This window comes from Chelon labrosus (assembly GCF_963514085.1).
Source record: "Chelon labrosus genome assembly, chromosome: 8".
Lineage (NCBI taxonomy): Eukaryota > Metazoa > Chordata > Actinopteri > Mugiliformes > Mugilidae > Chelon > Chelon labrosus.
In genome coordinates, this window is record NC_140358.1 from 30,563,500 (window position 1) to 30,703,902 (window position 140,403).

At 45.7% G+C, this 140,403-nt stretch overlaps 12 protein-coding genes across 20 annotated transcripts in view; 7 read left to right on the forward strand and 5 right to left on the reverse strand.

Moving 5' to 3' along the window:
• The window catches only part of tgfbi (transforming growth factor, beta-induced), an 11,860-nt gene extending 9,822 nt beyond the window's left edge, over positions 1-2,038 (reverse strand). The window contains exons 1-2 of the mRNA XM_084550539.1: positions 1,850-2,038; positions 1,340-1,438 (exon numbers count right to left, since the gene is read on the reverse strand). Of these exons, the coding sequence (XP_084406665.1) occupies positions 1,340-1,438; positions 1,850-1,962 (212 nt within the window). The 5' untranslated portion in view covers positions 1,963-2,038. The remainder of the gene's footprint in view (positions 1-1,339; positions 1,439-1,849) is intronic.
• A 3,421-nt stretch (positions 2,039-5,459) lies between these two features.
• stard15 (StAR-related lipid transfer (START) domain containing 15) lies at positions 5,460-12,419 on the forward strand (the record flags this gene model as incomplete). The annotated part of the gene is made up of 6 exons (XM_084549587.1): positions 5,460-5,606; positions 11,122-11,269; positions 11,386-11,489; positions 11,764-11,881; positions 11,967-12,019; positions 12,113-12,419. 6 exons carry the CDS (start codon positions 5,460-5,462, stop codon positions 12,323-12,325), a joined length of 783 nt encoding a protein of 260 aa, XP_084405713.1. The 3' UTR covers positions 12,326-12,419.
• A 2,069-nt stretch (positions 12,420-14,488) lies between these two features.
• arap3 (ArfGAP with RhoGAP domain, ankyrin repeat and PH domain 3) lies at positions 14,489-44,198 on the forward strand. The gene is made up of 35 exons (XM_084549999.1): positions 14,489-14,572; positions 20,972-21,128; positions 22,257-23,123; positions 23,210-23,250; positions 23,515-23,597; positions 23,674-23,735; positions 25,410-25,649; positions 28,483-28,552; positions 28,755-28,875; positions 29,368-29,552; positions 29,684-29,790; positions 30,454-30,653; positions 30,792-30,877; positions 31,420-31,602; positions 31,976-32,129; positions 32,270-32,374; positions 32,752-32,905; positions 32,988-33,090; positions 33,165-33,363; positions 33,440-33,503; positions 33,591-33,754; positions 34,963-35,175; positions 35,456-35,561; positions 35,631-35,778; positions 35,853-35,921; positions 36,931-37,005; positions 37,557-37,674; positions 37,754-37,882; positions 37,966-38,102; positions 38,178-38,260; positions 38,944-38,979; positions 39,122-39,185; positions 39,261-39,398; positions 39,490-39,528; positions 39,638-44,198. The coding sequence occupies exons 2-35, from the start codon at positions 21,055-21,057 to the stop codon at positions 40,109-40,111; spliced, it is 5,091 nt and encodes a 1,696-aa protein (XP_084406125.1). The 5' UTR covers positions 14,489-14,572; positions 20,972-21,054; the 3' UTR covers positions 40,112-44,198.
• LOC311491932 (proteinase-activated receptor 4) lies at positions 44,194-54,240 on the reverse strand. The gene is made up of 2 exons (XM_084550000.1): positions 54,060-54,240; positions 44,194-47,206 (listed from the first exon to the last, which is right to left on the reverse strand). Exons 1-2 carry the CDS (start codon positions 54,163-54,165, stop codon positions 46,095-46,097), a joined length of 1,218 nt encoding a protein of 405 aa, XP_084406126.1. The 5' UTR covers positions 54,166-54,240; the 3' UTR covers positions 44,194-46,094.
• Positions 54,241-57,034: 2,794 nt separating this feature from the next.
• Positions 57,035-72,738, forward strand: rnf130 (ring finger protein 130). 2 transcript variants are annotated; one of them, XM_084549724.1, is made up of 9 exons: positions 57,035-58,211; positions 61,042-61,333; positions 65,324-65,515; positions 66,039-66,289; positions 66,912-66,983; positions 67,215-67,297; positions 69,482-69,578; positions 69,685-69,871; positions 70,693-72,738. In XM_084549724.1, the coding sequence occupies exons 2-9, from the start codon at positions 61,075-61,077 to the stop codon at positions 70,803-70,805; spliced, it is 1,254 nt and encodes a 417-aa protein (XP_084405850.1). In that variant the 5' UTR covers positions 57,035-58,211; positions 61,042-61,074; the 3' UTR covers positions 70,806-72,738. The 2 variants fall into 2 exon arrangements, with proteins under 2 accessions (XP_084405850.1, XP_084405849.1); XM_084549723.1 differs by having other exon boundaries at positions 61,047-61,333; positions 70,693-72,734.
• A 288-nt stretch (positions 72,739-73,026) lies between these two features.
• On the forward strand, positions 73,027-88,934 carry tbc1d9b (TBC1 domain family member 9b). Of its 2 annotated transcripts, XM_084549721.1 has the most exons (23): positions 73,027-73,315; positions 77,020-77,130; positions 77,203-77,321; positions 77,403-77,634; positions 77,740-77,998; positions 78,135-78,342; positions 79,360-79,557; positions 79,851-79,997; positions 80,068-80,218; positions 80,294-80,508; positions 80,624-80,741; positions 80,820-81,022; positions 81,122-81,204; positions 81,271-81,400; positions 82,771-82,869; positions 82,949-83,017; positions 83,100-83,340; positions 83,409-83,474; positions 84,104-84,172; positions 84,398-84,451; positions 84,848-84,892; positions 87,888-87,979; positions 88,076-88,934. In XM_084549721.1, the coding sequence occupies exons 1-23, from the start codon at positions 73,198-73,200 to the stop codon at positions 88,697-88,699; spliced, it is 3,651 nt and encodes a 1,216-aa protein (XP_084405847.1). In that variant the 5' UTR covers positions 73,027-73,197; the 3' UTR covers positions 88,700-88,934. The 2 variants fall into 2 exon arrangements, with proteins under 2 accessions (XP_084405847.1, XP_084405848.1); XM_084549722.1 differs by lacking the exons at positions 73,027-73,315; positions 77,020-77,130; positions 77,203-77,321 and having other exon boundaries at positions 77,411-77,525; positions 88,076-88,933.
• A 2,684-nt stretch (positions 88,935-91,618) lies between these two features.
• Positions 91,619-112,086, forward strand: mrnip (MRN complex interacting protein). 6 transcript variants are annotated; one of them, XM_084550006.1, is made up of 9 exons: positions 91,619-91,743; positions 108,779-108,838; positions 108,946-109,052; positions 109,137-109,182; positions 109,268-109,419; positions 111,129-111,177; positions 111,267-111,510; positions 111,903-111,966; positions 112,027-112,086. In XM_084550006.1, the coding sequence occupies exons 1-7, from the start codon at positions 91,684-91,686 to the stop codon at positions 111,492-111,494; spliced, it is 702 nt and encodes a 233-aa protein (XP_084406132.1). In that variant the 5' UTR covers positions 91,619-91,683; the 3' UTR covers positions 111,495-111,510; positions 111,903-111,966; positions 112,027-112,086. The 6 variants fall into 6 exon arrangements, with proteins under 6 accessions (XP_084406132.1, XP_084406133.1, XP_084406130.1 ...); XM_084550007.1 differs by having other exon boundaries at positions 111,267-111,495; positions 111,892-111,966; positions 112,027-112,082; XM_084550004.1 differs by lacking the exon at positions 111,903-111,966 and having other exon boundaries at positions 111,267-111,566; positions 112,027-112,085.
• Positions 112,023-115,007, reverse strand: sqstm1 (sequestosome 1). Its single transcript, XM_084550003.1, has 8 exons — positions 114,594-115,007; positions 114,385-114,480; positions 113,542-113,819; positions 113,168-113,312; positions 113,024-113,092; positions 112,809-112,945; positions 112,478-112,724; positions 112,023-112,357 (listed from the first exon to the last, which is right to left on the reverse strand). Exons 1-8 carry the CDS (start codon positions 114,760-114,762, stop codon positions 112,194-112,196), a joined length of 1,305 nt encoding a protein of 434 aa, XP_084406129.1. The 5' UTR covers positions 114,763-115,007; the 3' UTR covers positions 112,023-112,193.
• An 894-nt stretch (positions 115,008-115,901) lies between these two features.
• On the reverse strand, positions 115,902-118,894 carry rnf4 (ring finger protein 4). The gene is made up of 7 exons (XM_084550010.1): positions 118,760-118,894; positions 118,050-118,209; positions 117,816-117,895; positions 116,820-116,832; positions 116,622-116,736; positions 116,471-116,522; positions 115,902-116,233 (listed from the first exon to the last, which is right to left on the reverse strand). Exons 1-7 carry the CDS (start codon positions 118,769-118,771, stop codon positions 116,084-116,086), a joined length of 582 nt encoding a protein of 193 aa, XP_084406136.1. The 5' UTR covers positions 118,772-118,894; the 3' UTR covers positions 115,902-116,083.
• Positions 118,895-120,121: 1,227 nt separating this feature from the next.
• Positions 120,122-124,669, reverse strand: selenot2 (selenoprotein T, 2). The gene is made up of 6 exons (XM_084549474.1): positions 124,442-124,669; positions 121,974-122,084; positions 121,482-121,608; positions 121,325-121,412; positions 120,776-120,911; positions 120,122-120,628 (listed from the first exon to the last, which is right to left on the reverse strand). The coding sequence occupies exons 1-5, from the start codon at positions 124,654-124,656 to the stop codon at positions 120,790-120,792; spliced, it is 663 nt and encodes a 220-aa protein (XP_084405600.1). The 5' UTR covers positions 124,657-124,669; the 3' UTR covers positions 120,122-120,628; positions 120,776-120,789.
• Positions 124,670-124,940: 271 nt separating this feature from the next.
• cox18 (cytochrome c oxidase assembly factor COX18) lies at positions 124,941-133,446 on the forward strand. 2 transcript variants are annotated; one of them, XM_084550273.1, is made up of 7 exons: positions 124,941-125,589; positions 125,644-125,879; positions 129,223-129,323; positions 129,559-129,713; positions 130,172-130,287; positions 130,358-130,465; positions 133,278-133,446. In XM_084550273.1, the coding sequence occupies exons 1-7, from the start codon at positions 125,238-125,240 to the stop codon at positions 133,434-133,436; spliced, it is 1,227 nt and encodes a 408-aa protein (XP_084406399.1). In that variant the 5' UTR covers positions 124,941-125,237; the 3' UTR covers positions 133,437-133,446. The 2 variants fall into 2 exon arrangements, with proteins under 2 accessions (XP_084406399.1, XP_084406398.1); XM_084550272.1 differs by having other exon boundaries at positions 124,941-125,879.
• Positions 133,447-133,822: 376 nt separating this feature from the next.
• Positions 133,823-138,467, forward strand: igfbp7 (insulin-like growth factor binding protein 7). The gene is made up of 5 exons (XM_084550274.1): positions 133,823-134,397; positions 134,632-134,741; positions 136,108-136,215; positions 137,188-137,314; positions 137,942-138,467. Exons 1-5 carry the CDS (start codon positions 133,959-133,961, stop codon positions 137,962-137,964), a joined length of 807 nt encoding a protein of 268 aa, XP_084406400.1. The 5' UTR covers positions 133,823-133,958; the 3' UTR covers positions 137,965-138,467.
• The last annotated feature ends 1,936 nt before the right edge of the window (positions 138,468-140,403 follow it).

Genomic DNA, 140,403 nt, shown 5'->3' on the forward strand with positions numbered 1-140,403 from the left:
GTTTCACCACATTCCTTCAGATTAGAACAAAGTCAGATGTGGAGGACGGAACAGGAGACTCCCCGAGCTTGGCACTAAGTTTCAACAGATGGAGATCAGCTACCGACACACTGGACTGATTAGCAAACCAGATGGAAACTCCACATAAACAAAGATGGCCGCTGCTCTGATACACGTCTCTCATTCAAAGACAACAACCAGAGAGGCCACTAGGCTCAGTTGTTCAATCCCCAGCCATGAAGAGGATCTGAATCAGAGCCCTGAGGGACGCCCTCCAATAATGAACACTGTGACTCCCAGGTAAAACCAAAGAGAATGAGCCTGACAGCGGTTGCCATGACGACACCTCAGTCTGACGGGGAAGGTCAGAGGGGTGAGGGAGTGTGTGTGTGTGTGTGTGTGTGGGGGGGGGGGGGGGGGTTAGTCTTCCTCCTGTTGCCCTCTGACCTCCTGATCCTCCTCCACAGAAACCACATATACAGAAACAAAGAAAACTCTGTCCCAGGACAAGATCAAGCTTCGAGGCTGCGTTCAACATTCTGAACACGAGACACGTTCAACGTTCACAACAAGAGACATGTTCAATGTCCAGAACACATTTAACGTCCGCAACAAGGGACACGTTCAATGTCCAGAACATGAACTGAAAATAACAGACAACAGAGAGGAAGAGAAAGAAGATGAAGAGGAAATGAACAGATGAATCATTCTGACTTCAAAACGCTGAATCAGCCGTTTCTATGGAAACTAAACAGAACACTGATTGGCTAACGGGATCAGCTGAGACTGAAGTCACGAGAACAACAACAGGTAAATAGTCTCCATGAGGACAATGAGATGTTCTGTTCAGAAGGACCAGAGACATGCCAGAAACACGCTAAAAGATACACTAAGAACATGTCAAGAACATGTTAGAGACACGTCAAGAACATGTAGAGGACAGGGTTTCAATTTGCAGCTAAGGTTAGCTAGCTTCAGATAAAAGATGGACAGATGAAGTCTTTATTTATCACTGGGAAGACAGGACGCCAAACTAGCTCCTCCCCCGCATCCATATATGGTCACTATGGACTCCAACCAAACAAGATGGTGGCAGCCGCATGCCAGGCTGACGAACGCTGGACGGCCCGGCGACTGAGAGAAAGAGTTAGTGTGTCCTCTGCATGAACCGTCTGGTAAACTGACACTGATGGTTCTGCCAGGCCTTTCTTCTTCTGGGGTTACATAAGAGGTGAGGACACCTCTGGAGACAGACATTCCTCCGTCTCCCTGTCCAGCAGGACTCCAGTCAAACTCAAGAGGAAAACCAGAAACTACAACAATTAAAGAAAGAACTTACGTGGGCTGGCTGCAGATCTTACGATGGTACCACTGTTTGCAGTTGGTGAAATACTTCTTGTCGGTTCCTTTTATCTGCTGCATGGCGCAGACGTTGGGTCTGAAAGACAAGAGGACGGAGGACGGGACACTGTTAGAGGACAACAAACCTTCAGGCTGGAACACACACATCGTCCCTGATAATTAATGGTCCTCAGAGATCTCTAAAGATGTTCCACCTCAGCAGCAGGAGGAAGAGACGTTCATCATCATCCCTTCATCAGTGTGAACACATGAATAATTCACTCACTTCGGACACAAATGTTTCATTAAAGATACACAAACTCACTTGGACACATTTAAACTCATTCAACGTTTTAAACTTAAAAAGAAATAATAATAATAAAAACTTTAACTTCCTCCTCAGATTAAAGTATTTCTACTCTATTACTAATTGTAATCAGATTACTTTCCCCTCATCTGGTCGGTATCGGTCCGTTTCGGATCAGACCTGACCCCGACCAGAACTCACCCCTGCTGCCGGCCTCGGATGCGGCTGTGCTGCAGAACCGCTTGGTACGGAGACCGGGCCACACACACGGTCAGAACCAGGGACAGAACCAGAACCAGCGAGGACGCGTTCATCTCTGACGGACGTTCGATCCACTTCAGTCCGATCACTTCTACTTCTTCTGCTTCTGCTTCTCTCTCTGCAGCCCGAGGTCCCTGCACGGTGGCGGAGAGTCCGCTTTAAAGACTGGATGGGGAGGAGAGGGAGGAGGAGGAGGAGGAGGAGGAGGAGGAGGAGGAGCCAGACACAAGACTCAGCTCTTTGCAGCAAGAACTGAAAAACTTTAGTGGAGGTAAGAAACTCTGATCAGATCAATAACTGATGATTATTGGTCTAACTTTATTAGAGGACATCACCTACATTTAGGTAGTTAATATGATGCTGCCTCACAGATCAGCCACAACATTATGACCACTGACAGGCGACGTGAATAACATTGACCATCTTCTGGACCTGGCATTCATTGGTGTGGACGTTCCTTAGACATGTAGCACCCACCTAGACCAGACCAGGCACCCCCACCCCATAGCAATGACACTCCTTGATGGCAGCAGCCATCCCCAGCAGGATGCAGCCTGACACAGACACACACACAAAAAAAAACCATGAAGAACAGCACAAGGTGTTGACCTGGCCTCCAAATTCACTAGATCCCAAACTGATCAAGTATCGGTGGGATGATCCACAGAGGCCCCTCCCCTCAAAGCCCCCCCCACCCCCTCAAAGCCCCCCCCCACACACACACTAACAGCAGGACACCCTCAGAAGGCCCATGTCCATTCTCTGATGAGTCACCACAAGGTAGATTTACACAATATTGGTCATAATGTTATGGCTGATCGCTGTGTGTGTTTAAGTTAACTGACGCTATAGAAACAGGAAGTGACATCATGATGAGTGACAATTGCCATGACAACGTTTAAGCTCTGAGTAAATCCTGAATGAGATCTGTGAACTAACCCTGACTCCACCCCCTCAGCTTCAACCCTAACCCTCCTGACTCCACCCCCTCAGCTTCAACCCTAACCCTCCTGACTCCACCCCCTCAGCTTCAACCCTAACCCTCCTGACTCCACCCCTACCCCTCCTGACTCCACCCCCTCAGCTTCAACCCTAACCCTCCTGACTCCACCCCAACCCTCTTGACTCCACCCCTTCAGCTTCAACCCTAACCCTCCTGACTCCACCCCTAGCCCTCCTGACTCCACCCCCTCAGCTTCAACCCTAACCCTCCTGACTCCAACCCTAACCCTCCTGACTACACCCCCTCAGCTTAAACCCTAACCGTCCTGACTCCACCCCTAATCCTCCTGACTCCACCCCTAACCATCCTGACTCCACCCCTAATCCTCCTGACTCCACCCCCAACCCTCCTGACTCCACCCCTAATCCTCCTGACTACACCCCCTCATTGCCATGACAACGTTTAAGCTCTGAGTAAATCCTGAATGAGATCTGTGAACTAACCCTGACTCCACCCCCTCAGCTTCAACCCTAATCCTCCTGACTCCACCCCCTCAGCTTCAACCCTAACCCTACTGACTCCACCCCTAACCCTCCTGACTCCACCCCCTCAGCTTCAACCCTAACCCTCCTGACTCCACCCCAACCCTCCTGACTAAACCCCTTCAGCTTCAACCCAACCCTCCAGACTCCACCCCTAACCCTCCTGACTCCACCCCCTCAGCTTCACCCCTAACCCTCCTGACTCCACCCCTAACCCTCCTGACTCCAAACCTAACCCTCCTGACTACACCCCCTCAGCTTCACCCCTAACCCTCCTGACTCCACCCCTAATCCTCCTGACTACACCCCCTCACCCGTCAGTCAACACAAAAAAATAAACTGAACTAAACTTATTGTAAGTACCAGGATGTAAACATGATTTAACATGAAGCTCTATGGGACTGACTGTAGGAGCCTCTAGTGGACGACAGAGGAAGTGCATGTTAAGACACATCACATGACCTCCACTCTGGCACAGAGTTGCTTTGTTCACAGGTCAGAGGTCAGAGGTCAGGTCTCACCCTGATGTCAGGACATCACCACAGACACACACACTCCTGTTTCTATCTCTGTGAGGACCTAACACTGACATGATGCATTCACCTGCTTCATCACTGTGACCCATGATAATGTCCTCTCATAAACAAAATGTCCTCTCAGAGACAACACAGAGACAACAGAGACAACATGTCCTCTCAGAGACAACACAGAGACAACACAGAGACAACTCAGAGACACACAGAGACACCAAGTTAAGCTCTCCCCAGGACCCAGCTCCCAGTCTGGGCTCTACTGTATAGCATGTTAATAGCTGTGTGAGTGCCCTCCTCCCCCCCCTCCTCCCCTCCTCCCCTCCTCAGGTTCTGGTTCAAGTTTTGGTCCGTGTTCAAATTCAGGTTCAGCTTCAGGTTCTGGTTCTGGTTCTGTAAAGACTGTCGATTATTGATGTTATGCTAGAAATAACTGAAAGTCAACAAGAACAAACACAGACGTGTTGACAGCTCCCCCTGCTGGAGACACATGGAGGACACCTAAAACCTAATTTTCCTCCTCCTCCTCTTCCTCTTCCTCCTTCTCTTCCTCCTCCTCAGTGACCTGATGGAAATTAACACCTGATCTGTTTGTCTCAGTACTCTTAGCTCCGCCCACTGCTCTACCTGAACAACAGGTATCAGTTCCTAGCGCTTTCAGGGTCTGTTGGAAATCACACAGTCAGACAGATTCAGGGTTTCAGAGAGTTAATGTGTACCACAGCACCTGAAAGCCTCACCCTGCAGAGACAAGGTGTGATCAGAGATGTTCTATTGTGAAGAAGAGTCACTGTTAATCCTACAGACTGTATATAAATATGGACAAGTGTCTTCAAACTGACTCTGTTTTTCCCGGGGATGCGGGCGGCACCATCTTGTGAGTTTGGAGCCAGAGTCTGATCAGTACGGTCTGAGGGTGGAGCCACGTGGAGCCACGTTATCGATGCCTCACCCACACTTCCTCCAGACTCCGCTACGCTCTGTTCAACCTCCACCGCTTACAAGAAATGTGGGATTATACACTGGTCGTATTTATTTGATTCTTTTTTCTAACTCTTACAGGATGTTCTTCACAGAGCTGTTGCTATGACAACTGGTAGTCATCATGATGTCACATCCTGTAAAACAAAACTTATCAGAAAAATGGACACTTGAGTATGAATCAGAATTATATTAACAACCTGATGACAAAACAAATGACTTGACGTGTACTTGTGTTGTCGTCCTAGTGTTTTAGGTTGGAGCTGTTCTGTCCTCCACCTTTGTATCGATGGATAGATCATAGAAGAATGGAACCAGTCAAACATGAATTAGAGTTAAAGGAGCCTAAGATTTAGACGGACTACAACTCCCAGGATGCACTCCACTGACAGTCAGCCAATCACAGCCCTCATCGGTCTGCAGGTGTGTTTATCTGGTCAGAGAGAGAGCTCTTCTCATTGTGTCCTATCTGTGCAGTGATGGAGGTGGATAAAAGCAGCGACACCTGTGGCCCCGGCTCAGAGCCAGCGGTCCCGGGGAGGAACGGTAGAGACATGCCGGTGCAGATCCCGGACGACTCGGACTTCAGTTCGTTCAGAGACCAGTGTCTGAGTCCGGACGGATGGACGAGCCGCTACAACAAGGGCGGGGTGACGGTGTGGTGCCGCGAGGGCGAGAGCCAGACGGTCCAGAAGCTCAAGGTTAGAATGAGGAGGATTTTATTACCACACAACTTTAAATGTGACAACCGCAGTAATCTGATTGCTCTAGTAACTTCACTGTAAGTACTTTAGAAACTTTACTCTGAGAACTGCAGTAACTTTGAATACTTTACCAACGCTACTCTGAGTACTATAATAAGTCTGTAACTATACTTTGAGTATTTTAGTTACTTTATTCTGAATGCTGTAATAACTCTGTAACTTTACTCTGAGTACTTTAGTTTCTCTGTAACTGTACTCTTAGTACTGTAATAACTCTGTAACTGTACTCTGAGTACTTTAGTTTCTCTGTAACTGTACTCTTAGTACTGTAATAACTCTGTAACTGTACTCTGATTTATTTAGTAGCTGAAACACTACTCTGAATACTGTAGTAACTGTACTCCGATCACTGTAGCAATCCTATAAGTGTACTCTTATTACCATGCACGTCTTCCTCCTTCTGTTTGAAAGTGAAGCCAATGTGTCAGAACTGGGGGCAGCCATCTTGTTCTGGTGGTGGACCCGTTGCAGTCGCTGTAAAGACGGATCTCCACGTCCTCCCGTTGGTCATAGTGAAGCTAGAACTCTGAGTTGCTGCCACCTTGAGAGCTTACGCTGCGTTATCAATGCCCTGCACCTTCCTCCAATAACTCAGTAGCTTTCACACAGAGAAACATTTATATAGATGTTGTCACGGCAACTGTCAACCATCATGACATCACTTTCTGTTTCTCTTGTGTCAAATAACTTGAATATAGATCAGCATTGTATTAACTATCTAAAATGTATGTAACATGTACTTTAGTCCCGCCCACTTAAATTGAGGGAGCGGGGCTTATGACCTATACCACGACCATCTACTGGGGGAGCTCCACATGGTTTGGCTTCACTGTAGAGGATCTGTCATGGCATCCACTGGTGCTACAGACTATGGTACAGTACACAGACTCACAACAACAACAATAGCCTCACAACAACAATAGACTCACAACAACAACAGACTCACAACAACAACAATAGCCTCACAACAACAATAGACTCACAACAACAACAATAGCCTCACAACAACAATAGACTCACAACAACAACAGACTCACAACAACGACAATAGCCTCACAACAACAATAGACTCACAACAACAATAGCCTCACAACAACAATAGACTCACAACAACAATAGACTCACAACAACAACAGACTCACAACAACAACAATAGCCTCACAACAACAATAGCCTCACAACAACAGACTCACAACAACAACAATAGCCTCACAACAACAATAGACTCACAACAACAATAGCCTCACAACAACAATAGACTCACAACAACAATAGACTCACAACAACAACAGACTCACAACAACAACAATAGCCTCACAACAACAATAGCCTCACAACAACAGACTCACAACAACAACAATAGCCTCACAACAACAATAGACTCACAACAACAATAGTCTCACAACAACAATAGACTCACAACAACAATAGACTCACAACAACAACAATAGACTCACAACAACAATAGCCTCACAACAACAATAGACTCACAACAGCAACAATAGCCTCACAACAACAACAATAGACTCACAACAACAATAGCCTCACAACAACAATAGCCGCACAACAGCAACAATAGCCTCACAACAACAACAACAGACTCACAACAACAATAGACTCACAACAGCAACAATAGCCTCACAACAACAACAATAGCCTCACAACAGCAACAATAGCCTCACAACAACAATAGACCCACAACAGCAACAATAGCCTCACAACAGCAACAATAGCCTCACAACAGAAACAATAGCCTCACAGCAACAATAGCCTTACAACAACAATAGCCTCACAACAGCAACAATAGACTCACAACAACAATAGCCTCACAACAGCAACAATAGCCTCACAACAACAATAGACCCACAACAGCAACAATAGCCTCACAACAGCAACAATAGCCTCACAACAGAAACAATAGCCTCACAGCAACAATAGCCTTACAACAACAATAGCCTCACAACAACAACAATAGCCTCACAACAACAATAGACTCACAACAACAATAGCCTCACAACAACAATAGCCTCACAACAGCAACAATAGACTCACAACAACAATAGCCTCACAACAACAACAATAGCCTCACAACAACAACAGACTCACAACAACAGACTCACAGATTGGTGAGACGTGTTTCCACATCCTGAATGTGTCCAGGAAGCATGGCTGTCAAGTGTTTAGCTAACAGCCTAACTGTATCAGTCAGGTCACATGGCAGGAAGTCTGTGTGGACAGATGGGAGGAGGTGATGGACAGGAGTGAGGTACTGGTGAAGAGGACGGCTTTAATAATTCAGAAAGTCTTTCTGGAGCAGTGAGGCGCTTCTTCTGACTCATGAATGATTGAGGTCAGACTGAGGCCGGAGACGACATAATTCTCAGGGTTAGCTTCTGATCAGATAGCTTCGCACAAAGACAGGAAACAAGGGGAACTGTTAGCCTAGCTTAGCATATAGATTTGAAACCATGTGAACTTTTATCTTAGGTTGGCATAAAGACTGGAACCAAGGGAAACTGTTAGTCTAGCTTCACACAAAGACCAAAAACAAAGGGAATTGTTAGCATAGGATAGCACATATCCTGGACACAAGGGGAACTGTTAGCATAGCTTAGCACAGAGACTGGAAACAAGGGGAACTGTTAGCATAGCTTAGCACAGAGACTTGAAACAAGGGGAACTGTTAGCATAGCTTTATTTCTTACAATTGCTTAAATATATTGAATATTGGTCAACTGTTGCCATGGCATCATGGAACGGTCCAACGGTCAAATCTTTCTCTCAGAACCAAACTGAACCAACTACATTTAGTAAAATGTTTAGTATGAAGTTTATACAGTGACGTTAAACGAGACAGAGACAGACTGAGACTAAGACAGACTGAGACAGAGACAGATGGAGACAGATTGAGACAGAGACAGGTTGAGACAGAGACAGATGGAGGCTAAGACAGACTGAGACAGGGACAGACTGAACCTGAGACAGACAAAGACAGACAGTGAGATTGAGACAGACTGAGACTGACACTGACACTCAGAGACAGACTGAGACAAAAGAAGAGAAGGACATGAATGATTAACGTTGCGGCCGAGTCGTGCTGATTGAGTTACATGGAGCGTCAGGTGACAGCAGTGGAAAAACATGACATCCTACAGTAAGGACGTCTCGCATGACGTCCACCTCTGATAGGGACAGGAGGAATGACTATATGGAGTCCCTGTCACTTCATTAGGTACACCAGTGACAACATGTGAAGGTTATTCACCATTAGTTTCTCATAAAACATGTCAGTACTATTGAACTGACATGTGTTGCTAATATTGTGTAGTCAGTGGGCTAGGCTAAATAACAGAAACACTTTAGTGTTTAATTCAGTCCAGTTTAACAGAACCACAAACTCCTACATCAGCTCAACATTATTTAGATTAGAATCACTTCACCTAATGAACTGAGACATCTGATGGACGAGACAAAATGACACATCTGTGGTGGACAGGGAGCAGAGGTTGCGCTAGACTTTTTTGTTGTCTGTCATTTTGACTGACAGGATCATAAATATCCGTCATAATCCATTTTTACTCGTCACTTTAATTTTTTAAGAGGATAATAATGACATATTCAGTAGCATTTAATTTTCATCCATTTTTAATTAATATTCATAATATTCAATATTCATTAAAAAAAAACTGTTTGGGTTGCCGACACGTCTTGTCCGTACTCGGACCAGGACGGCTAGCGCTAACAGCTCTGGTGGTTTCTGTGCTCACTACAACATGCTTTGCATTTAGATGGCACCGTAAGGTTGAAGTGCTTCGGTGGTATGCTAACTCTTTTTTTTTTTGCAAAATTTGCACAAAACTCCGCTTTATCAAGGCTCCCATCAGGTAGGTTTTAAATAAAATCCATCAGTCCTAGCAACATGCTTTCATCCGATTCCTCCATCTGATTCCTCCGTTAGCCGAGCTCTGACGTGTGCATCACTGTAATCGGTGTACCACGATGTTTGGAATGCAAACTGCAATTAGAGACGAGAGCCAATTAATAACGTCACTCGCCCCCTCGGTCAGGGGTGTGAATTGCAATCTGTCAAAATGACGGACGACCTTCAGATTTAAAGTTTTAAAAAAACCGTCAGTGACAGAAAATATTCGGTTAACGCGACCCCTGACATGGAGACATCCAATGTGGACGGGGAGACATCCGGTAGACCAGTGGTTCCCAAAGTGGGGGGCCATTGCAGGGGGGGCGCAGGGCACAGATGGAATTAGAGGGTGACAATTTTTCGGGACTCCCTAGGGTCATGGTATTCCCGCGGGAGTCCCACGGTATGGGAGTCAATTTCCCTGTTGGTAACGTGATAGGGACGGGTTAGAGTAAATAATCAACGGGAGCGGGACGGAGCTGGAGATTAAATTAAAAAATGACGCTGCAATGCGGTGAGTGCGCTCAACTTTAGACAACAACATAGGGAGTGGGATGGGATTTGGGAGTCTTTCTCTCGGGATTTTGAGGGACAGGATTTCTTTGGGGGCGGGCTCCCACGCAAATGCAAACCTGTTACACTGAACATAATTACACAGTAAAGTTTACTTTTATTTGTTCAAAAAAGTTGAGGTTTGTATTAATTACAATGTGTGAAATAAACTACAATGGAGTCTGAAAACAAAATATTTGTATGTGCGTCCTGCGGTAGACAGGGACACATCTCTGTTGGAGTGACTCACTGTGAACAGGGAGATCTGGTGGACAGAGAGACATCTGTTAGACAAGTGGGCATCTCAGGTGGACAGGGAGACATATCTGGTGGATTGACCCAAGAAACATTTAATGATTTACTAAAGAAGGAAGAGAAAGAGTTGTAGAGGTCAGGAGGTGAAATAAATATAAAACAATGAGGACAAGATATATATGAAGAGGTAGATCCAGGGAAGAACAGATGAACAGATGAATGACCAAATGAATGGACAAATACCTGACGACAGACGACTTGACAAAAGACTGGGTCAAAGACAGGACTTTAATACCAAACACAAAAAACAGGGAATAAAACTGTTCATGGAAAGAAAGGAAGAGATTCATAGAGTTCAGGAGGTCGGCCCGGAGGCAGAGCCGATGAAAAGGCAGAGCAGAAAACGAACAGTCAGGTTATGACCTGACCCTAAAGCGAAGAGGCTCGGGAGGTTTGGTTGGAGGCTGGCGGCAGGGATCTCCTAAGGATGTAGATAGGGAGGACCCTGAAGCTGTTGGAGGTGGAAAGACATCAGAGACGTGGGCAGATTCGTCCTCGGGATCTGAAACTGGAGCAAAAACTATGACACCTGGAGCAGGAGCTGTCGCAGAGGCGACTGCAGAATCTGTTTGTCTCAGTTCGTCTCCATGTGTCTCAGCTTGTCTGACATTGTCTCTGTCTCTGTTTGCCTCCGTCTCAGTTTGTCTTCTCTGTGTGTCTCAGATGAGGATAGTGTGTAAAGACGTGACTGCAGAGACACTGTATGACGTCCTTCATGACACCAGCTACCGCAGGAAGTGGGACACCAACATGATTGACACGTACGACATCGGCCGTCTGACGGTCAATGCAGACGTTGGCTACTACTCCTGTGAGTTTGACTCAGAGAACGTCACAGATCACTTCCTGATGTCCTTACGTCCCTGAACCAGGACACAGTCCGTCCTAACTAAAGAGATGGATCATGTTCTTGTTGTCTGTCTAAAGGGAAATGTCCCAGTCCCCTGAAGAACAGAGACTTTGTGACCATGAGATCGTGGCTTCCGCTCGGCAATGACTACCTGATCATCAACTACTCGGTCAAACACCCGGTCAGCGTCTCTGTCTCTGTCCTTGTCTCTGTCTCTTATTTAATCAACTTGTAGTATACCAGCTCATTTCATTGAACATCCATCTGTCTCTTTAGAGACATGAAAGACTTCCTGTCTCTGTCACATCGTTCCCTTTAGAGATGGAAGGACTTCCTGTCTCTGTCCCTGTCTCTGTTACATCTGTCCCTTTAGAGACATTGAATACTTCCTGTCTCTGTCCCTATCTCTGTCACACCTGTCCCTTTAGAGACTTCCTGTCTCTGTGTCTTTGCAGCAACACCCTCCAAAGAAGGACTACGTCCGAGCCGTGTCTCTGCTGACCGGGTACCTGATCCAGTCCAATGGAGACACCAGCTCCACCCTGTACTACCTGACCCAGGTGGATCCCAGAGGTGAGACTATATGTCCTCAATATAAACAAAATTTATTGTCCTCTCAGAGATAGGTGAGACAGTCTGTCCTTTGTCGTCCCTGCAGGTTCTCTCCCAAAATGGGTTGTGAACCGAGCATCTCAGTTTGTGGCTCCAAAGGTAAACCAGTTTCCCTGGTCAGTCTTCAGGTAGCGTCTTTTTGTCCCATTAAATGTGTCCTCTTTGTCTCCGTCTCTGCATTTGTCCTCTCAGGCCATGAGGAAGATCTACAAGGCATCTCTGAAGTACCCAGAGTGGAAGAGGAAACACAACCCGAGCCTGAAGCCGTGGATGTTCCCAGAACAGAACACGTTGCCGAGCATCAGCGCCTCGGAGCTGACGCTGCAACGGGCCGACTCCCTGGAGAACATCGACGAGAGCGCCGCCAATGAGGACAAGAACCAGAGCGAGGACGACGAGACATAGGGGGATGCCACCAGCGAGGACAAGAGCCAGAGCGAGGACGATGAGACATAGGGGGATGCTGCCAATGAGGAGAAGAACCAGAGCGAGGACAATAAGACAAAGCAGGACAATGAGACGTGGGGGAGACACCGCCAGTGAAGACAGGAACCAGAGTAAAGATGACGAGACATAGGGGGACAACGAGACATAGGGGGATGACAAGACATGGGGGAGGGGGGGAGACTTTGAGGGCCACGGCGAGACATAGGTGGATGCCACCAGTGAGGACAGGAACCAGAGCGAGGACGACTAGAAATAGGGGGATGATGAAGAGACATAAAAAAGACCAGACGACGGGGGAGGAAGATGAGACATGGGGGGGGGGCATAAATAGGGTGAGACCTAAGGGGATGAAGACGAGACATAGAGGATGATGAGACATAGAGGGACGACAAAACATAGAGGACGACGAGACATAAAAAGATGAAGAGACAAAGCGGGGCGGACAGCTGCAGCTCTGTCACAATACGTCTTCTGGAAACGGGCAGAGATGTTTTTCCTATACCTGTCTCCACATGTCTCCACCTGTCTCCAGATGTCTCCAGATATCACCAGATGTCTCCACCTCTCTGCACCTGTCTCCAGATATCACCAGATGTCTCCACCTGTCTCCAGATGTCTTTGATCAGATCTCAGTGGAGCTCCATGTTAGAATCAGGATTTTCTCAAAAAGACAAAGAACAACTGATGTTGATTAATTAGTTGATTAATTAGTTTCTTCTGTTTTCTTTTCATTCTCTCTGTTGGTCTGATGAATAAAAAATAACTGTATTGATTCGTTGGCTAATAATTAATTAACTGATTCATTGGTTAATTGATTCATCAACTCCTTGATTTCAAGCTGTGGTTTGTGTTTCTATTGTTATTGATGATGTTGAAATAAAACTGAATTGAATGAACTGATAATTGACACTGATCTATGTCTTCTTCTTCTTCTTCTGTGGTTTAACAGCACTGACTGGAGGATTAGCTCCACCTGCTGTTCATGTGTTGCTTTCAGCTGTGAACCACATCATCAATGAATCAACAATGTGAACCACGCTGTTGATTCATTGATCACCATCGTCCTGTGGAGATGAAGTGTCCCCAGCCTCATGGTGGTGCTGTAGTTGTGTCCTCAGAGACATCCAGAGTTTGTCCTGTGAGACAAATGTTGTTCCTGTGGAGGGAAACTTCATGAGCAACTGCATCCTCCTGGAAGGCTGAAGAATGTGGAGCTCTATTGTCTCAGACTCTTCCTGTTTCCTGTCTGCTGCAGAGACAGGACGCAGTGTCCACCAGGACTTCCTGTTACTGACCCCCTCCCTGGCCATTAAGTTCACTACTGAATAAATAAAGCCTAGTTCATTCGGTATAGTGGAGTGGTTCTAATCTAAATAATATTGAGTTGATGATGATAGCGCTGTTTGTGGTGCTGTCAGTAGTTCTACAAAATGAAAACCCAGTTCATTCATTCATTCATTCATCTTCTATAGCCGCTTATTCCTGTGAAGGGTCGCGGGGTCTGCTGGAGCCTATCCCAGCTGTCACTGGTCTAGAGGCGGGGTCCACCCTGGACAGGTCTCCAGTCCATCAGTTGATTCAACAACATTATTTTTTTTTTTTGTTAATTTAACTATTTTTTATTTATGTCACTTAGATCAGATGTAGAAACAAATGAACATTTACTTGACGTCAGATTTATTATATAACATATGTCGAGAAAAGATTTAATTGTTTGCCAGAGGAAATGTAGTTATAATAATAATTATAATACATTTTATTTATAGGCGCCTTTCAAAGCACCCAAGGTCACCGTACAAGTTAAACAGTTGTTCCTACGTTTTATAAATTTCATAAATGTAATATAGTTCTCGTGATAACTTTATTATATTAATAATACATTTAAATAGTAGATTTTCTGTGTTTTGACAGATTTGATTCTTGATTGTCAGACCTTTATTTTGGTGGGCGTGGTCAGACCGGAAGCAGTACTTGCTCCTGTTACTGAGCTTTATTGTGAAACCAACCGGAAGTGCGGCAGTAGTTCTTCAGTGTAACTTGTTGCTCTCAGAGTTCCTCCCATATCTCCCGGTGAGACGAGCAGCCGCTGCGGACGTTACCGTCTGATTTACTCGCACGGACACCGCCGTACCCTCCGAGACCCGAACGGAGCCGAACAGACCCGAACGTATCCGAGCTCAGAGCAAGAACCGGACCGGACCAGAGGTGAGACACTTTAAATCTGCTTCCCTCAATGTTAGAGCCGAGCCCTGGAGTCCATGCTGCAGACACTCCGGTCCTGTCCCCAGTCTCTGTCTCTGTCTCTGGGCCCAGGGGACAAGTCTCTGACAGCACTGGAGCAAGGATGCAGTAAAATAAAAGAACAGAATTAAAAGTTTATTTGTCCATCAGGAAGTTCAGTAAAAGATGAGAACAACAGACAGAGACAGAACTCAGAGACACAGGACTCAGAGAGACAGAACTCAGAGACACAGGACTCAGAGACAGGAGTCAGAGAGAGAGGACTCAGAGAGACAGGAGTCAGAGACAGGAGTCAGAGAGACAGAACTCAGAGAGAGGACTCAGAGAGAGGACTCAGAGAGACAGGAGTCAGAGAGACAGGAGTCAGAGAGACAGAACTCAGAGACAGGACTCAGAGAGACAGACCTCAGAGAGACAGGAGTCAGAGACAGGAGTCAGAGAGACAGGACTCAGAGAGACAGAACTCAGAGAGAGGACTCAGAGAGAGGACTCAGAGAGACAGAACTCAGAGAGAGGACTCAGAGAGAGGACTCAGAGAGACAGGACTCAGAGAGACAGGACTCAGAGACAGGACTCAGAGAGACAGACCTCAGAGAGACAGGAGTCAGAGACAGGAGTCAGAGAGACAGGACTCAGAGAGACAGAACTCAGAGACACAGGACTCAGAGACAGGACTCAGAGAGACAGAACTCAGAGAGAGGACTCAGAGAGACAGGAGTCAGAGAGACAGAACTCAGAGACACATGACTCAGAGACAGGACTCAGAGAGACAGACCTCAGAGAGACAGGACTCAGAGAGACAGGACTCAGAGAGACAGAACTCAGAGACACAGGACTCAGAGACAGGACTCAGAGAGACAGAACTCAGAGAGAGGACTCAGAGAGACAGGAGTCAGAGAGACAGGAGTCAGAGAGACAGAACTCAGAGAGAGGACTCAGAGAGAGAGGACTCAGACAGGCAGGAGTCAGAGACAGGAGTCAGAGAGACAGAACTCAGAGAGAGGACTCAGAGAGAGGACTCAGAGAGACAGGAGTCAGAGAGACAGGAGTCAGAGAGACAGAACTCAGAGACAGGACTCAGAGAGACAGACCTCAGAGAGACAGGAGTCAGAGACAGGAGTCAGAGAGACAGGACTCAGAGAGACAGAACTCAGAGAGAGGACTCAGAGAGAGGACTCAGAGAGACAGAACTCAGAGAGAGGACTCAGAGAGAGGACTCAGAGAGACAGGACTCAGAGAGACAGGACTCAGAGACAGGACTCAGAGAGACAGACCTCAGAGAGACAGGAGTCAGAGACAGGAGTCAGAGAGACAGGACTCAGAGAGACAGAACTCAGAGACACAGGACTCAGAGACAGGACTCAGAGAGACAGAACTCAGAGAGAGGACTCAGAGAGACAGGAGTCAGAGAGACAGAACTCAGAGACACATGACTCAGAGACAGGACTCAGAGAGACAGACCTCAGAGAGACAGGACTCAGAGAGACAGGACTCAGAGAGACAGAACTCAGAGACACAGGACTCAGAGACAGGACTCAGAGAGACAGAACTCAGAGAGAGGACTCAGAGAGACAGGAGTCAGAGAGACAGGAGTCAGAGAGACAGAACTCAGAGAGAGGACTCAGAGAGACAGGAGTCAGAGAGACAGGAGTCAGAGAGACAGAACTCAGAGACAGGACTCAGAGAGACAGACCTCAGAGAGACAGGAGTCAGAGAGACAGAACTCAGAGAGAGGACTCAGAGAGACAGGAGTCAGAGAGACAGAACTCAGAGAGAGGACTCAGAGAGACAGGAATCAGAGAGAGAGGACTCAGAGAGACAGAACTCAGAGAGAGGACTCAGAGAGAGGACTCAGAGACAGGAGTCAGAGAGAGAGGACTCAGAGAGACAGAACTCAGAGAGAGGACTCAGAGAGACAGAATTCAGAGAGAGGACTCAGAGAGAGGACTCAGAGAGACAGAACTCAGAGAGAGGAGTCAGAGACAGGAATCAGACAGACAGGACTCAGAGACACAGGACTCAGAGAGACAGAACTCAGAGACACAGGACTCAGAGACAGGACTCAGAGAGACAGACCTCAGAGAGACAGGACTCAGAGACAGGACTCAGAGACAGGAGTCAGAGAGACAGAACTCAGAGAGACAGGACTCAGAGACAGGAGTCAGAGAGACAGAACTCAGAGAGAGGACTCAGAGAGAGGAGTCAGAGAGACAGGAGTCAGAGAGACAGAACTCAGAGAGAGGACTCAGAGAGAGGACTCAGAGAGAGGAGTCAGAGAGAGAGGACTCAGAGAGACAGGACTCAGAGAGAGGACTCAGAGACAGGAGTCAGAGAGACAGGAGTCAGAGAGACAGAACTCAGAGAGAGGACTCAGAGAGACAGGAGTCAGAGAGACAGGAGTCAGAGAGTGATGTCAGAGTGATGTCAGTGATGTCAGAGTGATGTCAGACATGTCAGAGTGATGTCAGAGTGATGTCAGAGTGATGTCAGAGTGATGTTAGTGATGTTAGAGATGTCAGTGATGTCAGACATGTCAGAGTGATGTCAGAGTGATGTCAGAGTGATGTTAGTGATGTCAGTGATGTCAGACATGTCAGAGTGATGTCAGAGTGATGTCAGAGTTCCCAGTGAGCCTCAGTGAGTGGTTCCAGTTCCAGCTCAGGAACAAAGACCTTCTGTTGGATACAATAGAGGCTCAGTGTCGCCCACCGTTTGAGTTGAGCCTCAATGTTCATGTTGACTTTAGATTCTTGTGAGGACCTGCAGCCATTAGAGAACTACTTCCTGTTATCTGCTGGTTCTGTAGGAAGAGATGGAAGGAATGTGACGAGGAGGAAAGGGTGTGTTTGGTGTTCAGGGAGAGTCTGAATGAAGACTCTGTCTAAGCCTCTGAACACATCGCCTTCAGCCCTACGACTGTGTCTCAGTCTAACCTGGTCATAGTTAACCTGGCTTCATGTGGCTTTAACGCCTGTTCGACGTCACCATGGGAACCCTGAAGAGAGACGCTGTTTCCTCTGCTGCAGCTTGAAGGACAGCTGTATCCTGTGTTTGTTCTGCTGCACATCCACTGACTACAGCAGGACAAGAGGGGGAGGGAGAGGGAGGGAGAAGGGGGAGTCACACTTTGGGATGTTTTTGTTTCACCAGAGAAAACACAAGAAACTGAAAGGAGTGTCATTGCTATGGGGTGGGGGTGCCTGGTCTGGTCTAGGTGGGGGTGCCTGGTCTGGTCCTAGGTGGGTGCTACATGTCTAGCTAACATCCACACCAATGAATGCCAGGTCCAGAAGTTTCCCAGCAGAACATTGAACTGTCACAAGATGGTTTAAATGTTATTGACTTCTCTAGGTCTCTCCATATATAGATATATGCCTATCTATAGACACAGTAGCGTCTATATAAAGTATAGGTGTCCTTAAATTGCCCCCCGGGGACAAATAAAGTTTTCTGAATCTGAATATAAGTACCTTTAACATTGAGTGTCAGCATATCTGGGTCCTGATCTGATTTAGTCTAATTATAAATATATTTTTTGTGAATGACTGATAATGACTTTTGTCATTGTGATGTTTTTTCTACAATAAGTTCAATAAATCTCAGCTCTTATCACAGAACCCCTTCAAACAAAGCTAACAAACTTAAATATCTTTATACTCAGACTAAATCACATTTCTACATCTCTACTTCGAGACATGTTTAGTGACGTTCATAAGTAATACTAAATAAATACTAAATCTGGTCCTGACACTGACCAGGACATCCCCAAACAAAATTAGACTTGTTCCTGTTCCAGTTCAAATGTTGTTCCCTGTCAGGATCTGTTAACTGTCACGTTACTGAGCAGGTCAGAGGTCAGAGATACAGACTGACTGAAGGTAGTTGATCATGGAGCATCCTGTCTTTTTTGGTTTTCAGGCGTTCTGACTCTTCTTTAGTGTATAGACCCAACATGAGAATAATGATCAGCTGATTTGGAGTTTGATAGAAAATGAATTGATGAGTGTTTGTACGTTCCCCAAGTGTTTAGACACATCTGGGACGTCATGAGATGCTTTGAACCACGTTGATGTCCAGTTTGTGAAAATGCGTTGGTGATGGATTGTGTTGTTTGTAAATTGTAGGAAGTAAGGTGAGTGTAGATGCTGTAGATGCTGGACAACAAGATGTTCACTGAGATCTGTGGAAAAAAACACAGCTTGAGTCACGTCTGAAGGAATGTGATCAGAACATAGAGGAGATCAAAGCACATGGACAAGGAGAAGCTACATCCAGGCCCTCAAGCGCTCAGGCCCTCAGGCACTCAGTTCTAGCCTCAGATCTAGCTCCAGACCCAGCCTTAGGCCCTCAGGCCATCAAGCCCAGCCTAAGGTTCAGCTTCAGGCCCTCAGGCACTCAGTTCCAGCCTCAGATCTAGCTCCAGACCCAGCCTTAGGCCCTCAGGCCATCAAGCCCAGCCTCAGGTTCAGCTTCAGGCCCTCAGCTCCAGCCTCAGCTCCAGCCTCAGCTCCAGCTTCAGATCTAGCTTCAGGCCCTCAGGCCCTCAGGCCATCAGGCCATCAAGCCCAGCCTCAGGTTCAGCTTCAGGCCCTCAGCTCCAGCCTCAGCTCCAGCCTCAGCTCCAGCTTCAGATCTAGCTTCAGGCCCTCAGGCCCTCAGGCCATCAAGCCCAGCCTCAGGTTCAGCTTCAGGCCCTCAGCTCCTGCCTCAGGCTCTCAGCTCCAGCCCACAGGCCCTCAGGCCCTCGAGCCCAGTCTGAGGTTCAACTTCTGGCCCTCAGCTCCAGCCTCAGCTCCAGCCTCAGGTCTAGCTCCAGGCCTAGCCTCAGGCCAAACCTCAGGCCCTCAGGCCCTCGAGCCCAGTCTGAGGTTCAACTCCTGGCCCTCAGCTCCAGCCTCAGCTCCAGCCTCAGCTCCAGCCTCAGCTCCAGCCTCAGCTCCAGCCTCAGGCCCAGCCCCATCTGGGCCAGATCAGAGCTCAGGCCTCTAAACTCATCTCCCAGCTGCTTTGGCCTGTAGTGTTTAAAAGTGGAAGTCGGATGGGAGGGTCCATATCCTCCTGCAGCCTTTCCTTTCCACCACCTTCCTGCCACTGGTTTCTGGCATGTGGCTCTGTTTCTCAGATTAGACTTTCTTGCTTCTGCCAGTCCACTTTTTCTGAGGCTAATCACTCGAGGACACTTCCTCCAGCAGCTGCTCTTTAAAAATCCAGGGTTTTTGTTTGTTATGTTTTCATTTGAAGGGATTTGTTGAGTCACCACCTTACGAACGGTGACTTCCTCCTTTAAACTGAAGTCTCTTCACTGTTCTGATTCAGATGATCTGATCAGCTGATCCAGGATTTGACTGGAAAGAATAAATAATAATAATAATAATAATTATAATCTGTGGACGTCACCTTGATCAGCTGTAGAAACCTCCTTTGTCCAAGTTAATATTATTTCCATCATATATTTCCATCAGAGAAGTTGTTGTCATAGAAACCCTGTGATCTCACACCACTACAGTCTGGAGGAGGAAAAAGGTCGACAGGAGGAAGCTGCTCTGACTCACTTCCTCTTCGGCTTTTGTCTTCCTCCTGAACGCTGCTGACCGACCTCTGTGTGCGTTTTATTTTTACTCAGATTTTCTTTTCTTTGCTCATCGTCACTTTAACAGTCAACTGAGTCACAGCTCATGGGCAGGCAGGAGATACTTAGATACTCAGATGCTCACAGAGTCAGAGAGTCAGATACTCAGAGAGTCAGAGCAGTTTGAATCTCACTGATTCTGAGCGCAGTGTGAAACTGAACGATACTCGGGCGTTATCCAGCTGTTATCCTCTTCACGGTAACGTCACTGCCTCATCAGCTGATCCACATGTGGAGTGGCTCAAACGGACTCTGGCCTCATGATGCAGACACAGTGTAGTGACGCTCAGGGCTCATTGTAGAATTTTGGAGAAATCATTTTTAGATGTATTAGTGTGTGATCAGTGGACGCTGCTGGGGTTTAAAGGTTGGATGGAAACAATAAAACTGGCACACAATAAGTAGGTCGGTCATCAGATAATCAATAATCAGTAGATCAATACAAAGGTAAGAAGATGTCAACCTCCAGAGGTCAATAAGACTGATTTAATTTATCACTGGTCAGGGAGGTAATGGTTCAGAGCCTCCTGCTGGATGGAGGATGGATTACAGAAGGCTTGATTGGTTGGGTTGGATATTATCAGATTTGGGTTGTCAACATATAGTTGGACATTGTTGTCCTCATCTTCTGTGTCTTTCTGATTCTGAACGGTCGTCTCTACACCGTCTCTGCTGTAAGAACTGCTAGCGGCAGTGTTGTTTTAACTGTTGTGTTTTGTGTTTGTGTCTTGCAGATGGACAGCTGTCCCCTGTCCCTGCTGTAGGTCCGTTATGGCCACGGTGTTCTCTACAGGTGGAGGAGACAAAGCCGGACTCCATGTTGGTCATGATGTCCTCGCTGGATGGAAGCACGCCGGTTGAGACGCTTCTTTCAGCGATCCATCTGGAGAGGTCGGTACCAAACACGGTGGACAATATTGCCAATCCACATGATCCACAGAACCACAGGATCCACATGATCCACATGATCCACATGATCCACAGGAACAACAGGATCAACATGATCCACATCATCCACATGATCCACAGAACCACATGATCCACATCATCCACATGATCCACAGAACCACAGGATCCACAGGATCCACATGATCCACATGATCCACATGATCCACAGGAACAACAGAATCCACAGGATCCACATGATCCACATGATCCACAGAACCACATGATCCACATGATCCACATGATCCACAGAACCACATGATCCACATGATCCACATGATCCACATGATCCACAGAACCACATGATCTACATGATCCACATGATCCACATGATCCACAGGAACAACAGGATCAACATGATCCACATGATCCACATGATCCACAGAACCACATGATCTACATGATCCACATGATCCACAGAACCACATGATCCACATGATCCACAGGAACCACAGGAACCACAGAACCACATGATTCACAAAACAAATTTACTTTATACCCCATATCTGCTGAAGGTCACATTGTTCACTCCTCTCTTGCCTTTCCGCTAGGCCTCCCTTACAGAGATAACATGGCCTGAAGCATGAACGGAACTCAAAGCAGTAAAACAAAAAAGGCAAGCATACAAGTGTAATATAAATGTCAATGGCAACAACACGATTCACACAATCCACGCGATTCACATGTTACACATGATCCACGTGATCCAACAAGCCACATGGTCCACAGGAACCACATGATCCACATGATCCACAAGGTCCACATGATCCACAGGAACCACATGATCCACACAGGCTACATGATCCACATTAACCACAGGAAGCACATGATCCATATAAGCCACATGAAACACATCATCCACAGGAACCACATGATCCAAATGAAACACATGGTCCACAGGAACCACATGAACCAATCAGATCACAGCTACAAACCAACCAATGAGACCAGTTCCAGTTTGTTTGTAGCAGCAGCCTCCAGGATCATAGTGATGTTTTTACTGCAATTTCAGTTGGATGTTTAGTTTTGTCGTGGCCGTCATAGCGATGACGTACATTTCTGTTGTCTTTGCAGGTACCTAGACACCTTCCGTCGAGCTCGCCTCCTGTCGGCCAGAGACTTCACACACCTGGACCACGAGGCATTGGTCAGTCTGGGTATAACCGCCACTGGACACAGGAAGAGAATCCTACGATTGGTCAGTCACATCCAGAGGACAGACGGTCAAAGAGCTAATCAGAAGCCTGATCACCCACGTGACCGCTGTCAGTCAGTGACAGAGCGAGGTTGTGGCAGGTCACCCCGTCGGTCAGTGGGACCCGTTAACTTTGAGGCGTTCAGGAACAGTTCAGCTCCCAATCTGTCGGCCATGCTTACGAACTCTGACAGCAGAGCAATGGTGAAGCCGGTCCCAAAACCAAGAACCGTCTTCAACCGCCGCAGGACCACACCTGTCCACTTCTGTCCCCCGACAGACCCTGGAGTGCCCTCACCCAGGAGGCTTTCCCAGGACTCCATCTGCTTTAGTGTGCTGGAGGCTCTGACGTCAGGCGACCACAGCTCTGAGTCAGCCTCCCTCAGCAGGAGGCAGAGCCAGGCGGGGAGGACCAGGCCCAGTCGCAGCTTGTCCCTATCAGACGCCGCAGGGTCGGTGCCTCCTGTTCCCCCGAGGCTCAACCGTGGGATCCAGGGCTCTTCTTCTCCTGTCTGCTCAGCGCAGAACCAGGCTGCTTCCTGTCCAGGAAGTGTCAACAGCAGCAGGAACTCTGGACCCTCGGCTAGTCCCAGAGGAGGAGGGGTGGAGATGGTCTCCAATGAGATCTACTGGGGCACTTTGCCCAGCTCTACTGCTCCCGGTGGAGGGAGGAGTTCCTTCAGCCAGCAGTCAGGTCCTCAGACTCCCCCCAGACAAACCCAGGAGAGAAACCAGGAGAGGAACAGGTAGGTTCCTCTGAGGGCTAGGTTAGCAAAATGTGGCGCTCTCCTTTAATTCAGTTTTTGATTGACTGGCATGTTTGTGTTTCTAGTGGCAGCACTTTAAGTAACAACTCTTCAGGATCAGCCAGAGGTGAGTTCAGACGATATGATTTTAGCAGAAAAAGAAAAGTATTTAGATTCTTTGTTCAAGTTTGTTCTGGTTTGATTCTGACAGATTCTGATTCTTAGTTAAAAGTTAAAAGTGAAATAAATCAGAATGAATGAGCTTCCTCCATCTCTCTCAACCTTCAGTTGAGCCAGTTATTATTTGTTGGATGTGACTTCAAAATAAATGGGATACACCTTTAACTTTCTGGAAATATATAAATAAATCAGAATGAGTTGTGTCAAACAGCGTCGACAGACGACCCTGAGGAGGAGATCAGTCCGTACTGTGAGACAGTTTTCCAGACCAGGAGACCAACATTCACCAGTGAGGTAACTCTGATCCTCCATCGTGTGGTTCATCTTTAAGAGACTGTCACTGAGACCGTCACAAATCTTTATCCTGCAGAGTGAAAGAAGCCGACTGGAAGGAAGAGAGACGAGGAAGGAGGAGCCTTCAGACAATTATGGGTAATTCAATTCAATTTCAATTCAATTTTATTTATGTAGCGTCAATAACAATACAAATCGTCTCAAGACGCTTTATAAAAACCCGGCCTGAAACCCCCAGAGCAGCCTGAAGGCGACGGTGGCAGGAAAAACTCCCTTTTAACAGGAAGAAACCTTGAGCAGAACCCAGCTCATATGGAGGGACCCATCTGCCTAAGGCCAGCCGGGTACAGACAGAAGAAAGAGAGAAGAGAACAGCAAGATAAACATACATCTGTCATAGATACACATATCTGACTAAAGTGTACATGTGGAATCTGATGATACAAACTGATGATGTTACATGACAGTTTGAAAATGTAAGAGGAATCATAGGCAGGTTGGAGAATTGTTCATTCAGGTAGGAGTGGAGAACTGCAGGATTCCATGAAGACTGGGCAGGCTGATGAGACCACGACAACAGATGTAGTATAGAGCTCCACAGGAAACGCACAACTCCAGGCCAGAGATACTCACAAGAAGTGTCTCCATGAAGCTGAGACCAATGATCCGCGCTAGGGCTGGGCGATACGGCTGAAAAATGTATCACGATATCAGTGTTTCATATCAGTCGATATCGATAATTATTGATTCATTTTTTTAACCTGTTCTACGCAGACTTCTCAACTGTGCTGAACTGCATCCGTTATTTCTTTATATCGCTTTGATGTTTTGTCGTATGGCTCTGCAGCCGTGTTCCTCTTGATCAGAGGTTGCGCTCGACTTTTTCGTTGTCTGTCATTTTGACTGACAGGGTCATAAAAATCCCATCATAACCCATTTTTACCCGTCACTTTAATTTTTAAAAATGATAACAATCACATATTCAATAGCATTTAATTGTCATTCATTTTCAATTAATATTCAGTAGCGGTGGAAAAAAAGATTCGGCTCATATAACCGGTCATCAAAGACGACTCAAGAATCATGAATCTAGAGTCTATTTAACCGGCTCAGTTGAGTCCTATTCTCCTTTCACTCCACGCCGTTCTTTTTTTTTTTTTCTTTTGGTGTTATTGTTGATGCCACCAACCTGGCTTAGCTGGGCCGTGATAGGTCGAGAGGCTAAAGCCCTTCCTCTGCCTACATCCCCCAGAATGACTTGCAGTTCTGGCTCTGGGTTTTCTTCCTATTTTTCTCTAACGGAGTTCAAGTGAAATTATCGAACATTCTATCGAACGTATTTTCTATTGATATCGATCACGTGTCTATCACGATATATATCGTTATCGTTTTATCGCCCAGCCCTAATCCGCACACAGAGAAACCATCCTGGACCACTGGACACTGTACCATAACTAGCATAGCATAGCATAGCATAGCATAGCATGGCATATTAAAGGATAGCATAGCTACCATAGCTGTACATCTGCATGACAGTTTTAGTTTTTTATGATTTATTTGATCAGAAAACTGACTTGAATTTTGTCTCAGCTGAACTCATTCACTGTTCTGGAGTATAACATGTACCTGGATCTGGACCTGGATTCTGATCTAGATCTGTATCCATACGAGCATCTGGACTGGATTCTGATCTGGATCTGGATCTGGATCTGGATCTGGACCTGGATTCTGATCCAGATCTTGATCTAGACCTCGATCTGGATCCTCCTAGGGTGGTATTGATGTGGTTACAGTTCTTCTTTGAACCTGTAGGAGTCACAAGTTCTCCTGGACGAAGCGCTTGTCTCAGCCTCTTCACTCCGGGGACTCGCAGGGTTATAGCACCGTGGGAGAAGCTCCACCCCTCGCCAGCTTTCACTCCCTGCCCCCCCACACCTTCCTCTCAGAGGCTGATGAGGACCTGACAATCTCCCCCTACGCCAGCTACACCTCCCTGACTGAGAGAGCCCCACCCATCATCAGTGGCTGGCTGGACAAGCTGTCGCCACAGGGGTGAGTTTGATTTACTGCACTGGTTAGACCTGGGGTGTGTTTGATTTACACATCTGGTTAGACTTGGGGTGTGTTTGATTAACAACACTGGTTAGACTTGGGGTGTGTTTGATTTACACATCTGGTTAGACCTGGGGTGTGTTTGATTTACACATCTGGTTAGACCTGGGGTGTGTTTGATTAACACATCTGGTTAGACCTGGGGTGAGTTTGATTTACACATCTGGTTAGACCTGGGGTGTGTTTGATTAACACATCTGGTTAGACCTGGGGTGAGTTTGATTTACACATCTGGTTAGACCTGGGGTGTGTTTGATTAACAGATCTGGTTAGACCTGGGGTGTGTTTGATTTAGACATCTGGTTAGACCTGGGGTGTGTTTGATTAACAACACTGGTTAGACCTGGGGTGTGTTTGATTTACAGATCTGGTTAGACCTGGGGTGTGTTTGACCTGGGGTGTGTTTGATTTACACATCTGGTTAGACCTGGGGTGTGTTTGATTTACAGATCTGGTTAGACCTGGGGTGTGTTCGATTAACACATCTGGTTAGACCTGGGGTGTGTTTGATTTACACATCTGGTTAGCCTTGGGGTGTGTTTGATTAACATATCTGGTTAGACTTGGGGTGTGTTTGATTAACAACACTGGTTAGACCTGGGGTGTGTTTGATTAACAGATCTGGTTAGACCTGGGGTGTGTTCGATTAACACATCTGGTTAGACCTGGGGTGTGTTTGATTTACACATCTGGTTAGCCTTGGGGTGTGTTCGATTAACACATCTGGTTAGACCTGGGGTGTGTTTGATTAACATATCTGGTTAGACTTGGGGTGTGTTTGATTAACAGATCTGGTTAGACCTGGGGTGTGTTTGACCTGGGGTGTGTTTGATTTACACATCTGGTTAGACCTGGGGTGTGTTTGATTAACACATCTGGTTAGACCTGGGGTGTGTTTGATTTACAGATCTGGTTAGACCTGGGGTGTGTTCGATTAACACATCTGGTTAGACCTGGGGTGTGTTTGATTTACACATCTGGTTAGCCTTGGGGTGTGTTTGATTAACAACACTGGTTAGACCTGGGGTGTGTTTGATTTACAGATCTGGTTAGACCTGGGGTGTGTTTGATTAACACATCTGGTTAGACCTGGGGTGTGTTTGATTTACACATCTGGTTAGACTTGGGGTGTGTTTGATTAACAACACTGGTTAGACCTGGGGTGTGTTTGATTTACACATCTGGTTAGACCTGGGGTGTGTTTGATTTACAGATCTGGTTAGACCTGGGGTGTGTTTGATTAACATATCTGGTTAGACCTGGGGTGAGTTTGATTTACACATCTGGTTAGACATGGGGTGTGTTTGATTAACAGATCTGGTTAGACCTGGGGTGTGTTTGATTTAGACATCTGGTTAGACCTGGGGTGTGTTTGATTAACAACACTGGTTAGACCTGGGGTGTGTTTGATTTACAGATCTGGTTAGACCTGGGGTGTGTTTGACCTGGGGTGTGTTTGATTTACACATCTGGTTAGACCTGGGGTGTGTTTGATTTACAGATCTGGTTAGACCTGGGGTGTGTTCGATTAACACATCTGGTTAGACCTGGGGTGTGTTTGATTTACACATCTGGTTAGCCTTGGGGTGTGTTTGATTAACATATCTGGTTAGACTTGGGGTGTGTTTGATTAACAACACTGGTTAGACCTGGGGTGTGTTTGATTAACAACACTGGTTAGACCTGGGGTGTGTTTGATTAACAGATCTGGTTAGACTTGGGGTGTGTTTGATTAACAACACTGGTTAGACCTGGGGTGTGTTTGATTAACAGATCTGGTTAGACCTGGGGTGTGTTCGATTAACACATCTGGTTAGACCTGGGGTGTGTTTGATTTACACATCTGGTTAGCCTTGGGGTGTTCGATTAACACATCTGGTTAGACCTGGGGTGTGTTTGATTAACATATCTGGTTAGACCTGGGGTGTGTTTGATTAACAGATCTGGTTAGACCTGGGGTGTGTTTGACCTGGGGTGTGTTTGATTTACACATCTGGTTAGACCTGGGGTGTGTTTGATTTACACATCTGGTTAGCCTTGGGGTGTTCGATTAACACATCTGGTTAGACCTGGGGTGTGTTCGATTAACACATCTGGTTAGACCTGGGGTGTGTTTGATTAACATATCTGGTTAGACCTGGGGTGTGTTTGATTTACAGATCTGGTTAGACCTGGGGTGTGTTTGACCTGGGGTGTGTTTGATTTACACATCTGGTTAGACCTGGGGTGTGTTTGATTAACACATCTGGTTAGACTTGGGGTGTGTTTGATTTACAGATCTGGTTAGACCTGGGGTGTGTTTGATTAACACATCTGGTTAGACCTGGGGTGTGTTTGATTTACAGATCTGGTTAGACCTGGGGTGTGTTTGATTTACAGATCTGGTTAGACCTGGGGTGTGTTTGATTAACACATCTGGTTAGACCTGGGGTGTGTTTGATTAACAGAGGTGCTCAGCTTTAGTTCACCAGTGTTTGTGTCTTTCTCGTCAGGGGTCGGAGGTCAGCGCTGGCTGCTCTGCTGCTCCTCTCTGCTCCTCCCTGTGTCTCCTCCCTCTTGAGGAGCTGCCTCTGCCTCGTCACCTTCCTCTCCTCCTCCTCTTCCTCCTCTCGGTGTGTTTGTCCTCTCTGATCTTCAAACCTTTTCTTTGATGTGGCCTTCAGGGCTCTCTCTCTCTCAGTCATCTCACACTCGTGGTTGATGGTACTCATAATCGTGTGGACCAATCAGGTGTCTCGACTGCTGTGGTCATGTGATGTGTTTTATTTTTCAGGAACTATGTTTTCCAGAAGCGCTACGTGAAGTTTGATGGCAAGAACCTGATGTACTTTGGCAGTGACAAGGTACCGGGTCACCCTCAGCCCTGATATTTTTAAATATGAACTTTGTTACATGTCCCTGCAGCACGAATCCAACGCACCTAATCATGGTGGCCAGTTAGCTCGGCGCTAACCCGAGAGCTCTGCTCAGTGTGTAGCTTCTTGCCAAGGTTTTCATGGCGCGTCTTGATGTTTAGACTTTGATTGATTGACCTGTCCTCTACAGGACGTCTACCCCAAAGGAGTGGTCCCATTGGCTGCCATCCAGATGGCCCGCCCTGCCAAGGATAGCAAGTTTGAAATAGTGACGCGTCAAAGGGTCTTCGTGTTCAAGGCGGACACTGAAGGTGAACACACACATCCCACAATCAGAACCAGGTCTTAACAAGAACCAGGTCTGAACAGGTCCTTGCGAGAACCGGAACCTGAGCCAGGTCTGAACAGGTCTGAATTAGAAACAGAACCAGGACCAGGTCTGAAACAGAAACAAAACCAGAATCCCTTAACCAGAACCACGTCATTCATCATCTGATGATCGATACGAACCGTTTCTATGGAGACCGAATCAAACATCAATCACTACAGAAGCTTACTGACAAAGAGGAGAAGAAGAAGAAGAAAAGGAGGAGGTGTCCTCCTTCAGTCCTGAATAGAGTAGAAGAAGACGACCATGATGTCTCCATGTCTCCATCATCTCTGTCCACATTGATTCCATCTCGGTTCATCTTGTTTTTCTACCTCCATGTTTCTGTCCCTCCTGGAAACTCCTCACCTGATGTTCATTTATTAGGAGATGATTAGTGAAAGTTATCAGCAGGTTTGTCTGTTTCCTCTGTCAGTCCTGAGACGGCGCTGGGTGGCCACATTGCAGGAGCATGTCCGGGATCAGATGGTGTTTGGGCGTCGCCGGTTTGGTCCTGGATCTCACTGCCAGAAACACGGAGCCCTGGAACTGAAAGGAACCAAGTCCAGAGTCTACGCTGCCATCAACACGGACCAGATCTGGATCTACAAGAGTGAACAGGTGAATGTTCATCATCTATCAGCTGACAGGAAGTAGTTTTTTGTGCTCATGTGCTCATTTAACAGGTTGACTGTTCTGATGTCAGACGTGATTCTGATCAGATTATTGGTCTAATCTGTTTCTGTCTGCAGTGTTTTAGAAATGGAATCGGCATCACGGTGATTGAAGCTCGAGGAGCAACCATCCGAGACGGAAAACACAAGAGCTTCGAGCTCATCACTCCGTACAAAACCTTCAGGTAGAACCTATGACTCTACAGCTCTTTATTTTTCAGAAGAGTCTGAAGGTTGATCCAGGTCACGGAACATGTTAAAGACAAGTGGACTGGCTGGGGTTAAGTTTCAGGAACAGTCTATGTCTGAACAACCTCTCTCTGAGCAGATGAACGGGACTGAGATATAACCTGCCTACATCAGTCTGAACATGTTTAAGTCTAAACAGGGTCATTGACATTAAAGGTTCATTAGAGAACCGATCATTGGAGACAGGATCATCTCCAGGTGAGTGTCAGGTTGTTAACAGACACTAGTCATGTGGCTGGCCTTAGGCAGATGGGTTCCTCCATATGAGCTGGGTTCTGCTCGAGGTTTCTTCCTGTTAAAAGGGAGTTTTTCCTGCCACCGTTGCCTTCAGGCTTGCTCTGGGGGTTTCAGGCCGGGTTTTTGTAAAGCGTCTTGAGACGATTTGTATTGTTATTGACGCTATATAAATAAAATTGAATTGAATTGAATTGACCTTCATGTCGACTCCACCCACAGATGTTCCTGATAAAAACCTAAACTTCCCACCAGACATTAGAGCTGAACACTTGGAGGAATGTTCTGATGTGAGAACCATCAGAACCAAACAGGATCAGTGTCTTTAGTTCAACAACCTCCTCACTGCCTCTGCTCCTCCTTAGCTTCACGGCCGAGTCGGATCGGGAAAAGCGGGACTGGATGGAGGCGCTGCAGGACTCGATCGCAGAGACTCTGTCGGATTACGAGGTGGCCGAGAAGATCTGGTCCAACCGCTCTAACCGGATGTGTGCTGACTGCAAGGCCCTGAACCCCGACTGGGCCTCCATCAACCTGTGTGTGGTCATCTGCAAGAACTGTGCAGGTAGGAGCTTCAGGTGTTCAGCCATAGACTCTGAAGGTTTGTCTGAGGATATCGTCCTATCTGTAGACACTTGTCCACACTTGTGGAGACATGAGTCCCTGTGGTGAGGATCATAAATGTAGATGTGTGTGTGTTCAGGGCAGCACAGAGGTCTGGGAACGATGGTGTCCAAGGTTCAGAGTCTGAAGCTGGACACCAGTGTGTGGAGCAACGAGATCGTCCAGGTGAGAACGCTTCTTTACAGATGTTCCTCCTGCAGCTCTGGTTCTGTTCACATCTGTTCCGCATATTTGCTTTACGGGATGACTCGATGGTGAAAATGAAGATGCTGATGCAGCGTTTAACGTTTAATTGAAACTTTAACCTGAACTTCTATGAGGAGATGTTTCCTCCTTGTCAGCTGGTTCTGCTCCAAGTTTACTTCCTGTTAAAATAGAATAAGAACCTTTATTTCTATAATGCTTTTCAAATCAACATTACAATGTGTGTAAAAGCAATAAATGTGATAAAAGAGAGTTAAAGGTTTTTCTTTCTTAGTTCTGCTCTGGAGGTTTCAGTGAAGCTTCTTGAGACAATCTGAACTTTCATTGACGCTCGAGAAAGAAAACTGAACTGAGCCTGGTGGAGCTGCAGCACACAGCCCAGACATCAGAGAACTGTAGTTACATATGTAACCTCCCCCCATGTGAAGGCTGTGTGCACAGTTGCCATGAGGGTGTGTTGCTGTGTGTTTGCTTATGTGTTTGTTTGTATGTTTGTTGGTCAGCTGTTTATCATGCTGGGTAACGACCGAGCCAATGACTTCTGGGCGTCTCATCTGCCTGTGTCTGAGGAGCTGGACTGCGACGCCTCCCCTGAGCAGAGGAGGGACTTCATCCAGCAGAAGTACAGAGAGGGACGCTACCGCCTTGCCCACCCGGCCTTCGGCAGCCAGCAGGAGCTGCTCAAGGTTCGACTGATGGGGTTTCCCCACCATAAATGCAGGGAGGTGGTTTGTCTCTTTACAAACCAACTTGAAACCTGTGCATGTGCAGGAGCTATCATGGCATCCACTGGTTCTACAGACTATGGTCCTGACGTAATGCACTGATGAATGAAACCAAACGATCAGCCACAACATTAATCTGTACCAGCACCATGCCACATGACTAACTGGACCTAGTATGAGTGTTTTACTTGTTGTTGGTTACGATGGTCCCGGTCAAATGGTTTCTGGCAGCGCCGATTAAAGCTAAATCTAGGTGTTCCTCTCCGATTTAAATATGTAATTTACAGAATGGAAGCAGGATCTGATGATGGATGTTCTCGGTCATCTCTAACAGGTCTTGTGCTCGGCGGTCTCTGAACAGACTCTTCTGAAAACTGTGACTCAGATATTCTCGGAGGCGGAGTCAGCTCGCCTCACCAACGACTCTGCAGACGACTCCACCGGCCACCAGCGACATCGCCACCTGCTGGATGGCTGCAGTGAGTCAGGTGAGGACTGTCCAGCAGAGGGCAGGCCTGAGGCCAGACACTCCTCTAAAGTTTCATTTATATGAGGATGTAACTCAGTCTGTGCTGAGCTCTGTTCCAGGTTGAAAACTGAACCTGAAGTCACTGGTTGATTGTTTCAGATCCCAGCGTGTACGATGAGATCATGCAGCCTGTCCTTTACTCGGGTTTCCTCTACAAGTCCGGCTCCGTCAGCAGAGGAACACTGTCCAGAAAAACCAGAGAAGGTATGAGGGTGGGCGGTTCAGGTTGGAAGGAGGAAGAATCTGTCCTGGCTAAAGAGCTGCTCCAGACTTCACCTCCTTCTACATTTTAATGACAACTATCAAAAAGCTCAAAGACAGACTCTATGTCCAGATATTTTATTGAAGTCAAAGAGAGACTTGAGCTCTGTATCAGACAAACTCATCTGGACTTGTTGTGTTTGTAGACGACATTTCCTCCAAGTGTTCAGCTCTACTTGACCGGTGGAGAGTTTAGGTTTTTATCAGGAACATCTGTGGGTGGAGTCCACCTGAAGGTCACGTGACTAGAGTATGTTAATGATCTGATACTCACCTGGACTAATGCTTGTCAGCTGATGTTGCTTTGTTGTCATTGTCAGATTTCCAGAAGTTCTGGTGCTCCGTGGATCAGTCTCTGCTCTTCTACGAGTCGGACCGGTCAGCTGATCCCTGCATGCAGATCAGTGTCAAAGACATTGTGTGTCTGGGAGTCAGTCGACCCGACTCCTCTAGCAACAACGGATTCATCGACAGGTTTTCACATGTCATTAAACTTTATGGGATCTTTGTTGTCATGGACTCCAGACTCTAACGCGCGTCCTCGTCTGTCTCTCAGGTTCCGTTACACCTTCGAGTTGTATTTGACTTCAGAGAAACTTTTTCAGTTTGGTCTGGAAACAGCTGACGCCCTGCACAGCTGGACCAAAGCCATAGGAAAGGTCAGAACATTCCACTCTGTTCACTCTTCTTCATTTGTGATGTCGTGTTTAATCGATGTGTCGCTGGTCGTCAGGCTGCGACTCCGCTCAGCTGTCACTGTTTGCTGACTCGGGAGTTTGAGCGGGTCGGTCTCCTGCGGTACCGAGCCATGCTGGATCCTCAGCAGTGGAAGGAGGCCTACTTTGTCCTGCAGAAGTCCAACCTCTTCATCTGTCCCCAGACCGACGGAGCAGCCGAGGATATCATCAACCTGAATCGCCTGCAGGAGCTGAGTCAGTGATCAACAGATCCAACTCACCTGGTTTTGTCTGACTGGTTTTCATAACGCCATTTATGTTTGTGTTGAAGGTGTCGCCTCCGAAAATGAGAACCACGAGAAGAAAGAGATCCTTGTCCTGGTAGAAAAGGGAAGGTAAAGAGGCTGAGTTTCTCTGCTGGTCGGCTCGGTCTTTCCTAGGTTCATGATCTCAGAGACATCTTTTTGCCTTCTCCCCGACAGGACGCTCCACCTACAGGGAGTTGGTCGAACAGATTTCTCTCTGTGGTACTCAGACATCCAGCGAGCGGCTGGCGGTAAAGGAAACACTCTGAGAGAGCAGCAGCTGAGCAGAAATGACATCCCCATCATTGTGGACAGCTGCATCGCCTTCATCACACAGTATGGTGAGGAAGAGGAAGAGGAGGCGGGAAATGAAACCAAACCACTGAACACTGTTACTCAGTGAGCTTTTGAGGGAGCAGTGAGTTTTAACCTCAGTCGGAATTTTCTACATTTCTACATAAAAATCACTCAAAACATCCTGAAAGTGGACCAAGAGAACCCAAACACACACATGAAACATATATATTAGACTTGTGTATTTGTTTAATCAGGAAAATGAGCTAATATTACATATCAGAGAGGAGCTCCTCTAGGATTAAACCAGAGTCCATCTGTTCAGAGGTGTTTCCATCAGTGTCATGAGACTCAGGTGTGGTTTGGTTTAGATGACAGGCGTCATGTTTGGAGATGAAACAACACTGCATCATTCCAGCATCAGAACCTCATCCCTCCATCAAACATGGGGGTGCTAATGTCCTGGTTTGGGCCTGTTCTGCTGCATCTGGACCAGGACGGCTTGTCCTCATTGATGGACCAATGATTTCTGAATTCTACCAGTGAACTCTAAAAGAAAATGTCAGGACATCTGTCCATGAGCTGAGTGTGAAGAGAAACTGGGTCATGCAGCAAGACAACGAGCCCAAGAACACAAGTGGTTCTACAAAAGAACGGTTAAAGAAGAACAAGATGAATGTTTAGGAACGGCCAAGTCAAAGTCCTGACCTTAATCCAATAGAAATGTTGTGGAAGGACCTGAAGCAAGCAGTTGATGTGAGGAAACCCACCAACATCTCAGAACTGAAGTGGTTCTGTTCTGAGGAATGGGCTAAAATTCCTCCAAGCTGCTGTAGACCACTGATCAGCAGTTACCAGAAACATTTAGTGACAAGGAGGTCACAGCAGATACTGGACACAAGGAGGTCATGATATGTAATATTGGCTCACTTTAGTCTAATCTTTCTGCTGTTAGATTAGGTTCTCTTTGTCTACTTTCAGGACTTGAATGAAAATTTTATGATGTTTTGAGTCATTTTTCTGAAGAAATTTAGAAAATTCTGAAGGACATTAAAACTCTGAAGCAACTCTAAATGTCACATTTTTACCTTAAAAAAGATCACATCCACTCGTAACTCAATAGACAACCCTAGGAAATTTCAAGCAGCAGACATGGAGATTATTCGTCCTGCACTGCAGCGACAGAAATATGTGTCAGATGTGTGTGTTCAGGACAAAGTCTTTAAACATTGTTGATTCTCACTGTTTTCTGCAGGTCTGGGTCATGAGGGCATCTACAGGAAGAATGGAGCCAAATCCAGGATCAAGCTGCTGATGGAGGAGTTTCGTAAAGACGCTCGAAATGTCAAACTGCGGATCGGGGACCATTTTATTGAGGATGTGACTGATGTCCTGAAGAGGTTCTTCAGAGAGATCGACGACCCCATCTTCATGGCCGACCTCCACCCGCTGTGGCAGGAGGCCGCCAGTGAGTCCACCTCAGATCAGAGCAGTCTTTGCTGTCAGGCTCCAGACGTCTGTCTGGTTTTCAGTTTCCAGTTACTGCTGGTAACAAGGTTTTAGGTCCACTGTGTGTAATGCTTCATCCTAGGTCCTGACCCTGGCCCTGGTCCTGGTCCTGGCCCTGGCCCTGGTCCTGGCCCTGGCCCTGGCCCTGGCCCTATATACAGTGTATATATATTCTATCAGAGTTAGACATAATCAGAGCGACAATAACGACACTGCTCTTTATTTTTAACGATGTTCAGAAATCCCTCAGAGGCGTCCGAGGTTGGACCGTTACAAGGAAATCATCCGTAGTCTTCCTCGAGTGAATCGAACGACTCTAGCAGCTCTCATCAGTCACCTGTACAGGTGAGCTCCACCCACAGCAGCAGAGAGTAGCGCTGGGAGCAGAGATCTAAATGCCTTGTTTTCTTCCAGGGTCCAGAAGTGTGCCGACCTGAACCAGATGTGCACCAAGAACCTGTCACTGTTGTTCGCACCCAGTCTGTTCCAGACCGACGGGAAAGGGGAGCACGAGGTGAAGATTGTGGAGGATCTGATAGACAACTACCTGTATGTCTTCGATGTGAGTAAACTCTGAGGGGAAGATGTCAACGGTAGCATGTGAACAAACCGTGCTAAGCTATGATGTTGTTTCAGATTGATGAGGAGCATAAGACTCAGATCGAGCTGGAGATCAGTCTCATCACCACCTGGAAGGACACTCAGGTAAAATGGTCCAGCGTATTCAGAGCTGCTAAAAACTTTTAGTGTCCTTTAGACTTCTTCATAAAAATGACTCACATTATTTTCACACACGTCCTAAAAGTTGAAGAGAAAGAGAATCCAATCAAACACCTGGAACATAAATATGAGACTAAAGTGAGCCAATATTACATATCATGTCCTCCTTATTTCCAGTATCTGCTGTGACCTCCTTGTAACTAAATGTTTCTGGTAACTGCTGATCAGTGGTCTACAGCAGCTTGGAGGAATTTTAGCCCATTCCTCAGAACAGAACCACTTCAGTTCTGAGATGTTGGTGGGTTTCCTCACATCACCTGCTTGCTTCAGGTCCTTCCACAACACCCCCACCTCCCCATGTTGGTGGGGAACAAGAACACTGAGAAGAGGTGGAGACAGAAGTGTTGCGTCCACATCACAGGAGTTTTCAGACAAACCTCAGCCACTTTGTAATAAGAAATAAGAAACCCCTCCACTCCCACAACCTCCTCAAATACAGCAATCACCACAACCAGACGATGAGTCGGCATCTGTCCCAGATGTTCCAGATGTCTCAGTAACGCCACAGCACCTCTGGATCATCTCCACCTGGACCCCCTTAGACCAGTCAAAAGCTATTTCTACAATCTCTCACATAACCCTCCATCCATGGAAGTAAAGATACTGATGAAGGTCCAACAGCAACCACATTCAGCTCAGTATCAGGGAAACATTCAAGAGCTGGAGCTGAACTTAGTGCTCATGGGGCAAGACGTCCTCACTCTGTTTATCTGGAGAAGCTCAGGAGATTGATCAGCTACGAGTTTCTGAGAGTTCAGGAAGTTCTCTCTGCCAACATCACCAAGAACTGAGAACCTCTTCCTATTGAGACCTGCACTTCTGATCTGACCTTGTCTCATCTCGTCTGGTCTTTGACCTTTAACCTTTGACCTTTGTCTGGTATAAATATCGGGCCATGCTGGAATAAGTTGATAATATGTTATGATTATTGCAGCTGTCTCAGGCCGGTGATCTGATCATCGAAGTCTATCTGGAGATGAAGATACCGGACTGCTGCGTCACTCTGAAAGTACGTCATCATGTTTACAGAAACTGCAGTCACCTGGTGGATGGCTGATGATGTTAATTTAGCAGTTAACGAAATGGTTAATTGAACTGTTAATGACTCAGTAAGTGATGACTCTTGACTCACTTAACTATGACTCATTTATGACTCATTTAGTGAATCAGTTAATCAGTTAATGACTCAGTTAACAATAACTCAGTAAACGATGACTCAGTTAACGACTCAGGTAACAGTCACTCAGTTAATCACTCAGTTAACGATGATTCAGTAAACAATGTCTCAGTTAACGATGACTCAGTTAACAATGACTCAGTTAACAATAACTCAGTAAACGATGACTCAGTTAACGGTGACTCAGTTAACGATGACTCAGTTAATAACTCAGGTAACAATGACTCAGTTAATAATGACTCAGTTATCAATAACTCAATTAACAATGACTCAGTAAATGACTCCGTTAGTGACTCAGTTAACGATGACTCAGTTAACGATGACTCAGTTAATGACTTGTGTGTGATTCAAGTGTGACGGTGTGTGACCTCTGACCCCTGCAGGTGTCTCCCACCATGTGTGCTGAGGAGCTGACCAATCAGGTTCTGTATATGAGGAACGTCCCAGCTGGAGACAAAGACGTCTGGATGACATTTGAAGCCATCGAAGACGGACAGCTGGGTGAGCTAGCATTGTGAATCTTGTGACTCTACCTCATTTACCTGAACGGACCCTGACAGGTGTGCTTTTGTCCTTCCAGAGCGTCCCTTACACCCCAAAGAGAAAGTCCTGGAGCAGGCTCTGCAGTGGTGTAAAATGGCTGACCCAAGCTCTGCCTACCTGGTGGTGAAGAGGGTCCCTAAAGGAGAAGGCATCACCATCCTCACCTGTAGGTCCACTCACCTGAGGACACCGCCACGGTGCAGGAACATATGCTCCCTCTAACATACTGTATGTCCGCCTGTCCCTCAGCCTATAAGAGTGAGATTATGAAGGTCGGCCTGTTGAGGTGTCGTGAGGAGCCTCCGAAGCTCCTCCAGGGGACCAGGTTCCAGGAGAGAACCTTCCAGATTCGAGACCACAAACTGCTGCTGCTCAAAGACAAGAAGGTAAAACTTGTTCCTGTGTGAGCTTGTGAAAACAGTGTGAGCCCTGTGTCCTGACTTTTCTGTGTCACTATTCAGAGCATCAAACCAGAGAAGGAGTGGTCTCTGAAGTGCATGAGGATCTACATCGGCATCCGCAAGAAGCTGAAGGCTCCGACGAGGTAGAGCTGCAGAATGTGTACATGTCAATGTCACTCCTGTTTAAATGACTGTTGGCATCACTGAGTTTCTGGTTTGAGGTGATTGGGTTTGGTTGGTTTGGTGACATCACTATAATCATCATCACCCACACCAGGATGGGTCTTGGTCTGTTCAAACTCAGCTCCCTGAGACTCTTTGGTTTCTGAGCTGCCGCTTCGTTTCTACACAAGATTGTCTGAGCTGCCACAGGGAAACCCTTCCTGGACCAGGTTCTCATTCTCGGGAGCTCTCTGCTGGACTGGTCCTTATCTGCTGGCCCTCAAGTCGAGATGGGTCCAGTTTAGTGTCATTACTGCCAGAACTCATTCATATAGAGCTTCAGATGGTGGCCCTTGTCTACAGTTCTTCTACTAGTCTGGAGTTCTAGGCAGAATGATCAGCTGCTGGAAAAAGTTTTGTTCCAGGTTCAGGAGGGTTTGCTGCTGCTCGTTCTCAACTTGTGTACAATCACTTTTAAAGGTTCCAGCTTAGGGAACCTTCAATGCGTGGACCCAGACAGACTCAGCAGGGCTGGATTTATGATTTCCTGTTGTTCAGGCTGCATTTACCTGAAGTACAATCACTGGTTCACTCCAGTGAGTTCTGACTGAGATCAGAGATTAGATGAGTGGATGAATAAGTGAATCTGTGTCTGGTCCTGCAGGTGGGGCTTCACAGTGATGTCAGACAAACACCAACTGTAAGTATCAGCTCATTTCATTTGTGACGTCTTTAAAACAGGAAGAACCTGATGCTTCTGTGGAGCATGATCAGACACAGAGACTCCAGTAGCTGACCCGAGAACGCCCTAGTGGTTTGACTTGTGCTCCTCTGGTCTTCAGGTTCCTATGCTGCAGCTGTGAGGCAGAGCTGTGGGACTGGATCACCAGCTTCCTTAAAGCTCAGGTCAGTTAACCTCCAACGCTCTAAGCAGTCTGTGCTCTCTGCACTCTCTTTACTGATCGATGGGATTCTTTTCAGAACGATGATCCTGGTCCTCCGGTGCTGAGGCGTCACTCCTCCTCCGACATCTCCAAACAGAAATTTGGCACGATGCCACTTGTCCCTATCAGAGGAGACGAGAGCAACAGCAGTATGCTTTCGGCCAATCAGACGCTGGTTAGAGTCCAACCCATAACACTAAGGATGACACTGGCTCATTCTCTGAGCCATGAGCTGATGTTTACTGATGTTTTCTGTCTCTCTGCAGAGGAAACTACATGACAGACGGACTCTCTCCATGTACTTTGTGAGTATTTCCTGCTTGTGGACGGGAGGCTGGAGGTTGGAGGGAGAACTTTGATTGACCGGTCCTTATCTGCACTCATTCATTACGGTTACACCTTCTCTGTCTGCAGCCAATGAAGGTCCAGCAGGACTCGTTTGAGGAGCGTTCAGAGTCTCCTGACCTCCCCGAGCCGCTCTACGAGGAGGTGGGAGACTTCGGCCTGCAGGTTCTAAAGTCTCTGGAGACCAGCTTCCTTTCCAGCCGTGCTGCAGAGACACAGGAGGTTCCAGACCACCCGCCACTCAGATTGGTTCCTGTGGAAGCCACAAATCTGGACCACGTGATGGTCCAGGGGCCAGTCCAAACTGTCTTTGAGGAGACTCTGGAGCAGATCAACAGCTGTGGAGGAGCAGGAGGCAACGAAGAAACAGACTCCAGCTCTACGGACTCAAACATCGTCCAGCAGCCTTCGGTGAGGAAAAGACAGCATCTGCAGAGAGTATGTACACCGTCACAGGAGCTGCTCCTGCAGGAGCTGTCGTCTGCCTTCACCAAGAAGACAGAGGAGGAGGAGGAGGAGGAGGAGAGGCCATATGATGTTTGAAGAAGCAAGTCTGAAACGGAGGAGTCAGGAGGAAAAGTTTCCTTCATCCTCATCTCTGGCTCCATTTATTAGTTCTGAGGCTTTCGTTAACGTCACACGGTCTTCATCCGTTTGATCCATCGTCTCAGAACTTTAGCAACTTCTCACCATGTTGACTCAAGAATGAAACTTCATTCTGGATGGGAAACCTCTCTGTCTGTGGGAGAAGATCGTCACTAATCGGACCTTGATTGAATGGAGTAAATAATCATATCACAATCACAAATAATCAGACCTTTGGTCCTGACAGAGGACCAGAAACAGTGTTTTCAGACATCATGACGACCTTGAGGTGACCTCTGGTTCTGAAAATAAGCAAAGTCAAACAGACGTTAATGATGATCAGATGTGAAGAGAAGAGATTTCCAGGAGTTAAAGCAGCTGAATGAGCCATGAGGAAAGTCTTTCCACTGATGTGCTCTCCACAGCTGAAACACCTTAGATCACCTGATCCTGTATCACATCTGAAGAGCTAAAACAAGAGTCTGGATTCTGGAGACCTTCACACTCGGAGCTGCTGTCAAAGGATCTCTGTCCTTCAGCTTTAAAATCATCATCAAGTTGGATGAAAATAAAAGACTTTGATTGAAGTTCTGGGTAAAGATACCAAGTCCAACACGTCTGCCAGAACATACATGTGTGTATTGAAACGATTGGGGCAGTTGTATAGATGTGGTGCAGTAAAGCTGCTGGTGTTGGTGCAGAGGAACAAACTGGTTTCACTGGTTTTACTGGTGCCACACTATAAAGAGTCTGATGTGTGATGCTGGATGAAAACTCTTTGGACAGATTCATGTGTTAAAGAAGTGACAGTGGACGTCTATGTTTCATTGAAATAAACTGCTGCTTTATTGCTTTGACTGCAGATGGATTGATTCAGAGCGGCTGTGGCTCAGCTGATTATCTCACAGAGAAATAAACCAAACACTCCCTGCTCTTATTCCAAAAAAGCTTTCCTCTGACAGGAAATTATGCTCTGGATGAGCAGCAGGTGGCAGCTGAGTCTCACTAACAGAGATCAAACACTGTCCGAAGTTCCAAACTTCAATAAAAAACAAGAAAAGTTTCCACATGTGGATTCCATCTGTCTGTCCACCAGTCCTTCATAACACAGTACTGGTCCCAGTGCTCTGACAGTGGTCAGACTGTCTGCTCTCAATGGTTGGTGTTTCTCTGCTGTCTGGAATGTATGTCTTTGTGAGGAACAGCTTGTTCTTGTCTTCAGAGTGACTCTCTGCTCAAGAGATGTCACATTAACACCTGATCCAGGTTAAACGGGTCCAGGTGTGAACACTGATCTGGTCTCTAGAGTCCAGGTTAAACAGGTCCAGGTGTGAACACTGATCTGGTGTCAGTCCACATGTGGAGGTGGTCTGGGACACATGTGACCTCCTTCCTTTGGTAGTGTGAACACACAATGAGTCCTGGGTCACATTAAAGACCACCTACTCAACAGGGCTGATCTGAGGAAGAGGAGTTTAACTCATTCATTCAACCACTATTAGAAATGATCACATGAATCAGTGATGTCTGTTCATTAGTAATGAGAGCCTTTTAAAAGATTCTGGTCTTGGAGCTGAGAACCAAACTAAACTAGAAACTAATCTGAACTAGAATCAACTAGAAATGATCTGATATGAGAAGGAGGAGTGTGATTCTTCATGTAGTTAATTACTGATGGGATCATATTGATGAATGCAAAGTAGTTATTTCCTCTGTATTGATGGTGTCCTTGGTTGGAGACACAGGTAAAGTTGGACAGGTTGGATGTTAATGTCTGAATGAGGTCTGTATATCGATGATCTTTCCAGCGTTCTGTCAGTCTAATAAAAACAGAAGTGCTGTGTAAATCTCTGGAATATTCTTCTGAATACAATGACCTGACTGACTGTCACATGGAGTTTGTTAATAGAGACAACTCAATAATAAATTAGTTTGTGAAAAGCCTTCATGTAATGCCCTGTGGGACAGGAACTCTGGTGGAGGCTGCAGAGATTGTCAAATTCGGCAAGGCTGCGCTGTCTGCCCATTCATGTTAGTATTCATTTACTATAAGACCATATCTGATTTATATTTGATCTGATTTCTGCTGCTTGGGACACTGACCCTGAAGCGTTTTCCCTTATTTCATTTGTTGTCTTGCCGAGGTCTGAGTACAGCGAGTACGGTCTAACATTCTCCAGAAAAAAAAAAACAACCCAAAGCAACATTAAGTTTGTTTCAAGAAATAAAGACTTGTGGATTTGCAGATTTGGATAAGATCAAACCTCTGTAGTTCTTATTAAATTCAAACATTTCAGTTGCATTAATTAATATAATCCAGTCATTAAAGAAGATTCTCAACAAGGAGAAAGAAGAACTGAGGTTCAGAGCTGATGCCAACTTTCCTCACCCTTTTCCCAATGAGCAGGAATGAACCTTTGAATGTCAGCTGACCTCAGCCTTGATGGTCGAGCAAAGTTTAGCGTTACACAAGCACACTGTTCATTACAAGGTCTACGTGACTACTAGTAGTTGTAGTTCAGATAAATGAATCTCGTTTCATACAGTGTGTTCGGTGTGAGGAAGGCATTGGTAAAAACAGAATCAGGTTCAGAATATTTACAGGAGCACAAATAGCAGGAGGAGGTTTTTAAACTGGTTAAAACAACCATCAGTAGAGGCCACTGCCCTGGTTCCTTCTGGTCAGACACTTTGTGTTGCCCTCAAGGAGTTTTCTTTAAGTTTCACAATCCCTCCTTATTTGTTGTTATAAGTGTATATCTTTGGGAGGTAATTGGATAATTTCATTAGGTGATGACATCACCTCCTATTAAGTCACTTCCTGTTTTACCTTCTTACCTGCCTCTGTAGAGGAGACATGTATATGCTCTTGAAGCAGCCTACAGCCATCTGCTTTGAATCACCATGAAGGCAACACCGTGAGTTCTTTATTTGATTGTAGACACATTGAAGAATATGTATTCGAGATTATTTTGTTAAAAGTGGATTTATTTATAGTATAGTTATTATGTACAAGCTCCTAGCCACTGAAAGTGTTACCTACAGTGTAAAAACTGCAATTTATGTTTAAATTTACAACTATGTACACTGCAATGTTTTTGCATTGTTTTTATTTGCAGTTTTCACAAGCGTGTTAATGAAGAAGTGTGACAGTAAACGTTTGAATATAACTCTGTCGTCATTGGCAGTGGTTTAACTTGGTGTAGTTTCTATATACCCGACGCTACAGTCAGAAGGAGTAACAAGCAACAGGTTGTGTGTCTCCAGTGCTAAGAGCAATAAGGGGATCATATCTACCCAAGAAGCTAAACTGAAAATGGAAAAGGTTGCCAGAGATGCTCAAAATCAAATAGAAATAGCAAGAATAGACAAGGAGCTAGAAGCAATGCTTGCTGTAGTTGAAGATGGAAAATCTGAATCAGCAAGGTTTAAAGTGGACTGCATCAGTGAATAAGTCCAGTCTAAAATCAACCTTCAGCAGCGTTCTCCCTCTGCACTGTCGTCAGTCCCACCTACAACTTCCCCATTGCACCCAGAATCTTACCTGATCCAACTAAGGGTGAGACGAGAACTGAAATAAGAAAATCAAACCCCAATGATTAATGTACATGCCCAGTCATATACCCCCCGGCAGTCTTTAGCACAGTATTTGGCATGATGAGACCTTGTCAGTGCAGGACTGTAATCTGATGATACACCAGAGAATTATTGTGCATGGTATTCCTCATTCACCAATGCAGCTAGTGAAGTTCACCTCACAGCAACCCAAGAATTGGACCTCATGACTAAATGGCTGAGAAAGCAATGTGGCAAACAAGTGAAGCCCATTTGTACAGAGAGACTACGTGAGACTAGGTGATATATGTGATGGGTTAGAAGCCATATCCAGATTTGAGTGTCCTCAGCTGCTGTGTAGAGATGGTCTGACTGGTCGCTGTTACTGGGAGGTTGAGTGGAGAGGAGGTGTTTTTATATCAGTGAGTTACAGAGGAATCAGAAGGAGAGGAGACAGAGATGACTGCGTGTTCGGATGGAATAAACAGTCCTGGAGTCTGAGCTGCTCTGATGCTGGTTACTCTGTCTGGCACAATAACATAAGAACATCCATCTCCTCGTCCTCTGTCTCTAACAGAGTATCAGTGTATGTGGACTGTCCTGCTGGAACTCTGTCCTTCTACAGAGTCTCCTCTGACAAACTGATCCACCTCTACACCTTCAACACCACATTCACTCATCCTCTCTATCCTGGATTTGCAGTCTGGTTTCCTGGTTCTTCAGTGTCTCTGTGTTCTCTGTAGTTTAAAGAGAAACTCTCTCACTGCTGACCAGATACTTCAGTCTGTACAGTTCAGGTTTTCTGGATCTCGTATCTCAGAGCCAGATTAGATACTAACATGTTAACACACCAAAGTCAAACAGTGGTAGACCAGCAACTCGTGTACTCTGTGAGGTTTAATGACTGTCTAGAAAGAGTTCTGATATGCTATGATGGCGCCACCGTGTGGTCACTTGGTTCATTTAGCCTCCAATAGTTCCAAATAAACCCGACTGAATGGTTTCTAGTGGGATTGAATGCAGCAGCAATGAGTAGCAAGTTATCAGTTTCTAGTCAACATTAACACTTAATGTGTTTTGATTACTGCATTCACCTCATTACTACACATTAATTTCAACAGTGTCAGCAGTTTTTCATAGCTATGTCTGTGCTGTGTACAGAAGGGGGACTGGTCGTAGGAAACATTTACAGGAACAACAACCAGTACTGTTATTTTCTGATGAGTGATGGAGAGTCAGCATTAATCAGTTTGTTTCACTGAGGAGGGAAGAGGGAAAGCTAGAATACATTTACAGCATAAATGCATTCATATTTTATTCTGTCATAATTACTAATATGCTCATGATGTTTAATGTTCAAACATTCTCATGACATGGACTACAAGTGAATATCAGAGTATGAAAGCAACATGTGAAGGATAGGAAGAGACGTTTGTTTCTGGTTTAACAAGAAATCAAACAATTAATTGAATAATGGAATATAAATAGTTTGTGACAATGAACTTCAATAACACCAATTAATCTGGAAAATGAGGAAAACGAAGGACAACCCAGCAACTGGTCATGGTGGCTACGAAGGAGAGGCTAATGCTAGCTAACTGCAATAAGAATCTAACTACCTATTATTTATACACTTGAGCTAAAGCAGGCTAAATAAATACCACTGCTGACCATATTCATGAAATGTGATTAATGGGATAAAAAGCCAAACAATTCAGTGACTTCATCAATTTACTGACGTGAAACACTGTAAATGAATGAGTTAAGAGCTGGAACTACCACCATCCCACCGCGCCACCTCATTCCTTTTCTCCAACAGCAATCTGTGGGAGCATCTTTTTCAATGGTGCTGGTTCAGCACCATTTTTCATGAAGCTTCTCTAAATCCACAGAAATCCTCATCAAAAATGCTAATGATCCAAGATGTTCATGAAATGTATCTGAAAATACTTTTTACTGCTAATACCAAAACTTTGTCCCGTTCTAAGTATTGTGGGTTCATTGTAGAAACTAAAACGTCTTCTAGAAAGCTCAGCATGTATAGCTGCCTTTGTTTCACCTTAGACTGATGTGTGTCTTTTTCCACGTGAACTCTCATGATGCTAATGTGAAGGTTCATGGTCAAATATTCTCAACAGACCGTCTCTTATTTACACAAGGCTTTATGTTATTTTATTAATTAACCTGTTTGTTGTGATGAATGTCCTCAGACTTTAACTGTGTTGTGTTTAATTTCCCCTGAAAGGTGCAGATGAACACAAAGTGATTCTTCTTTCTGGATTATATTTTCATTATCTTTATTAAAAGTGTAAATAAACTGAAAGGATTACACCTCAGACATCAGCTGATCAGAATCAAACAGTTTAAAGGAGCAGTCCAACATTTTCTAAGGTGTTTGATTGACAGGTGTGATGATGTCACCAGTCATGTGACTGTGACTGTCCTGGTAGGTAAAGCTGCATGCTGTTTCAGATGTGTCCCGCAGGGTGACCTTTGACCTCAGGACTGATGACGAACAGTCTATGTTGTTTCTCAGAGGAGACGGATTTTCTTTGGTATCACTGTGGCAACACAGAGCGCTCTTGGCCTTCTGCCTGAACTCTACTGACACGTAGTAAAATATGAAGGGGTCGATACAACTGTTGAAGGTGCTAACTGCTAAGCTAACCATGTAGGCGACGTAGAAGTCGTCACCATCGCCAACCAGGAAGCTGTCACCATAGGTGAGGAGGAGTAGGATGTTGCTGGGCAGCAGACACACAATAAAGACCACTAGCACCAACACCGTCACTCGGATAGCGTGACCGTAGCGCTTCCCCTCAGCCAGCAGGGTGCGCAGCACTGCTCCATGGCAGTACAAGATGACGCCAAAGGGCAACACGAAGCTAGAGGCGAACAAGGTGGCAAAGTATGGCAGGAAGTAGCTTTCATGCTCCTTCTCGGGGAGTGCGTCATGGCAGGTGGTGATTTTCAGTTCATCCAGTACATAGGTCTGCTGTGACATAAGCAGCGGTAGCATGGCAGCTAGCACGACCAACCACACTGCTGCCGTCATGTACAGAGACACCTTCCGGCTACGCAGAGTCCTTGCACTGAATGGGTGAACCAAAGCAACATATCTGTCCAGAGCCACGAAGGCCAGACACCAGATGGAGCCATACATGTTGCCGTAAAACATGGCCATGACAACCCGGCAGAAAGGCTCACCTAGCTCCCAGTGGTTGCCTCGGAAGTGGTAGATAATACGAAAGGGGAGCACCAACAGTAGAAGGCAGTCAGCCACTGTCAGATTGATGAGTAATGTGGTGGACGGCAGTGGTTTGGTCCTGAATACCAGAACCCAAAGAGCCAGGATGTTAGTGGGCAGACCCACACTGAAGGCCAGCAGGTAGAGGACTGGCAGGTACAGATTGGTGGTTGGAGCCTGGATCTCCTTCAGATGTTTCTCTTTCAGAGTGGTGAAGTTACAAACCGCCATAAGCCTGAACGTCCGCAGACCTGCAGAGACCACAACATCAATTAGTAAGTAGATCTGCAGAGACCACAACATCAGTTAGTAGACCTGCAGAGACCACAACATCAGTTAGTTAGTGGACCTGCAGAGACCACAACATCAGTTAGTTAGTAGACCTGCAGAGACCACAACATCAGTTAGTTAGTAGACCTGCAGAGACCACAACATCAGTTAGTTAGTAGACCTGCAGAGACCACAACATCAGTTAGTAGACCTGCAGAGACCACAACATCAGTTAGTTAGTAGACCTGCAGAGACCACAACATCAGTTAGTTAGTAGACCTGCAGAGACCACAACATCAGTTAGTTAGTAGACCTGCAGAGACCACAACATCAGTTAGTTAGTAGACCTGCAGAGACCACAACATCAATTAGTAAGTAGATCTGCAGAGACCACAACATCAGTTAGTTAGTAGACCTGCAGAGACCACAACATCAGTTAGTAGACCTGCAGAGACCACAACATCAGTTAGTTAGTGGACCTGCAGAGACCACAACATCAGTTAGTAGACCTGCAGAGACCACAACATCAGTAAGTAGATCTGCAGAGACCACAACATCAGTTAGTTAGTAGACCTGCAGAGACCACAACATCAGTTAGTAGACCTGCAGAGACCACAACATAAGTTAGTTAGTAGACCTGCAGAGACCACAACATCAATTAGTAAGTAGATCTGCAGAGACCACAACATCAGTTAGTAGACCTGCAGAGACCACAACATCAGTTAGTTAGTGGACCTGCAGAGACCACAACATCAGTTAGTAGACCTGCAGAGACCACAACATCAGTTAGTTAGTAGACCTGCAGAGACCACAACATCAGTTAGTTAGTAGACCTGCAGAGACCACAACATCAGTTAGTTAGTAGACCTGCAGAGACCACAACATCAGTTAGATAGTAGACCTGCAGAGACCACAACATCAGTTAGTTAGTAGACCTGCAGAGACCACAACATCAGTTAGTTAGTAGACCTGCAGAGACCACAACATCAGTTAGTTAGTAGACCTGCAGAGACCACAACATCAGTTAGTTAGTAGACCTGCAGAGACCACAACATCAGTTAGTTAGTAGACCTGCAGAGACCACAACATCAGTTAGTTAGTAGACCTGCAGAGACCACAACATCAGTTAGTAGACCTGCAGAGACCACAACATCAGTTAGTTAGTAGACCTGCAGAGACCACAACATCAATTAGTAAGTAGATCTGCAGAGACCACAACATCAGTTAGTAGACCTGCAGAGACCACAACATCAGTTAGTTAGTAGACCTGCAGAGACCACAACATCAGTTAGTAAGTAGATCTGCAGAGACCACAACATCAGTTAGTTAGTAGACCTGCAGAGACCACAACATCAGTTAGTAGACCTGCAGAGACCACAACATCAGTTAGTTAGTGGACCTGCAGAGACCACAACATCAGTTAGTTAGTAGACCTGCAGAGACCACAACATCAGTTAGTTAGTGGACCTGCAGAGACCACAACATCAGTTAGTTAGTAGACCTGCAGAGACCACAACATCAGTTAGTAGACCTGCAGAGACCACAACATCAGTTAGTTAGTAGACCTGCAGAGACCACAACATCAGTTAGTAAGTAGATCTGCAGAGACCACAACATCAGTTAGTTAGTAGACCTGCAGAGACCACAACATCAGTTAGTAGACCTGCAGAGACCACAACATCAGTTAGTTAGTGGACCTGCAGAGACCACAACATCAGTTAGTTAGTGGACCTGCAGAGACCACAACATCAGTTAGTTAGTAGACCTGCAGAGACCACAACATCAGTTAGTTAGTGGACCTGCAGAGACCACAACATCAGTTAGTTAGTAGACCTGCAGAGACCACAACATCAGTTAGTTAGTAGACCTGCAGAGACCACAACATCAGTTAGTTAGTAGACCTGCAGAGACCACAACATCAGTTAGTAGACCTGCAGAGACCACAACATCAGTTAGTTAGTAGACCTGCAGAGACCACAACATCAGTTAGTAAGTAGATCTGCAGAGACCACAACATCAGTTAGTTAGTAAACCTGCAGAGACCACAACATCAGTTAGTAGACCTGCAGAGACCACAACATCCGTTAGTTAGTGGACCTGCAGAGACCACAACATCAGTTAGTTAGTGGACCTGCAGAGACCACAACATCAGTTAGTTAGTAGACCTGCAGAGACCACAACATCAGTTAGTTAGTAGACCTGCAGAGACCACAACATCAGTTAGTAGACCTGCAGAGACCACAACATCAGTTAGTTAGTAGACCTGCAGAGACCACAACATCAGTTAGTTAGTAGACCTGCAGAGACCACAACATCAGTTAGTAGACCTGCAGAGACCACAACATCAGTTAGTTAGTAGACCTGCAGAGACCACAACATCAGTTAGTTAGTAGACCTGCAGAGGCCACAACATCAGTTAGTAGACCTGCAGAGACCACAACATCAGTTAGTTAGTAGACCTGCAGAGACCACAACATCAATTAGTAAGTAGATCTGCAGAGACCACAACATCAGTTAGTAGACCTGCAGAGACCACAACATCAGTTAGTTAGTGGACCTGCAGAGACCACAACATCAGTTAGTAGACCTGCAGAGACCACAACATCAGTTAGTTAGTAGACCTGCAGAGACCACAACATCAGTTAGTAAGTAGATCTGCAGAGACCACAACATCAGTTAGTTAGTAGACCTGCAGAGACCACAACATCAGTTAGTAGACCTGCAGAGACCACAACATCAGTTAGTTAGTAGACCTGCAGAGACCACAACATCAATTAGTAAGTAGATCTGCAGAGACCACAACATCAGTTAGTAGACCTGCAGAGACCACAACATCAGTTAGTTAGTGGACCTGCAGAGACCACAACATCAGTTAGTAGACCTGCAGAGACCACAACATCAGTTAGTTAGTAGACCTGCAGAGACCACAACATCAGTTAGTTAGTAGACCTGCAGAGACCACAACATCAGTTAGTTAGTAGACCTGCAGAGACCACAACATCAGTTAGATAGTAGACCTGCAGAGACCACAACATCAGTTAGTAGACCTGCAGAGACCACAACATCAGTTAGTTAGTAGACCTGCAGAGACCACAACATAAGTTAGTTAGTAGACCTGCAGAGACCACAACATCAGTTAGTAGACCTGCAGAGACCACAACATCAGTTAGTTAGTAGACCTGCAGAGACCACAACATCAATTAGTAAGTAGATCTGCAGAGACCACAACATCAGTTAGTAGACCTGCAGAGACCACAACATCAGTTAGTTAGTAGACCTGCAGAGACCACAACATCAGTTAGTAAGTAGATCTGCAGAGACCACAACATCAGTTAGTTAGTAGACCTGCAGAGACCACAACATCAGTTAGTAGACCTGCAGAGACCACAACATCAGTTAGTTAGTGGACCTGCAGAGACCACAACATCAGTTAGTTAGTAGACCTGCAGAGACCACAACATCAGTTAGTTAGTGGACCTGCAGAGACCACAACATCAGTTAGTTAGTGGACCTGCAGAGACCACAACATCAGTTAGTTAGTGGACCTGCAGAGACCACAACATCAGTTAGTAGACCTGCAGAGACCACAACATCAGTTAGTTAGTAGACCTGCAGAGACCACAACATCAGTTAGTTAGTAGACTTGCAGAGACCACAACATCAGTTAGTAGACCTGCAGAGACCACAATTCATCTAATTAATTAGAGGCTTTGTAATGAATTAATATCGATTAATCACATTTTAATCACATAACAATATTTGCCCCCAAAAGCAACATTCGTTAACTTAAACGGATTTTAGTGGACAACTGAATTAAATAATAGACACAGACAAGAAAAAGAAATAAATTATCCCTGGCCAAAACTGAACAGACCTAAAATGAAAGTGTCATTTTAATACTTCTAGTACTTTTTCAGAACAGTATTGACTTTAAATGGTTAAAAAAACACAGTTTGTGCTGCCGACTCGTCTTGTCCGTACTCGGACCAGGACTGCTAGCGCTAACAGCGCCGGCGGTTTCTGTGCTCACTGCAACATGCTTTACATTTAGATGGTAGCGGAGGCTTGAAGTGCTTCATGGTATGCTAACTCTTTTTTTTTTTTGCACAATTTGCACAAAACCCCGCTTTTATCAGGGCGGCTGGGTGACGGTACGAAGGAAGCAAAGTCCTACCAGGCCCGTGGATCACCACCAACCCCTTCACATTTCAAACCGATTTTCTCCACTCAGCGACACACCCACTGAGAAACCAACTCTTGTAATTGGCGACTCTATTTTGCAGAACGTGAAGACAGAGAATCCAGCGACCATAGTTAGATGCATTCCAGGGACCAGAGCGGGCGGCACTTAATCTTACCTTGAACTTCTGGCTAAGGCTAAGGCTAAAGCTAAGGCTAAGGCTAAATATGGTAAAATTGTTATTCACGTCGGCAGTAATGACACCCGGTTACGCCAATCGGAGGTCACAAAACTTAATGTGGAATCGGTTTGTAACTTTGCCATAGTTTTCTCTGGTCCCCTGCCCAACCTGACCAATGATGACATGTTTAGTCGCACGTCATCATTCCATCGCTGGTTATAGGTGGTGTCCAGCAAACAACGTGGCCTTCATTGATAATTGGAACACTTTCTGGGGAAAGCCTGGTCTGATTAGGCGAGATGACATCCACCCCACTTTAGCGGGTGCTGCTCTCATCTCTAGGAATATGGCCGATTTTATTAACCCCCCGAAATCATGACAACCCAGAGTTCAGACCAGGAGGTAGAGTTGTAGTCTTACACACTTCTCTGCCGCTTCTCTAGGACTGTCTCACACCCTAAAGTCTCTAAACTCCATAGATGTTCTGTCTGCTCCCAGATTATTTAAAGAGGAGTTCTTCATAGGAACCTTATTCAAATCAATACTAATTCATTGGTAGAACAGAAGAATAGGAAAATTAAATGTGGTCTTTTAAATGTCAGATCATACAATAATGGATTATACAGGAACTGAAAAGACATTTCATTACAGTAGATGTTTATCTGATGATGCTGTAACTAGATATAAAGAATTAATTCCTTCTTTATTTACCTCAGTGCCATGTACCAATGTTGTGGACGACAGCAACCACAATTTAACTCCTGCACTAATAGATTATTTTGTTGATGGCACTGCAGCATCGCTTAGTTCAACTCTAAACTTAGTTGCTCCTCTGAAAAAGAAGGTCATGAATGGGAGGAGGCTAGCTCCCTGGTATCATTCACAGCTGATCAGTTCAAAGCAGACAGTCTGAAAGATGGAAAGAATCTGTCATTCCACTAATTCTGAAGAAGCTCACATAGCCTGGAAAGATAGTTTAACAACTTATAAAAAGCTCTTAGTAATATTAGAACAGCATATTATTCATCATTAATAGAAGAAAACAAGAACAAGCCAGCTCTGTAGCCAGGCTGACAAAGAGCCACAGCTCTGTTGAGCCATCTATTCCTTTAGCCCTCAGTAGTAATGACTTCATCAGCTTTAATCTCCAACCTTCTTTTTATTTCTAAAATTCTAGAAAAAGTTGTTGCTAATCAGTTGTGTGACCACTTAAACAAGAATGGTCTGTTTGAAGAGTTTCAGTCAGGTTTTAGAGTTCATCATAGTACAGAAACAGCTTTGGTTAAAGTTACCAATGATCTCCTCATGGCTTCAGACAGTGGACTTGTCTCTATACTTGTTCTGCTAGATCTTAGTGCTGCATTTGACATATATATATATATATATATATATTGATCATAATATTTTACTACAGAGACTTGAAAGTGAGCCTTAAAGACATAAAGGCTTGGATGACCTGTAATTTTCTACTATTAAACTCAGACAAAACAAAAGTCATTGTATTTGGCCGGATGTTGTAAAGCGTCTTGAGACAATTTGTATTGTTATTGATGCTATATAAATAAAATGTGCCCAAGATATAGAAAAATTAAAAGCATCGCATCCAGGCTGGCTGAAGGGATATGAAGAGAACTAAACATGGCAATACTGTTCAAAGATGTAGGAGCTGAAACTTTGGAGACAATCCAAATAAATATTGGATTCTGGGATATTCATCCATCAGTGTTCAGGACAAATAGCCTCAGACACATTTACAGCACAGAAGTTCAACGCTGTTATATCGACTGTAACGCAGAAAGTAGAAGTAGAGATAAAAAGAAAAGGCGAGTCATAATAGTGCTGCATCATCTATTGCAATGATAAGAAGCCATGTGCCAGAGGAGAAGATAAACAAGAGCAAGTTAGAAGAAAGGAGTCAAGAAACAGTTGTCCACAGGAAGTGGATCAGAGGGATATTGTAGGTGGAAGCCTTCGGTTTGTTTTGGCTAAAAGAGGAGAAGGAAATGAAAGAAGAGAAACAGAGACAGGACATTCATCAGCAGACACCAGAGCAAGGGGCTGGTTCATTCATGAGAAAGAGGACAAAGATGTGGACAGGTCAGTCATGTGTTCATGATTCTGTCTCACAGCTGAAAGTCAGCTTTCTGATGACTTTATGTGGTAAGGACATAGAGCACCAGAACATTCTGTCCTCTGTTGGACTGTCTCCATAACTGACCTGATCCTCTGCCTTTTAAAATGGATCATAAATCCGTTACTATGAACCTTCAGGTCACAGAAAGTCAGTTCATTTACTCTAAACATCTGGTTCCTGGTGAACATCTGCATCAACCTATTGTTTACTTCTGGATTTTAAAAGTAAACGATGACAGATGAAAACATGAACCACAAGTACGAAGTCCTGAGATCATTCACCAACAGACAAAAAGAAAGAACAATGTGATGTGAGATGTGAGAAGAGGGGCAGACTTACGGACAGACATTTTGGGACATTCATCTGCAGCAGGAGGAGACGGAGAGACGCTGCAGACCGGAGACAGCAGGAAGACAAACACCAGAGTCCAAACCAACAACCTCATTCTTCTTCAGTTCGTCTTTGTCAGTTTTCTGTCTCACCATCGACGGCTGTCTTCCTCTTCCTCAAGTCTGAACTCAGCTCCATGCCTTCAGCCCCGCCCTCCCCCGTCCCCCATCCCCCGTCCCCGGCTCTGCTGACAGGATCCAGATGTGTGTGTGTGTGAGACTCCAGAATGTGGGCCTTTGTGAGGACTGCTGGGAGTGTGTATAGAAGACGTGATGTGTGTGTGTTGATGGAAGGTCTTCCTCCATTAAACAGGAAACACTGTCTGTCTAGTCAGAGCTGAGTCATGAGTCTGACTGTTGGACACTGTCCTTGACCATGTTTGGTTTTCTTTGTGTTTCCTCATTTTATTTTGAAGGGATCTTCCTGCTGCTTCATGTCTTTCTTTACTTCCCTCCTTGTTGCTTGTGTGATTGTTTTCTCCAGGTGTCCTCCAGGTGTCCTCCTCCCTCATCCTCATGTGTGTCCTGACTTCTAATACATCTCTTCTCAGGTCGTCTGTTGTGTTTCTGACCTCGTGTTTCATTTTGGGTTTTCCTTTGGTGTTGGATCATAACGTGTCAACATGTCCACATGTCCACACATGTCTGTCCTCTGTAACACGTCAACATATCAACATGTCTGTCCTCTGTAACATGTCAACATGTCTGTCCTCTGTAACATATAACATGTCAACATGTCAACATGTCTGTCCTTTGTAACATGTCAACATATCAACTTGTCTGTCCTCTGTAACATGTCAACATGTCAACACGTCTGTCCTTGTAACATATAACATGTCAACATGTCAACATGTCTGACCTCTGTAACATATAACATGTCAACATGTCAACACGTCTGTCCTCTGTAACATATAACATGTCAACATATCAACACGTCTGTCCTCTGTAACATGTCAACATGTCTGTCCTCTGTAACATATAACATATCAACATTTCTGTCCTCTGTAACATGTCAACATGTCAACATGTCTGTCCTCTGTAACATGTCAACATGTCAACAGGTCTGTCCTCTGTAACACATCAACACGTCTGTCCTTTGTAACATGTCAACATGTCTGTCCTTTGTAACATGTCAACATATCAACTTGTCCTCTGTAACATGTCAACATGTCAACACGTCTGTCCTTGTAACATATAACATGTCAACACGTCTGTCCTCTGTAACATATAACATGTCAACATATCAACATGTCTGTCCTCTGTAACATGTCAACATGTCAACACGTCTGTCCTCTGTAACATATCAACACGTCTGTCCTCGGTAACATATCAACATGTCTGTCCTCCGTAACATGTCAACATATCAACATGTCTGTCCCCTGTAACATGTCAACATATCAACATGTCTGTCCTCTGTAACATATCAACACGTCTGTCCTCTGTAACATATCAACATGTCTGTCCTCCATAACATGTCAACATGTCAACATGTCTGTCCTCTGTAACATGTCAACATGTCAACATGTCTGACCTCTGTAACATATCAACATGTCTGTCCTCTGTAACATGTCAACATGCCTGTCCTCTGTAACATATCAACACATCTGTCCTCTGTAACATATCAACATGTCTGTCCTCCGTAAAATGTCAACATGTCTGTCCTCCGTAACATGTCAACATGTCTGTCCTCTGTAACATGTCAACATATCAACATGTCTGTCCTCTGTAACATGTCAACACGTGTGTCCTCTGTAACATATCAACATGTCTGTCCTCTGTAACATATCAACACGTCTGTCCTCTGTAACATATCAACATGTCTGTCCGCCGTAACATGTCAACATGTCTGTCCTCTGTAACATGTCAACATGTCTGTCCTCTGTAACATATAACATGTCAACATATCAACATGTCTGTCCTCTGTAACATATCAACATGTCTGTCCTCTGTAACACATCAACACGTCTGTCCTTTGTAACATGTCAACATGTCTGTCCTTTGTAACATGTCAACATATCAACTTGTCTGTCCTCTGTAACACATCAACACGTCTGTCCTTTGTAACATGTCAACATGTCTGTCCTTTGTAACATGTCAACATGTCAACACGTCTGTCCTCTGTAACACATCAACACGTCTGTCCTTTGTAACATGTCAACATGTCTGTCCTTTGTAACATGTCAACATATCAACTTGTCTGTCCTCTGTAACATGTCAACATGTCAACATGTCTGACCTCTGTAACATATAACATGTCAACATGTCAACACGTCTGTCCTCTGTAACATATAACATGTCAACATATCAACATGTCTGTCCTCTGTAACATGTCAACATGTCAACACGTCTGTCCTCTGTAACATATCAACACGTCTGTCCTCTGTAACATATCAACATGTCTGTCCTCTGTAACATATCAACATGTCTGTCCTCCGTAACATGTCAACATGTCTGTCCTCTGTAACATGTCAACATATCAACATGTCTGTCCTCTGTAACATGTCAACACGTGTGTCCTCTGTAACATATCAACATGTCTGTCCTCTGTAACATATCAACACGTCTGTCCTCTGTAACATATCAACATGTCTGTCCGCCGTAACATGTCAACATGTCTGTCCTCTGTAACATGTCAACATGTCTGTCCTCTGTAACATATAACATGTCAACATATCAACAGGTCTGTCCTCTGTAACATGTCAACATATCTGTCCTCTGTAACATATCAACATGTCTGTCCGCCGTAACATGTCAACAAGTCAACATGTCTGTCCTCTGTAACATGTCAACATGTCTGTCCTCTGTAACACGTCAACATATCAACATGTCTGTCCTCTGTAACATGTCAACATATCTGTCCTCTGTAACATATCAACATGTCTGTCCGCCGTAACATGTCAACATGTCAACATGTCTGTCCTCTGTAACATGTCAACATGTCAACACGTCTGTCCTCTGTAACATATCAACACGTCTGTCCTCTGTAACATGTCAACACGTGAGACAGAATCCACCTGCAGTTCCTCATGGTGTCCAGGATGTACCCCCCAGCTGTGAATGACTGTTGGGGGGCTCTCTTCTCGGCAGACATCGCGACAGCTGTACCAAATCTCGTTTACCTCAACATGAAGGTAACGCTCACGCGCTCTGTCTGCCACCTCCCCTTGCCGTAGCTGCGCGCCTGCGCAGAGCGCTTCAAGGGGAGACGGAGAGACGGCTCGAGTGTCCGCATCTTCCACCAGGACAGAAACCGGAATAAAATACCGAACACCAGCGGGATCTGGCTCCGAAAACCCGCCGAGTCCACATCCACCGGGACCACAGCGGGAGAGGAGGAAGCGGCGGAGCGCGGGCTCGGTCTCGGCTCGTCTGTCCGCAAGCACACGGTCACACAAAGCGGGATGGAGCGGCGGCGTTAAACACTGAGTCACGGTGCGGCCGGAACCAGCTTCGACCTACCGGACCTCCGAATTTATAGCCGCTCGGTCCAGAGGGTGTCCCACGGACGGTGCTCCATGTCCTCATGTCCTGATATCCTGATGCCCTGCAACTGATAGTCTTCACCCAGGTTTTAAAAGACTGCAAGGACACGGAGAGCACGTGCTAAATACCTGGGGGACATACAGGGACAAACAAAACACCTGGAGGACACACAGAGACAAACAAAACACCTGGAGGACATACAGGGACAACCAAACACTCGGGGGACATACAGAGACAATCAAAACACCTGGAGGACATCCAGGGACAATCAAAACCCCAAGAGGACATACAGAAACAATCAAAACACCTGGAGGACATACAGAACGAAGCGAAACACCTGGAGGACATAGAGGGACGAACAAACAAAACTCTCGGAGGACATAGAGGGACAAACAAACAAAACACCCGGAGGAAATAGAGGGACGGACAATCAAAACACCTGGGGGACATACAGGGACATAAAACGTATGGAGGACATACAGGGGCATAAAACACCTGGAGGACATACGCAGACCAATTAAACGTTTGGGGGACATACAGAGACATAAACTAAACATCTGTAGAACATACAGGGACCAACTAAACATCTGGAGGACATACAGGGACATTCACTGAACAGGTGGGAGACATAACTCTTCTTTCCATAAAAAAACAAGTCAAAAAATAAAGCAAACATTTATTTGGCAGACAAGTGCTGACATAAAACAGACAGAAAAAACATTTTAAGCAGATACACTGAGGTAGAAATGTAAGGCTGCTTCCCATCATGCTATAGGTCTAGGCTGATGGGGGACGTCCCATCATGCTATAGGTCTAGGCTGCTGGGGGACGTCCCATCATGCTATAGGTCTAGGCTGCTGGGGGACGTCCCATCATGCTATAGGTCTAGGCTGCTGGGGGACGTCCCATCATGCTATAGGTCTAGGCTGCTGGGGGGCGTCCCATCATGCTATAGGTCTAGGCTGCTGGGGGACGTCCCATCATGCTATAGGTCTAGGCTGCTGGGGGGCTTCCCATCATGCTATAGGTCTAGGCTGATGGGGGACGTCCCATGATGCTATAGGTCTAGGCTGCTGGGGGGCTTCCCATCATGCTATAAGTCTAGGCTGCTGGGGGGCTTCCCATCATGCTATAAGTCTAGGCTGCTGGGGGGCTTCCCATCATGCTATAAGTCTAGGCTGCTGGGGGGCTTCCCATCATGCTATAGGTCTAGGCTGCTGGGGGACTTCCATCATGCTATAGGTCTAGGCTGCTGGGGGGCTTCCCATCATGCTATAGGTCTAGGCTGCTGGGGGACGTCCCATGATGCTATAGGTCTAGGCTGCTGGGGGGCTTCCCATCATGCTATAGGTCTAGGCTGCTGGGGGACTTCCCATCATGCTATAGGTCTAGGCTGCTGGGGGACTTCCATCATGCTATAGGTCTAGGCTGCTGGGGGGCTTCCCATCATGCTATAGATCTAGGCTGCTGGGGGACTTCCATCATGCTATAGGTCTAGGCTGCTGGGGGGCTTCCCATCATGCTATAAGTCTAGGCTGCTGGGGGACGTCCCATGATGCTATAGGTCTAGGCTGCTGGGGGGCTTCCCATCATGCTATAGGTCTAGGCTGCTGGGGGGCTTCTCATCATGCTATAGGTCTAGGCTGCTGGGGGGCTTCCCATCATGCTATAGGTCTAGGCTGCTGGGGGGCTTCTCATCATGCTATAGGTCTAGGCTGCTGGGGGGCTTCTCATCATGCTATAGGTCTAGGCTGATGGGGGGCTTCCCATCATGCTATAGGTCTAGGCTGCTGGGGGGCTTCTCATCATGCTATAGGTCTAGGCTGCTGGGGGGCTTCCCATCATGCTATAGGTCTAGGCTGCTGGGGGACGTCCCATCACGCTATAGGTCTAGGCTGATGGGGGGCTTCCCATCACGCTATAGGTCTAGGCTGCTGGGGGACGTCCCATCACGCTATAGGTCTAGGCTGATGGGGGGCTTCCCATCACGCTATAAGTCTAGGCTGCTGGGGGACGTCCCATCACGCTATAGGTCTAGGCTGCTGGGGGGCTTCCCATCATGCTATAGGTCTAGGCTGCTGGGGGGCTTCCCATCATGCTATAGGTCTAGGCTGCTGGGGGACGTCCCATCATGCTATAGGTCTAGGCTGCTGGGGGGCTTCTCATCAAGCTATAAGTCTGGGCTGCTGGGGGGCTTCCCATCATGCTATAGGTCTAGGCTGCTGGGGGACGTCCCATCATGCTATAGGTCTAGGCTGATGGGGGGCTTCCCATCATGCTATAGATCTAGGCTGCTGGGGGACGTCCCATCACGCTATAGGTCTAGGCTGATGGGGGGCTTCCCATCATGCTATAAGTCTAGGCTGCTGGGGGACTTCCCATCATGCTATAGGTCTAGGCTGATGGGGGGCTTCCCATCATGCTATAGGTCTAGGCTGCTGTGGGACTTCCATCATGCTATAGGTCTAGGCTGATGGGGGGCTTCCCATCATGCTATAGGTCTAGGCTGCTGGGAGACTTCCCTCTGTCCATGTCCCTTGTGTCGTGTTTACGTTGTTAAATAAAAGTGAAAACTGAGAGACAAAACCATGAAGAGACAGCGATATGGAATGATGTTAGGACGGATCATCAGGACGATTATATTACAGACATAAAGATGATGTTAGACATTACTGATGTGGACGCACACTGAGAGACTCCAGATGTTTGGAGACTGAACAACACAATAAAGTGAAAACCTAGAGTGCTGATGGTCAGGGGACAAAGACACTTGAGAAGTCCAGAGGAGACATTCAAGAGACAAAGACTGACTCTGGAGGAACTGTGGATGATGGTGTTAGACAAAAAGACGTAACGGAAACCATTTAGGACAAAAATGTACTGAAGATATCAAGACGTCCTGTTCAGGAACATAAACTGACATTAACAACAGACGAGGACAAGAGGGACAAAAAGTTATTTTTTTTTCTCATTTAAATTTTTATTGAACTTTTGTGAATACAGGCTTGGTCATACATCTCAGACTCTTGGCATAAACATATTCTGACATGTCGCAGAGGAAAAATAAAATAAGAGAACCAAGTAAAAAAGTAAATAAATAAATGTGGGGGAAATCCAGTCCACAGAAAAAAGAAAGGAGCTGTGCTATATGACAAAAAGTTATACAGCACATATATATATTCAAGACATATTGAGGATAAACATAAGAGACAAAGACGTCCTTTCTGGGACATTTAATATCAAATATTGAAAAAGAGACATTCAGGACATAAAGGAAATATTAGTAGACATAAACTGAAATATCTAAAACATAAGACAAAGAAACATAAAGACACACTGAGACAAAGAAGTTCTTCCTTGAGATACTGAGACAGTTGGACAGTGCAGTCCTCAGGAGGACATGATCAGAGTGTTAATGGTCTGAAAGACTTATTTTTCCTTTCTCTCAGTTTAGATGTAACGTGGACCAAGACAACGACACAATGTCCCCAAGGTGGACTCACCTGCCTGTCCCATCCGTCCTGTTCCTGCTCATGATTCAGACCGGGTCTGTGGCGGCGGCACGCTCTGACAGGAACCTGGTTCTGGAGGAGAACGTGGGTGCCATGGTAAATGCAACGGTGCTGGACGGACGAGGAAACACTGTCCACGTGATGAGTAGCGATGAGGGGACATACGGACAGAACTCCCCGAAAGTGGACACCAGAGGCATCGTCCTGGCACCCGCACCACATCATGGAGGTACTGATATCACAGCACACACCTAAGGACACACACACACACCCAAGGACAAACGCACCTGAGGACACACACCTGAGGACACATTCTTGAGGACAAACACAAACCTGAGGACAAACACAAACCTGAGGACAAACACACACATTTGTAGTTTAGTGGATGTTGTATTTGTTGTGGGTGGCTCAGTGGTGAGGTGGTCAGCACTGATGCCTCCCAGCCAGAAGGTTCTGGGTTCTAATCCAGGCCGACTGGTTCCTTTCTGTGTGTAGTCTGCATGTTCTCCCTGTGTCTGCGTGGGTTCTCTCCAGGTTCTCCAGCTTCCTCCCACCGTCCAAAGACATGCTGGTTAGGTTCATTGGTAGGGATGTAACAAATTACCGATATGAATCGGAAATCGGTTTTGATTTAAAAGATGTGAGTGCATCGATACACAAGCCCCTGGACCGATCTAAATGTACCACGAACCGGTCGATGGCCCGATTACAAAGTTATGAATCGGGTTATTACCGTAATTTCCAGACTATAAGGCGCACCTGAATATAAGCCGCACCAGCTAAATTTTGGGGAAACTACATTGTTCCATATAAGCTGCACCCGACTATAAGCCGCACCCAAGCCGCTGGTGCTTTAATGTTTAATTACCGTAAGGGTTTCTTCTACCACGGAGGGGATTGTCGGGACAGAAATGACTGTTTGGAAACGCAAAGCGTCCCATTTATTTACATTTGAGAAACACAATAAATCTTTCAATCAATCGATCGATCAAACTTTCACATCTTTGACATTACAAACAGCATTCGTGCAGTGCACAAATAATACAACGGTGCTCTTAGCGCACTTCCTGCAGTCATAGTACCGTAGTAGTGCAGTATAACAAAAAACAAAGCTTACAACGCTTGACGAGGCAATAACGTTAAATAGCTAAATTTAATTTGTTTGTAAAAGTACTTGCCTGTAACACGGCAGCAAAAGTGCAGTAACCCTGCTGCTCAACAAAATAACCAGCATCTTTTTCGAAAACAGCCAACACAGCAGTAAAGGTGCAGTAACACGGCCGTTTACTGTATCAAAATAACCAGCCTACTATACCAGAAAAGTCAGCCAGATCGATCGCCTTTAACTTAAAAGCAGCTCTCGTACTGCATTTGGACTCACTTGGTTTGTTTTGCTCGTTACCTGGCGCAAACTGTCTGTCTCGCTCCTGCGCTTCCGTGATAGTGCGCCCCTGGTGACCGTTAGCTGTAAAAATCCATAATTCGTTGTATAAACCGCAGGGTCCAAAGCAAGTGACAAAAATAGCGGTTTATAGTCCGGAATTTACGTATATCAGCAATACAGCTGGAAGCCCCGCTTGCTTATTCTCTTTCTCTCTCTCTTTCCCGCAAAAATCTCGCGAGACTCTATTAAACTTATCACTATGAAGGTAAACAATATCACATTTTTAGGATTGATTTAGGATCATTCATAATGTAAAATGTCTACTTTAAACAAGGAACTATATCGGATTACTCTCTAGGCAATTGAATCAGGTCAACTGGACTTGGTTTTGGTCTGTGTCTGCGGGCTAGTCAGACTTGCTGCTAGTCTCTCGAACTGATGAAGCCACTTGGATAAGGAGCGAAACGTCTTCACAGACAAAAACCAAGTCCTGACCTGATTCAATTGCCTAGAGATGCCTTTGACCTGGACAAATGAGAATTTGCACAGACTCATCGGATTACATCATATTGCACTGAATCGTACCGAATCGTACCGAATCGGATCGGATCGGATCAAATCCTACCGAATCGAATCGAATCGGTTGTTTTTAAAATGTATCCTTCCTGAATCGTTTCGTACCCCATGTATCTAGATACGTATCGAATCGTCTTATATTGGAGAGATGCACACCCCTATTCATTGGTGATTCTAAATTGGCCGTAGGTGTGAGTGTCTCTCTGTGTTAGCCCTGTGATAGACTGGAGACCTGTCCAGGGTGGACCCCCCCTCTAGACCAATAACAGCTGGGATAGACTGGAGACCTGTCCAGGGTGGACCCCCCCCTCTAGACCAATGACAGCTGGGATAGGCTCCAGCCCCCCATGACCCTTCACAGGAGTAAGCGGTTACAGAAGATGAATGAATGTATTTGTAGTTTGCAGTTGAGCGGATGTTGTAGTTTGTAGTTCTTGTGGCCCTCGTAGATTCAGTGGCAGCTGTGATTGAGCAGATGTTTTGTTCGCTGTGTTGAGACACTGCAGATCTTTTCAGGCAGTTGAAGGTCGGAGCGTCTCTGCCCTGAAGTGTCATGTTACAGTCAGACGGTCCAAGGACACTGCAGCTGGATGGACTGTAGCATCGTATTAATGCTGTCGACTCTTACAGGCAGACTACAATATTCCTCCTGCAGCATTACATTCAAACTAAATTCAGAACAGTAACTGAAATCAAATGAATCTAATCAATAAAATTAGAGTTCAGAGCTTGAAGTGGTAAACATTTGGCTTAAATATCTTCTGTTTGTAAGGATTAACAAAATAATAATCACATCATAGAGGATAAATATTCAACCAGCAGCAGCAGAACTGGGGCAGAGGAATTACAAATAAAAAAAACATCCTCAACAGAAAACCAGATTTAAGAAGTCAGCTTTCATGGCACAGTCCAAGGGGACCAGAGGTCTGGGTCCGGGTCGGACCAGTGAATCAGCTTTAATGTCAGAGCAGTAAATTGACATCTGAAATTAGATTAAATTAAGTCCCTCTCTGATGTTAAACGTCCTAGAGTTGGTCTCCTGTGTCTTCCTAAAGTCTGTCCTTGTCTTCTCCTAGAGTTGGTCTCCTGTAGCTTCCTAAAGTCTGTCCTTGTCTTCCTTGTCTTCTCCTGGAGTTGGTCTCCTGTGTCTTCCTAAAGTCTGTCCTTGTCTTCCTTGTCTTCTCCGAGAGTTGGTCTCCTGTGTCTTCCTAAAGTGTGTCCTTGTCTTCCTTGTCTTCTCCTAGAGTTGGTCTCCTGTAGCTTCCTAAAGTCTGTCCTTGTCTTCCTTGTCTTCTCCTAGAATCGACTGGATTCAGTCCAATAAATCTTTCTGTCAAAGTCAAAATTTCGATTTCGATTTTGGCTTCCCTTGATCATAAAAACAAGATAATCGTAATAAAACGATCATTCTGCCGCACGCCGTGTCTTGTGTGGTAAATGAAGCGAACCCTTCCATGTTCCACCTGAAAATGTTCGCTTTCAGCCGTGCCGGTGCGTATTACCAGTGAGTGTTTGGGAAAAAAACACGTATAAGAAGACGATAGAAGATGGCAGAAAGGCAGCCTTTGGTGGGGAAGAAAGCTAAAATGAATTCTGTGGTGTGGAAACACTTTGGTTTCGAGGAGTCTGACTCGGAGTCTGACTCGTCACGTGAGTAGGGTTGCCAACCGTTCCTTGAAATGCTTGTTCTCAAATCAATGAACAATCGTTTTTAATAATCGTGATTACAACATCAATCCTAATGATCGTGATTATGATTTTTGCCATAATCGCGCAGCCCTACTCTCTGGAAGATGTTTCTCCTTGACGCTGTCTCCAGGAAACTTTTCTCTTCTTTTAAACGTTCAGTGTTTGTTGTTGTTGTTTGGGTGCAGCCTTTGACTGAGTGGACTCCATGGATTCTGTTTAGATGATCAACTACTACCACCTCACCACACATCCACATTACACTAGTCACTGACTTAACATTTATACATGATTAGACACTGGATCCTGGTTCTTCTTCTTCTTGGATTTTCGGCAGCTTTGACGTCAGCCAACCATCAATAAAGCAGAAGAGGAAGAAGAAGAGGTTTTGATGCTACAGGGACGTGGTTTTGGTTTATAGCAGATCTTAAATCAATAACTACTAAAGATCAGACTTGACTGAAACCTGATAGCGATCATTTTAAAAATGCTGATAATGTTTCACTTGTTCTGGTTTATCAGTTATTGGTCAGGTGACTTGGCAGTAACCATAGTGATGTGGTGTCTCCTCAGTGGTGGACCGGCAAGGCTGTGACTCTGGCACCCGTTTCCTTGTTCCCCCACGGACCGTCCACTGGGTGGCGCTGCTGCAGAGAGGCAACTGCACCTTTAAAGAGAAGATCCTGAAGGCTGCTGCCTACAACGCCACCGCCGTCCTCATCTACAACAACTCCACCGACAAGACGGTCAAGATGGGACATGAAGGTCAGAGTCCTCCATGAGTTGAGCTCAGACAGGAGCAGGGAGTAAACATATAACAGGTCAACGTCATTATCATGAGAACTGTACATTTCAATAAAGTTTTCCTCCTCAACCTCAGGGACCACGAGCCACGGGTTGAAGAAACCTCCTCCTATTGTTTACACTGTAAAGACCTGAGTTCCTGTTTGACTTCCTGTCGATCGATATCCGCCTAAAGATAGACGACGTGTCATTAATTGATGAGGTCACCGTGACCTCACACTGTGTCTGTGTTTAAATGTGTGTATTAGTGTGTGTGTGTGTGTGTGTGTGTGTGTGTGTTAATGTATTAATAGAGCTAGAACTAGATAAAAATAAATAAACTGGAGTCTGTCACCAACAGGACTCAGTACTGCAGCCCTGGCTATGGTCCTGACTGGTCCTTGTTCTTGTTCTTGTTCTTGTTTTTGTTCTGACTCGGACTCAGACTCGGACTTGAACTCGGATTCGGGTCCTGACTCTGACTCTGTTCTGGTTCTGTGTGCAGGTACCGGTGACACGGTGGCTGTGATGATCACAGAGACATACGGTAAAGAGATCCTGGCTCAGCTGGAGCGAAACCTGACGGTTCTGGTGACGGTGGTGGTGGGTCAGCGTGGACCCAACAAAAACATAAACCGAGGCTCTCTGGTGTTTGTCTCCATCTCCTTCATCGTCCTCATGATCATTTCCTCGGCCTGGCTCATCTTCTACTTCATCCAGAAGATCCGCTTCGCCAGCACCCGTGACCATGGCCAGGTAACGACCAGAACCACAACCAGAACCACAACCAGAACCACAGTCTGTCTGGAGGTTGAGGTTCAGAGATTAGCTCTGTTTTTTTACTCCTCCTCCTCCTCCTTCTCTTCTTCCTCTTCCTCCTCCTCCTTCTCTCCTTCCTCTTCCTCCTCCCTCCTCCTCCTTCTCTTCTTCCTCCTCCTCCTCCTCCTCCTCCTCCTTCTCTTCTTCCTCTTCCTCCTCCTCCTTCTCTCCTTCCTCTTCCTCCTCTCTCCTCCTCCTTCTCTTCTTCCTCCTCCTCCTCCTCCTCCTCCTACTCCTTCTCTCCTTCCTCTTCTTCCTCCTCCTTCTCTCCTTCCTCTTCCTCCTCCTCCTCCTTCCTCTTCCTCCTCCTCCTCCTTCTCTCCTTCCTCTTCCTCCTCCTTCCTCTTCCTCCTCTTCCTCCTCCCTCCTCCTCCTCTTTCTCTCCTTCCTGGCAGTGGTTCTATTGAACCTGCAAATAAAAACTAGATCTAACCTTTGAGGTCAGCTTATGTTGTTCAGGTTTCCCTTGGGTGGTGCAGGTCCTGGAGGACATTGTGTCCCTTATTGTCCACTTTATTCTGCTGCACAGTTAAACCGCTGTGTCCTCTCTGTCTTTCAGCGTCGTCTTGGTGACGCAGCAAAGAAAGCCATCGGGAAGCTGACTACGAGGACGGTGAAGAGAGGAGACAAGGTAAATGCACCAAGGTAGACCCAGAACCACCACAGACACCCACCACAGAGACCCAGAACCACCACAGACACCCACCACAGAGACCCACTGAGACCAAAGCCTTAGAACCACCACAGAGAAGAACAGAGACCAGAGAACCAGAACCACCACAGAGACCAGAGACCTAGAACCTCCACAGAGACCCAGAACCACAGAATGACATGTTGTCTTTCTTTGTATCGCGTGTTGTAGGAAACAGATCCAGACTTTAACCACTGTGCCGTGTGTATTGAAGCATACCAGCTGAATGATGTGGTTCGAATCCTGCCCTGCAAGTGAGTCCGTTTCCCCAGCGACCAGTAACAGACCAGTACGAAATGAGTATCAGACCAGTATCAGACCAGTATCAGACCAGTATCAGACCAGTGTCAGACCAGTATCTGTCCAGTATCTATCCAATATCAGACCAGTATCAGACCAGTATCTGTCCAGTATCAGACCAGTGTTAGACCAGTATCAGACCAGTATCTGTCCAGTATCTATCCAATATCAGACCAGTATCAGACCAGTATCTGTCCAGTATCTGTCCAGTATCTGTCCAGTACCAGACCAGTATCAGACCAGTATCAGACCAGTATCTGTCCAGTATCAGACCAGTATCAGACCAGTATCAGACCAGTGTCAGACCAGTATCTGTCCAGTATCTATCCAATATCAGACCAGTATCAGACCAGTATCAGACCAGTATCTGTCCAGTATCTGTCCAGTATCTGTCCAGTACCAGACCAGTATCAGACCAGTATCAGACCAGTATCAGACCAGTGTTAGACCAGTATCAGACCAGTATCTGTCCAGTATCTATCCAATATCAGACCAGTATCAGACCAGTATCTGTCCAGTATCTGTCCAGTATCTGTCCAGTACCAGACCAGTATCAGACCAGTATCAGACCAGTATCTGTCCAGTATCAGACCAGTATCAGACCAGTGTCAGACCAGTATCTGTCCAGTATCTATCCAATATCAGACCAGTATCAGACCAGTATCAGACCAGTATCTGTCCAGTATCTGTCCAGTACCAGACCAGTATCAGACCAGTATCAGACCAGTATCTGTCCAGTATCAGACCAGTATCTGTCCAGTATCTGTCCAGTATCTGTCCAGTACCAGACCAGTATCAGACCAGTATCAGACCAGTATCTGTCCAGTATCAGACCAGTATCTGTCCAGTATCAGACCTGAACCAGACCAGTATCAGACCAGTATCTGTCCAGTATCTGTCCAGTACCAGACCAGTATCAGACCAGTATCTGTCCAGTATCTATCCAGTACCAGACCAGTATCAGACCAGTATCTGTCCAGTATCTGTCCAGTACCAGACCAGTATCAGACCAGTATCAGACCAGTATCTGTCCAGTATCAGACCTGAACCAGACCAGTATCAGACCAGTATCTGTCCAGTATCTGTCCAGTACCAGACCAGTATCAGACCAGTATCAGACCAGTATCTGTCCAGTATCAGACCAGTATCAGACCAGTATCTGTCCAGTATCAGACCTGAACCAGACCAGTATCTGTCCAGTATCTGTCCAGTATCTGTCCAGTACCAGACCAGTATCAGACCAGTATCAGACCAGTATCTGTCCAGTATCAGACCTGAACCAGACCAGTATCTGTCCAGTATCAGACCAGTATCAGACCAGTGTCAGACCAGTGTCTGTCCAGTATCTGTCCAGAACCAGACCAGAACCAGACCAGTATCAGACCAGTATCTGTCCAGAACCAGACCAGTATCAGACCAGTATCTGTCCAGTATCTGTCCAGAACCAGACCAGTATCAGACCAGTATCAGACCAGTATCTGTCCAGTATCAGACCTGAACCAGACCAGTATCAGACCAGTATCTGTCCAGAACCAGACCAGTATCAGACCAGTATCTGTCCAATATCTGTCCAGAACCAGACCAGAACCAGACCAGTATCAGACCAGTATCTGTCCAGAACCAGACCAGTATCAGACCAGTATCAGACCAGTATCAGACCTGAACCAGACCAGTATCAGACCAGTATCTGTCCAGAACCAGACTAGTATCTATCCAGTATCTATCCAGTATCAGACCAGTATCAGACCAGTATCAGACCTGAACCAGACCAGTATCAGACCAGTATCTGTCCAGAACCAGACCAGTATCAGACCAGTATCAGACCAGTATCTGTCCAGAACCAGACCAGTATCTATCCAGTATCAGACCAGTATCAGACCAGTATCTGTCCAGTATCTGTCCAGTATCAGACCAGTATCAGACCAGTATCTGTCCAGTATCAGACCTGAACCAGACCAGTATCAGACCAGTATCTGTCCAGAACCAGACCAGTATCTATCCAGTATCTATCCAGTATCAGACCAGTATCAGACCAGTATCAGACCGGTTTCTAGGCTGAACAGCTTGGTGACATAATGTGTTTTACTTCCTGCCCGTTCATGTCTGGTGGGTTAACATCCAACATGTGTCTCATGCAGACATGTCTTCCATAAAGTGTGTGTGGACCCGTGGCTGAACGAACACTGCACCTGTCCCATGTGCAAACTCAACATCCTCAAAGCTCTCGGTATCATGGTGAGTGATCTCTTCATCAACAGCAACCAACCAGGTGTGTCTGGTTGACATCTGTTAATGACTGTCTCCTGTCTGTCCCTCTGTCTGTCCCCTTGTGCTTCCTCAGACCAGTCTTCCATGTGTGGACAGCGTTGTCTTAGATGTCGAGCGTTTAGGGGTCAGTCAGGCGTCAGGAAGCCAGAGGGCGCCACTGGGTGACATTAACCAGCCGTCCATCAGCTTGGAGCCTCTCAGCCCCCCCCACCCAGAGGCCACGCCCAGAACCCCTGCTGACATCACCATCGCTGTGACCAGTGAGAGCTCAGCATGACACGATACACGTCAACAACTTATTGCAACTGTAATGTACAGGCAGTTTGGTTCTACTGAAACACAGGTAGAACCGGGGGGGGGGGGGAAGTGGTGAGGAGTGGTGAGAGACTTGACGTACACGGGTAGATTGAAACTGGATCTGCTGAAACTAAGTTCACAAACGTTGGTGTCTTGACAGAACCATATGTTCGGGTTTGAAGCTAAAGTTTGTTTGTATTTTCCTAAAACTACCGGAGTCAGTTCAACGAGTCAGGTTAAAGTTAGATTTAGGGGCGGCTGTGGCTCAGTAGGTAGAGCGGGTTGTCCACGAACCAGAGGGTTAGCGGTTCAATCCCTGGAATGTGCCACATGCCGAAGTGTCCTTGAGCAAGACACTGAACCCCCAGTTGCTCCCAGTGCGTGGCACTGGTGTGTGAATGTGTGAGCGAATGGGTAGATGTGTCTATGACTGTAAAGCGCTTTGAGTAGCAATAGGTAGAAAAGCAAGGCCATTTACCATTTACCATAACCCTAACCTGCTGACAGGAGCCACGGTAACCAGATAATCAGTGTTAGTGGTTATAATGTTATGGCTGATTGGTGTATATCAGGTCTGCATAGTTTGAATATGACCAGGTCCATTTGTGTTGAACAACAGAGGGACATAATCTTCTTCACAATCATCTTGTTCCGTTTGTAGTCTTTTCATTTTTGATTCAGTAAAGAGTCAGTTTATATTTCTACCTCAAATGACCTTTAAATGTTTTAGTAACTTGACTGTGACTGAGTGGATCAGCTGTTTGATGTGTTTCTGTGTCGTCAGGTGGCGGTCACTTCTTCAACAGGAACTCGGTGTCTCCTCGTAGTGTAGTTTGTGAGATGGAGCTGCCAGACATCCAGGCCTCGCTCAACCTCTACGATGACAACAAGTCCTGAGGCCCGTGGATCCCACACCCCAGCGCCAACACCACCTACTGATGGATGGCTGCAGGACGTGTTTCCTGTTGGGGTGTTATAACAGCACCAACGTTCAACCACTGTTTATTCCATCAGTTTTTTCTCAGTCTTAATAGATCCAGGTTTGGATCCTGGTCTCACTTTAGACTGTTTTCACTCATGTTTTAATTTTACAGTAGTGAAAGGATGTGAGCTGTTAGTTGGATCATTAAAAACAAGTAATCCAGAGAAATAAACTCCAGAACCGACTCCAGCCCAAGAACCACAAGCTGAACTTGACGATATAATTCTGTTACTAAAAATGTCCTTTATAAAATCCTGAGAAGATTCCTGGAGAACGTTCTAGTCACTCTTTCTAAAGAGCTGAAAAAGTGTTTTTCTGCTGAGGTTTGTCGGTGTGTAAAGACATTCATGAATTGCATATGGAATTTCTAAGGGGTTCCTCATATGTTCTGGAACCCAAAGGAACCTGAAAATGTTCTTGAGATCCAGAAATGATCCCTGATAATGTTTGTGAGTGCCTAGAAAAAGTTCCTGTGTTCTGGGTTTTGACATACTTTATGGAAATGCTCCTAAAAAATCATGGTTCTGAGGTTTGTGGAAAAGTCTTCAACGTATTAAAGAGTGCCGAGGTTTCTAGACATTTCTGGAAGTTCTGGAAGCTTAAATGGAGGGTTCTCAAAGAAAAAAAATACAGGTTTCCAAATATGTTCCTGAGTGCCTACAAATGTCCCTTGGCTTCCTGGAAACGTCCCTGAGCTCTTAAAAACCTTTTGAGTTCCTATATATCCTCCTAGTTCCTCCAAATGTTTTAAACGGGTTGAAAGGTCTGTACCCAGGACAGCTGGACCTGAACCTAAACAGACCTGACAGGAGGTGGACCAGAAACAACACAGACCCATAGAACCAGAACCCAGGAAGAATCGTGTTCATGTTTTCTGGTTGGTCTGGAACCTGTGACTGCAGACTGGAGCATGTTTGAAGAACTGGACCTGGATCAAAACTCAATGATCTGGTTCCCCCTCTTCATCACCAGGGAACCAGAACTAGAGGAAGTTCTGGACTTGGGCTGAGGCCCAGTCCTGAATTCTCTGGAGGAAACAATCATGTGAACTCGAACTAAACTCCCCTGTAGCAAAACAAAGTCTGTTTCTCTATAGAACAAAGAGACATTAAATTTACAGGAGCAGTCCAACATTTCAGTAAACCTGCTGTTATCAGAAACGTGGAGTTTCCCAGAGGAGGGTTCCCTTCTCTTCTGGCTGCAGAGACTTCAAGGAACAACCTTGTTCTACTCGCCACAGTTAAATGGAGGGATCTCAGTTCGTCTTGGGTCGAGGAGTGTTTATCTCAGCAGTGCAGAACCTGGAGGAGACTGTTTGTGTAGTTTAACAGTGGAGAGTGTACGTATAAAACGCCGTCGTCCTGCAGCCTTCTAGACTCTGAGGGTTTCCTGAAGTGACGGACTGCTCCTTCAAAGTGTATTAAACAGCTTTTGAATTACTCGGCGTGTAATAATAATCAATATATAAACAGCATTATACAATCTATAACCAGACTGAGTGATCAATAGTTTCTCTGAAGTGACCTGAAGATGTCCTAAAGTTCTGCAGGATGCTCAACTGCTGTCCTCGTCTGTCTGTTTGTCCTCGTCTCTGTGTCTCATGGTGACGAAGACGATGGCAGACGAGTGATGCTTTCAGTTCACTGTGTCTTTACTGCCTCAGCGTTAAGTGTCATTAAAGTGTCTTTATTGAATTTAACTGGCTCAGTTTATTCCTCATGGGGGTCTGTTTACTTCACGGACAGGATCTAAAGTCTCGGACCGGTTTTGTACCTCAGACTGGAACTGGTATGAGGTCGTAGCCGTACTTACAGAGAGTCCTTCATTCATTTAGTTCTTATAAAACATGAAAGTCACTGTATTTCAGTCTCACAGTGTAAAATCAATACGACGCAGTCACTTTAATTAATCTAAAAATTGACCAGAATAAACACTGAATAACATCGAGTGTCTGTTTAAACAGAAACTGCAGCCGCAGCGCCCCCTACTGTCTGATGTCAGACATTACTTTATTAAAGAAACTGCAGGACTTCACTCCGACCAGCAGGTGGCAGTAACGGGGAACACGTCATGACGCAGCATGCGCAGAAGGCGGGGCCCGATGCGTCACACCCGGAAGTGATGTGGAGTCACCAGACTGAGTGAAAACAACAACATCAGTTCGATGTTCGTCTGAATTAGACGGAGCCTGTTCCCCCTGACTCCGCTGAGCAGAGGTCCGCAGACGCACCGGCCCGTCTCCGGTGTTCCCCGGCGGAGGGTGAGCCGTAGCCCGCTGACACACGGCCCTTTGTCCCGGGTAGGGTGATGTGGATCCAGCCTGAGGAGGTGCTGCTGGCCGGGGCTCTGTGGGTGTCCGAGCGGGCCAATCCGTTCTTCATCCTGCAGAGGAGGAGGGGGCATGGCCGCGGAGGGGGACTCTCCGGTGTGTAATACTGCGGTCCGGTTCTGTTGATCCGGTCCTGACCGGTGTGTGGTTGTTTTGATGTGTTTATCTTGAGCTGAGGGCAGAGGAACCTCCCTCCACAGACTCACCGACCCGGAGACACACTTTAACCAGACATTAGTTCTGATGTTCTGATTGGACGGTTGGTTGGTCCAATCAGAACATCCAAGTAGTTCTGCAGTCAGAACCGCAAACAGTTACTTAGAATTATTACTGTAGAACTATTAGGATCACCTGTCTCCTGGTTCACCTGTCTCTCTAGTTCATCTGTCTCCTGGTTCATCTGTCTCCTGGTTCATCTGTCTCCTGGTTCACCTGTCTCTCTAGTTCACCTGTCTCCTGGTTCACCTGTCTCCTGGTTCACCTGTCTCTCTAGTTCACCTGTCTCTCTAGTTCACCTGTCTCCTGGTTCATCTGTCTCTCTAGTTCACCTGTCTCTCTGGTTCACCTGTCTCCTGGTTCACCTGTCTCTCTTGTTCACCTGTCTCTGTAGTTCACCTGTCTCTCTGGTTCACCTGTCTCTGTAGTTCACCTGTCTCTCTAGTTCACCTGTCTCTCTAGTTCACCTGTCTCTCTGGTTCACCTGTCTCTGTAGTTCACCTGTCTCTCTAGTTCACCTGTCTCTCTGGTTCATCTGTCTCCTGGTTCACCTGTCTCTCTGGTTCACCTGTCTCTCTGGTTCATCTGTCTCCTGGTTCACCTGTCTCTCTTGTTCACCTGTCTCTGTAGTTCACCTCTTTCTCTGGTTCACCTGTCTCTGTAGTTCACCTGTCTCTCTAGTTCACCTGTCTCCTGGTTCACCTGTCTCTCTAGTTCACCTGTCTCTCTAGTTCACCTGTCTCCTGGTTCACCTGTCTCCTGGTTCACCTGTCTCTCTAGTTCACCTGTCTCCTGGTTCACCTGTCTCTCTAGTTCACCTGTCTCTCTAGTTCATCTGTCTCCTGGTTCACCTGTCTCTCTGGTTCACCTGTCTCTGTAGTTCACCTGTCTCTCTAGTTCACCTGTCTCCTGGTTCACCTGTCTCTGTAGTTCACCTCTTTCTCTGGTTCACCTGTCTCTGTAGTTCACCTGTCTCTCTGGTTCACCTGTCTCTGTAGTTCACCTGTCTCTGTAGTTCACCTGTCTCTCTAGTTCACCTGTCTCTCTAGTTCACCTGCCTCTCTGGTTCATCTGTCTCCTGGTTCATCTGTCTCTCTGGTTCATCTGTCTCCTGGTTCACCTGTCTCTCTGGTTCACCTGTCTCTCTGGTTCACCTGTCTCTCTGGTTCATCTGTCTCCTGGTTCACCTGTCTCTCTTGTTCACCTGTCTCTGTAGTTCACCTCTTTCTCTGGTTCACCTGTCTCTGTAGTTCACCTGTCTCTCTAGTTCACCTGTCTCTCTGGTTCATCTGTCTCCTGGTTCACCTGTCTCTCTTGTTCACCTGTCTCTGTAGTTCACCTCTTTCTCTGGTTCACCTGTCTCTCTAGTTCACCTGTCTCTCTAGTTCACCTGTCTCTCTGGTTCATCTGTCTCCTGGTTCACCTGTCTCTCTGGTTCACCTGTCTCTCTGGTTCATCTGTCTCCTGGTTCACCTGTCTCTCTTGTTCACCTGTCTCTCTTGTTCACCTGTCTCTGTAGTTCACCTCTTTCTCTGGTTCACCTGTCTCTGTAGTTCACCTGTCTCTCTGGTTCATCTGTCTCCTGGTTCACCTGTCTCTCTGGTTCACCTATCTCTCTGGTTCATCTGTCTCTCTAGTTCACCTGTCTCTCTGGTTCACTTGTCTCTCTTGTTCACCTGTCTCTGTAGTTCACCTGTCTCTCTGGTTCACTTGTCTCCTGGTTCACCTGTCTCTGTAATTCACCTGTCTCTCTTGTTCACCTGTCTCTCTTGTTCACCTGTCTCCTGGTTCACCTGTCTCTCTGGTTCACTTGTCTCTCTGGTTCATCTGTCTCCTGGTTCACCTGTCTCTCTGGTTCACCTGTCTCTCTGGTTCATCTGTCTCCTGGTTCATCTGTCTCCTGGTTCACCTGTCTCTCTGGTTCATCTGTCTCCTGGTTCACCTGTCTCTCTGGTTCACTTGTCTCTCTGGTTCACCTGTCTCTCTGGTTCACCTGTCTCCTGGTTCACTTGTCTCTCTGGTTCACCTGTCTCTCTAGTTCACCTGTCTCTCTGGTTCATCTGTCTCCTGGTTCACCTGTCTCTCTGGTTGACCTGTCTCTCTGGTTGACCTGTCTCTCTGGTTCACCTGTCTCCTGGTTCACCTGTCTCTCTGGTTCACCTGTCTCTCTGGTTCACCTGTCTCTCTGGTTCACTTGTCTCTCGGTTCACCTCTTTCTTTGGTTCACCTGTCTCTGTAGTTCACCTGTGTCCTGGTTCACCTGTCTCTGTAGTTCACCTGTGTCCTGGTTCACCTGTCTCTGTAGTTCACCTGTCTCTCTTGTTCACTTGTCTCTCTATGTCACCTGTCTCTCTTGTTCACCTGTCTCTCTGGTTGACTTGTCTCCTGGTTCACTTGTCTCTGTAGGTCATCTGTCTCTCTGGTTCACCTGTCTCTCTGGCTCATCTGTCTCTCTGGTTCACCTGTCTCTCTTGTTCACCTGTCTCTGTAGTTCACCTGTCTCCTGGTTCACCTGTCTCTCTGGTTCACTTGTCTCCTGGTTCACCTGTCTCTGTAATTCACCTGTCTCTCTGGTTCACCTGTCTCTCTTGTTCACCTGTCTCTCTGGTTCATCTGTCTCCTGGTTCACCTGTCTCTCTTGTTCACCTGTCTCTCTGGTTCATCTGTCTTCTGGTTCACCTGTCTTTCTGGTTCACCTGTCTCTCTGATTCATCTGTCTCCTGGTTCACCTGTCTCTCTGGTTCACTTGTCTCCTGGTTCACCTGTCTCTCTGGTTCATCTGTCTCCTGGTTCATCTGTCTCCTGGTTCACCTGTCTCTCTGGTTCACCTGTCTCCTGGTTCACCTGTCTCTCTGGTTGACCTGTCTCTCTGGTTCACCTGTCTCTCTGGTTGACCTGTCTCTCGGTTCACCTCTTTCTTTGGTTCACCTGTCTCTGTAGTTCACCTGTGTCCTGGTTCACCTGTCTCTCTATGTCACCTGTCTCTCTTGTTCACCTGTCTCTCTGGTTGACTTGTCTCCTGGTTCACTTGTCTCTGTAGGTCATCTGTCTCTCTGGTTCACCTGTCTCTCTGGCTCATCTGTCTCTCTGGTTCACCTGTGTCTCTGGTTCACCTGTCTCTGTAGTTCACCTGTCTCCTGGTTCACCTGTCTCTCTGGTTCACTTGTCTCCTGGTTCACTTGTCTCCTGGTTCACCTGTCTCTGTAATTCACCTGTCTCTCTGGTTCACCTGTCTCTCTTGTTCACCTGCCTCTGTAGTTCACCTCTTTCTCTGGTTCACCTGTCTCCGTAGTTCACCTGTCTCTCATGTTCACCTTTTTCCTGAATCACCTGTCTCTCTGGTTCACCTGTCTCTCTGGTTCACCTGTCTCTCTTGTTCACCTGTCTCCTGGTTCACCTGTCTCTCTTGTTCACCTGTCTCTCTGGTTCACCTGTCTCTCTGGTTCACCTGTCTCTGTAGTTCACCTGTCTCTCTGGTTCACCTGTCTCCGTAGTTCACCTGTCTCTCTTGTTCACCTTTTTCCTGAATCACCTGTCTCTCTTGGTTCACCTGTCTCCTGGACTGCTTGTTGCTGTGGCTCCAGGTCTCCTGGTCGGGACCCTGGATGTGGTTTTGGATTCCAGTGCTCGAGTGGCCCCCTACAGAATCCTGTTGCAGACTGGAGACTCTCAGATCTACTGGAACATCGCCTGTGGTGAGTCCGCTGGACTGGGAGCTGTGGGACTGGCGGTACTTTTAGTTTGTTAACCCTCAGCTGTGTCTGCAGGCTCATCCAGGAGGGAGATCACGGAGCACTGGGATTGGCTGGAGTCCAACCTGCTGCAGACTATCTCTATCTTTGACAATGATGAAGATGTCACCACCTTTGTCAAAGGAAAGATCTGCGTAAGTCACTTCCTCTTCTTCTTTGCTTTCCTCACACTGTTTTCCTGTGTTCTTGTTGTTGAATGATGTCACTTCCTGCAGGGCATCATCGCCGAGGAGAACCGGCTGAAGCAGGGTGAGGAGCAGGAGGAGGACAGCGGGAAGTTTCGGGAAGCGGAGCTGAAGATGAGGAAGTTGTTCGGGATGCCCGATGAAGAAAAGCTGGTGAATTATTACTCCTGCAGCTACTGGAAGGGCAGAGTGCCACGGCAGGGCTGGCTCTACCTGTCCGTCAACCACCTGTGCTTCTACTCCTTCCTTCTGGGCAAGGAGGGTATGAGTAGTTTCATGATTTGCTCTCTGACATCACCTGAACGCGCGTCCATGTTGTAGATGTGGTTTAATGGTTGCTGTGCTGCTGTCCTCCCTGTGACCTCAGTGACCCTGGTGGTGCCGTGGACCGAGGTGACTCAACTGGAGAAGAATGCTACGCTGGTGTTTCCAGAGAGTGTTCGTGTGAGCACACGTCATACAGAACATTTCTTCTCCATGTTTCTCAACATCAACGACACCTTCAAGCTGATGGAGCAGCTCGCCAACATCGCCATGCGGCAGCTGCTGGACAACGAGGCCTTTGCTGCAGACCGTTCGCTGCCCAAACCCTGCAAGACACTGAAGAATGTCTCTGTGCTGAAGAGGTCTCACTCTGTTCACAAGTTTGAATCTGAAACAAGCTGGCAGGGATTTACCTTTCTATGGCCTCAGAAAGGAGTTTCAGTCATACTCCTGAAATATGGTTGACATTTGACCTGATCAGCTGTTTCCTGTCCACAGGGATTTGGACGCCCGGGCGAAGAACGAGCGTTACCGGGCGATGTTCCGGTTGACGCAGGATGAACGTCTGGATGGACACACGGACTGCACGCTGTGGACACCGTTCGCTAAGATGCATGTGATTGGACAGTTGTTCATCTCCAACAACTACATCTGCTTCAACAGCCGTGAGGAAGACCTGTGTCAGCTCATCATTCCTCTGAGAGAGGTAAACCAACGTCACAACGTCTGCTGGTGCTTCAGGAAATAGTCAAAGTCTGTAGATTACAGGAACTGATCCAACACCTCCTAAAATTATTCCGCAACTCTTACATTTCTAATGTGTGTTTTGGTGAATGAGCAACTTGTCTGTTGAACTACCTGTAGATGCTAGTGTCCTCCGCCAGGGGGCGCTGTTGCACTAAACCACATTAAAACTTGAAGTTTAGTGTCAACGGGTTTTTATTTGTAACGATAACTTTAATTACAAACATACAAAAGCATGTCTCACAAGACAAGATTGAGAGTGTCATCAGAGCCGGCCCAATGCATAAGCGAACTAAGCGCCTGCTTAGGGCCCCGCGACCACTAGGGGGCCCCAGAGAGCAATTCACAGATTTTTTATTTATTTTATTTTTTGATTTATCTTTGCATGTATGAGTGATGCTTTCTATATGATCAAAGATATACTACTGTACAAAAACACAATTTTATATCAACAGAGTGCTGCTGCTGCTGCTGCTGATGTAGGCCTAGTGGTTCTTACTGCCTCTCTGTAAATGTCAAAGCTCCGCTGCACCGGTCATGTGCGCCCAGAGCCAGCCTAAGTTTCCATGGGGTCCTAAGCAACATTTGATTTTGGGGCCCTCTATTTCTGCCACCACTATTGATTGTTGATCATTCACACACCTACTATAAACTCATTGCAGCTCTGGCAGTGTTGTTTACATTATCCTATTGTCAGCCTGACATGTTAATTTGTAATTTCAGTGTGTAACATGTGTAACAAAAAGAAACCAGTAGACAACATATTTACTTTGAAAGTGTAATCTGGTTTATTATTTTTGGTTTCAAAAAACTGCAACAGCAATGTACAATAATAATTTGTAGTGCAAGAACAACAATAAAATGCAACAAAATGGGTAACAAAATGGGCCCCGAAATCAAATGTTGCTTAGGGCCCCATGGAAGCTTGGGCCGGCTCTGAGTGTCATTGTCATTTTTCCCATGATCCTCTGCTCACCAGGTGTCTGTCGTGGAGAAGGCGGACAGCAGCAGCGTTCTGCCGTGTCCCGTGTCCATCAGCACCAAGAACAAGATGAACTTCCTGTTCGCCAACCTCAAAGACAGAGACTTCCTGGTTCAACGCATCTCCGATTTCCTGCAACGAACGCCCGACAGCTCGTGGGGCGACACCAGCCCGCTGTCTGTAATTGGTCAGTCGGTACGTCAGTGACAGTCAGACTCTCCTTCAGCCTCGGGTCTTCTTAGTGGCTCTTCTAAACATAAATAACCATAACATAATTAGTTAACTCTTGAGACGACTTATTATCAGTGATAAACACTCTGTGATGTATGTCTACTTTAAAACTCACTGATTTCCACTTCTTGCATCTCGTCTCGGTTCAATTTAATTCATAGTTCTGAAACAGTGGTAGAAAGTGATCCCTTGTTTGAGAGAATGCTGACTGAGATCTGATCACAAGTGGTCCCTGCTAATACTGTTAATATCCTCAGGCCTCCTCCAGCCTCCCTTCGTCCTCGTCTGTAGGATCAGAATCTGTCCACAGGGGGCGCCATTATCACCCCGGTCTGCCCACGGCCAGCCAGGGTCTGCTGCAGCTCTACCACCGAGACGCTCCGGAGGACCTGGGACCCAAAGCAGTGAGTTAGTCTCAATGACACAGATACTGGTACTGTTAGACAGAGGAGTAATGATCTGTGCTCTGTCCAGATGAAGGAGAAGATGAAGGAGGAGGCGTGGAAAATCCACTTCTCAGAGTTCGGTCGAGGTGTTTGTATGTATCGCACCTCCAGAACCAGAGAACTGGTCCTCAACGGGATCCCGGAGTGTCTGAGAGGGGAGCTGTGGCTGCTCTTCTCTGGTCAGTATTCGTTCGTTCATTCGTTCATTTATCTGCTGTTCTCTCTTCATTCATTCATGTGTCCACTTGGTCCAGGAGCACAGAACGAGATGGCGTCTCACCCTGGTTACTATGGCGAACTGGTGGAGCAGGCAATGGGGCTGTGTTCATTGGCTACAGAGGAGATAGAGCGTGACCTTCACCGCTCGATGCCTGAACACCGAGCCTTCCAGAACGAGACGGGCATTGCCGCTTTGCGTCGCGTCCTCACAGCCTACGCCCACCGCAACCCAGGCATCGGGTACTGTCAGGTAGGAACCATCAAACACTGAGACAGGCTGCTGCTAGTGCTGAGCAGGGCTGTAAGACTTCACCAGACGGACCGATGAAAAACAGTAGACGTTAACTGGTTCTGTCGCCCATCAGGCGATGAACATTGTCACCTCTGTCCTGCTGCTCTATTGTACCGAGGAGGAAGCCTTCTGGCTGCTGGTGGCTCTATGTGAGCGCATGCTGCCCGACTACTACAACACCAGAGTCGTAGGTCAGTACCAGAACCATGGACCGTAAGACCTGCCCCTCAGTGTGTTCAAGTCCAGTCTGACGGGTTCTGTCCCTACAGGAGCTCTGGTGGATCAGGGGGTGTTTGAGGAGCTGACCCGGGCCTTCCTCCCTCTGCTGTATGAACACATGCAGGATCTGGGAGTCATCTCCACCATCAGCCTGTCCTGGTTCCTCACACTGTTCCTGTCAGTGATGCCCTTTGACAGTGCCGTGCTGCTGGTTGACTGCTTCTTCTACGAGGGCATCAAGGTCACCTTCCAGGTACTGGTTACTGACTAACACCTGCCAGGTTAGTGTGACTGGTACCTTTCTAGCCTCTGATCTCCTGTGAGTTACTTCCTGTCTGTCATGTACCTGCAGGTGGCGCTGGCTGTGCTCCAGGACAACATGAACGCCCTGTTGTCCTGCAGCGATGAGGGCGAGGCCATGACCATCCTGGGCAGGTAGGACTCTGATGAACATGTGCTTCCAGGATGAGACATGCAGAGTGACTCCGTCCTCTTCTACAGGTACCTGGATAATGTTGTCAATAAACAGACGGTGGCTCCACCCATCCCTCACCTGCACGCCTTGCTGACAAGCGGTGACGACCCCCCACCTGAGATCGACGTTTTTGAACTCATCAAGTCGTCTTACGAGGTCAGACTGATGTCATCCACAGAAGACATCTCAGTGAAATGTCTGAGGCTATACCCTTGAGCCGCAAGGCCTTGGGCTATATCCTGGAAAAGACCTCTGGCTATATCCCGGGGTCACAGGGCCTGAGGCTGCATCGGGCTATATCCCGGGGTCACAGGGCCTCAGGCTGCATCGGGCTATATCCCGGGGTCACAGGGCCTCAGGCTGCATCGGGCTATATCCCGGAGCCACAGGGCCTCAGGCTGCATCGGGCTATATCCCGGGGTCACAGGGCCCTGGGCTGCATCGGGCTATATCCTGGGGTCACAGGGCATCAGGCTGCATCGGGCTATATCCCGGGGTCACAGGGCCTCAGGCTGCATCGGGCTATATCCTGGGGTCACAGGGCCTCAGGCTGCATCGGGCTATATCCCGGGGTCACAGGGCCCTGGGCTGCATCGGGCTATATCCTGGGGTCACAGGGCCTCAGGCTGCATCGGGCTATATCCTGGGGTCACAGGGCCCTGGGCTGCATCGGGCTATATCCTGGGGTCACAGGGCACTGGGCTGCATCGGGCTATATCCTGGGGTCACAGGGCCTCAGGCTGCATCGGGCTATATCCCGGGGTCACAGGGCCTCAGGCTGCATCGGGCTATATCCCGGGGTCACAGGGCCTCAGGCTGCATCGGGCTATATCCCGGGGCCACAGGGCCTCAGGCTGCATCGGGCTATATCCCGGAGCCACAGGGCCTCAGGCTGCATCGGGCTATATCCTGGAGCCACAGGGCCTCAGGCTGCATCGGGCTGCATCGGGCTATATCCCGGGGCCACAGGGCCTCAGGCTGCATCGGGCTATATCCCGGGGCCACAGGGCCTCAGGCTGCATCGGGCTATATCCCGGAGCCACAGGGCCTCAGGCTGCATCGGGCTATATCCCGGGGCCACAGAGCATCGGGCTATATCCCGGGGTCACAGGGCCTCAGGCTGCATCAGGCTGCATCGGGCTATATCCCGGGGTCACAGGGCCTCAGGCTGCATCGGGCTATATCCCGGGGTCACAGGGCCTCAGGCTGCATCGGGCTATATCCCGGAGCCACAGGGCCTCAGGCTGCATCGGGCTATATCCCGGGGTCACAGGGCCCTGGGCTGCATCGGGCTATATCCTGGGGTCACAGGGCATCAGGCTGCATCGGGCTATATCCCGGGGTCACAGGGCCTCAGGCTGCATCGGGCTGTATCCTGGGGTCACAGGGCCTCAGGCTGCATCGGGCTATATCCTGGGGTCACAGGGCCTCAGGCTGCATCGGGCTATATCCTGGGGTCACAGGGAGCACAGCATCTCAGGGACGTTTTTTTGAGGTCACTCATTTTGTTCTTCTTCTCTGAGCAGAAGTTCGGCAGCCTGCGTTCTGATGTCATTGAGCAGATGAGATTCAAGCAGAGGTTAAAGGTCATCCAGTCTTTGGAGGACACGGCCAAGAGGAGCGTGGTGGGTGTTGTAATCGTCCTGCAGATCCTAGTGTTGACCTGGGCCCAGTTTACAGGTGTGTTTTTTTTTTTTTGTGCAGGTGAGGGCGATGATGACTGAGTCGGCCTTCAGCATCGAGGAGCTGGAGGACCTCTACTGTCTCTTCAAGGTGAGAACCAGCTCTCTGTCCATCCGATGTGTCCACATGAAGCTTTTGTCCTCCATGTTTGACCGTCTCTGTCCCGGTTCAGTCCAAACACATGACCAGCTGTTACTGGGGCTCCAGCAGCTCAGCGGCTGAGCGGCATGATCCTAGTCTGCCCTATCTGGAGCAGTACCGCATCGACCCGGCTCAGTTCACCCAGCTCTATGCGGCCCTGGCTCCCTGGATCTGTGGAGGACACACCCCCACGCTGTCGGCCCGCCTCTTCAGACTCCTGGACCAGAACCAGGACGGGCTGGTCAACTTCAAAGAGTTCATCACTGGACTAAGTGAGTCCAGAACCAGAACCAGATCCAGAACCACTGGGGTTCCCACTCACTGTATTGTGTTCTTACAGGTGGAATGTACCACGGTGACATGACTGAGAAACTCAAACTGCTCTACAAGCTCCACCTGCCACCAGGTAATGTCTCAGCTCACCAGGGGCCTCATGTACGACGGTTGTGTGCAGACAAAAACATTCCTACGTACTCGCTCACAGAAAAGTTCAGATGTATCACAGTGAAATGTCCGTGAACTTGTCCGTTCCTCACGCCAACGTCATGTCTGGCTACGCTGGCTTCTACAGCTGTTGATCCTCTGGAGACACTTAGAGGTGATGCTGGGAAACTGTCATCAATGTGAAAACTATTAGTCCGACCGGTCGACCCTGAGCAGAGCCATGCCAGCCGTGTGGGGCGGAGTTATCCTCATGTCAGCCAGGTAGATCAAATACCCACAATGCATCTGGACAGGTCAACATTAAAGAGCAATCTGCAGCGAGAGACGGCAGAGAGGGGAAACTCAGGTGCAGGGTCAATTTAAATATAATTTGCATATTTAAAAAGGGCATGGACAGGGAGGGGTCGGGTACACTCGATTGGACTGTACAAAGGAAGAATGCTTCTAAATCTGAGCGTGCGCCACGTTTTAGAAGGAAATCCACGCAAGTCTTCGTACATGAGGCCCCTGGAAATTTGGATCAGAACCGACAAGAGGGCTGAGCTCCTCGATCTGTCAGGGTCAAGCTGTTGGTTTGTTTGTTTTCTGCAGCTCTGTGTCCTGAGGAGGCGGAGTCTGCTCTGGAGGCAACACACTTCTTCACTGAGGACCAACCAACAGGTAAACACTCACATGAACAGAACTGAGTCAGAACTGAGTCAGAACTGAGTCTAGCTTTCACCACAACAGCCTCTGAACAAACCTTTAACTAACACATCTGAGCATTTCTTCTTCTCTTTCGTCTTCTTCTTCTCTTTCTCCCTTTTCTTCGTTTTCGTCTTCTCTTTCTTCTTCTTCTCCTTCTCTTTCTTCTTCTTCTTCCCTCCACCTTCATATTTCCTCCAGAATCTTCTGTCCTGTCTGGTCTGGAGTCTTTACGGCAGCCGGAAGTCACTTCAGGTTTGTGTTTCTTTGATGAAACCTGATGTTGCTGCCTGCAGACATGATGCTTCCCTGGCCCCGCCCACAGCTGCCGATGTCACAGCAGGTGTGTCTCACCTGGCCTGAGTCACAGCAGTGTTTTCTAAACCACTAAAATGGACCAGGCATCACGTTGTTCTGACTCTGATCAGTTTACAACCTCTGACCTTCTGCACTGGCTCCAAATGTTACACCTGTGCCATGACATCACTGATAGGGGCGTGGCCAGATGTGCATCAAGCTGCACTTTATCAGCGGGAACAAGTCACGATTTTAATCAACTGATGATGGTGATGGCGATGAAGATGTTGGTGAAAGTGATAATGGTGAAAATGATGATAATGATGATGATGAAGATCTCCTCTTGGTGAACAGGTGAGGAGGGGAAGGACGGAGCAGGAGACATCGAGGAGAAGAAAGGTAAATGTATAGTGTGTAGAACCAGCAGAACTATGAAGCCAAAGCATGTGGAGCTCCCCCTGGTGGCTGGAGACCTGCAGTATAGGTCATAAGCTCCACCTTCTCCATGTTAGCGGGCATCACCTACATTTTAGGTAGTTAAAGGGAAACTACTGTTTTTTACAACCTGGACCTTATTTCTAGCATAAAATACCATCGTTTACTCACCAGTATCACTTTTGTTTCATTTGCACTTGTTCAGATCAGCGTAGATCAATATAGCGGGAGTGGTCAGGGCACCGAAACGCAGCCTCCAGGTCAGAAGACATCATCCGGGGCTCGATCTACAGACCCCGGATGATAATAAGTAGGGCTGAACGATTAATTGCATTTGCGATAATATCGCGATATGATAAAACGCGATTTTCTAACCGCAACTTGCGCGATTACAAGGTGGTCACGTGACACGAGTGACGCGGATGATGTCTTCTGACCTGGACGATGTCTCTGAGCGGCGTGCGCACCCGCTACGGTCGGCTTGTTTACCTGTAATTTGCTACTGCTAGTTTTTTTGCAACATGGCTGAATATTTGTCCGACTCTGAGGTTGTGGACGAACCATAGCAGCAGCAAATTACAGGTAAACAAGCCGACCGTAGCGGGTGCACGTGCCGCTCAGAGACGACATCGTCCAGGTCAGAAGACATCATCCGGGGTCTGTAGGTCAATCTACAGACCCCGGATGATGATAACACGTAACTCCGGACTCAACGGGGAACAGCACTAGAGTATCATAAAGTATTGGCGGAATGAACGAGTTTTGCTGCAGATAATGTTATTTAGAGACTGCGTTTCTATGCCCTGACCACTCCCGCTATATGGATATACGCTGATCTAATTATCTCCTGAACAAGTGCAAATGAAACAAAAGTGATATTGGTGAGTAAACGATGATATTTACTAGAAATAAGTAACTAAGTGTCATTGCACACAAGTTACAATGAAATTTTGTAACCTCAGAGTCATGACCTGCATGACTCTGAGTCTGCCAGAACAAAGAGTGCCCTGGGTTAGTGGAACAGGAACAGACAGGAAGTAACAGGAAGAAACCTTGAGCAGAACCAGAACCAGCTCATATGGAGGAACCATCTGCCTAAGGCAAGCCGGGTACAGACAGAAGAAAGAGAGAAGAGAACAGCAAGATAAACATCCATCTGACAAAAGCGTACATGTAGAATCTGATGATGATACTAATACAACATACAACTGATGATGTTACAGGACAGTTAGAGAATATAAGAGGAATCATAGGTAGGTTGGAGAACTGTTCATTTAGGTAGAAGTGGAGAACTGCAGGATTCTATGAAGACTGGGCAGGCTGATGAGACCACGACAACAGATGTAGTATAGAGCTCCACAGGTAACAAACAACTCCAGGCCAGAGATACTCACAAGAAGTCTTAAACCTGACTTTAAAAATAGAGAGAGTGTCTGCCTCCTGAACCCAAACTGGGAGCTGGTTCCACAGGAGAGGAGCCTGATAGCTGAAAGCTCTACCTCCCATTCTACTTTTTGAAATTCTAGGAACCACAAGTAGGCCTGACCTTTCAGACCGAAGTGATCTGTTGGGATGATATGGTACAATAAGGTCTTTAAGATACGATGGAGCTAGGCCTTTAAGGGCCTTGTATGTAAGGAGGAGGATTTTAAATTCTATTCTAGACTTTAAAGGGAGCCAGTGAAGAGAAGCTAAAACTGGAGTAATATGATCTCTCTTGCTAATTCCTGTCAATGCTCTTGCTGCGGCATTTTGAATCAACTGGAGGCTTTTTAAAGAGCTATTTGGACAGCCAGACAGTAATGAATTACAATAATCCAGTCTGGACGACACAAATGCATGAACTAGTTTTTCAGCATCACTCTGAGACAGGATGTTCCTGATGTTGACGATATTACGCAGGTGAAAGAAGGCAGTCCTGGTCACTTGCTTTATGTGACATTTAAAGGACATATCCTCCTCAAATATAACACCAAGGTTTTTTACAGTAGTACTGGAGGCCAAGGTAATGCCATCCAAAGACACCATGTGATTAGATAATGAATCTCTGAGATGCTTAGGACCGAATACAATAACTTCTGTTTTGTCTGAGTTTAGGAGTAGAAATGTACAGGTCATCACCCCATAGCAATGACACTCCTTGATGGCAGCAGCCATCCACAGCAGGATGCAGCCTGACACAGACACACACACAAAAACACTTTAGGAACAACTAAAAATAAAAACAAATTCACTAGATCCCAAACTGATCAAGTATCTGTGGGATGATCCACAGAGGCCCCTCCCCTCAAAGGCCCCCCCACTAACAGGACACCCTCAGAAGGCCCATGTCCATTCTCTGATGAGTCACCACAAGGGAGACCTGCACAATATTAGGTCATAATGTTATGGCTGATTGGTGTGTGTTGAAGTTATTATATAGTTATTTAACAACCACATCCCCCAGACTGGACTTTCTCTCTGGTTTACACTGAGCTATTATTTTATTTAATGTGTAAAAACCTTATGTCCAGTTACTACTGTTACTTCTGTCTACTTTTATATTTATTTTCTTATACTTTCTCAAAGTGTTTATATTTTAGTAGTAATAATGTGTATTTAGTATTTATTTCTCCTTCTCTGCTGCTATTTAAAATGTTGACTCAAGCATTGCAGTGTACCTGTACTTTCTGGTACCCGTGCACATGGCAATAAAGTCTAATCTATTTCATAGGAACGTGAGAGTTGATAATAATAATAATAATAAATGAGTTCAGTGCAGAATCCAACATTAGTAAGTGACTGGAGGAGGTAGAGCAGAGGAAGGATGGACGGGTCATTGGGAACCCGGACTTCTAGCCTCAGTTTGACCATCGGGAGGAAGTGGAGACACATCGACCATTTTTTCTACCGTTGAAGTGTTAGTCTGTCAAGCAGAGCCTGACCTGACCTCTGACCTCTGACCTGTGTGTCCTTTCAGAGGTGAAGGACTACAAGTACTACCTGAGGATGTGGGCCAGAGAGAAGGAACCCAAAACAGAGACCATCAAAGACCTGCAGAGGATGAACCAAGTGAGATGCCGCTCAGCTTACCTGAGCTCACCTGTTCCTCTCTGTGTCTGTGTATTAACCTGTGTGTACTATGTTGTGTATTGTGTTGTTGTGTAGGAGCAGTTCATTGAGTTGTGTAAGACACTCTACAACATGTTCAGCGAGGAGCCTTTGGAGCAGGAGCTCTATCACTCCATCGCCACCGTGGCCAGTCTGCTGCTGCGCATTGGAGAAGTCGGCAAAAAGTTCAACAACGGCAGCAAGAGGGCGGCGGAGACCATCGCTCAGGCCCCGCCCCCTGCACAGGCCGTAGCCGTCGACTCACAGGGGGAGGAGGAGCCTGCTGAGGGCGTGTCATGTGAGTCTCAGGTGTGCCAGGCTCTCGCCGACGCCCAGCTGGATGTGGCGCCTCTGCCGATATCCGACGAGGAGACCAAGGACGACACGTCGGCGTCCTCATACTCGGTAGTAAGCTCTGGCTCGCTTCAGTGCGAGGACATCGCAGATGACACCGTGCTGATTGGCGTCGGCCAGCGCAGGCGGGGCAGCGCGCTGGATGTCGATTGGTCAATTACCTTCGAGCAGGTGCTGGCCTCGCTGCTGACAGAACCACCGCTCGTTGACTTCTTCGAGAGGAAGAGGGACATCCAGGCTAAGATGGCCGCCTGCAAGGCTCAACGAGCTGTGGAGCGTCAGACAAGCTCTGCCTCTGAACATGAACTCACCCAGCATGCCCCCTAATCCCCTGACCCCCCTAATCCCCTGACCCCCATGATCCCCTGACCCCCATGATCACCTGACCCCCCTAATCCCCTGACCCCCATGATCCCCTGACCCCCATGATCACCTGACCCCCCTAATCCTCTGACCCCCATGATCACCTGACCCCCCTGACCAACCTGACCCCCCTAATCCCCTGACCCCCCTAATCCCCTGACCCCCATGATCCCCTGACCCCCCTGATCCCCTGACCCCCATGATCACCTGACCCCCCTGACCAACCTGACCCCCCTAATCACCTGACCCCCATGATCACCTGACCCCCCTGATCCCCTGACCCCCATGATCACCTGACCCCCCTGATCCCCTGACCCCCCTGATCCCCTGACCCCCCTGACCAACCTGACCCCCCTGATCCCCTGACCCCCATGATCACCTGACCCCCTAATCACCTGACCACCCTGACCCCGCTGATCCCCTGACCACCCTGACCCCCTGACCCCACTGACCAACCTGACCCCCCCTAATCCCCTGACCCCCCTGACCCCCTAATCACCTGACCACCCTGACCCCCTGACCCCCCTGACCAACCTGACCCCCCTGATCCCCTGACCCCCATGATCCCCTGACCCCCATGATCACCTGACCCCCCTGATCCCCTGACCCCCATGATCACCTGACCCCCCTAATCCCCTGACCCCCCTGATCCCCTGACCCCCCTGACCAACCTGACCCCCCTGATCCCCTGACCCCCATGATCACCTGACCCCCTAATCACCTGACCACCCTGACCCCGCTGATCCCCTGACCACCCTGACCCCCTGACCCCCATGATCACCTGACCCCCCTAATCCCCTGACCCTCCTGATCACCTGACCCCCCTGATCCCCTGACCCCACTGACCAACCTGACCCCCCCTAATCCCCTGACCCCCCTGACCTCCTAATCACCTGACCACCCTGACCCCCTGACCCCCCTGACCAACCTGACCCCCCCTAATCCCCTGACCCCCCTGACCCCCTAATCACCTGACCACCCTGACCCCCTGACCCCCCTGACCAACCTGACCCCCCCAATCCCCTGACCCCCTAATCACCTGACCACCCTGACCCCCTGACCCCCCTGACCAACCTGACCCCCCCTAATCCCCTGACCCCCCTGACCCCCTAATCACCTGACCACCCTGACCCCCTGACCAACCTGACCCCCCCAATCCCCTGACCCCCCTGACCCCCTAATCACCTGACCCCCCTGATCCCCTGACCCCCCTGATCACCTGACCCCCCCAATCCCCTGACCCCCCTGATCACCTGACCACCCTGACCCCCTGACCCCCCTGACCAACCTGACCCCCCCAATCCCCTGACCCCCCTGACCAACCTGACCCCCCTAATCCCCTGACCCCCATGATCACCTGATCACCTGACCCCTCTGATTGGAGAGTCCCTGATGATGTCACCCTGACCATGGCTCTAATTGGCTGATCGGTCTTGTAGACATGATGTCACCATATCATCATGTTTTAATTGTTTTAGGTTGACTGATTGATCAGGTCATTGATCCAGGCTTCTGATTTGGAGTCATGTGATCACACCACTGACAGAACATGCAGGTTTTTCACAATAAAAGCTTTTCTGTGGAGGGGATGTTGATGGCTTTTAATGTGAAAGGGATTGAGGAAGTGTTGTGTCCGGATCAGGAAATTGATCAGTGATCAGTAGGTGGTTAACCTGTTCAAGTCAGCGCATCGCTAATAAATTTTAACAATTGTCTGAAGTAAAGACGTCATCTCTGTCCAATAGAAACGTTTCCTGTTGACATCTGATCCTGAATAAAGGTGACGTGGAGCTGACAACACTCTGTACATACATTCATGGAAGTTTTCATTGGTCCGATTAAACTTTAAGCTTAAATGTTTACTCAGATGCGTGGTTCACCAGGTGACTTTACACCTGCAGACACCTATTTTGAAGCCTTGTTTGTATTTCCTGTTGGCGATAATGTCCTATTGTTTCATCTTCTCTTGTCTTCAGTGTTTATTAATGAACCTGATTTAAATCCATAGTATTGATCTGTTATTGAGCTGTACTGTTCTAATAAAGACTGGAGGACGTTACCTTCTTCTTCTGTGGTGTCATGCTCATTATTTAAAAAACATATCTGAGTGAAGATCTGTAACATAAAATAAAATGTGTCAAAATAAGAGCGGATGTAGAAGGAAATCTTGGTGCATGCTGGGAAGTCCCTTCAGTCGCTTTTCAGTCGTAGTGTAAAACCCGGATCTTTTGAGGGATTCGGATCGGTCTGAGTCACTCACTTGTATGAGCCGGGTTTTGCGAGTCACTTGAGTCACTTGACGGATCCGCTACAGATCCGCTACTCATGAATCCCTGCTGGCTGAGTGCAGGTCGAGTAGTACATTTTGTGATCTCACTCGGCAGAGAAGCAAAATGTGTTTGAATGGTGCCGTTTATTGATTATATATTAATCAAATGTGGTAGGACTCAACTACGGAAGAGTATTGCTGCCACACTGTAGAAAAAAAAAGGCTCAATATTATGTAATTACATGAAGGTTTCTTGTTATAACATGATATTTTCATGTTATAACGTGAAAATATCATGTTATAACAAGAAACCTTCATGTAATTACATAATATTGAGCCTTTTTTTTTCTACAGTGTGGCAGCAATACGCTTCCCTACTCAACTGAGCCGGTTCAATAGACGTCTAGAGTCATGATTCTTGAGTCTTCTTTGGTGGCCGGTTCAATGAGCCGGATCCAGAATCTTTTTTCCACCGCTACTTTTCAGGATCACTGTAGCTTTAAATGTTGAACATGGACGTCATCCTCCCGCCTACAGGGGGCGCGCTCACATCGCTGCTGCTGCTGCTGCTGTCATGTGTCACGTGTCACCGCAGTTCAAACGGACCCGCGAAAACGGAATCAGAGACGCGAACATCAGAATCGGAACCAGACCCTGAGCTGTGTGTTACCTGTCCGTCATGGGTCAGGAGTTCCACGTCGTCAGGTGTTTCAGCTGCCAGAGCTTCCAGGTCCAACAGGTAACAACCATAGACGGAAAAACATGCTAACGGCTAACAGGCGGGCTAACGGCTACCTGAGAGACTAGCGGTTAACAGACGGGCTAACGGCTAAGAGAGAGACTAGCGGCTAACAGGCGGGCTAACGGCTAAGAGAGAGACTAGCGGCTAACAGACGGGCTAACAGGGGGGCTAACGGCTAACAGGCGGGCTAACGGCTAAGAGAGAGACTAGCGGCTAACAGGCTAACTAGTGGCTGAAGAACACAAACAGGAAGTATAATCAGCCGCTCAGACTGAAGCTGGTGACAGAATGAATGGGTCAGAGCGCTGAGTAGAAAGTAGAGATGGGACTCGATTTGAAAAAAAAAGAAAAAAGAATCTAATTAATTAGAGGCTTTGCAATTAATTAATCTCGGTTAATCATATTTTAATTACGTAACAATATTTGCCCAAAAAAATTTAAATAGATTTTAGTGGACGACTGAATCAAATAATAGAGACAGACATGAATATTGTAAACTTTAATGTCTGGAAAAATGCATTTAATTGCATTTCAATTCAAAACCGTAGAAAAAGAAAGAAAATGTTTCTGGCCAAAACTGAACAGACCGAAAGTTAAAGTGACATTTTAAGTACTTTTTCAGAACAGTGTTGACTTTAAATGGTTAAAATAAAAACACATTTTGTGCTGCTGACTCGTCTTGTCCGTACTCGGACCAGGACTGCTGTCGCTAACAGCTCCGGTGGGTTCTGTGCTCACTGCAACATGCTTTGCATTTAGATGGCACCGTAAGGTTCGTGGGATGCTAACTCTTATTTTTCACAATTTGCTCAAAACCCCGCTTTATCAAGGCCTCCGTCAGGTAATGTTTTTAAAATAAAATGTGCCTTCCCTCAATCCTAGCAACGTGCTTTAATCTGATTCCTCCATTTTGTTAGCCGTTAGCCGCATAGACATCTATACATATATACATATATACATATAGACATCTATACATATATACATATAGACATATAGACATCTATACATATATACATATAGACATCTATACATCTATACATATATACATCTATACATCTATACATCTATACATATAGACATCTATACATCTATACATATATACATATAGACATATAGACATCTATACATATAGACATCTATACATCTATACATATATACATATATACATCTATACATATATACATATAGACATATAGACATCTATACATATATACATATAGACATCTATACATATAGACATCTATACATCTATACATATATACATATAGACATATAGACATCTATACATATAGACATCTATACATCTATACATATATACATATATACATCTATACATATAGACATATAGACATCTATACATATATACATATATACATCTATACATCTATACATATATACATATAGACATATAGACATCTATACATATATACATATAGACATATAGACATCTATACATATATACATATAGACATCTATACATCTATACATATAGACATCTATACATCTATACATATATACATATAGACATATAGACATCTATACATATAGACATCTATACATCTATACATATATACATATATACATATATACATCTATACATATATACATATAGACATATAGACATCTATACATATATACATATATACATCTATACATCTATACATATATACATATAGACATATAGACATCTATACATATATACATATAGACATCTATACATCTATACATCTATACATATAGACATATAGACATCTATACATATATACATATAGACATCTATACATATAGACATATAGACATATAGACATATAGACATCTATACATCTATACATATAGACATCTATACATATATACATATATACATCTATACATATATACATATAGACATATAGACATCTATACATATATACATATATACATCTATACATCTATACATATATACATATAGACATCTATACATATATACATATATACATATATACATATATACATCTATACATATATACATATATACATATAGACATATAGACATATATACATATATACATCTATACATCTATACATATATACATATAGACATATAGACATCTATACATATAGACATATAGACATCTATACATCTATACATCTATACATATAGACATATAGACATCTATACATATATACATATAGACATATATACATATAGACATCTATACATATAGACATCTATACATATATACATATAGACATCTATACATCTATACATATAGACATCTATACATATATACATATAGACATCTATACATCTATACATCTATACATATATACATATATACATCTATACATATATACATATATACATATAGACATCTATACATATATGCATATAGACATCTATACATCTATACATCTATACATATATACATATAGACATATAGACATCTATACATATATACATATAGACATCTATACATATATACATATATACATATAGACATCTATACATATAGACATATAGACATCTATACATATATACATATAGACATCTATACATATATACATATAGACATATAGACATATATACATATAGACATCTATACATCTATACATATATACATATATACATATAGACATATAGACATCTATACATATAGACATATAGACATCTATACATATAGACATCTATACATATAGACATATAGACATCTATACATATAGACATCTATACATATATACATATAGACATATATACATTAGGGATGCAAATTATCGAGTAATTCATTAATCGATAGTTGTTTCATCTTATCGATCGATGATCGATTAATTGATAAGCGGCAATTTTTCTGAGAAGCTGAATTTCCCTCTGAATAGGTTCTATCTACTGTATACGTAACATAAAATGCTATCTTCCTTATGATATAAAGAAAAAATGCAAATCATATTCCTTAACAAAGATTTATTCTGGGCTCACTTGAGGGCAGGGAATAACATTTTGGTAGCATATCAAACATATTCCGAATAGAAAATATCAAACTATTACACAGGCTGCTTAACATGAAAATAAAATAGTGCACTGTCTCTTAGCAGAATAATAAAAATAAATAAAATAAATTCTGAAAAGTAAATAAGGTGTCACATGTGGACTATTAGCAGTATTTACAATCCCCCTTAAACTGGGAAATGTGACAATATCACAATAACATTAGTAGACTAGGACTGGACAGTCGTAGCTCTAGTTAACTTAAATATAGGCTGCCTGATGACAGATGTCTGTCTTCGTAAAACAAAACAAAAGCATCCCTAGTGCTCCTCATTGCATAGATAGACCTATCTATTTTTGTTCAAGAATATCAGCATATCAACATGGTCAGGAGTAAGTCGTGTGCGCAGCTTGTTAACAGTTAGGCCAGCTGCTGAGAATACACGCTCAGAAGGGACTGACTGGTATGGCCAAGTACTTTCGTGCCAGGTTTGCCAGCCTTGGAAACCTTCCTTCATTGACTTTCCACCATGTTGCGGGACTGGAATCAAGGAGTGGTGGCGGATCCTTCAGAAAGCTGTCCACTTCTTTTTCTACGTCATCGGTGCTCCTGGTGGTATAGTTTTCACCCATGAGTAAAGCATAAGCACTGCGTCTCTGAAGCACAGCTCCCTGGACTGGCACTGCACCGACCACCTCTTGCTGGTCTCCAGCGGCATCTGCTGATGTGGAGCTCCTACGTCAGAAATCCCAAGTGCTTGTGCCTAGGATCCAGCATGGTGGCTAGCATTGGTGGTGTTGACATCAGGTCATCAGAAGCAACCTGTGAAGAAAAAGATAATAAATGTGATTTAAATGTGATTTTGTTTTTAATCATCATTTGTTTTTAATAGGTTAAGTGTTTTATCATTTAATGAATAAACCACTTTTAATCATCAATAGATTGCTTGATATTAATTATTAATAAGATAGAAGCAGTTAAAAACTACAATTGTCAAACAATGTGCTTTGTGTGCCATCCATACAGTTAAAAATATCTGCAATAATTAAATGAATGGATTTAGCTTACCTTCATCCTTTCACCCAGTGAAGTGTGCACTCTTGATTTGAATCCTCCCACTTTGCTGGTGTCTCCCTCGTCTGTCTTGAGACGACACCTCAGTCTCAGTAGACATGACGGTCGTTGCACACTTGAGTGTTTCCAGCACTGGCGCCACATCCTCCATCAATTGCCAATATTCATCTCTCAGTTCCAGCGTCCTCGCGTCTGTGAGTTTGGTTACCGTGCGGTCTGACAGTACAGCAGACACGGCCCACCGCTGCTCCGTCAGTCTGTTAAACATTTCACTGACTGAATTCCACCTGGTTTTACAGGATTGGATGAGTTTATGAGACGGCAGCTGCATTTGTTTCTGTTTTGCTGCGAGCGCTTTGTTTGCTGGATTGCTATGATTGAAGTGTTGTACGAGTCTGCTAGCAGCTAGAATGACTCGGTTAATGCAGGTAGCGAAACCGTCGTTAATCGCCAGCTACAGAGTGTGAGCGAAACATGGAACTGAGTGCCAGTTGACTCGTGTGGGACTGTTTGCCGAGACGATATTCCGTGCATTGTCGTGTACACAAGCAACTACACGCCCCGTGAGTCCCCATGTTTCCACAGCCTGGTTTATCAGCCGTATGCCTCACTGTCATGCTCTCTGTGAGTAGGGCTGATGACATTACCTGCCAGTCCGGGTTAATGTGGTGGCATGTCACTGTGATGTAGCTTTCTGTATTCAAGGAAGTCCAACAGTCTGTTGTGAGGGCCACATTCGCGGTTCCAAGTTGTGTTCTCAACTCGGCCTTCTTCCTCGCGTAACTTGCTTCCAAGCGAGTGGTTATGGTTGTTCTAGAGGGGACACCCTGGCTCGATGTAATTTATTACCTCTCGAAATCCCTGTCCGTCAACGACATTTATCGGCAGCATGTCTGTAGTAACCATGTTACATATCCGCTGGGTAATGCCCTCTGCTTTTGTGGAATCACATACCCTTCGTCCCAACGCTGTGGTGATCGTAGGCTGAGAACCACTCGCTGTTTGTAGCACGGCTGAATGTGACATATTTAGGTGGTAATTTAACGAAGTTGTGGAGTTGTTGTACTTTAAAATACTTCCACATATTGTGCATTTGGCGTCGTTGTCGTCATTTACCAACTTAAAGTGGCTCCATACTGCACTCCGTTTTGCCCTCTTCATCTTGTCAGTTTACCGCTTCTCGTTTGTCTGTTGTTGTCGTCAGAGCCCTGCTTCGCTTGTGTTCCCGCGTGTGGGTCAAGTACGTCTGGCGTCAAGAGCGCCCCCACGAGGCCGAGCGGGGAATTACGGGTTCAAAATGCAATTAATTGCAATTAATTCATTTTAATCGAGTAATTTCTTATCGACAATTAATCGATAATCGATTAATTGCTTGCATCCCTAATATACATACATACATACATAGACATACACTATATTACCAAAAGTATTCGCTCACCCATTCAAATGATCAGAATCAGGTGTTCTAATCACTTGGCCTGGCCCCAGGTGTATAAATTCAAGCACTCAGGCATGCAGACTGTGAAACAAGACATTTGTGAAAGAATGGGCCGCTCTCAGGAGCTCAGTGAATTCCAGCGTGGAACTGTCATAGGATGCCACTTGTGCAACAAATCCAGTCGTGAAATTTCCTCGCTCCTAAATATTCCACAGTCAACTGTCAGCTCTATTATAACAAAATGGAAGCGTTTGGGAAAAACAGCAACTCAGCCACGAAGTGGTAGGCCACGTAAAGTGACGGAGAGGGGTCAGCGGATGCTGAAGCGCATAGTGCAAAGAGGTCGCCGACTTTCTGCACAGTCAATTGCTACAGAGCTACAAACTTCATGTGACCTTCAGATTAGCCCAAGTACAGTACGCAGAGAGCTTCATGGAATGGGTTTCCATGGCCGAGCAGCTGCAGCCAAGCCACACATCACCAAGTGCAATGCAAGGCGTCGGATGCAATGGTGTAAAGCACGCCGCCACTGGCCTCTAGAGCAGTGGAGACGCGTTCTCTGGAGTGATGAATCACGCTTTACCATCTGGCAATCTGATGGACGAGTCTGGGTTTGGAGGTTGCCAGGAGAACGGTACATTTCAGATTGCATTGTGCCAACTGTGAAATTTGGTGGAGGAGGAATTATGGTATGGGGTTGTTTTTCAGGAGCTGGGCTTGGCCCCTTAGTTCCAGTGAAAGGAACATTGAATGCTTCAGGATACCAAAACATTTTGGACAATTCCATGCTCCCAACCTTGTGGGAACAGTTTGGAGCGGGCCCCTTCCTCTTCCAACATGACTGTGCACCAGTGCACAAAGCAAGGTCCATAAAGACGTGGATGACAGAGTCTGGTGTGGATGAACTTGACTGGCCTGCACAGAGTCCTGACCTGAACCCGATAGAACACCTTTGGGATGAATTAGAGCGGAGACTGAGAGCCAGGCCTTCTCGACCAACATCAGTGTGTGACCTCACCAATGCGCTTTTGGAAGAATGGTCAAAAATTCCTATAAACACTCTCCTCAACCTTGTGGACAGTCTTCCCAGAAGAGTTGAAGCTGTAATAGCTGCAAAAGGTGGACCGACATCATATTGAATTCTATGAGTTAGGAATGGGATGGCACTTCAGTTCATAGAATGAGTAAAGGCAGGTGAGCGAATACTTTTGGTAATATAGTGTATATACGTCTATACATATATACATATATACATACATAGACATCTAAACATACATAGACATCTATACATATAAACATACATAGACATATAGGGCTGAACGATATATTGTTATCGTATCTATATCTCGATATGAACATTCAAGATATTAATATCGAGAAAGCAACGATATAGAACCCCCCCCCCGCTCGCCATGCATGTACGGCTCCGGCAGTCACAACAAACATCACTTTTACGATTGCCCTTGAATGCACTGCTAAGGCCAGCCAACCACAAACCTTATTTCATGCTTGCTGTGGATCGACAGCTGAAGCCAACCAATGACAAACATACGAGGGCGGGAGTGAGGGAGACGGACTGAGACGCGCACACACACACTACATACACCGCGGTGAAATTGAAAAGAAAGGGAAGAAATAGCGACATGAGTGCGGAAGATAATGCGGCCGGTGGCGGTGCAGCATCTGATTTGGTGCCAAAAAGTAAATCATCCTCCATTATTTGGAGGTATTTTGGATTCAAAAGGGATGATGTAAACCAGAGTGAGGTGTTGTGCAGGTCGTGCTTGGCGAAGATTGCGACGAAGCGAGGTAGCACAACAAACATGTTTCACCACCTGAAACAACACCATATCGTGCTGTACGAAGAGTCCATTGCAATGAGAGAAACACCGGGGACTTCTCAGTCATCCAAAAAAATGCCCAATCAAACTTTGATTGCTGATGCGTTCAGTAGCGTCACACCTTATGAGTCAACGTCCACCAGACATATAGACATTACAGATGCTATAGCATACCACATCGCAAAAGATACGGTACCAGTGTACACGGTCTCAAAAGAGGGCTTTAAAAAAATGGTTCGGACGCTGGACAAGCGTTATAAAATACCATCCCGAACATATTTTAATCAAGTGGCCATTCCGAAACTCTATAATGAGTGTAAAATGAATGTTGAATCCGAGCTCCGTGAAATCGATAATTTCGCCACAACCACGGACCTGTGGTCGAGTCGGACAACCGAACCTTACATCAGTTTAACGGTCCATTTCATTACAACAAACTTCGAACTCAAGACCCGCTGTCTGCAGACGTCCTTCTTCCCCGGGGACCATACAGGCGATAATATAGCGCAGGAGATGAGAGGTGCTTTAGAAGACTGGAACTTGAAGGAGGACCAACAGGTTTGCGTGACGACTGATAACGCATCAAACATGATAAAGGCTTTGGAGGTGAATGGCTGGACGCGTCTTCAGTGCTTTGGACACAGGCTACACCTGGCAATAGGTACGTTTTGCTATGTTTATTTTCATAACTTTGAGACAGACAGAGAGAGAGAGAGAGAGAGAGAGAGAGAGAGAGGGAACAATCTGCATTAATATGTGGCTATTTAGCTATTGTAATATATTCATGAATTATTTTGTACAACTATTTTCTCTAGAAAACGCAGTGAAAGGTGACAACCGGATCAGCCGTGCAACAGGTATCTGCAAAAAGTTGGTGTGCCACTTCTCACACAGCTGGAAAAAGAGAGTGGCACTTGAGCAAGCCCAAAAGCGCCTCAACCTTCCAGTCCATGGACTCATAACTGAGTGTCAAACTAGATGGGGGTCTAGGCTGCTCATGATTAACAGGATTCTGGAGCAGCAGAAAGCACTCCATGAGGTCCTCTCAGAGGACAGACGCACCCGGCACCTAATTCTTGGATATCAAGATCTGGATGTGCTGGAGTCAGTCAGCAAGGCCCTGGGACCACTGCTTGAATTCACGGATGCTCTGTCAGGGGAGGATTATGTAAGTGTTTCGCACATCAAGCCAGTACTGGAGGATGACACTGACATGACCAAGTCCTTAAAAAAGAAAATGTTGGAGTACATGAATAGCAAGTATGAAGAGAGAGTTACACAAGAGCTCCTGGATGTGGCATCCTTCTTAGATCCAAGATACAAGACACAGTACATCAGTGTTAACGATGTCCCCATCATCAAAGCCAGACTGGTGTCAGAGATGAAGACGATGGAACACAAGGTAAATATAATGGTTAGAATGGATTAAATGAGAACAGTTCCTTCCATTTAAATGCATTATCTTACATTTCAGTAACTGTTTACGTTTTTTTAAATTGAGCTGAATTGTGTTATTCATACAGTGATGATCATTAATATATTATGATACTGTATCATAATATAAAACTAATTCAATGTATTTCTTCTTCTCTCTTTTTTTTTTTACTATTTTCTAGCATCCTGTTGAGTGCACCATAGTGGAAGAAGTTTCACCCCCACCCACCAAAAAGGCTAAGAAGTCACTGGCAAGCTTCTTCAAAAGATCCACTGCAAGTGCCACAGTACCAATCGATCCCACTGCTGCCATAGAAGCTGAGCTGAGTGCCTACATGCAGTCCTCCACAATTGACAACGAAGAGGACCCCCTTCTATGGTGGAGAACACACAAAGTCAACTTTCCCCGGCTCAGCAACATGGCAAGAAAATACTTGTGCATGAGGCCACCAGCTCTCCCTCAGAGAGAATTTTTAGTGCATCAGGCAACATTGTGAGTTGTGAGAGGTCCTGTCTGAAGCCAGACATGGTTAACAAGCTAGTGTTCCTGGCAAAGAATCTGCAGAAGTTGTACTGTAATGCTAATGCATGAAGCCACACATGCATGCACACATTGATACAACACAGACGCAGGCGTGCGCGCACACACACACACAACTACCTCTGTTCTGTAAGTAAAGCATTTTCTGCATAGTTATGTTGTCTTTTGAAGACATAAGATGTTGCACTATTTCAGTGTTTCACCTTCTACCAGCTGCAGCATATATTTGTTATTTATTGTTAAAGCAGAGCTGCAGTAAAATGTTAATTTATTTATTGGTGACTTTATGTTAATGTTGATGACTGGCAGTGAGGTTTTTGAACCTTTGTTGGATATAGTGAGTTCTATCAATAAAACTGCACTTTCCACATTCTTTTGTATTATGTTTTTATTTTTCTGAAAAATGCTTGGTTTTCACCGAACACGTAGACATATCGTATCATATCGATATCGAGATATCTGGCATGAATATCGAGATATGAAATTTTGTCCATATCGTTCAGCCCTAATACATACATAGACATATATACATCTATACATATATACATACATAGACATCTATACATCTATACATCTATACATACATAGACATCTATACATCTGTACATATATACATACATAGACATCTATACATCTATACATCTATACATACATAGACATCTATACATCTATACATACATACATACATACATACATAGACATATATACATCTATACATATATACATACATATACATATATACATCTATACATATATACAACTATACATCTATACATACATATACATATATACGTCTATACATATATACATATATACATACATACATAGACATCTATACATATATACATATATACATACATAGACATATATACATCTATACATATATACATACATATACATATATACATCTATACATATATACATCTATACATATATACATACATATACATATATACATCTATACATATATACATACATAGACATCTATACATCTATACATATATACATACATAGACATCTATACATCTATACATATATACATATATACATACATATACATATATACATCTATACATATATACATCTATACATATACACATACATATACATATATACATCTATACATATATACATACATAGACATCTATACATCTATACATATATACATACATAGACATCTATACATATATACATATATACATACATAGACATATATACATCTATACATATATACATACATATACATATATACATCTATACATATATACATCTATACATATATACATACATATACATATATACATCTATACATATATACATACATAGACATCTATACATCTATACATCTATACATATATACATACATAGACATCTATACATCTATACATATATACATATATACATACATAGACATATATACATCTATACATATATACATACATAGACATCTATACATCTATACATACATAGACATCTATACATCTATACATACATAGACATCTATACATCTATACATACATACATACATACATACATACATAGACATATATACATCTATACATATATACATACATATACATATATACATCTATACATATATACATACATAGACATATATACATCTATACATATATACATCTATACATATATACATACATATACATATATACGTCTATACATATATACATATATACATACATACATAGACATCTATACATATATACATATATACATATATACATAGACATATATACATCTATACATATATACATACATATACATATATACATCTATACATATATACATCTATACATCTATACATATATACATACATATACATATATACATCTATACATATATACATACATATACATATATACATCTATACATATATACAACTATACATACATAGACATCTATACATCTGTACAGATATACATGTATACATACATAGACATATATACATCTATACATATATACATACATAGACATATATACAGGGTTCGAATTACAAAGTGGCTTTCGGGGGAGCCCTATTTTCCGATCTTCCCTGACTGACTTTAACGCTTTTGGTGCGTGTTCGGCCATCGCCCCCCCTCCCCTTAATATAATACTAAATAATATATAATATATAATATAATATATAATATATAATACTAAATAATATATATATATATATATGGGATATATATATATATGGGAGTATTTGGCCGCTATTCGCGGAGAATTTAGTAACGTCAATGATTCTGATAAGCTCAGGCCGGTCGCGTTCGCCTCGCATCCGCTCAATTTGTGATCCGCTGCGTAAATCCTTCGGCCGGCCGACCGGGAAACTTTTCCCGGCCACTTCGCCCCTGCGTCAGACGCTGTCAGTGTTAGGGCAAACAGCTCTGTCCACGGTTCTGAATCAACCGCGTTAAGGCTTACTAACTCAGTGAGAAGTTCAAGTGGTGACGTAAACGTAGTGATTTGAGTGCAGCGCCGCCACGCATGGATGGTCACAACAGGAGACACAGCATTGCATTTATTAGTGGAGACAGATGTTCGGAAATAGTAATGTAATGAGCGAATAAACACACAACATTGACACATTTTACTATTATTATTTATTTCAGGAACCTTAATGTACAGAAAATCAAAATCTATATGCGACACAAAAATGGACAGTGTTTTAGAGCTCCCCCTAAATGTCTCAAAGTAGGCTTTCAGGGGAGCCCAGGTCCTTTTCAGGGGAGCCGAGCTCCCCTTAGCTCCCCCGTAATTCGAACCCTGCATATATACATCTATACATATATACATACATATACATATATACATCTATACATCTATACATACATAGACATCTATACATCTATACATACATACATACATACATATACATATATACATATATACATACATATACATATATACATATATACATATATACATATATAGACATCTATACATATAGACATCTATACATAGACATATATACATATAGACATACCGTATATACATATATACATCTATAAATATACATATATATACATATATACATATAGACATACCGTATATACATATATACATATATACACGTATAAATATACATATATATACATATATACATATAGACATACCGTATATACATATATACATCTATAAATATACATATATATACATATATACATATAGACATACCGTATATACATATATACATCTATAAATATACATATATATACATATACACATATAGACATACCGTATATACATATATACATATATACATATATACATCTATAAATATACATATATATACATATAGACATACCGTATATACATATATACATATATATACATATATACATCTATAAATATACATATATACATATAGACATACCGTATATACATATATACATATATATACATATATACATCTATAAATATACATATATACATATATACATATAGACATACCGTATATACATATATACATATATACATCTATAAATATACATCTATACATATATATACATATAGACATCTATAAATATACATCTATACATCTATACATATATACATATATACATATAGACATACCGTATATACATCTATACATCTATACATATATACATCTATACATATATACATATACATGGTTAGCCCTGGTACGCCGATTACACTGACGTGTGCATCAGTGTAATCGGCGTACCAGGAAACCGTGCACTGACAAAAGTTCCGCGTTGTTTCCAAACTAAGATTAAATGCGTTATTTTTATAATGCCTTAATGTGTTTGTAATGAATTAATCGTAATTAACGCGTTAAAGTCCCCCCCCCTACATAAAAGCTAATAATCAGAAAACTTTATTAATCCTTCAAGGAAATCGTTTCGTTGCAGTGGCTCACATAAAGTGACAGTTGCTACGAGTGAAATACAAATATAAACATGAAAATGAATAAATGTCAGATGTAACGTGAAGGATCAAATAAAATAAATGCTGTATGTGTTGTGTTGTGGTTGAGGATGTCACGGGGAAGAAGCCTCGTCTCAGTGAAACACGTTCACCAAACTCTAACGATGTCTGCTCCTCCACTAAGGGAAGACATCTTGGCTCTGCTTTCCTCTGTCTTGTCCTCTGTCCTCTCCCTCTCCTCCCCCGGGGTGTCCTCTGTCCTCTCCCTCTCCTCCCCCGGGGTGTCCTCTGTCCTCTACCTCTCCTCCCCCGGGGTGTCCTCTGTCCTCTCCCTCTCCTCCCCCGGGGTGACATCTGTCCTCTACCTCTCCTCCCCCGGGGTGTCCTCTGTCCTCTCCCTCTCCTCCCCCGGGGTGACATCTGTAGGGTAGACATGATCCGCCGGGTCTCAGGGTCATCAGCTGATCCAGACTGTATATTATGTCCTCAGGGTCATCAGCTGATCCAGACTGTATATTATGTCCTCAGGGTCATCAGCTGATCCAGACTGTATATTATGTCCTCAGGGTCATCAGCTGATCCAGACTGTATATTATGTCCTCAGGGTCATCAGCTGATCCAGACTGTATATTATGTCCTCAGGGTCATCAGCTGATCCAGACTGTATATTATGTCTATAACCCATTGGTGTCCTACGGCAGCATGTTCTCCATCCAGACAACAGTCCTGTAGACACCAGGGCCTCATGTACGAAGGTTACACACTGAAACGTTCCTACGTACTCGCTCAGGTAAAGTTCAGGTGTATCAGAGGTAAATGTCCGTGAACTTGTCCGTTCCTTCACCAACGTCATGTCTGGCTTCTACAGATGTTGGTCCTCTGGAGACACTTAGTCTCCGAGACAGTTCTCTGAATGTAATCAGAGCTATGGACGGGACACACACTGATCTAAAAGAACCATCACATGATGAGACATGTCCATTCATCAATGATCAGATCAGATGCTTCATTAACCAGCATGGTGGGACGTGGAGGACAGCTGTCAAAGAGGACACGTCTGTCTCCACTGGAGGACAGCTGTCAGAGAGGACACGTCTGTCTCCAGTGGAGGACAGCTGTCAAAGAGGACACGTCTGTCTCCACTGGAGGACAGCTGTCAGAGAGGACACGTCTGTCTCCACTCCAGAGGAGGACAGCTGTCAAAGAGGACACGTCTGTCTCCACTCCAGTGGAGGACAGCTGTCAGAGAGGACACGTCTGTCTCCAGTGGAGGACAGCTGTCAGAGAGGACACGTCTGTCTCCAGTGGAGGACAGCTGTCAAAGAGGACACGTCTGTCTCCACTGGAGGACAGCTGTCAGAGAGGACACGTCTGTCTCCACTCCAGTGGAGGACAGCTGTCAAAGAGGACACGTCTGTCTCCACTCCAGTGGAGGACAGCTGTCAAAGAGGACACGTCTGTCTCCAGTGGAGGACAGCTGTCAGAGAGGACACGTCTGTCTCCAGTGGAGGACAGCTGTCAAAGAGGACACGTCTGTCTCCACTGGAGGACAGCTGTCAGAGAGGACACGTCTGTCTCCAGTGGAGGACAGCTGTCAGAGAGGACAGCTGTCAAAGAGGACATGTCTGTCTCCACTCCAGAGGAGGACAGCTGTCAAAGAGGACACGTCTGTCTCCACTCCAGAGGAGGACAGCTGTCAGAGAGGACAGCTGTCAAAGAGGACATGTCTGTCTCCACTCCAGAGGAGGACAGCTGTCAGAGAGGACATGTCTGTCTCCACTCCAGTGGAGGACAGCTGTCAAAGAGGACACGTCTGTCTCCAGTGGAGGACAGCTGTCAAAGAGGACGTGTCTGTCTCCACTCCACTGGAGGACAGCTGTCAGAGAGGACACGTCTGTCTCCAGTGGAGGACAGCTGTCAAAGAGGACACGTCTGTCTCCACTCCTGTGGAGGACAGCTGTCAAAGAGGACACGTCTGTCTCCACTCCACTGGAGGACAGCTGTCAGAGAGGACACGTCTGTCTCCACTCCAGTGTAGGACAGCTGTCAAAGAGGACACGTCTGTCTCCAGTGGAGGACAGCTGTCAGAGAGGACATGTCTGTCTCCACTCCACTGGAGGACAGCTGTCAAAGAGGACACGTCTGTCTCCAGTGGAGGACAGCTGTCAAAGAGGACACGTCTGTCTCCACTCCACTGGAGGACAGCTGTCAAAGAGGACACGTCTGTCTCCACTCCAGAGGAGGACAGCTGTCAGAGAGGACATGTCTGTCTCCACTCCAGAGGAGGACAGCTGTCAAAGAGGACACGTCTGTCTCCAGTGGAGGACAGCTGTCAAAGAGGACACGTCTGTCTCCACTCCAGTGGAGGACAGCTGTCAGAGAGGACACGTCTGTCTCCACTCCAGAAGAGGACAGCTGTCAAAGAGGACATGTCTGTCTCCACTCCAGAGGAGGACAGCTGTCAAAGAGGACAGCTGTCAAAGAGGACATGTCTGTCTCCACTCCAGTGGAGGACAGCTGTCAAAGAGGACACGTCTGTCTCCGCTCCAGTGGAGGACAGCTGTCAAAGAGGACGTGTCTGTCTCCACTCCAGTGTAGGACAGCTGTCAAAGAGGACACGTCTGTCTCCACTCCAGTCAAAGAGGACATGTCTGTCTCCACTCCAGTGGAGGACAGCTGTCAAAGAGGACATGTCTGTCTCCACTCCAGTGGAGGACAGCTGTCAAAGAGGACAGCTGTCAAAGAGGACATGTCTGTCTCCACTCCAGTGGAGGACAGCTGTCAAAGAGGACACGTCTGCCTCCACTCCAGAGGAGGACAGCTGTCAAAGAGGACACGTCTGTCTCCACTCCAGTGGAGGACAGCTGTCAAAGAGGACACGTCTGTCTCCACTCCAGTCAAAGAGGACATGTCTGTCTCCACTCCAGTGGAGGACAGCTGTCAAAGAGGACACGTCTGTCTCCGCTCCTGTTTAGGACAGCTGTCAAAGAGGACATGTCTGTCTCCACTCCAGAGGAGGACAGCTGTCAAAGAGGACAGCTGTCAAAGAGGACATGTCTGTCTCCACTCCAGTGGAGGACAGCTGTCAAAGAGGACATGTCTGTCTCCACTCCAGTGGAGGACAGCTGTCAAAGAGGACACGTCTGTCTCCACTCCTGTTTAGGACAGCTGTCAAAGAGGACACGTCTGTCTCCACTCCACTGGAGGACAGCTGTCAAAGAGGACGTGTCTGTCTCCACTCCAGTCAGTAGCGTCTCCAGGTCTCCGTCTTACTCATTCCTATGTTTCATGTTCTGATGGTGCAGAGAGGAGAATCTCAGGTGGAGGGTCAATTTAAATATAATCTGCATATTTAAAAGGGGGCGTGGCCAGAGAGGAGAATCTCAGGTGGAGTGTCAATTTAAATATAATCTGCATATTTAAAAGGGGGCGTGGCCAGAGAGGAGAATCTCAGGTGGAGGGTCAATTTCAATATAATCTGCATATTTAAAAGGGGGCGTGGCCAGAGAGGAGAATCTCAGGTGGAGGGTCAATTTAAATATAATCTGCATATTTAAAAGGGGGCGTGGCCAGAGAGGAGAATCTCAGGTGGAGGGTCAATTTAAATATAATCTGCATATTTAAAAGGGGGCGTGGCCAGGGAGGGGTCAGGTACAACATGTGCTTCAATTCCATGTTGATTGAGATGAACAAAGGAAACGTTCTTCTGGATCTGAGCGTGGCCACGTTTTAGAAGTTACTGGAGACAGAGGTCAAAGGTCACTTTGTCCTGGAGACAATAGAACCTTCAGGCTCCATCTGTAATGTTGATTTAATTAGTTTTTTGTCCCTGTGTGCTGTCTGCCAGGTGAAGAAAGTCAACAGGTGGAGCTGTAAACTGTGTGGAGAGAAGCAGTCGCTGGTTAAGGTCAGAAAAGTTTAATTAATAATATAATTATTAGTGTCATAATAAAAATCAATAGAAAATCATTAAATTGATTTGACGGCGTGATTGATTGATCGCTTAAATGACAGGAATATGGGCGGGGCTCCGGGGCCGATTGCAGGCGACACGTCCAGAAACTTAACGCCATGAGAGGAGCCATGATGGAGGAGCAGGAGTGCAACACCTGGTCGCTAAGGTAACCCAACTGTTGCGCAATACACGACTGTCAGTTGTAGTCCCGCCTCCAGTTACAGGTGTTTCTGATATTTGTTTTTTACAGGGAGCCGGTGGAGGCAGAGGATCAAAGGGACAGACAGGTGAGACAGGTGAGACAGGTGTTCTGACACTAGGCCAGGATCCAAAGATACCTCATGAAACCTGTAAAACATGTTTCTGTTTGGCTGTCTACAGGTGACACAGCCTCAGGTGACACAGCCTCAGGTGAGCCGCTGGAGCAAATACCTGGACACACCCCAGGAGGAGGAGGAGCCAGAAGAGGAGGAGCCCACTGAGAATGTTTTGATTGACAGGCAGCAGCTCAATGGCAACAACATAGTTGACAGGTGACTTCAGAGTGTCCTTATTATGTTAGCCACGCCCACCTACATGGCAGTCAGCAGGTTTATAGAAACACACTGGTAGTGATGGAGAAGTGAGGTAGTGGAGGACAGGTAGGGTAGTAGAGGACAGGTGGACAGGTGAGGTAGTAGAGGACGGATGGACAGGTGAGGTAATAGAGGACAGGTGAGGTAGTAGAGGATGGGTAGGGTAGTAGAGGACAGGTGAGGTAGTAGAGGACAGGTGAGGTAGTAGAGGACAGGTGAGGTAGTAGAGGACAGGTAGGGTAGTAGAGGACAGGTGAGGTAGTAGAGGACAGGTAGGGTAGTAGAGGACAGGTGAGGTAGTAGAGGACAGGAGGACAGGTGAGGTAGTAGAGGACGGATGGACAGGTGAGGTAGAGGACGGATGGACAGGTGAGGTAGTAGAGGACAGGTGAGGTAGTGGAGGACAGGTAGGGTAGTAGAGGACAGGTGAGGTAGTAGAGGACAGGAGGACAGGTGAGGTAGTAGAGGACGGATGGACAGGTGAGGTAGAGGACGGATGGACAGGTGAGGTAGTAGAGGACAGGTGAGGTAGTGGAGGACAGGTAGGGTAGTAGAGGACAGGTGAGGTAGTAGAGGACAGGAGGACAGGTGAGGTAATAGAGGACAGGTGAGGTAGTAGAGGACAGGTAGGGTAGTAGAGGACAGGTGAGGTAGTAGAGGACAGGTAGGGTAGTAGAGGACAGGTGAGGTAGTAGAGGACGGATGGACAGGTGAGGTAATAGAGGACAGGTGAGGTAGTAGAGGACAGGTAGGGTAGTAGAGGACAGGTGAGGTAGTAGAGGACAGGAGGACAGGTGAGGTAGTAGAGGACGGATGGACAGGTGAGGTAATAGAGGACAGGTGAGGTAGTAGAGGACGGGTAGGGTAGTAGAGGACAGGTGAGGTAGTAGAGGACAGGAGGACAGGTGAGGTAATAGAGGACAGGTGAGGTAGTAGAGGACAGGTAGGGTAGTAGAGGACAGGTGAGGTAGTAGAGGACAGGAGGACAGGTGAGGTAATAGAGGACAGGTGAGGTAGTAGAGGACAGGTAGGGTAGTAGAGGACAGGTAAGGTAGAGGACGGATGGACAGGTGAGGTAGTAGAGGACAGGTGAGGTAGTAGAGGACAGATGGACAGGTGAGACCGGTTTAGAGGTGAGACCAGTTTAGAGGTGAGACCAGTTTAGACGTCGTCACTGAGGTGAGACCGGTTTCGAGGTGAGACCAGTTTAGAGGTGAGACCAGTTTAGAGGTGAGACCAGATTAGAGGTGAGACCAGTTTAGAGGTGAGACCAGTTTAGAGGTGAGACCAGATTAGAGGTGAGACCAGTTTAGAGGTGAGACCAGTTTAGAGGTGAGACCAGATTAGAGGTGAGACCGGTTTAGAGGTGAGACCAGATTAGAGGTGAGACCAGATGTAGATCAGGGACCAGATGTAGATCAGGTCCAGATGGTTCTGATGTTCTTACATCTGGAGGATCATTTCTCTCTCGTTCAGTCATGAAGTGATTTCTATTTATTATATATTCGTTATATCTATTATTATTTCTATTGATTTAAACTGTGAATTATTATAAACGATCAGTTTAAATGAGTTTTGTGTTTATTATAAATGATGCTCGAGTTATGAGGACCAGTTTCTATTTCACACCCACAAACACTGACTGAGTAATGTTACCATGGAGACAGGAAGAGGAAGAGGAAGAGACGGGAGGACCAGGTTGACACACCTGAAGAGGTAAACACATTCAGAGAAGAAGAAACATGACCTTTAATAAGCGTGTCACTGTTCCTTTAATGAACCACAACTCTTCTTCTGTGGTGCAGCCAAGCCGTCTGATGAGGACACCTCCCAGCACAGGGACTCGTCTCCTCAGTTCTGACTGTCAGGGCCTCTCTGTTTGTGGGAGGAGTCAGTGCTGTCCTGACACCACCAGGCCCCACCCCCTGCTGCCAGGGTCTGCCATGTTTGAGAGTGGCGAGGAGTTCTCCTTCGACGATGACGACTTCCTGACACAACACGGCTCGTTTGATTGTCACGGGGCGTCAGTGTGAGGTTCAGGGTTATTGTTTGTTTGTTTGTTTGTTTGTTTGTTTGTAGTAACAGACTTCAGGAGTCAGTATGAGGTTCAGGGTTATTGTTTGTTTGTTTGTTTGTTTGTAGTAACAGACTTCAGGAGTCAGTGTGAGGTTCAGGGTTATTGTTTGTTTGTTTGTTTGTTTGTTTGTAGTAACAGACTTCAGGAGTCAGTGTGAGGTTCAGGTTTTATTGTTTGTTTGTTTGTTTGTTTGTAGTAACAGACTTCAGGAGTCAGTGTGAGGTTCAGGTTTTATTGTTTGTTTGTTTGTTTGTTTGTAGTAACAGACTTCAGGAGTCAGTGTGAGGTTCAGGTTTATTGTTTGTTTGTTTGTTTGTTTGTTTGTAGTAACAGACTTCAGGAGTCAGTGTGAGGTTCAGGTTTATTGTTTGTTTGTTTGTTTGTTTGTTTGTTTGTTTGTAGTAACAGACTTCAGGAGTCAGTGTGAGGTTCAGGTTTTATTGTTTGTTTGTTTGTTTGTAGTAACAGACTTCAGGAGTCAGTGTGAGGTTCAGGTTTTATTGTTCAGGTTAAGACGCGCTGACAGTGACTAATAAAGCCGTAGAAACATTAATCAATGAGTCAAGTTAATGATTATTAATCAGAGTAATGAACAGACAGGAAACGTAGCAATCATGACATAATGATGTCAGTGATGATGTCAGCGATGGCGTCTTCAGGACTGGTGTGGGCGGGGCTGTCTGGCGTACTGAATGGCGTCGAGAGCAGCTCCAATGTCGAAGTTCTTTGCCTGAAGGAGTCGAGTCAACCAGCCACCTTCATCGGTGAATCCCATCGACAGCATGAGGGCCAGAGACTCCACCAGACGGGGGTCTGCCTCTGGAGGGAGGGGGGAGGAGGGGGAGGGAGGGGGGTGGAGAGGGGAAGAGGTCAGCAGAGGTCAGCAGGGTCATGACAAACTGGACTTGAACACGTCACAGAATCAAGAAGTTGTTTTACCTTGAGGCAGGTGGGGGTAGAGCGCTGCCTCCCTCAGGCCTGTGGGCCCCTGCTGTGGTCCCGAGGGGGGCCCCTGCTGTGGTCCCGAGGGGGGCCCCTGCTGTGGTCCCGAGGGGGGCCCCTGCTGTGGTCCCGAGGGGGGCCCCTGGTCCTGGGTCCCGGGCTGCAGGGACTGCAGCTCACCTGTGGAGGGGTCGACCTCTTTGGAGCTCAGGTGAGTCCACTCCTCGTCAGAGTCTCTGCTCACCTGGAGGACAGTCAGGTGAGACCAGTCAGTCTCTAGTGATCTCTGACTGACTGGTCACATGATTAATGATTATGGTGAACTGACCTTTGACCCTTGGCTTGTCCCGCCCTCACTGCTGGCCCCGTCCATCTCCACGTCACCCTCCGCCCCGCCTCCCTGAGCAGGTGGCTTCACTTTTGTCCTCTGACCCTCGTGCTCCACGTCGATGTCCACATCGATACCTGCACACATGACATCACTTCCTGTTCAAACCTGGTTCAGTCGGATTCATTGATCGTGGTGTAAACGTCTTCACTCACCCAGTGGGCTCAACATGGCCGCCACGCCCTCGCCGATGTTCTTCAGGAAGTCCACGTTGACCTGAGAGGCTGCAGACAGAGGTCAGAGGTCAGAGGTCAATGATGATGTTATAAAATCAGATCAATTTAACAAACAGAACTGACCAGAGGGGTCGCTGGAGTCACCAGCAGGTCTGGATGGGCCTGCCTCATCCTGGCCCGACTCCTGAGTCTGAGCTTGGTTCTGGTTTTGGTTCATGTTCCACATGCAGTGTCTCATCCTCTTCATCCACTTCCCCCGAGGAAACCACTGTAAACAGACGGAAACGCTTTACCACAACATCAGTCACAGAGCAGGGCTCAAATGACAAATCCTGTCAGTCACAGAGCAGGGCTCAAGTGACAAATCCTGTCAGTCACAGAGCAGGGCTCAAATGACAAATCCTGTCAGTCACAGAGCAGGGCTCAAATGACAAATCCTGTCAGTCACAGAGCAGGGCTCAAATGACAAATCCTGTCAGTCACAGGGCAGGGCTTACCTGCAAAGGGTGCCAGATGGGCAACAGAGCATGCTCAGTGTGCGTCCCCTGGGCCTGGCAGGTGGAGCAGAGGTCGTAGTTGGGACAAACCGAACACTTGAAGCGAGTTCCCACCACAGGGCCCTCGCAGCCGTCACAGGTGATGTTAGGGTGCAGGGGCGGGGCCAGATGAGGGGGCGGGGCATGAGGAGCTCCAGGTGGAGGAGGAGGAGGAGGGTGGCTGAAGGTGAATGGGGGGAAGGCGTGAAGAGGGAAGTCTCTACGGTGTTCCTTCTTCTCTGAAAGATCACAATAAAAATAAAACCATGTGACATGTAAACAACAACAGAGTCTGTTTACAGGCTGTTTGTTTACAGGCTGTTTGTTTACAGGCTGTTTGTTTACAGGCTGTTTACAGTCTGTTTGTTTACAGTTTGTTTACAGGCAGTCTGTTTACAGGCAGTCTGTTTACAGGCAGTCTGTTTACAGTTTGTTTACAGGCTGTCTGTTTACAGGCTGTCTGTTTACAGGCAGGCTGTTTACAGGCAGGCTGTTTACAGGCAGTTTGTTTACAGGCTGTTTGTAGACAGTTTGTTTACAGGCTGTTTGTTTACAGACTGTAAACAAACTGCCTGTAAACAGCCTGTTTGTTTACAGGCAGGCTGTTTACAGGCAGTTTGTTTACAGGCTGTTTGTAGACAGTTTGTTTACAGGCTGTCTGTTTACAGGCAGGCTGTTTACAGGCTGTTTGTTTACAGGCAGGCTGTTTACAGGCTGTCTACAGGCTGTCTGTTTACAGTCTGTCTACAGTCTGGCTGTCTACAGGCTGTCTGTTTACAGGCTGTTTGTTTACAGGCTGTTTACCTTTGATGAACAGCCGGAAGGTGTCGTCCTTCATGCAGCCCAGACCCATCATCAGCTCATCGTCAGAGGAAAACGCCACCAGGTCTCCATCTTCATCTGAAACACAGGTAGCAACGTGACATCATCGCTCCACACCTGTTCTCAGGTGAACTCCACCACAGGTCACGTGGATAGCTCACTGCGGAATCTCCAGAGAGAATCTGTGTTACCTCGATAGAACAAAGTGAACGAAGAACTTTTCAGGCCGCTGAAAACTTCCGCGGTTTTTCTGCTCAGGTACTCGAAGCTGCAGGAAACTTCCTGATCCACCGTGAACCTCCGGATCTCCTTCACGGACTCCTCCTTGCCCAACAGGTAGGCCTTCACCGTCACCGACATCCTGCTGTGGGTACCGGTCACTCTGCGCACTCCGAACTGAACCGAACCAGACTCCGGGTAGACAGACTCTCTGTTGACCGCTCACCGTGAACCAGACTCCGGGTAGACAGACTCTCTGTTGACCGCTCACCGTGAACCAGACTCCGGGTAGACAGACTCTCTGTTGACCGCTCACCGTGAACCAGACTCCGGGTAGAAGTCCTAAAGTTTGTGACGCAGGTTTAAAACGTCTCCTGTTTTATGTTTACTTCCGCAATAAACGTCACCGTCGTCAGGAGGCCTCCTATTGGTCACCCGGGCTGGTGTCTTTCGGCGGACAAATGAGAGGCCGAGAAATGACTCAGTACTTTCTTAATGAGGGTATTTCCTGTGAGTCACGTGACCCAACCGGGCAAAGGTCACATGGAAATAACGCCGAGTCATCGTTACAATAAAGTGTCGGACATAAACAGTCCAGTCATCTTCTGGGTCGCGCGGGTCTGGAGCCTGTTCACACATAAACAATGAAGGTTTAATAAAGTTAAAATCATTAGACGCTGATCATTAACACTGATTATTGATCATGTGTTAAATGTTAATTAGATCTTTTTATTTTAATAATTACAAAACAGTTCATTTTGCCAATAAAAACAATTTTAAGTTGGAATATGTTTAAACTGTTTTTATTTCCAGATGTTTCCAGCTGTGACATCACTCAGGGTGGATGTTCCTAGCCAATCAGCAGCAGAGTCTGGGTCAGGTGACAGCGAGTCATCTCAGGCTGAAGTGACTCAGAGTCACAAGAGCCTGAAAAAATCCTCATGTGATGATTGAGATCATCTGAAGGTCCAAGAGATTATCAACGGATCAGCTCTATAAGATCAGTATTAACACTGATCTGTTCCACATGAATGACAGCATCATAAACCTGATCGATACCTGATCATTACCTGGGATCAATGAACGCCATCGATCAGATCAGCATAAACCAAAAGAATTTATTTATAGTTTTAGAAACAGGAAACAGAAATGAGCTGATAAACTGACCAGTACAAACCAACCCACCCACCAACCCCACCCATCCACCCACCCACCCACCAATCCACCCATCCATCAACCCACCAACCCCATCCATCCATCCACCCACCCATCAATCCATCAACCCATCCATCCACCCACCCATCCACCCATCCATCCACCCATCAATCCATCCATCAGCGTTGTGAAGAGTGAAAATGAAAATGCAAAAAACAGTTTGAGCTGCAAAAGTCTCTGGAGGCATCCAATGGCAGCACAGCTGAGAGTGATGTCAGCGTGAGGTCACGGTATCGTCATGGTGACATCAGACGTAGAGGGGGTGGTATTGTCGGGGGGTGAGTTTCTTCCTGCAGGTAGGACAGGTGCGTGATGATGTCAGAGCGTCTCTGAGACACTGGCTGCAGAACACGTGACCACACTTGGTGGAAACAACCAATCGGCCGCTCTCTACAATCTGAGGAGGAAACAGCAACCAATCAGAGAACAGCTTCAGCTGTCAGGTGTTGAAGGTCAGAGTTACATCACTTCCTGTTCAGACAGGAAGTTCAAGACAAAGCACCAGGCAAAAACCCATGAGGTCAAAGGTCAGATGGTGCCCCCTAATGTTCAGCAGTAAAACCATCAACACAGGAAACAAAGAGAATTTCAAAATAAAAGCCCAGAGCTCCGACATGTTCCTCAGGTGTCTCACCTCAGAGTAAAGGTCCAGACAGACAGGACAGCTGATCAAACCTGGAGTCGCCCTGCAACAACACAGAGACAGGTTCTATTGGGTTCTACTGGTTCCTACTGTCAGGAGCAGGGGCCAGTGTATTACCTGTCTGATACAGCAGAGATATTACCTGGAGGTGTGTGCAGATGATATGACGGCAGGGTTGAGGACAGGGGGCGTGTCTTCGTCTTCATCACTGCTGACGACGTAACTCTCTGCTGCAGTTAGTCTCCCGTTTTGAGGACCTGATAGAGGACACCCAGAGACATGTTGGACTGCCCCTTTAATGAAACCGTTCAAGTCTATTCTCTGGAGCACAAAGTTTTACCTTCATCCACCAGCTGACGCGTCACCACAGAAGAAGAAGAAACGCGTCACCACAGAAGAAGAAGAAGCAGAAGAAGATCAGTTTAGTGTCGACATCAACATGAGTCATAGTAGTGTGTACTAGTCTAAACCTGTGTGTTGTTGTGTTGTGTCGTTGTTGTTGTGTGTTGTTGTGTGTTGTTGTGTTGCTGTTGTGTGTTGTTGTGTTGCTGTTGTGTGTTGTTGTGTGTTGTTGTGTGTTGCTGTGTGTCATTGTGTGTTGCTGTGTGTTATTGTGTGTCGTTGTGTTGTTATTGTGTGTCATTGTGTGTTATTGTGTGTCATTGTGTTGTTATTGTGTGTCGCTGTGTTGTCATTGTGTGTTGCTGTGTGTCATTGTGTGTCGTTGTGTGTCGTGTGTCGTTGTGTGTTGCTGTGTGTCATTGTGTGTCATTGTGTGTTGCTGTGTGTCATTGTGTGTTGCTGTGTTGTTATTGTGTGTTATTGTGTGTCATTGTGTGTTGCTGTGTGTCATTGTGTGTCATTGTGTGTTATTGTGTGTTGCTGTGTGTCATTGTGTGTCATTGTGTGTTATTGTGTGTTGCTGTGTGTCATTGTGTGTCATTGTGTTGTCATTGTGTGTTGCTGTGTGTTATTGTGTGTCGTTGTGTGTCATTGTGTGTTGCTGTGTGTCATTGTGTGTCATTGTGTTGTCATTGTGTTGTTATTGTGTGTCATTGTGTGTTGCTGTGTGTCATTGTGTGTCATTGTGTGTCATTGTGTGTCGTTGTGTGTCGTGTGTCGTTGTGTGTTGCTGTGTGTCATTGTGTGTCATTGTGTGTCATTGTGTGTCATTGTGTGTTATTGTGTGTCATTGTGTTGTTATTGTGTGTCATTGTGTTGTTATTGTGTGTCATTGTGTGTTGCTGTGTGTCATTGTGTGTCATTGTGTGGTGCTGTGTGTCATTGTGTGTCATTGTGTGTCATTGTGTGTCATTGTGTGTCATTGTGTTGTTACCAGCACAGAGTCGTTGTTGGTCAGGTCGACCACAGCAGCTTCTGATCCTTCACAGGTGAGATCGACCACCTCCTCCACACCTGGACACATGACACACTGATTAAAACTGAAACGTCCTTCAGCTGAGACAGTTGTCCCTCCATGTCTCAGGTGAGTCTCAGGTGAGTCTCAGGTGAGTCCTACTGACTGATTATTAGTTCATGCAGACAGGTGAGAGTATTGATCGTTACTGACCCTCCTCAGCGTTGTCCATTACATCAATGGTCTCTGTTGGGGACGCCATGCTAACACTAGCCGTCCTGCTAGCTGTCCTCTTAGCGTTAGTAGCCCGGCTGGTCTTACTGCTCGGTCTGGACACCTGAGGACTTCCTGTTGTCCTCCTCTTCCTCTGAGCCTTGACAAATCACAGACATCAGCTGTGAGTGTCATCCACCTGGACAGGTGACCTGACCTCAGTCTGACATCTCAAAGATCCAATCAATACAGTTAACCCAGTAGTCAGAGACCAGGTGGTCAGAGACCAGGTGATCAGAGTGGGCTGAACTTATGGTCAGTGATCTGACCAGGAGACCAGGTGACCAGGTGACCAGAGACCAGGTGACCAGGTGACCAGGTGACCAGAGACCAGGTGACCAGAGACCAGAGACCAGGTGGTCAGAGTGGGCTGTACTTATGGTCAGTGATCTGACCAGGTGACCAGGTGACCAGAGACCAGGTGACCAGAGACCAGAGACCAGGTGACCAGAGAGGGCTGAACTTATGGTCAGTGATCTGACCAGGAGACCAGGTGACCAGGTGACCAGAGACCAGGTGACCAGGTGACCAGAGACCAGGTGACCAGAGAGGGCTGAACTTATGGTCAGTGATCTGATGCAGCTGCTGGTAATTAAAGTCTCACAGGTAAGAGACGGTTCTTGGTCCAAATGAGAATAAACTGAACCTACCGAGGTGCTCATCTCCTTGGAGACACGTCCAGCCAGCCGAGGTTCCTCTGGTTCCTCTGGTTCCTCTGGTTCCTCCTGGCAGACCACAGGTGAGCCACAGGTGAACGACACTGTCCTCCTGGATTCAGGTAGACGCTAGTGAGCTCAGCAGGTGTTGTGTTCGCGTGCCTCCTCTATGAGGTTTGAATTAGTGAGTTTCAATGACAGGTGAACTCTGACACGACTGTTAGCAACCGTTAGCAGTAAGCTAACTTCACTTTCGCTCGTGCCTTCTCTCTCGTTAGCTGTCAGCAGGTGCAGCTCAGACGTCATTTAAACATTTTAACTTAGACAAAAAGAACGAGAGGACGGACATGTTCCCGCCGGACTGCTGATATTACTGATCGTTTCCTCTTCTTCTTTGATTTTTATTCTTAAACTGCTGCTGCTGCTGCTGCTGCTTCCTCCTCCTCTTCTTCTTCTTCTTCTTCTTCTTCTTCTTCTTCCTCCTCCTCTCGCAGTTTGTTATGTTGTATTAGCGCCACCAACTGGTGCACCTCTGGAAACCGGAAATCTCAGTAACTGAATGCTTTAGACTTTAGAGCAGTGTTTTTCACATTGACTGTATATTAGGGTTAAGTTTTTCAGCCTTTTTTGGGCCAAGATAAATTAAACTCTGTAGCTTATTTAACAATATAAAGTCATTCTTGTCAAAGTGTCTTGAATAGGGATCAAATAAACACAAAGAAAAGTATTTTATATATATATACTGTATATATGTGTGTATATATGTGTGTGTGTATATATATATATATATATATATAATGTGTGTGTGTGTATATATATATATATATATATATATAATGTGTGTGTGTGTGTATATATAACACTGACAATGGCATATTACTTGCAGATAATTTGTTTTCAAAAAATGTTTTTATATCAATTAGGTGAAACTGGATTCTCTCTCGGCACAGTGGTTGAAAAACACTGCTTTAGAGAAAATGAGAACATATATAAAATGAAATGATTTGTTTCATAAAATGATTTTCTAAGATACTGAAACTAAAATAAGAGAATATTTCTGCCTGAAACTGTCAAATGTGCCTGGTTCTGTCTGCGCTTCATTACACTGACCTTTATATGAATGTGTTTAATATAAATGTGTTTAATATAAACGTGTTTAACATGAATGTGTTTAATATGAATGTGTTTAATATAAATGTGTTTAATATAAACGTGTTTAATATGAATGTGTTTAATATGAATGTGTTTAATATAAATGTGTTTAATATAAATGTGTTTAATATAAATGCAGTGAATCAATCAGGATCAATGACACACCAGCATCATAACGAGGACAAACAGAACAAAGACGACGGATCATCTCATCTTTCTTTTTAATGTAACACATTTCCTGTTTTCACAATAAGAGCTTGTGAAGTTACCCTTTTAAACATAGTTGCTGCAAAGATTGGACAGATTCAGACAGTCTGCACAATAAATAAAAAGAGCAAGACATGAGGTCGAGCACAGTTTAAACCACCCACAATTATTCAACACACTCTTTGTTCCATTTCCTGTCTGCGACTTCCTGTCCAGACAGAGAAACATTAGCATTAGCATGAAGCTAGCAGTTGTACCATTAGCTCTGCAGTGAAAAAACAGAAACCATCGAGAAATCAGAAGAGTCCAGTTTAGTGTTCAGCCTGTCAGCAGCTGTGCATTATGGGTACTGTAGTGCTGAGATGTGACCCGATGCAGAAGGAGCGCTCGTTTTGTGGCAGGGGACATCTGGCCAGGCCCCGCAGAGACTGCTTTAAGGCCGGACCTTCATGAGCGCCAGCGGCTGAACCTCCCACTGAGCCGGGACACCTGAATGCAGCACGGCTGAGGAGAGGCAGACGGGTCACATGACATTAGCCATCACCATGGAGATGAGACCCCCCCCCCAAACTGAGTGATGAAGACCAGCTCCAGAGATTCAGCTCATTAAACACGATCCAGATCTTAATGGCCCAGTTTCTGACGGTTTACCTGCGTGTGCAGCTCTAAGTGGAGGAGAAGGTCATGGGATCCACCTGGTTCATCTTCAGGTGGCTGTCGAGGATCTGAAACATTTCCTGGATGTTTGGGACATAACCAGACTGCAGCTTGGACCACACTGGGACGTCTAAGAGAGGGGAAGAAATACAGCGTTACACCAGGAAGTCCCTCCTGTCTCTGCTTCACCTTGATACCTGCTGCCAGTCTGATGTTTGTCTATTGTTAATGTGTCTGAACACATTCACTGACTGTCAGACGTCTCTGTGATGTGTTCATAGGTTGGAGGAAAGCAGAGCATCAGATAAAGAAAGTTAGTGGTTTCTCTCCCTGAGGAGAACCTGCTGTGTCTCCTTCCTCCTGGTCGAGGTGGAGTCAGGTTACAGGAAGTGACTGGACAGACGTTCCTGCTGGAGCTTCAGAGTAAAAGAACTGATCTTCACCATCAGCACACTCTAGCTGCTAATCATAAAAGACCCTCCTCCTCCAATCAGGATCATTATTCAGAGTGATGTCATCATGATGAGACCAATCAGAACGCACCATTCAGAGTGACCTCAAAGGCTCCCGTGGACAGGAAGTGAGTCTCCATCATGTTACAGAGGAAGAAGGCCATCAGACAGGAGAAGATCTGACAAAGGAGAGAGGATGAGTCAGTCTGTTGCTACGGTAACCAGGTAAAAGCAGTAAGGGCGGTTACCTTGTTGTCCTGACTCCAGGTCCAGGCTCTGGGAGTGTCGAGGCCAAGGAGGACGAAGGGATTCTGACCGCTCACGATCAACAGGATGGAGAGCAGCTTCAGGTACGAGATCAGGTTACCCACACACCTGAAGGCGGAGGTCATAACAGGTGTAGAGTCACTGACCAATCACAGACACAACACCTGAACACTCACGTTAATCTGATCACACGTGGAATTAACGTGAGCCAGCTGATCACCTGTGGCTGGTAGCTAACATGTACAAAGAACCACTATCTACTGTTAGTGCCTCAAACACGGCTAGCAGCAGCAGCTAGCAGCAGCAGCAGCTAGCTGCCAGCGGCTAGCTGCCAGCGGCTAGCAGCAGCAGCTAGCAGCAGCAGCAGCTGTTACTGCGTCTGTGTCCCACTGTACCCTCAGTCTAAAGTAGCCCACCTGATGACATCTGCCCAAATCCCCCAAGGCATCATGGGAACTATAGTAATGTCCCACCTGTTGAGAGGGGTAGGGGGATAGTTGTCTCCCTCGATGCGAATGTCCGGGTACACCTGGCTGATGGCCTGAGAGTAATCCTGGAACACTTTGCTGTAACCTCAGGAGATACTGACAACACAGAACGGTTCATCATTTATTGACAGCTGCTTGAAATGTTTTAAGGTTTCACATCAAACACATCAGTTATCAATCATCAATTCATCTTCTATAGACTTCCTGTTGAAATAAAACGGGAGCAGTTTACTGTCCCAGCTAGCTGTTAGCTTTAGCTCCTATTTAGCTCCTTGTTAACCACACATTATCTGTTGATGCTAGCTGTTAGCTTTAGCTCCTATTTAGCTCCTTGTTAACTACACATTATCTGTTGATGCTAGCTGTTAGCTTTAGCTCCTATTTAGCTCCTTGTTAACTACACATTATCTGTTGATGCTAGCTGTTAGCTTTAGCTCCTATTCAGCTCCTTGTTAACTACACATTATCTGTTGATGCTAGCTGTTAGCTTTAGCTCCTATTTAGCTCCTTGTTAACTACACATTATCTGTTGATGCTAGCTGTTAGCTTTAGCTCCTATTTAGCTCCTTGTTAACTACACATTATCTGTTGATGCTAGCTGTTAGCTTTAGCTCCTATTTAGCTCCTTGTTAACTACACATTATCTGTTGATGCTAGCTGTTAGCTTTAGCTCCTATTTAGCTCCTTGTTAACTACACATTATCTGTTGATGCTAGCTGTTAGCTTTAGCTCCTATTCAGCTCCTTGTTAACTACACATTATCTGTTGATGCTAGCTGTTAGCTTTAGCTCCTATTCAGCTCCTTGTTAACTACACATTATCTGTTGATGCTAGCTGTTAGCTTTAGCTCCTATTCAGCTCCTTGTTAACTACACATTATCTGTTGATGCTAGCTGTTAGCTTTAGCTCCTATTCAGCTCCTTGTTAACTACACATTATCTGTTGATGCTAGCTGTTAGCTTTAGCTCCTATTTAGCTCCTTGTTAACCACACATTATCTGTTGATGCTAGCTGTTAGCTTTAGCTCCTATTCAACTCCTTGTTAACTACACATTATCTGTTGATGCTAGCTGTTAGCTTTAGCTCCTATTTAGCTCCTTGTTAACCACACATTATCTGTTGATGCTAGCTGTTAGCTTTAGCTCCTATTCAGCTCCTTGTTAACTACACATTATCTGTTGATGCTAGCTGTTAGCTTTAGCTCCTATTTAACACCTTGTTAACTACACATTATCTGTTGATGCTAGCTGTTAGCTTTAGCTCCTTGTTAACCACACATTATCTGTTGATGCTAGCTGTTAGCTTTAGCTCCTATTTAGCTCCTTGTTAACCACACATTATCTGTTGATGCTAGCTGTTAGCTTTAGCTCCTATTTAGCTCCTTGTTAACTACACATTATCTGTTGATGCTAGCTGTTAGCTTTAGCTCCTATTTAACACCTTGTTAACTACACATTATCTGTTGATGCTAGCTGTTAGCTTTAGCTCCTATTTAGCTCCTTGTTAACCACACATTATCTGTTGATGCTAGCTGTTAGCTTTAGCTCCTATTTAGCTCCTTGTTAACCACACATTATCTGTTGATGCTAGCTGTTAGCTTTAGCTCCTATTCAGCTCCTTGTTAACTACACATTATCTGTTGATGCTAGCTGTTAGCTTTAGCTCCTATTCAGCTCCTTGTTAACTACACATTATCTGTTGATGCTAGCTGTTAGCTTTAGCTCCTATTTAGCTCCTTGTTAACTACACATTATCTGTTGATGCTAGCTGTTAGCTTTAGCTCCTATTTAGCTCCTTGTTAACCACACATTATCTGTTGATGCTAGCTGTTAGCTTTAGCTCCTATTTAACACCTTGTTAACTACACATTATCTGTTGATGCTAGCTGTTAGCTTTAGCTCCTATTTAGCTCCTTGTTAACCACACATTATCTGTTGATGCTAGCTGTTAGCTTTAGCTCCTATTTAGCTCCTTGTTAACCACACATTATCTGTTGATGCTAGCTGTTAGCTTTAGCTCCTATTTAACACCTTGTTAACTACACATTATCTGTTGATGCTAGCTGTTAGCTTTAGCTCCTATTTAACACCTTGTTAACTACACATTATCTGTTGATGCTAGCTGTTAGCTTTAGCTCCTATTTAGCTCCTTGTTAACCACACATTATCTGTTGATGCTAGCTGTTAGCTTTAGCTCCTATTTAGCTCCTTGTTAACTACACATTATCTGTTGATGCTAGCTGTTAGCTTTAGCTCCTATTTAGCTCCTTGTTAACCACACATTATCTGTTGATGCTAGCTGTTAGCTTTAGCTCCTATTTAACACCTTGTTAACTACACATTATCTGTTGATGCTAGCTGTTAGCTTTAGCTCCTATTTAACACCTTGTTAACTACACATTATCTGTTGATGCTAGCTGTTAGCTTAACCGTTAGCTTCAGAGCTAATCTCACCAGTACTGGAACTTGAGCACGGGCCCGCTGTACAGAGAGGACTTGGCGGGCTTCCCGGCCTCCGTGTCCGGCAGGGTGTCCGGAGAGAAGCCGGGGCCGTCGGCCGCCTGGTGTCCGGGCTGCGGGCTCGACCTGCCGAGATAAACGTCCCGCACCGTGAGGGCTGTGAAGAGGAGCAGGGCGGCGAGGAGGCCGGCCTGGCTGTACTCCGCCATGTCTGCTGTCCTCGGCCACACTTCCGGTTGGATCCTTCACAATACGAGAGCTCCTGAAGAAAAGTAAAAGTTCACATTATTTAAATTTACGGTTAAAGAATTTAAACATTATTTAAGCACATTAAACGAAACAGGAATGTTTCTGCTGAACGAGTCCACCTGCTTCTACACATGTTGCTGATTTGAAAAGTGCTATAGCAATACAAGATTATTATTATTATTATTATTATTATTACTATTAGTAGTAGTATAAGTTTTGTTCTTTTATTATGAAGGAAAAACGGTCGTCTTCCGGTATGTGAGCGACAGTTTCCGGTAAACATCATCAATCAGCTCGTTAATCTTTTTAATGATGTTTAATTGATCATAATAATATACTGATACAACTGTTCATTGTTTTGATTTAAAATAAATGTTTGTTTCTATAAACAAATGTAACGTCACATTCTCGAGACGTATATGTGACATGTGACGTCATAAATATGAGACGCTCCACTGCCGGTAGAAAGCGCGACGAAGGTGAAGGAATGAATTATAAAAACGTAAAATCAGAGTTTTAAAGTTTTTCCTGTTGCCCCACCATGCTCGGTGTGGGGGTGTCCGTGAGGTCCTGTGTCCGACGGTCCCGTTTAACTTTGATCATCAGGACGTCTCCTCTCATCTGCTCTGCAGCTCCATTGCGTGTCGAGACTCCGTCCTGTGTCAGGACCCTGTCTGGTGTCAGGACCCTGTCTGGTATTGGGACCCTGTCTGGTATTGGGACCCTGTCTGGTATTGGGACCCCGCCTGGAGTCAGGACCCTGTCTGGTGTCAGGACCCTGTCAGGTTTAGGGACCCTGTCTGGTATTGGGACCCCGCCTGGAGTCAGGACCCTGTCTGGTATTGGGACCCCGCCTGGAGTCAGGACCCTGTCAGGTTTAGGGACCCTGTCTGGTATTGGGACCCCGTCTGGTGTCAGGACCCTGTCTGGTGTCAGGACCCTGTCAGGTGTCGGTGGTGCCAGTAGTGGTGATTTGGTGGGGGTCGCAGGTGCCCCAGGATCCGGTGGATGGTACAGTGAGCTCTCAGACTCGACTCCGGTTCACCTGTGTGAAGACTTCCTGGTGACTGTACAGCAGGTGAGCGGATTGCCGTGGTGGCTGAGCATTGCCGTGGCAACGCTGTCAGTCAGGACGCTAATCACTCTTCCACTCGCTGCCTACCAGATGGTCATCATCTCCAAGGTGAGTTATTGTTGTGTTGCAGTGAGCTCCACCTCCATGTTACCATGTCTCCATGCTGGTATCACCTCTACCTGCATGGAGACAGACGAGTGTCCAACATGTCAGCAGAGTTTCATTGATCATTGATCAGACTAAAGAAATTTGAGTTCAGTTTAACAATTTAATAAGATTTAATTGATCCGTGAGATTGTTTGTAGAACATATAACACAGAGCAGTTTTAGAGTTTTAACATCCTTCAGAATCTTCTGCATTTCTTCATAAAATGACTCAAAACATCAACAGATCTTCATCAGACTCCTGAAATTAGACAAAGAACCCGATCAAACACATGAAACACAAGTACTGGACTAAAATGAGCCGATATTACATATCAGAGAGGAGCTCCTCTAGGATCCAGTCAGAGTCCATGTGTTCAGAAGTGTTTCCATCAATGTAATGAGACTCAGGTGTGGTTCAGTTCCTGGTTTAGTTTCAATAAATCAGGGATTTGTCTCAGTCTGATCTTCACAACACATGTTTGTGGACAAAGGAGCTTTCTGAGGAGCTCAGAGAAAGAGTTGTTGTTGCTCATCAGGCTGGAAAAGGTTCCAGAACCATCTCTAAAGAGTTTGGAACCCACACATAATCCACAGTCAGACAGATTGAAGACGACTGTTCCCCTCCACAGGAGTGGTCCACCAACAAAGATCACTCCATAATAGTCTGAGAGGTCCCAGAGGAACCCAGGGGAACTTCTAAGCAGCTGAAGGCCTCTCTCTCATTGGCTGATGTTAATGTTGATGAATCCACTGAACAACCATGGTGTGATGGACAAAGACACTGCTCTCCAAGAAGAACATTTCTAAACATGATGTGGACAAGACAGAAGACTATTGGGACAATGTTTAGTGGACAGATGAGACCAAAGTAGAATAGTTTGGTTTAAATGAGATGAACCAACACTGCATCATTCCAGCATCAGAACCTCATCCCTCCATCAAACATGGGGGTGCTAATGTCCTGGTTTGGGCCTGTTCTGCTGCATCTGGACCAGGACGGCTTGTCCTCATTGATGGACCAATGAATTCTGAATTCTACCAGTGAACTCTAAAAGAAAATGTCAGGACATCTGTCCATGAGCTGAATGTGAAGAGAAACTGGGTCATGCAGCAAGACAACGAGCCCAAGAACACAAGTGGTTCTACAAAAGAACGGTTAAAGAAGAACAAGATGAATGTTTAGGAACGGCCAAGTCAAAGTCCTGACCTTAATCCAATAGAAATGTTGTGGAAGGACCTGAAGCAAGCAGTTGATGTGAGGAAACCCACCAACATCTCAGAACTGAATTGGTTCTGTTCTGAGGAATGGGCTAAAATTCCTCCAAGCTGCTGTAGACCACTGATCAGCAGTTACCAGAAACATTTAGTGACAAGGAGGTCACAGCAGATACTGGACACAAGGAGGACATGATATGGAATATTGGCTCACTTTAGTCTAATCTTTACACTGCCTGGCCAAAAACAAAGTCTCCACCTGGATCTAACTAATAAACAGGTATTCACCTCCTATTGGACAATTACTGCATGGGTGATTATCTTTCAGCTGACAACAAGTTATTTAAGCCCAACTGATGCAATGAGTAGCTTCTCATTCCTTCAACAACCATGTCTAAAGACACATCCTGTGGTCGTCTGTTTGAGAAGGGTCAAATCATTGGCATGCATCAAGCAGAGCAAACATCTAAGGCGATTGTAGAAACTACTAAAACTGGGTTAAGAACTGTCCAAGGCATTATTAAAAACTGGAAGGATAGTGGAGAAGCATCAGGGTAAGAAGAGAGGCAGATGAATATACTGAATGACCAGGTTATTCCATCAATGGATCATATTCCAAGATGACAATGCCAGGATTCATGGGGCTCAGATTGTGAAAGAGTGGTTCAGGGAGCATGAGACATCATCTTCACACATGGATTGGCCACCACAGAGTCCAGACCTTAACCCCGTTTAGAATCTTTGGGATGTGCTGGAGAAGGCTTTGTGCAGTGGTCAGACTTTTTTTTTCACCAGGCATGGTACGTCTTGTGTGTTTGGTCGGGTTCTTTGTCGACTTTCAGGATGGTTTGAGTCATTTTTTTGAAGAAATGTGGAATATTCTGAAGGTTAAACCTTTGAAGCAGTTCTGAATTAAATACATTCAGTAATTGTTCTGTGACCTGATGTGAACAATATAAACTCTGCTTCATGTCCATAAATCAGGGCCCGTATTCCTAAAGATTCCTAGAATCCTCTCAGAGAGCTCCTAACTCAGCCTAAATGTTCCTAGCTAGGAGTCTTAGCTTAGCAGTGATTCCAGAACATTCTCAGAGAACTCTGATCAAGGAATGGACAGAAACTCTGATCTCAGTGAGGTGTGGTTGACCCCGTTGTGATTGGTTGATCCTAAAAGCTAGATAAAAATACACTGTTGGTGAGAATTGGCCTAGAATGGAGCGTCAGATCAACAGACTTAATAATAGAATCTAATCTCTATAAAGACTGTGTAATTCTAAATAATATTTTACATAACATAAATAAATAGTAGCTCTTCTTTAAAATGATCCTACAACATGTGTGATTAAACTCAGATCTTCCACAAACTGAACACCAATGGAGAAGAAAACAAGTAGGAAACCCAACTGGACAGAGGAACAGTGTTTGCTTCTGGATCAACTGGTCAATGAGATTAAAAGTGTTTAAGACGTAGATTTGGCTCCAATGTCACACTACAAGACAAGAAGCAGACATGAGGAAATATAACACAACAGATAAATGACTCCTTTCTGCTTCAGAAACTCCTAAGGCTCCTAAAAGTCCTCCTCCCTACTCTGAGCAGATCTCACCTTAGGAGCTCTCTGAAGAGCTGAGGTTCTTTAGGAATACCTTTTATCTTTACTAGGATCTACTCTGAGAAAACATCATGATTCTAACAATGTTCTTAGAGTTTATCCACAAGGAGCAACTCTTTGAATCTTTAGGAATACGGCCCTGGACTCTGATTAAAACAGTTTGTCCTCAGAAAGATAAAATATGTCAAGAATCCTCCTCCCCTCCCTCTTCATTTTATCTTCCTCCTCCTCCTGCTCCTCCTCCTGCTCCTCCTCTTCCTCCTCCTTTTGTTGTCATCTTACTCCTCCTCTTCATCCTCTTCTTCTCTTTGTCTTATTCCTCCTCCTCTTCTCTTCCTCCCCCTCCTCTCCCACGACTTCTGTCCTCCCCCTTCCAAACATTTTTGGACTCTTGACTTTAAATAAACAGAAACTGAAACCTGAGCGACCGTCATAACCCCTACTGGTAACCATAGTAACCCCCAGGTGATGTGCAGGTGGAGGCGCTGCAGGTGGAGGTCTCTGACCTGGCGAAGAAGCTGCGTTACGAAGTTTCTGTCCGAGCAAAAGAGAGAGGCTGGACGGAAAAACAGAGCCGGTAAGAACCCCAACAAGAGAACAGAACATCTGGATCAGAACTCCATCACAGGGAAAGGGGCTGAAGATCAGGCAGGTTCTCAACTTTCACAAGAATTCAGGTTCTATAGAGTTAAGGGTCTAAAGGATTTAGGTTCTAAGAGTTCAGATCCTAAAGAGTTCTGGTCCTTATGGCTTCAGGTTCTGGTGAATTCAGGTTCTGAAGGAGCTGTAAGTGCTGTCTGTTCTTTATTCAGGTTCCAGTTCCAGAAGAACCTACGTCGTCTTGTTTCTCAACTCTACATCAGGGACAACTGTCACCCTTTCAAAGCCAGTCTGCTGGTCTGGGTTCAGATCCCCCTCTGGGTCAGTCTCTCTCTGGCCCTCAGAAACCTGAGCCTGGTTCAGTCAGGTAAGAACGAGGTTGACCAGAACCCCGACCAGAACCCTGACTAGAATCCTGAGACATCCTGACCAGGACTGTGACTAGAACCCTGACCAGAACTATGACCCATCCTGACCAGAACCATGACTCATTCCTGACCAGAACCATGACTCATTCCTGACCAGAACCATGACTGATCCTGTCCAGAACTCCGACTCATCCTGACCAGAACCCTGACCAGAACCCTGACCAGAACCATGACCAGAACCCTGACTAATCCTGACCAGAACCTTGACCGATCCTGTCCAGAACCCTGTCCCGAACCTTGACTCATCCTGTCTAGAACCCTGATCGATCCCGTCGAGTACCCTGGCTCATCCTGGCCAGAACCCTGACTAGAATTCTGACTAGAACCCTGACTGATCCTGTCTAGAACCCTGACCAGAACCCTGACCGAGTCTTTGACCCGTGTCTGTTGTGTGCAGACGTGCAGGCCAAGCTGGCAGCAGGGGGCGCTCTGTGGTTCCCTGACCTCACTGTACCGGACTCCACCTGGATCCTACCTGTGTGTCTGGGACTCACCAACCTGCTCCTCGTGGAGGTCGGTCTGATTGTAGGTGTGTAGTCACCTGACCTGATGTCATCAGTCTAAACGCTGTGTTCTTCTTCAGGTGTTTTCTGTGCAGAGAGTCGGAGTCTCTTCTTTCCAGAAGCTGGTCCTGAACGTCATCAGAGGTTTCTCTGTCCTGATGGTCCCCATCGCTGCCATGGTCCCCTCTGTGAGTTGGAGTGGTTGGTGTGTGTGTGTGTGGGGGGGTTAGGGTTAGGGTTGGGGGTTAGCAGCAATAATCTTTTCTATCATGTCCCTAAAAGTTTATTTGTTTATTAAGAGAGTGACAGGCAGGGTGGGTAGGCTGCTGGCAGGAACAGGTGGGTTTTGAGGTGGGATTTGAAAATAGTCAATGTGTCAATGTTACGGATGTTTGGTGGAAGGGAATTCCAGAGGCGGGGCTCGGAACGGCTGAGGGCTCTGGACCCCATGGTGGTCATGGTGAGGCTGATGGATGATGATGATGATCTGAGAGTCCGGCTGGGTGTGTTGATGTGGAGAAGTTCAGTCAGATAAGGAGGGGCCAGGTTGTGGAGGGCTTTGAATGTTAAGAGGAGGATTTTATAGAGGATGCGGTGTGTGATGGGAAGCCAGTGAAGCTGCTGGTGATTAGAAGGAGTCCTGATGATAATCCAGGCTGCACAATTTTGAACAAGTTGCAGTTTACGGAAGGACTTGAGGGTGAGACCAGTGAGAAGTGAGTTGGGGAAAGGTAGAGCTGGGTGTCGTCTTCTTTGCAATGAACGTGAATATTGTATTTATGGAATATGTGACCTTGGGGGAGGAGGTAAATGATAAAGAGGACTGGACCGAGGACAGAACCCTGTGGTACATCAGAGGAGATGGGAGATGGCTGGGATGCAAAAGTTTTTAATTGAATGAATTGAGTTCAGCCAGTGAGATAAGAGTGGAACCAGTCCAGAGGTGTGCCAGATAATCCAATGGATGCCAGTCTATGGAGAAGGTCAGGTCAAGGAGGATGAGAATAGATAGGAGTCCAGAGTCTGCTGCCAGGAGGAGGTTGTTGGTTATTTTGAGTAGAGCTGTTTCAGTGCTGTGATGGGGACGAAAACCGGACTGGAGCTGTTTATAAAGGTTATTGTTGGAGAGATGAGAGTGAAGTTGGGATGCAACAGTTTTTTCCAGGATTTTAGAGAGTAATGGTGAGTTGGAAATAGGCCAGAGGTTATTGACATTACTGGGGTCTAAACCAGGTTTCTTAAGAATCAGAGTTACTGCAGCACATTTGAGAGATGGTGGGACTGAACCAGAGATGAGGGAGGAGTGGATGATGGTGGTGATCAGAGAAGACGGGGAGAGGAGACAGACTTTGACCGGGGTGTTGGAAGGGGGTCGAGTTGACAGGTGGATGGTTTCGATTTTCTGATGAGTTCTGATACATCAGCAACAGAGGGAAGGTGGGGATTAGAGAATGGTTGAAAGGAAAGGGTGGGTGGGTGGGTGGGGGGGACAGGAGGGAATGTATTGTAAGAGACGTGAGAGACCAGTTGCTGATGGATATTTTCAATTTTTGCACTGAAAAAGTTCATGAGTGAATTATATTGTTCATAACAAACAGATAACAAACACAACACAGCCATCTTGTAGTGAAAGTTAGCTTAGCATTGCTATGTAGCATGCCTTGGTGACTGGTTTCCCTGGGGAGTTCCATGTGTGAACAACATGGAGGAAATCTCCATCTTCTTCTGGATTGTATAATGATCACAATGGTAGAATGTGATGATGTCCAGGATAAATAAAATGTCCAAAGGTTGAATTGTGTGTACGTTGCCTCCTGTAGTGGAATCAGGATTTTGTAGCCAGATTCACTTTCAAGAGGTAAGAACCCAACGTGGAACACTTTGGGTTCTTTGGTTCTCCAGATGTCCAGATGGAGAGTGGGCCTGGTTCTATTGTTACTAGAACCTTTGTGGTATTTATCTAAACTCTTGGTCCAGTTCTAGTCAAGGGGTTGCTGAATGAGTTCAGAATGATATCATTGCTATCAGGGTGTTTTCTACTCTCTGATCTAGAAGATGTTTTAGTTTATCACTAATTAATCAGACACAATGTTACTGACACTGAAGTCTGACCTATCATAGAGACCAGGGTCCATAGAGACCAGGGTCCATAGAGACCAGGGTCCATGGAGACCAGGGTCCATGGAGACCAGGCTCCATAGAGACCAGGGTCCATACAGAGACCATGGTCCGCAGAGACCATGGTCCGCGGAGACCATGGTCCGCGGAGACCAGGGTCCATATAGAGACCAGGGTCCATATAGAGACCAGGGTCCATGGAGAGACCAGGGTCCATGGAGAGACCAGGGTCCATAGAGACCAGGGTCAGGATCATGAACCTGATGGTTCTGGAGATAGTCCTGATTTATTTGGTCTTTTTAGGCTTCACCTCTCAGCAGCCTGGGACTGAGGAGGTTAAAGCAATGAAAACATAGACTGGTATTCACGACACAGGACATTGACGTCCTCAGGTTCAAGATGTCACTGAGGACGTGTTCAAAACAACAACCTTCCTTCCTGTTCAGACCTGGAGATTCATCCTGTGATGGGGTGTGTTCAGGTTCATGTCCAGACCGGAGGAATTCAGAGGATTCCTGTTCAGATCTTTGCAGTGGATGAATATTTCTGAGCATGTCGAGTCAGGTCTCACATTCTTGTTGGATCATAAGATTAGTGTTTCTCTCTCAGATCAGGACCTGAGCCTTACTCTCTGAAATGTTAGCAAACCGACAGACGACTTAATAATAATAATAATAATAATAATAATAATAATAATAACAATAACAATAATAATAACAATAACAGCAACACATAAAGACGTAAAACCAGATTCAGGCTGAGGGATTGGACCAGGTCTGTTTGTCAGTCTCAGATCAGGTTCTGTCGGTCTGAATCAGCTGTGTCAGTACCAGGCTGTCCCTGTGTGTCCACTCTAACATGTTTGTGTCTTCTCTTTCCAAGTCCATGGCTCTGTACTGGTTCACCTCCAGTCTGGTGGGATTCAGTCACAACCTCATCCTTCGCTCTCCTGCTGTCCGCAGAGTCCTCGGACTCAAGACTCCGTCAGATTCTCCGTACAGAGACCTGTTGACAGCGTTCATCAGCAGATACTTCAAATAAAGACTGACTAGAGTGGAGCTGTCAGACCCTGAGTTCTGTCTGTAAGGCTGCGTACAGCTATAAGAACAGAACCTGTTGATTTCTTTTAAATGTCTCAATGATACGTCTTCAGTGGGTTGACGGTGGAGTTGAACTGTGTTTATTTAATGTTCAGACTGATGTTAAAAATATTCAGAGACAGGAAGAATCCATGTGACCTTGGACTGGAGTATTTCCTGTTTATTCTTAACTTCCAGAGAAAAAGGAGGAATAAAGTTCAAACAATAAAATCATCAGTTTTTATTTGTGACATGATATGAATCTTATTTATTCTGCGGTTCTAAGTTTAAACAAAACATTGAAATCAAACTGAGTTTGAATAAACTTGAATGAAGCTTTCATGAAAACCCCGAACCTTCATTGTTTATTATCTTTGATCCGGTTCGTTGCTCAGGGACCAGTCAGGGTGGGGCGGAGTCAGCAGCTTCAATCTGCTCCGTCCATCATCAGCCTCCAGTCAGACCAGAACTCTTCCACATCAACATGAACTCTCTCGCCGCTTTTCTGTCTCTGATTCCGCTTCTGTGGGTCCTCCCGGTGCACTCGGCCCGGGAGTCTGCCGGTGCGGGCTGCGGACCGTGTGATCCGGCTCAGTGCGCTCCTCTCCCGGCGGAGGGCTGCTCCGCGGGCTCTCTGCGGGACTCCTGCGGCTGCTGCGCGGTGTGCGCCGCTGCCGAGGGAGAGCTGTGTGGCGGCCGCCGTGCGACAGCGCGCCGCTGCGGTTCCGGACTGGAGTGCGTAAGAAGCAACGAGGACAAGAAGAGCAAGGCGGGACTGTGTGTTTGTAAGAGCAACTACGAGGTGTGCGGAACCGACGAACTGACCTACAGCAGCGGCTGCGCCCTGAAGAGCGCCAGCCTGAAAGCCCAGGCAGAGGGCAAAGAGCCGATCAACATCCGCAACAAGGGCCGCTGTGCTACAGGTGAGGTCAGAGGTCAGAGGTCACTGTCAGCTGTGACCAGTGATGGTGTCTCTGATCATTCTCATCATGGTCCAGAGAGCTGCTCAGAACAAACTGAATTCCTGTGGAGTCACAGAGGATTAGTTTGGATTCCTGGACCTGTTCCTTCCTGTTCCTTCCTGTTCCTTCCACCAGACTTCATGTTAATTATCTCACATTTAACTGTCACTCACATGTCTGCTTGTCTGTCTGTAGCTCCGGTTATAGTCACTCCTCCAGATGAGGTCTACAATGTGAGCGGCTCTCAGGTGTACCTGAGCTGTGAGGCGGTGGGTGTGCCCACGCCTGTACTCACCTGGAAAAAGGTGAGTTGGTCAACACTCTGCAGCTTCTCAGTGGTTGTCACGTGACTGATTTTTCTGCTGCTTTAAGCAGCGTCTTCCTGCTTCTGCTGCAGAAACAATAAAGAAAAACAGGAAACCGGAAATTAAGCTAAGCTTCCACTCATTCAGTCACAACAGTGGACGTGCCAACAATCAGAGAACAGCAGCTCCAGCCAATCCACAGTCAGGAAGCAGCTGAATCACTTTTTGACTTGTTTACAGTTGGTCAAGTTTAACTTTCATGCACTTTATAATTGATCACAGATGACGGTCAGATCAGATTGATCAGCTGTTCACCAACAACCAGGTTTGATGCTCAGCAGGAGAATTAGACTGCAACACCAGTAGTAGCCTCTAGATGGCGCCAGTTTTAAATCTTCATTTCCTTTTAGCTGCAGCACATCCAGAATCGAGAGCAATCAAGACAAGACAACCACTGATCTCATTATTATATTATATTATATTATATTATATTACACATAACATAACACATTTATTAATTACAAAAAAATGTGTTAAAAAATGAACGCATTTAATCACAGTTTTCATTCCAAACAATGCAGAACTTTTGTCAGTGCACGATTTCCTGGCACACCGATTACACTGATGCACACATCAGAGCTCGGCTAACGGCTAACGGCTAACGGCGACCAAAATGGATGAAAGCACGTTGCTAGGACTGAGGGAAGGCACATTTTATTTTAAAAATAACTACCTGATGGAAGCCTTGACAAAAGCGGGGTTTTGAGTTAGCATACCACGTAGCACTTCAACCTTACGGTGCCATCTAAATGCAAAGCATGTTGCAGTGAGCACAGAACCCACCGGAGCTGTTAGCGACAGCAGTCCTGGTCCGAGTACGGACAAGACGAGTCAGCAGCACAAAATGTGTTTTTATTTTAACCATTTAAAGTCAATGCTGTTCTGAAAAAGTACTTAAAATGTCACTTTAACTTTAGATTAAAATGTGATTAACTGAGATTAATTAATTACAAAGCTTCTAATTAATTAGATAATTTTTTTTAATCGGGTTCTAACCCTAACAATATTATTAAAGGACCAGAACATTCAGAGGAACCTCCTGACGTCAGTCTGGAGATTTACAGACACATTAAATGTTGTTAAACGAGAACCTGCTGAAACCTCAGGTGTTCTCAGGTGTGTTTGTCAACAAACTGCAGCCATGTTACCATAGGGAGGAAGAGGATGGTAGGGAGGAAGATGTTGATGAACAAAGATGACAAAAAGGATGATAAAGGTCACGATGAAGATGATGATAATGATGACGATGATGAAGATGGTAAAGATGATGATGATGGTGAAGATGTTGTTGCCTGTCTTCCTTCAGGTCCTCAGAGGGAGAGGGAAGATGGAGCTTCTTCCTGGAGACCGGGACAACCTGGCGATTCAGACGAGAGGCGGCCCGGAGAAACACGAAGTGACCGGCTGGGTTCTGGTCCGTGGTCCATTCACTGTCTGTCCAGAATAAATGAACTGTAGGGACCGTCCAATAGGAGACCGTCCCATAGGGGGCCAGCATGGGGAGGATCCTATAGGGGCCACCACAGAGACAGTCCCATAGGGGGCCAGCATGGGGAGGATCCTATAGGGGCCACCACAGAGACAGTCCCATAGGGGGCCAGCATGGGGAGGATCCTATAGGGGCCACCACAGAGACAGTCCCATAGGGGACCAGCATGGGGAGGATCCTATAGGGGCCACCACAGAGACTGTCCCATAGGGGACCAGCATGGGGAGGATCCTATAGGGGCCACAGAGACTGTCCCATAGGGGGCCAGCATGGGGAGGATCCTATAGGGGCCACCACAGAGACAGTCCCATAGGGGGCCAGCATGGGGAGGATCCTATAGGGGCCACCACAGAGACAGTCCCATAGGGGGCCAGCATGGGGAGGATCCTATAGGGGCCACCACAGAGACAGTCCCATAGGGGGCCAGCATGGGGAGGATCCTATAGGGGCCACCACAGAGACTGTCCCATAGGGGACCAGCATGGGGAGGATCCTATAGGGGCCACCACAGAGACTGTCCCATAGGGGACCAGCATGGGGAGGATCCTATAGGGGCCACCACAGAGACTGTCCCATAGGGGACCAGCATGGGGAGGATCCTATAGGGGCCACCACAGAGACTGTCCCATAGGGGACCAGCATGGGGAGGATCCTATAGGGGCCACCACAGAGACTGTCCCATAGGGGACCAGCATGGGGAGGATCCTATAGGGGCCACCACAGAGACAGTCCCATAGGGGACTCGGACTCAGATCCAATGGTTCTTGATTCTGATCAGTTGACTAAACCTAAAGGACATTAATTGACCGTAGTTTATTCTGAAATTAACGTTAATGTCAGAGAGTGACGTCATGGCTTCAGCGCCATGTTGGACCAATCAAAATGTTTTTGTTTCAGATCTCCCCTCTGACCAAAGAGGAAGAAGGATCGTACGAGTGTCACGCCACCAACTCCAAAGGTGAAGCTTCAGCTGTTGGAGCTATTCACCTGGTCGATTCCATCGGTGACATCATCATCAAGAAAGGTAAGATCACAACAACCAATGACATCATGGTCAGAAGAACCTGAACCTGGTTCAATCATTCCTTCATCCTGATTTGTCAAATAGACCAGTCCTGACTGTAACATGAACAATGAAACTAAAACCAGGTGAAAAACATCTGGACGAGACGAAGAACAAGTTTCATCTGACCAAAGGGTTCATGTAGAATCTAATCATGATAGAAACAAGAGAACCAGATATAGCTGATGATGTCATAGAGGTAAACAAGAGCATAGAGGCTTAAAACTGACAGTAGTTGTTCTATCGCAGGTCAGTCAGCTGCTGTAATGAAGAACTGTTCATTCAGGTTGGAGGCCATGAAGACTGGACAGGTTGATGACATTAAGAAATGAGTGAACATTAATACAAGGCCTGACACAACAAATAATACAAATAAATCAGCATTTAAATCAAATTTTAGTTTTCAGTTGGAAAGAACAATGATCCTAGAAAAGGTTTCACTTGTTTTTAACCACAACTATGAATAATGAATTAACCCTAAGTTTGACCCGTAGTCTCTGAACCTTTTAAAGTCGATCCCTGCCACATTAAGGTCAGCTCTTCATCTAATGATCATTAACAGATAAAAACCATTTCCTCTCATTTCAGTGGCCAAGGAAGATGAACTGTGATGATGTCGGAAGATGGATGTTGCAGGAATTAATGATCATTTCTGAACTTTCAGGAAAAATCTGAAAGATACACTAATTCTCTTTTCTGATTTCTGACATTTTTACGTGGGTCTAAATCTTTCCTTCAACAGTTGGACTTTAAAGCTTCAACTTTTATATTTTCTTAATCATTTATCGTTTTCTTCTTCCTCGATTATTTTCTTTGAGTTGCAGAGAAATTAATAAAAAAATTCTGACTTTATTTTGCAAAGAGGCAGGTCACCGTAGCAACATCGCCGAGGGGAGTTTGTGTTAAACTCATTTCATTTATGGCGTCTAAACTTGAACATAAAATATGAAATGTTGTTTCCTTGTTCTTCAAGTAAAATCAGATTTTCTGAAATGTTTTTCAGTATTTCTTCTAAAAAAAGATTTAACATCACGTCTAAATATTAAATATTAACATCACAGTCAAATGTTTTCCATGTTTCTCTGCATTAAATAAAATGTGTAATCAATCTTAACACTGATCAAAGTTACTTCTGTTAATCATTTACACTATACTCAGAAATAAATTGCAATCTTTATTGGTGAAAAGTTTCACTGAAAAGTGATTTTATAGACATGAAAATATAAAACACACTTGTAAAATATATGTTTTTGAAAAATGTGCACTTATGGCTGCAGTTACATTGCTATGCTACATGCTAACAGCTAACACCTATATCCAAGCAGTGGTCAAATAGTTGGGGAAGTAGAAGGACAATATCATGATTTCAGGGTGTGATTATATCATCCTCAGCAGGGTCCATCCTTCACAATCATGATGTCTGCATTTTTCTCCCTGAAAAACAAAATATTAATGGTTTAGAACTTGAAAAGAACATGTACCCTCTCATAGTAACTACATTTCAGTTTGAACAGATTAGACATAAACGAGTTCACGCTATTTCAGTCCACGGAGACTTCATAAAAAATATATCTTGGCAGAAACAACCCAGCAGTTTTATATGTTGGGTTGATTTTTAAGGGCAGAATTGTTCCAGGTCAACTTAAAAATAATCCTGAGGCCTACAAGAGTTAAACCCAGTTGTGCTTACTTTAATTTAAACCCCTCAGTTCTTAACAAATGTGTGTGGACTTACAGTCTGTGGACGCACAGAGAACATTCATTTGGATAGGTGATGCCGTTGCTGCCACACACTGGAGAGTAATTCAGAGGACATGCCTGAGTCACACTCATCCCCACACAGGAAGGCTGCAGAACAAGTGCACAGAATAAAATTCAAGCCATATAACTGAACCCATGTTGAATCTTCCCATTTACATTTTACATGTCACAAAGCAGCTGCTATCCCAATGTAGATTACATGAGAAGATTTAGGACCAGCAGTCCATGACTTGGTCATGTCACAGGGGTTAGGCTTAGGTTAGAAAGTTAGAGTCAGGAATCAAGGTAAGAAATTGAGTTTCAAGACAAGAAGCTTAGAGTACTTTGAAGCTGACTTTATTTTGTGTCCATTATGCACTCAAGTTTTATGAAACGAATTGAACAAAGCATTATTTAAGTAGTAACAGAAGAATAGTTGTCAAATGCTGGAGTGCTTGGGCAGTTAGGCTAACCCTCCACTTGTGTACCACTGATGAGAAGGTGCTGGAGAGGTGGACTTCTGCGTTTTATTAGACCAAGCACATTAATCAATAAACTGAGTGTGACAGTGAACTTGATGTGTCCACAGTCTTAAAACTTTTCGTCTGTTTATACCTTAACTTCCTGAAGCATTTGGTGTCCTGTTAATAAATAACATATGAAACAATACTTAGAAAATAGAATTTAAAATGATAATGTGATGAAGAAAGTATATAGTAGAATTTCTGAGGCAAGGTAGCAATAATCCAGAATACAATTGTTTTTAAGACAAATCAGTTTTTACACTTTAATGTGTTCACAGTTTAATCAGCACAGCACCCTTGTTATTTTAAAAAATGAACCTTTCAAACTTATTTTTCAAAGTCTTTTTCTTTCTTTCTGACTTTTACATTATTATTTTACATATTATTTGTTTTCTTTGTTTCTTTGCCTAATTGCTCTCTTTCTAACTCTCTGTTTGTGAGTGTGCAGTTTAAATATACACACCAATGAGGGTACTGTGTCCACAATGACAATCTCTATGCACATTTAAAGGGTTAGCGCTAGGAAACCTCAAGAAAAATGCGAATGGAATATCAACATTAAAAAGATAAATGATTATTTGAATTACTTGAAGATAGTAAAATGTGAACAGGGATAGTGTTTTCCTTTGTTTCTTACCCTCCTGTAAAGCCTGGACTTATCCTCAGCATCTGAAAGAGGCACAGTCACATTTATGATCCAGCATAAATCAGTCAAGTCTTCCCTGCACATCATTTCATAGATGACATACTCAGAAGTCTTATTAACTTCTAAATAAATCAATTGAA

What these genes read in the sequence shown, in the direction of transcription:
- arap3 (XM_084549999.1), top strand. Translation starts at nt 21,055, where the DNA reads ATGTTGGTCATGATGTCCTCGCTGGATGGAAGCACGCCGGTTGAGACG. An exon ending in GTTCAAGGCGGACACTGAAG is followed by an intron (nt 28,876 to 29,367) that starts GTGAACACACAC and finishes TTCCTCTGTCAG; the next exon opens with TCCTGAGACGGCGCTGGGTG. An exon ending in GTCCAGAAAAACCAGAGAAG is followed by an intron (nt 32,375 to 32,751) that starts GTATGAGGGTGG and finishes TGTCATTGTCAG; the next exon opens with ATTTCCAGAAGTTCTGGTGC.
- LOC311491932 (XM_084550000.1), bottom strand. Translation starts at nt 54,165, where the DNA reads ATGAGGTTGTTGGTTTGGACTCTGGTGTTTGTCTTCCTGCTGTCTCCG. An exon ending in ATGTCCCAAAATGTCTGTCC is followed by an intron (nt 47,207 to 54,059) that starts GTAAGTCTGCCC and finishes TGGTCTCTGCAG; the next exon opens with GTCTGCGGACGTTCAGGCTT.
- rnf130 (XM_084549724.1), top strand. Translation starts at nt 61,075, where the DNA reads ATGTCCCCAAGGTGGACTCACCTGCCTGTCCCATCCGTCCTGTTCCTG. An exon ending in CGGTGAAGAGAGGAGACAAG is followed by an intron (nt 66,984 to 67,214) that starts GTAAATGCACCA and finishes CGCGTGTTGTAG; the next exon opens with GAAACAGATCCAGACTTTAA. An exon ending in GTTCGAATCCTGCCCTGCAA is followed by an intron (nt 67,298 to 69,481) that starts GTGAGTCCGTTT and finishes TGTCTCATGCAG; the next exon opens with ACATGTCTTCCATAAAGTGT.
- tbc1d9b (XM_084549721.1), top strand. Translation starts at nt 73,198, where the DNA reads ATGTGGATCCAGCCTGAGGAGGTGCTGCTGGCCGGGGCTCTGTGGGTG. An exon ending in TGTCTGTAATTGGTCAGTCG is followed by an intron (nt 79,558 to 79,850) that starts GTACGTCAGTGA and finishes TAATATCCTCAG; the next exon opens with GCCTCCTCCAGCCTCCCTTC. An exon ending in GCCATGACCATCCTGGGCAG is followed by an intron (nt 81,205 to 81,270) that starts GTAGGACTCTGA and finishes CCTCTTCTACAG; the next exon opens with GTACCTGGATAATGTTGTCA.
- mrnip (XM_084550006.1), top strand. Translation starts at nt 91,684, where the DNA reads ATGGGTCAGGAGTTCCACGTCGTCAGGTGTTTCAGCTGCCAGAGCTTC. An exon ending in GGGACAGACAGGTGAGACAG is followed by an intron (nt 109,183 to 109,267) that starts GTGAGACAGGTG and finishes GGCTGTCTACAG; the next exon opens with GTGACACAGCCTCAGGTGAC. An exon ending in GGCAACAACATAGTTGACAG is followed by an intron (nt 109,420 to 111,128) that starts GTGACTTCAGAG and finishes CCATGGAGACAG; the next exon opens with GAAGAGGAAGAGGAAGAGAC.
- sqstm1 (XM_084550003.1), bottom strand. Translation starts at nt 114,762, where the DNA reads ATGTCGGTGACGGTGAAGGCCTACCTGTTGGGCAAGGAGGAGTCCGTG. An exon ending in TGACTCCAGCGACCCCTCTG is followed by an intron (nt 113,093 to 113,167) that starts GTCAGTTCTGTT and finishes CTCTGTCTGCAG; the next exon opens with CCTCTCAGGTCAACGTGGAC. An exon ending in CTACCCCCACCTGCCTCAAG is followed by an intron (nt 112,358 to 112,477) that starts GTAAAACAACTT and finishes CCCTCCCTCCAG; the next exon opens with AGGCAGACCCCCGTCTGGTG.
- rnf4 (XM_084550010.1), bottom strand. An exon ending in AATGGACAACGCTGAGGAGG is followed by an intron (nt 117,896 to 118,049) that starts GTCAGTAACGAT and finishes TCATGTGTCCAG; the next exon opens with GTGTGGAGGAGGTGGTCGAT. An exon ending in GTCTGGACCTTTACTCTGAG is followed by an intron (nt 116,234 to 116,470) that starts GTGAGACACCTG and finishes TTTCCTCCTCAG; the next exon opens with ATTGTAGAGAGCGGCCGATT.
- cox18 (XM_084550272.1), top strand. Translation starts at nt 125,238, where the DNA reads ATGCTCGGTGTGGGGGTGTCCGTGAGGTCCTGTGTCCGACGGTCCCGT. An exon ending in AGATGGTCATCATCTCCAAG is followed by an intron (nt 125,880 to 129,222) that starts GTGAGTTATTGT and finishes GGTGATGTGCAG; the next exon opens with GTGGAGGCGCTGCAGGTGGA. An exon ending in TGGACGGAAAAACAGAGCCG is followed by an intron (nt 129,324 to 129,558) that starts GTAAGAACCCCA and finishes TTCTTTATTCAG; the next exon opens with GTTCCAGTTCCAGAAGAACC.
- igfbp7 (XM_084550274.1), top strand. Translation starts at nt 133,959, where the DNA reads ATGAACTCTCTCGCCGCTTTTCTGTCTCTGATTCCGCTTCTGTGGGTC. An exon ending in CTGTACTCACCTGGAAAAAG is followed by an intron (nt 134,742 to 136,107) that starts GTGAGTTGGTCA and finishes GTCTTCCTTCAG; the next exon opens with GTCCTCAGAGGGAGAGGGAA. An exon ending in TGACATCATCATCAAGAAAG is followed by an intron (nt 137,315 to 137,941) that starts GTAAGATCACAA and finishes CTCTCATTTCAG; the next exon opens with TGGCCAAGGAAGATGAACTG.